Raw genomic sequence first — 144,179 nt, forward strand, 5'->3', positions numbered from 1 at the left:
ACTACCAGCTGTATGTGCCGGAAAGTGTTCAGGATGAAGCTGCAAATGGCACATCTGAACAAGCGGTGGCATCTGACCACGAGGAGAATGGAGATGCAGACGTCTTTACTTCAAGACCTTCTTACATCCCCAAGTTCATAAAGGCCAAATCTTCCAAATGTTTTGATAAGAAATTGAAAACGTTAGAGGAGCTCGTGGACAGTTATTTCTTTACGCAAACCATAGACTTGCTGACCAGCATTGAGAAAAGATATCGAGGCGACGTCAGCTACTTGTTGATGGGCCACCTTGACCGAGCTCTGTTGGAGCAGCAGACCATAGTCAACTTCTTGTTTGAAGACGTGTCCACCTGGGATTTGAAGCTAGTCGATAGGCAATACTCCGACAACTTGTTAGCTGCTCACACTAGTTCTGGTCTGGAAAATGAAACCATTAAGCCTTCAACAAGTTTAGAATCTTACAAATCCAGCGTAGAGTCTGTCCCTATAAAAATTGAGCAGGAGTTGTTCAACGATGACCACGATGGGAAAGCAACCGAGTTAGCTGCTTGCGATAACCCAGGTCCCATGGAATTTCTTGATGTGGAAACTAAAGGGAGCATAAGCAGTGGTGAAAGTATTGAGGTCTTGCAGACCGAAAAATCCAACATTCTGATCCACTCTGAGAGCCAGCCATGTCTGGGACTGCATACTAGCCCTCAGCCGCCAAGAAGAAAAGCCGGGAGCAGACGCACCATTAGTGAAGACAGCATAGAAGTCCTTAGCACATGTCCTTCCGAAACTGTGATTCCCGAGGATTTTCGCGCAGCCTACCAAATGGCTATCAATGAAGAAGATCCCATTGTGGAAGATTTGGATAGAGAGCAGCAGTTTGAGCGAGGCTCTCCAGAAGTAGATCCCTTCATGAATGATGAAACGGAGAATGATTTGGCCATGGAGCCACCATGTTGTATCAGGACAGACAATTCAAGTCCAGAAGAACAAACCGGAGAGCTTGTTCCTGAAAAATGTGATGGAGCGGTTGTTAGCATCCCACCACAGCCATGTAACAACATGGACCAGAACTTTGGTCAAGTAAAGTTTTCAATTGAACATGTAGAAAATGCTTTTAGTGAACCAGCTGCAGTTCCTGAGTCCAGTTACTTGTTGAGCAGCAAGGATGCTGAGAAGAACATGCTCGATGAGTACTCGGACTCAACCAGTTTTAGAAGTAGCGCATCAACATGCTCCGACCGGACACCTTCCCCACCTCCTGTCACCACCGTCACAGATCGGCAGAAACGGAAAGCTGGCCAAAATGCACTCATGTTCATCAGGCAGTACCCCTTTTCCCATCCTGCCATCTATTCTCTTTTGAGTGGGAGAACTCTTGTGGTCCTGGGAGAGGAGGAGGCCTTTGTGAAAAGGCTTGTCACTGCTTTGTCTTTGTTTGTCCCGAACTATGGACAAGTTGCCAAACCGATAAAGCCATGGGTGACGTCGCCTCTACACATCATGGATTTCCAGAAGTGGAAACTGATTGGGCTTCAGAGGTAAAGAAGGCATGCATGTTTCTGTTTTGGCAGTTTTCAGGGATGGTCAGATTCCAGGGGCCATTTGACGCTTATTGTCAAATGGCACCAACATTTTCTGTAGTTCTGTACAAAGAGAGGGGCTATAAAGCCGTGATGATTAAGAAACAATATGAATGAAAGCCCTACTCCCATACTTAGGTTGTTGATGATGGTGGTATGTGGTTCCTACAAGTGCTTCTGAATACTGCATAATGGTTCCGCCACTTACCATTCTGATATTTAGAAGACCTATGTAACTCTGGTTGCTGTGAGGTGATGCAGACTGTTTTTACAATGCAAGCATTGATAATAGAAACCCAAATAATGTGCAATAGGTCAAGTACCCAAAGGGAGCCTGGAACTAAGCAGATTACATTAGAAGACTAAAGCAGCCACTTTACACATTTTTAGAGTCTACTTTATTGTCCTGGAAGTTGAAGAATGGCTACCTCCATCAATCAGATGCATGTGAGAGAGATAATTTTGTGTTTCTGTCATGAAAATACGTAATACTTTGCCAACCTCTTTCAACATATTATTTGCCTGGCTGTGTCCAGCTTCAGTATTTTAAAGTGGTTTTAAAAGCAGGGGGGTTTTTTTTGTCTTTTTATTTTTTTATCTTAATGCTTTCTATGCATTAAGATAAAAAAAAAACTTCTGTGTGCAGCAGCCCCCCTAATATTTACCTGAGACCCATCTTGATCCAGTAACTACCCCCTCCTTATTGGCTGAGACACAGCAGTGGACGCCATTGGCTCCCGTTGCTGTCAATTGAAGTCAGTGAGCCAACGAGGAGAGAGAAGGGGCCGGGCCAAGGCGCACCTCTGTGTTGAATGGACACACAGAGTAGTGGCTCGGGTGCCCCCCATAGCAATCTTCTTGCTGTGGGGCAGGAGGGATAGGCCAGGAGTGCCGGCGAGGGACCTGAGAAGAGAAGGATCTGGGCTACTCTGGGCAAAACCAACTGCATAGAGCAGGGAAGTATACCCTGTTTGTTGTTTAAAAAAATAATTTAGTATCACTTTGTCATTATACTTCCCATGATGTAAGAACATCTGGGTATTGAGGCATTTGGATCAGCTTGATGGCTAGGCAACTGTCGTTTCTTGAAGGAGGTCAACAAAAGCAATTCATATTTATCACAGAACAATCTGTACTGAGAAAACGCCAGCTGCCTGGCGTCAGCACTTTGAGCCACTGATTCAGAACAACAACGCAAGTGAGACTTCCTCATCTGTAATTGTTCTAGCATCAACGTGGCAGCCACATAACCCAGCATTTTTAGAAGGAAAGACCAGCAGTGGCAGCCTACGTTTCTCAGTTAAGGTTTCCTTCCGAGGAGAAGTTGCAGTTTAGGTTGAGGGGGGGGTTTACTTTGTGTTTTTTTTTTTTTATAACACATTACAGCACTTCCAACTGCCTGCTTGCCCTTTGTAAAGACTGAATCAGCCCATGGGCGTCCGCAGGTAGGGGCAAGGGAGGGGGGGGGGCAAATGCCCCCCCCCCCCCCGAATCTCAACTTCCCCTTTTAAAGTGACTGTTAAGCCACTTTATACCATCCTGTCTGGTTTGTTTAATAATCCTGTGTGCCCCTGTGTTGTGTGTCTTGAAAAAATAAGCCGTTCTTTACCAGTTTTTATAGCGCCAAGCGCCGGTCATGTGACCCGTCGGCTCTCTCCTTTCCCCGTCTGACAGCTACCTGCTGCTGGCGGGGCCAAGGATTCCTTGCTGACGTCAGTCGGGAGGAGAGAGGCGACGGGTCACGTGAGCGGCGATTGGCGCTCTGAAAACCTTTTATAAGACACAGGAGCACACAGGATTATTAAAGATTATTAAACAGACTGTAGATTCTAGGATATGAAACTTTAAATGAAACTACAACAGCAGGAGGGGGCAGGTACTGACACAGGAGCAGGGAGAGAGGACAGAGGAGAGCTGTCGATGATGGAGACATGTAAACTGACCACAGTGTCAGGGCTCAGCAGCCATGGTATACCGTGGTCAGTTTACAGAAGGGAGAACATAGCCAGGCAGGATCAGCCAGGTATTTTAGGTGATAGAAGGGGCCAAATTACACAGCAAAGCACTGTGCTGTATAACATGCTTTAAAGCGGTAGTATCCCGCTTTTTTACTCTTTTACCTACAGGTAAGCCTATAATAAGGCTTACCTGTAGGTACAAATAATATCTCCTAAACCGGCATGGTTTAGGAGATATTTACAGTGCATGTAGCCGCTCGCGCGAGCGGCGCATGCGCTCTGAAGGTCCGGAGGGACCTTCAATCTATTTGCCGGGAGCTTGCCGGAAAATCACTCCCGCGCGCATGCGCGGGAGTGACGTCATCGCGGCTCCGGCCAATCATCGCGCCGGAGCCGTCTCTTCCAGCCAATCACCGCGCCGGAGCCGCCGAACCCGGAAGAGACGGCGAGGGATCATGGCAGCGCCCGCAGCGATGTCCGGGGGTCCGTGTCGGGGCTTCGTTCTAAGGTAAGTAATACATAATGAGCTAGTATGCGATGCATACTAGCTCATTATGCCTTTGTCTTGCAGGTTGTTTTTTTTTTTTTTTTTTTGAACTTTGGGTTTACAACCGCTTTAAGGGAACAGGATCAAAAAAAAAAATTTCTGTTAGGTTAACAAATGCTTTAAAAATAAATGCTGCCGTTTTGCCCTTTAAAAATAAATGATCAAAATAAATATAATGACTAAGCCCCTCACCTTCTTGACATCGTTGAAAAGGGGCGGGGCATGGGTGACCTTAAATATATGCCCCCCCTCCCTGAAAAAAGTTCTGCGGACGCCAATGAATCAGCCCTATAATGGAAAGCAATGCTCAACATCAGGAGTTCTATTTTATAAATAGTAGGCATGCATTGAGAGAGTCACTGGGGACACAATCTTTGCTGACAGAGTCCCATTAATATTATTAAAGGAAATGATCCATAAGCCACACATCATGAAGGAGACCCATGTGCATGAAGTGAGATGAACGGCAGCCTCAGCCTGGACTCCAGCCAGGCCACGCCCCCAGCACATTTCGCTCCGCCCCTTGGAACTTCTCCATGATTAAGCTCCAGGGTGTGGAGTGAAACCTGTTAGGGGCATGGCCTGGCTGGAGTCCGGGCTGAGGCTGCCGTTCATCTCACTTCATGCACATGGGTCTCCTTCATGATGTGCGGCTTATGGATGTTTTTCTTTGACATTGCTGCAGCTTGGAGCTAGGACAAACTCCCTGCCTGCACTCACAGCAGTCTAGCTGGACTTTACCCCCTAGGCGGCACCTAATTTTGTCTTTTTCGGGCCGTTATTATTATTATTATTACAGGTACGCCAAAATAGAGGAGATAGGAAATTCTCCCCAGACAAGGGTCAACAATGTTTCCTAGGGGGTGATCTTTTGTTTCCCCCCCTTTGCTCCAATTCATTACATTCATATAGCCGTATAGGAGAGAGATCTTTTGTTTTTCATTATTATTATTATTATTATTACAGGTACTTGTATAGCGCCTTGAATTTACGTAGTGTTTTACATACATATATTGTATATTCACATCAGCCCCTTACCTTGAGGAGCTTAAAATCTAAGGTCCCTAACTCATATTCACATACTATGGCCTATTTAGATAGGACCCGATTAACCTATCAGCATGTCTTTGGAATGTAGGAGGAAACCCATGCAGGCACAGGGAGAACATGCAGAATCCAGCCAGGTAGTGCCGTGGTTGGGATTCGAGCTGAAGACCCGGCTAGGCGGATGGGCTAACCACTTAGCCACTGTGCTGCCCATTGAGGAGAGTAACCCACCACTTCCTGTTCTGGAGTCACAGTACCAAGTGAGGAAATGTCACTAAAGTTAGGGGAAATCCCAACCTCCTAGTCACTGGACAGTGGCCTTACATTGGATGATTTCCCTTCTATTCCTGTTCTGGAAACAACTTTTAAAGTTTTTTTTTTTTTGGTTTTCTTATCTCTTTTCCATCTTGGTAACAGTGGTCACCCAGACAAATAGGGCAGATAGGGGCTTGATATACTTTTAGAATGTACAAACCTAACCATACCAGACAATCATGATACACATACATTAAAAGGGGTTCCTGCAATCAACCTAAACCCTTGCAGGTAAAGGCACAGAAAAATCAAGTAATATTTTTTTTTCTTTTGTATGCTTTCTATTAATATTTTATTGACTTTAAGTGGTTGTAAAGGCATAAGGTTTTTATCTTAATGTATTCTATGCATTAACATATAAAGCCTTCTGTGTGCAGCAGCTCCCCCCCCAAATACTTGCCTGAGCCCATTTCTATCAAGCGATGTTGCAGGAGCGATTCAGCTGCCCGGGAGTCTCCCTCCTCATTGGCTGAGACATCAGCGGAGCTCCATTGGCTCCCGCTGCTGTTAAAGTCAGTGAGCCAATGAGAGAGAGAGGGGGCAGGACCTAGCCATGGCCTCCAAGTCTGAATGAACACATGGAGCTCGGTTCGGGTCACCCCATAGCAAGCTATGGGGTGACTTCCTCAGCAGGAGGAAGGGGCCAGGAGCACCAAAGAGGGAACCGAGAAGAGGAGGCTCTGGACTGTATAGTTCATATTCCTATCGCACACCTTCCTGGTTTGTAGGCTCGTGTGTACTGGGTGCTGAAGCGATCACCAGTTGGCAACTGGATCAGTTACAAGTAGATACATATTCGCCAGAACACCAAGGATCTTGCAAAAGAATTTGGACTGCTTTTGCAAGATCCTTGGTGTGCTGGCGAATATGTATCTACTAGAGGCTCTGGACTGCTCTGTGCAAAACCATTTCACAGAACAGGTAAGTTTAACATGTTTGTTATTTTTAAACACAAAAAAAATCACTTTAAAGTCCCTTTCACGCTTGTGTGACCTAAAAGTCGCGTGATTTTGACCGGATCTAAAGCAATGCCTGTGTAATCTTGAGGTCTCTGGACTTTAAAACGCTTCAAAGTCGGACCAAAGTAGCGCAAGGACTGCTTTGAAGTCACATAGATATGAACGGTACTCATTGGAAATCATGGGGTACGACTTGTCATGTGGCTTTGCGGTCCCAAGTCGCACAAATGTGAAAGGGGCCCTTAATGTGCTTCTGAACTTACTACAGAATTGACACTCCAGAAAGTGTCCCTGCCCTAGCACAGCCTCCTTCCAATTCAAATCTCTCTCCTCTACTGGGAGTGTGTGATTACTGTATGTGTTGGCCCAGCTCCTCTGCCCCTCACATCCCTGCATAATCATTTATGTAGCTGCCAGGGGAGAAGGGGGATGCATTAGGATGTCATTTTAATGACAGCTGCGAGTCTGCCAGGGCTGCTGACATATCATCCAAGATGTCGGCACTCAGCAGCAGTCTCAGGGTTTTTGAATTGACAAGAGAAGCCAATAACAAACACAAAATACATTAAAGGCACTTTAAAATGTTATGGGAAAATTGTTAAAATGAATGATATGGTCACAGGGTCTCTTTACGCAGAACCCAAAAAAACCTTTGAGAGATAGATATGTACATAAAAATCTGTAGGTACTCTTCAGTTTTATGTAGGGTTGTTAAAAGACTAAAGTTTCATTGTCAAACATTCTTTGTGGAGTTCTGCCATTTTAAATTGAAAACAAATGATGTTTCGGATTGGAAAGTAAGTTTCATTATGAGCCATTATTGTAGCAGAAAGGGGAAGTGTGATCAAGCTGTAAGCATGTCTGTAGAAGTGGCTGGGATTGCGTATTACAGTCTGCTGGACAGCAAGTCTCTCCTAGGCCCCTTTCACACATACGGTCCATTTGTCCGTTTTTCATCCATCTTTCATCATTGACGGATGAAAAACGGACATCAGTGCATCTCCATGTAAAAACGGATGACAATGGATGATCATCCGTTTTCATCTGCTTCCGTCAATGTCCATTTTTTGGAACGGATGAATGTCCTATTTTGCATCCGTCAAAAAAACGTATCGGACGAAAAACGGATGTAAACGGACAAACAATGAAAAACCAGATGAAAAAACGGATTAAAAAAACGGATGAAAAGCTGATACATTTTGACGTGACTGAACTGATGAACTGAACGGACCGTATGTGTGAAAGGGGCCTTAAAGTGATACTAAACAGGGAAGCAATAATTCTAGCACTAGACCTCCTCTAAACAGGTAACCATTAAAAATTTTTGAAGGGTCGCCTATGGAGATTTTTAAGTACTGTCGTTTGTCTCCATTCCAAGAGTGTGCACAATTTTAAAGCGTGACATGTTGGGTATCTATTTACTCAACGTAAGATCTTTCACATACAAAAAATTGGGCTAACTTTATGGTTAACTTTTTTTTTTTTTTAAATTCATTGAAGTGTATTTTTTCCAAATAAATTGCGTTTGAAAGACCGCTGCGCAAACATGGTATGACATAAAATATTGCAACAACCGCCATTTTATTCTCTAGGGTCTCTGCTAAATATATATATATATATATATATATATATATATATATATATATATATATATATATATATATACTGTTTTGGGGGTTCTGTAATTTTCTAGCAAAAAAATACTGATTTTATCTTGTAAACAACAAATCTCAGAAATAGGCCTGGTCTAGAAGTGGTTAAAGTGGTAGTAAACCACCAGCAATTTTATTTTTAAACACGCAAAACAAAAAGTTATAATGTGCTAGTGTGCAATCGCATACTAGCACATTAGGTGACTTACCTTGGAACAAAGCCCTCCACGCTGACGCTGTCACCACTAACAGGGCTTCCATCTTCACCCGGTCTTCCTTTCCGGATTCAGACTACGACTGTGTGAGTGGCCGGAGCCATGATGACGTCACGTGCTGTTTGAGGCACTCTGAAGGAACGGCCGCCGGGGCCTGTACAGTAACTGCATGTACAGTAAATCTCTAAACAGTGCATGGTTTGGAGATATTTACATTACCTATAGGTAAGCTTTATTATAGGCTTGAAAGTCCCAGATGCAGGGCTAGAAGTGAGGCACATAAATGCCTAAAGACCATACAGAAAGATGACATCCCATCACCAGCATTCGTGTGAAATAATGGCACACAACACCAAGGTGTCCAACAGAGGCTGCTTACCAGACCTCCATTAATATGGAGCATGTAGAGAAACAAAGCGGTCAACTGTGTTTAGGAACAAAAGTTCATCCAACTTCTCTCCACTCCTCCTTAAGGCGGAGTTCCAGCCAAAAGTGGAACTTCCGCTCATTGGTTCCCCCCCCCCCCTCCGGCGCCACATTTGGCACCTTTCAGGGGGGAGCGGGTACCTGTTTTTGACAAGTACCCTTCCCCACTCCTGGGAGACGGCGCCGTGGTGCTGTTTCTCGGAAGTTTGGCCCCCCTCCTCCTTCCCCCGCCGCCGAGCCAATCCGAATGTGCTTCGCGCATACTCAGTAGGGACCCGCCCGTGAAGCCTCAAGGCTTCACTGCCAGGTTCCCTTACCGGCAATGGCAGCGTCAGCACCCGACAGCCGATGTAAACATTGGCTGCAGTGCCGACATCGCTGGACTTCAGGACAGGTAAGTGTCCTAATATTAAAAGTCAGCAGCTACAGTATTTGTACAGTATGTGTACAGTATGTGTAGCTGCTGACTTTTATATTTTGGAGGGGGAGGCTGGAACACTGCTTTAAGATGCCACTGGTGTATGGAATGAGATGCCTAAACTCTCATGGATGGGAGAGCCGCCATCAGGAAAACAATGGAGTAATAATAGTGAAGTCCAGTTTGGTAAAACATAGGGGTTTATTAAAAAGGTACTTACAAGAGTGAATATTGAATAAGCATCCAAAACTAGTATGTAAGGTAGCCGCGGCTCAATGGTGTACCGGTGTCATAGCCTCCCAACTGACGCGTTTCATCCAATAGGATTTCTTCAGAGGTGTGTGAAGAAATCCTATTGGATGAAACGCATCTGAAGAAATCCTATTTGATGAAACGCGTCAACCAGGTTGCTATGACACTGGCCACTGGGCACTGACCTTTCAAGTAACACTGATACAGTGATCAGTGCTAATAATATACACGGTCACTCTACTATGACACTGGCTGGAAAGGGGTTAACGGAGCAATCAAGGGGTTAACTGTGTGCTGTTTTTACTGTTGGATGTGCTTGTTTAAAAATCATTACATCGCTGCTGACTGCAAAGCCCTGTGGTTTTTACCAACACAGAACTCTGTTCTGTCATTCGCTCAGCCAATCAGCGGTTTCCGACCATAAATCGTTGACCAGGACCCGCTAATTGGCTTGTGCTGTAGCAAATGACAGCACAGACAGGGCGGCGGGCACATGTGCCCCCTCCTACCTGGAAATACTGGATCATGTACATGTACCTGGTCCTACCCAGCAGGGCTACTATGCCACAGTAAATCTGAAGTAGGCAAGCCACTACTCCAATTCTCTCAAAACGATAACATACCAGGGGGTCTTCAAACTATGGCCCTCCAGTTGTTCAAGAACTACAATTCCCATCATGCTTAGTCATGTCTGTGACTGTCAGAGTTTTACAATGCCTCATGGGACTTGTAGTTCTGTAACAGCTGGAGGCCACAGTTTGAAGATCCCCTGCGGCTGGAGGTCCAAGAGTGTCTTCCAACTTGGCAGTAAGTGGCAAGCTTCACATCTAGTTAGAGATGTGATGCAATTACGTGGATCTAGGCTTGTAATAATTTCATACACCCATGTTACTGTTAGTAATTACCTTCCCTCATATCTCTGTGTAACACAACAGTCTGAGGTTAGCAAAGTAGCAGAACTTGTCTGTTACTTAATTTAAACTCTAATGAGCGGGGCCCTCTGATTCATCCTGTATGGAATTGTATTGCAACTGTACTGTCTGCCCTTGTGCAGAACTTTACAACATAAACTTTCGGCTAGGGATGTAACGATATCAAAATCTCACGGTACGATACAATTTCGATATTGACCTCACGGTACGATATTTATTGCGATATTGTGGGAAAGCTCACGGTATTGTTAAATAGCTCATAAAAATGCCCTTAACATTGATGGTCAGTGAGAAGAATGCCCCCCTTAAAGTAGTAGTTACTTTGCAGACTGGAGTCGCCCAGACAGCCCAGAGTGAGAGAACTTCCAGCCTGAGGGATCATCAATGAGGCCTGCAGGCCGCAGTATTAGAACACTTATCTTTAATACTATTGAAGAAATAAGTTTGCAAATATGTGAAAGCCACATAAAAAATCACTTTGAATATTTACTCACTAAGTAAAAATATGATATGCTTGCTTTCCCCCTAAAACCAACTCTATGACCTAATGTTGCAAATCCTCCTGTTTAGTGTTTAATGAATGACCACAGATACACTACTTGAATTCCATCAGTATGATAGTGGCACTGGCGTCAGTGTTTTTTTTTTTTTTCATTTAATTTATCTTTACACGTGACATTACACTCACCGGCGGTCTGGTGTCTTGCTCTTGCCTTAGTGTAGTGGTGCTGTTTCCTGGTGCCTGCCTGGAAGCTGCTCCGCCGAGTCCGCTGCTCTTGTGCGCTGGCTCTGCCTCCGCCCCACAAGCCCGCCCACCCACACTGCTCCAAACCAACTGGCAGCCGCTCGCCTCGGCTCGGCCAGTAAGCACTAAGCACTGTGCAGCATAGGGAGGTGACAGGTGAGTGACCGTGACAGACAGGAGCCGAGACAGAGACGGCGGCCAGACCAGTGAATTTGAATAATACTCCGAGACGAGTCCCAGCCGCGGCTATTTTTTTTTTCTTCTAGCGGCCGCCCCTGATCATCTGCCGCCTGCAAAACCGTGCAACCCAACCACGACGATATCGGGACACGGTAACCATCGCGATACCGCGATAGCGGCAATATCGTTACATCCCTACTGTTGGCGCTATAAAAATCCTGTAAAATAATGAAATGGCCTACTCAAATATCACTAAAAACTGCAATGCCTTCTGTGAAAGTTGGACAGTTTTAAAAAGATGTATAGCTTCAGGACACACTTATTGGCTCTGCACACACGCATAAATTTGTATGGCTTTGGTAAAGCCAGGTATATGTGTTTATACTACAGGTTGTACATTCTAGACAGCATAATAGTTCTATTTGATTGAAGAAAAAGCTAGGGAAGCACACTCTTGGAGCCGGTTCACACTGGGGCGACTTTAAGTCGCCTGACAAGTTGCGCTCCATTCAGTGCAATGGAACCATTCTAATAGGAGCGACTCAAGACGCTCCGACTTAGAAAAAGGTTCCTGCACTACTTGGGGGTGACTTTGGAGCAGCTTGCATTGACTTCTATTAAAGAAGTCATTTGCAAGCCATGCTGAAATCGCGCTGCAGGGGGCGGCTTCATAGTCGGGTGGCTTTGAAGTCGCCCCAGTGTGAACCGGCTCTTAGGCCCTGTTCGCACATGAGCATTTTTCAGCTGGTAAAATGCTCATCTCTAGAGTCTCAAAATGCCCAACAAGTAAAATCCTTTTCAAGCGCTGCGTAAACTGTCGGCGCTAGATAAATCCTATATAATAATCTCAATGGCCCCTGTTCAGATATGAGCATTTTGTTGCCTGAAGCTCAAAAAAGTACATGAGCTTCTTTTTTGGCTGCCGTCTCTATAGTATTCTTCTGCCCGGTGGCCGGTTCCTTCTCCGGCTCGCCGATCGTACGGGCGACCTGGTAGAAGCACTGAAGGATGGCAGGGGGGGGGGGATGTCACCTCCCGTCGCCTGTAAGAACGATCAAGCGGCTGTTCAGCCGCTATGATTGTTCTTATGGTGTAGGGCAGGCCTCGACAAATCCCGGGCGCCAGGTCGCATTTGCGACTAGAATTAGCGACCTGGCGCCTGGGGTGCCCTGCTTGAGCTGTCCTGTCCCTTTTGCGCCCCCCACCTCCTCTTCGAGTTCACGGACTTCCACGCCGTCCAGAAATTTAGTCCCCGGCTTTTCGGCCTTCTTCTGTGAGATGAGAAGCTGGGGAACTGGCGCCCTCTTGTGGTGGCCGGGAGTAATGCATGTTCTCAATGCCTTTTCTTCTCCTTCCAAAGAGGAGAAGAGAGGGAAGTTTTTTAAGGCTTCATCTCTCTGTCCAGTTACCTTTGCTTAAAGGTAAGTGGACAGGGAGTGTGGTTATTATTATTAATTTATTTTTAAATGTAAAAAAAATAATAATTTTTTCTTTTTTTTTTAATTATTAAAAAAAAAAATAAAAAAATGTTTTCTTTTTTTTTCTTCAATTCTTATTAAAAAAAAAAATATATATATATAAATATATATATATCTTTTTTTTTTTTTTCCTCATCGCCGTGCCACAGCCAAAGGCCCCTTTCACACGGGCTGTCTGATCAGGTCCGCCTGTCAGTTTTTCAGGCAGACCTGATCGGACCGTTCAGTCTCCTCTATGGAGCAGTAATCTGCCGCCATCTGACCCTGCCCGCCAAAAACAGACGGATGGTGGTTCTATTTTCTATCCATCCCGTGGATCCGATCAGATGGCATCGGATGGAAAGAGACAGACAGTCTGTTTCCATCCAATTGCGCTATATAGGAGAGTGGGGTTCTAGTCGTATTTATGTGTAAATTTAGTATCAGTTTTATTAAATAAAGCTTGGTTGTTAGTTTAAAAAAAAAAAAAACTGGCTCCTAACTTTTTTAGCTGGCTCCTAGATTTCAGGCAAATTTGTCAAGCCCTGGTGTAGGGAATCGCCTGAAGAAAAAAATATCTGAATGATGCTTGCAGCTGCACCCATCATTCAGAGATCCCCACTTAAACCCCAGGACATCATATGACGTCCAATCAGGGGAAGTGGTTAAACAGAGGCCAAGATGGCAGCTTCCTTGGCTGAAAACGGAGGGTTTACTTTCACCTTAATTGTGGTAGAGCTGCCCTCTATGATTGGTGGCAGATTCAGCAGGAGAGGTGGAGGAAAAACAGACCCTCAAAATGAATGAAGCAGGGAGATCCTTGCACTGCAGGTCCTCAGGTACAGCTTCCATTCCAGCAATGAAAACAGTGAGCAGCACAGTAATGACATCTCTAATTGTGGTAAAAGCAGCAGTTCCATATCAGTGGTCCTCAACTCTGGTCCTCAGGGCCCACTAACAGGCCAGATTGTAGGTATTACCTTGGAGAGATGCAGACTAGAGTACTGCAATCATTGAGCAGCAAATTATATCACCTGGGATGTATTTCAGTTATCTTGAAAACCTGGCCTGTTAGTGGGCCCTGAGGACCAGGGCCATAGATGATCTCACACTTCATATACACTGCTATACATAATAGGAGTGCCTAGGCAAAGACACATCAGGAAGTGCATTGGTATTTTTCAGGAGGAATTCAAGACTAAATAAAAATCCTTCAGAAACTGGGTGCAATTAACATTCGCAGATGCTCCCTATAAGATAGCAAATCTTTAATTCTGGTCCACTTTAATGACATGTCTGTTTCTTTTGTAGAGGGGTCTCCTCGTCCGGCTGCAACACCTTCCATTCTCTGAACCGCTACAGCCGCTATGCTAGCATCCTGGATGCCGACAATAAAACTCTTCGTTGCCCCATGTACAGGGGAACCCTCTTACAGAGGCTGGCTGACCACCGCACTCAGATCCGTAAAGGCAGCACCTACTACATGCACGTGCAGAGTATGCTGACCCAGCTTGGCGCCAAAGCCTTCCTTTTTACCTTCTGCCATCACGTCCACCTGCCCATCCGGGAAAAGGAGAGCGAAGAGTCTATTGCAAAGCGTCGTGCTACCTTTCTCCACCAGCTGCTTGGCCTGTCTCAGGAGGACGCTAGAATAGTAGAATACCTCTCAGAGCTCCTGAAAATTCATTACCTAAGGGAATCGGGGACGCAGCTCCTTCCTGTGCTCAGGTTCGACTATATCCCAAGCTTTTTATACAAAATCTGACACCTGGGCCGCAATGCAGAAGTATATCCTCCAAGGGAGGCTTGTGGATGTCTAAAGGACTCTTGAAGCATGATTATTTTGCACCATAAGCTGGAACAGAGTTTATAATTTCTTTTCTTTTGTTTTGATGTCCTACTTTAATGTTGTGTCTTATTTTTTGTTGTCTCAGTGCATCGTACTACTGAGGGCCTAAGCTCGTGGCACCTAAATAGTATCTGTGAGGAAAACAGTAACTGGATTCAGGGCCAGCAGAGCAGATCTCAAGGTTAATGCAAATCTTGCTTTTAGTTATGTCAAATTTATTACGTGAAAGACAACGGCTCTTGTTTTAATAACTTTATACTACAATAGGTAAAATAATTAGCCAAACCTAACGTCAGATGGGCATTTTGTTTTTCTTTATTCATCTCACATTGAAACACTGCAGAAAGTTCATTACCCCATTTTATTAAGGCAATCTCCATGGCTGTACACCTTGTGGTTGATTTTATTGCTTTGTCTCTAAAACAAGACAGTGAAGCAGGCCCCTTTTGCATGGGATGCCATTGCTGGCTTCCTTCTGAAAATGTTTATTGCCTGGTTGGTTGTAGCCTCTGGCAGACAAATGAAAAAAGTTTCAGCCTACACCCCCTCCTCCGTACACACATGGCTTGTCCGCTGACACCTGCTGCTATCCACATCCGATCCTGTCCATGAAATCCGGACGGATGGAAACCCTCTTTCACATCCATCCAGGGGATCGGATCGGATGAGAGCGGACAGGCAGTCCGCTCTCATCCGATTCCCTCATAGAGATGCATGGGGCCCTGACACCTCCCTCTCCGCACACAGAGCGGAGAGGGAGCTGTCACCTGCCTGCTTCTGACTTTTAATATAAGGACACTTACCTGTTTAGTAATTTCCAGCATTGTCCTCCCGGCTTCAGGTTCAGGCGCTGACATCTTAAGTAAGGGAAACGAGCAGAGAAGCCTTGCGGCTTCACAGCCAATTTCTCACTGTGCATGCGGGAGCTGCGCTGTGCTTTATGAATGGTCCCACAGTCTTTTGGGACCTCTGATGTGTTCCAGAAGGCTGCGGGGGAAGGAGGGGGCAAACTTCCGCTCAGATCGCCGCAGCGATCTGACCTGGAAGTGGGAGCGGGTACCTGTGAAAACCAGTTACCAACCCCCCCCCCCCCCCCCAAAAAAAAAGTGCCAACAATTAAAGTGGGGGGGGGATACAAAGAAGCAGAAGCTTTAAGCAATAAAATTTGGATTTTCACAGCCCAAACATCGCCTTTTATTCGTTTCTGCAATACTGTGACATCAAAAAAAATATTGGCCGTATCCTATACTAAAGGAAAGTGTTACATAGGTATATTAGGAGTCTTGCATAGAATATATATGGGGCTATATCAAGTCCCAGCCCCCTAAACACTGATATTGCAGCTTCAGCAGATGTGAGTTGACATTTTGATTAGTATCCCTAATATCCATCAGGTACTTTGGTGCTGAGTTCCTGGCTCCGTCCACCTCCTGTGTTCACTGTGAGTTGCTCTCATTGACATTTTCTCTTGAGAGATTATAAATAATAGTTTGAAGAGCAGTGCCACTGCCTCCTAACTGTCAGGACAAGTCTGATCATTGGAGGAGAGCAGGCTAGAGAACTGACCACATGGTCCTGTAGTCATGTGATGTGTCCCAGAAGGCTATAGGGGGAGGGGGGGGGGGGACAAACTTCCACTCAAATCGATGGGATGCGCTGACCTGGAAGTGGGGGCAGGGACCTATCGAAACCATGATGGTCGCAATCTTTCCTGAGCCTACACCGGCTCTGTGACGTCAGCGGGCTACAGCCCGCTGTCTGCTGAAAATGGGTTACAGGATTGCAGAATGAACTGCACTCCTGTAATCCACAGAAGTTCAGCCAAGCAAGCTTTGGCTTTACTTCTCCTTTTTAAGCACTAAAATATGGATTATCACAGCCCAAACATCGCCTTTTATTGGTTTCTGCAATACTGTGACATCATTATAAAATAATGGCCATATCCTATACTAAAGGAAAGCAGAGGGACTGGCAGGAACACCAGGGATTTCACACAAAGGAAGCAATACAAAGAGAACAGGATACTTTTCCATACAAGTACATGGTACAGCAGGCACATGTCAGGAATATGAAGTGTTTGGTTTAAATATTCTTTAAAGTGATCCTAAAGTCTCTCTTTTTTTTTTTTTTTTTTTCATAAAAAAAAAAAAAAAAACATGGTTGCAGGAAAGAAAATCACATAATCTATGGCCTGCTTAACTCTCATGCCTCCTTGACTGCACAGTTCTATTTAGACACCCTGCACAACTACTGTAACCAGACAGTGGAAGCAAAACTATGAAAATAGAGGTTATTACAATGCCTCTCTGACCCATATCTATTTCACCATATCGGTGGCATTTTTAGAGGTCATTTTTTCACCCCGTATTCCATATACAATAAAGGCTGTCAGAAACATAATGTCTCTTCATCAACTATGCTCTGTATATGTAGAATATGAGAATAGGCCTTGCTAGTGTTGCACTCATTAGAACATGCCAGCTCCCACACAAGGTCAGTTCTGTTTAATGTGACCCAGCACCATAATCTTATAACTGATAACAGGAACTAGGCCTGTTAATCGTTTACTTGGTGCATTATACCCTGCAATGTAGTTAGGATTATGGCATCCCTTCCTCAGGCTGAGCTGAGAAGTGTTACATCTTAAGGGCTAGTCACACTTGTGCATTGTGCACATAATGTAAGTGGTTAAAATGTGCACATTGGAGCAACACACCTATTCTATGTACTGTGCATTGCTAAGCCATTCATTGTACATTTAAGCACCGTGCATTGTAGAGTTTACGCATTGCAGTGTTCCACAGCGCACATGGGTGGTGGTGCAATATAATTGTAAAAAAAAGGTTGTGCATTTTTTTTTCACGTTGCATAGTGTTGGCAGCCTATAGTGAATAGGTTTCCCTAAGGCCTATTCATACCTGAGCAATTTTCTACTTGAAGCTTGTAGCTCTAATACGCTCAACAAACAAAATCCTATTCATTTAAATGGCCCCTGTTCACATCTAAAGCCTCGTATGCACGCATCGATAGTTGGCCGTGAATTTTCGGCCAACGTCCGATCGGCTGATTGTCGGCTTGTTAGTATGATGCTTTCGACAACTGACTCCGACTTTTCGGCCAAAAAAAATCTGGTGTGCAGGCTATAAAATTTTTGTTGGCCGTCAACAGAACAGCCGATTTTCCGTCAGTCAGTACAGATTTCGGCAGACAAAAATCTGATGAGCAAGAATGGGCATGCTCAGAGAAGAAAAAACACACGGAAAGTAAACCATCACATGACATCACTTCTGAAGTTGCCTTTTGTTGGCCGAGAAAATTCGTGTGCAGGCTAGAGCACATTTCAACCAACACAACAACACTGGACAAAAGTCGCCCGATCAGTCGGCCGATAATCGTTGCGTGTGTACGAGGCTTTAGAATGTTGTCGCATGTAGCAAAACTTGTGTTGCTCAAAAAAGTACATGAGCCTCTTGTAGGCAGATTGGCCTCATAGACTTGGAATGGAAACATCTGAAAAACTCTCAACATGAGCGTTTTATGAGCGTTTTGTTGCATGTTTTCTGTCAAAACAGCAGCTCTCCATGCCTAATCTCCTCCACTTAGTGATTTCTATTGGCTAAAACCTGAAGTTTGAATACGCTACACATCATTTTACATTCTAAAATGATTGTAATACACTTGCAAAACTCTCAAATAAAACTGCCTAAAAATCGCTCTGATCAGGTGTGAACAGGGCCTAACACAATGCACATTAATGTGCAACATAAAGCATCCCAATGCTAATGGCCTGTTCACAAATGCAATTTTCACCCGACGTGGTTTCCATTTAAAACAACGAAAAAGCACATCTTAATGCATGTGTTGATGGAACATGTTTTAGTGGAAAATGCATCAAGGTAAAAGGCTAAGGTGTGAATCCAGCCTTAGTGTGCCATTAAATAGGAAAGGCCTTTTTCCATTGTATTGCCAGGCTGGCTAGAGGGATCCCCTGAAGAAATGCTACATGTTGCTCATACTGCGGAAGGGCATTCCAAATGAGAAAATTATCTTTCTAACAAGTGGGCCAACTGGTTTCCCCTTGGATAGGAAAAGCGGAAAACTGCCTACAGTGACACCAACCTGAATGTGCCCAATTTCGTCTGATCTCAAAAGCTAGCCAGGGTTGGACCTGGTTAGTATTTTCGGGGGGGGGGGGGGGGGTGTAATACGTGCAAACCAATTTGCACAATCCAGATTTCCCATAAGCACAAAATAGAGAGGTACAGCTGCCACCATCCGTGCAATGTGAAATAGATGTAGTCCCCTCCGCTAAGAAGTCTCACACTGATGGAAAGTTATTGTAGCAGAAAAGGCTAAGGGACTTGTAATAAGCAAAGTTACTGTTTAAATAAGCTCCAGTTTTCCTAATCAAGCCTTGACGTTGTAAGCGATGACTGGAAGCTATTCTCTGTTACTTGTGTTGTGAATACAGCCAAATACACCAGAGGATTAACACAGCTGTGTTTAGGAGGCCTTACTGTAATACCAGCATCAACATCAGCACCTGCTTCACAGCAGAAGCCATGAGAGGTCTACTGAGACTTCAGTTCGTGAAAACTTAACAAGCCATTTACTTGCCATATTTTGTTTTAGTTGCATGTGCATAGTTGTTGAATTTATGCAGCTTGATGGCGGAGACACCCATCCTGCTTTCACATCTGTCGGTGGGTACAGGAGGGTCTCTGTTTAAGCTTCATGAGGAACGGCGGTTGCTACATGTAGACCAGGTCCATTCCGGGACCACATTTGCAGGCTCACAGTTATGTCCCAGTGTTGAGTTAACAGCGTCCAATCTCCAGAGAGGTAATGTTTATTCTCCTGCATCCCCTGATTGATGGGAAAGAAGGGTCGATGTCCTGGGTGGAAGGTTGTATAGGCCTGACGCCAATATACGCAAAAAACATAAGAGGATCTTTGTTTACTCCATAAAACGGATAGCTAAAGAGATATTTGACTTACAGCTCTTCGTTTGAGTAGTTGTGTGTGCCAAACATTGTAAACTGTGACTTCTTGACTAAAAAGGGAGTTTTTCTCATAATCTAAATTGACTTTGTTTAGGGGGCAGTCTACCCAAAGCAGACTTTTCACGTGTTAGATACTGGAGAGCTAAGGGGCTCTAGTGGTGAGGTCTCTGTGTTTGAGTTCTTTGGATCCAGTGTATTTTATGAAGAGGTCTCCCTTCTTGATGGATTTTTAAATCATGTTGTATATTGATGCAACAGGATTAATTGGAATAACTAAGTGACGGCAGACACTCAAAAATCTAAGTTGTGGTAAAGCAATGTCATTGAAGAAGCCAAGTGGGACCTCTAAAGCCTGCCATAGATGGTTTGAATCTCAGCTGGTAAAGCAGAGACCGGCTGAGATTCGAACCAACTATGGGCAGGCTGACTGTACCCAAGTGGATCCATTGATCAACTTGGGTAGAACCAGCATGTTAGATTTCTAGCATGCAATTATTGCCAGCAGCTATAGCTGCTAGCAATAATCATTGTGTTCTCCCGACAGGGACAGCTCCCTGGGCCCCCCCTCCAGGAGAACACAATAGCTCTGCTGGAGGGATTCCTCCATCAACACCGACTTTGTTGATGGGAGAATCGATCAGTTTTCTTTCCTGCAACTCATGATTGCAGGAAAGAAAATAGCATCACTTATGTCTGGCTTAAGCAATGTCACTGTTGGCTAAATTGTGCGAATCTCTCACTTCTCGAGCACTGTTCTTTAGGACCCATTGACACCGCAACAGGGTTCGTTCAGAGGTAATGCATGTTGGCATTATTTAGCCCATTCATTTGTAAAACCTCTGCACTGTTTTTCAAAACGCACCAGTAGCATTTACATGTGTGTTTGTGTTGCAACTCACCATAGATGTGCTTGAGGAGCCAATGACAATGTATGGCAGAGCACCACATCACATGCATTATGGTAGCACATGTTGTGGTGTTAATGAGACCTATAAGTGTTTCCCTAATTTCTTTGCAAGCCTTAGGCCTGATTTACACCTATGCATTTTGCTTTTGATCCGTTTCTGCAGTGTTTTTGATGCGTCATGCCTTTTGACTATTTATGCTTTCTTTTGGCTAATTTGTTGTTGGGCAAATTAAATGCAAATCGCGGCAAAAGCACACTGCATGCTTTTCTTTAGCTTCTCCATTAAAGTCTATTGAACCAAAAACTCACTGTTTTGCATTTAAAAAAAGTCCCTGACCCTTTCCAAATACGCAATGGCTGAAAAAAGCATAGATGTGAATGTGTCCTATAGGAAACCATGTTAAATGGACTGTAGTGTTTCTGCAAAAAACATATAGCTTGTATAAGAGCAGTGTGAACAGCAAGCTGTGACAACGCATTGCCAGAGTATTTAGCAAGCTTTCTTCAAGCTTTTAAAGCACCATTAAACTTAGCTCTTTAAGCCCCATTCATACGGGCTTTCCGATCAGGTCAGTTTTTCAGGCGGACCTAATCGGATGCTCCATACACCCCTATGGAGCGGCGGATGACAGCGGTGATATGTCCGCTGACACCCGCTGCTATCCGATCTGATCCTGTCCTTTAAATCCCATACGGATGGAAACCCTATTTTCCATCTGTCTGGAGGATCGGATAGGATTGCATGAAAACGGACAGGTGGTCTGTTTTTATCTGATCTCCCATAGAGGAGAGCGGGGACCTGACAGGTCCGTCCCAGCACAGAGAGCGTAGCCAGACCTGTCACTTGCCTGCTCAGTGGGGAAACGGAGTCCGCCAGGCGGAAAGCCCGCATGAAAGGGGCCTTATAGAAGTGCTGATTGCCATTTGTAGTAAGCTGCTAGCAGGCTTTCAAGAAGTGCTAAAGCCTGCTAGCAGCTTGTTTAAAGTGGCAATCAGCACTTGCATTAGGTATCTATGTTCAACATTTACAAACCAAAGTTGAATGGTACTTTAAAAGCTTCAACAAAGCTTGCAGAAAGCTCTGCAAATGCTTTGTCAGAGCTGTTCACACTGCTCGTATACAAGCTGAAGCCCATGTGAGGCAGGCCTTAGGCTGAGCAAATGGGCAAATAATTCCCGATAATTATTGTGTTCTTCACTCATGATGTTAATAAAAATGAGCCATAACACATGTGCATCACTGTTCATTTCTTGCAGAAATGTTTGAGCATATTGCAAAATCTTTGTGCAGATTGCATTGTATGTGTGTCTTAGCCAGATCAGGGAGGATGGTGTGGTAGGTTTTTAGTACTTCAGGCAAACACCTACTAATATTGTGGCCAATGATGGATCCAAAGAATTGGATATATTGCCTGCCTATGGCAAACTATCTTTGGAAATCGATGATGGTCAACAAATCTTGCATAAAGGTGTGTACTAGCCTTTGTATGGTCTGCACTCTGACTTCCACTTCACTTAGAGCCGAGTACTGTGATATAAGACACTAACTGCTTATAGGAATTATTTTTTCAATATTTGGAACAGGATACCAAGCAGATTTCCTGTTTCTTCTTATACTTTGCCAAAGTCTCACAATCTGTTTCCTAATTCTGTAACTGAATATAAAATCATAATCCTTCACTCAAGGCTATATTTTCCTTGAAGCCATAGTACCAAAAATTAAAACTCTCATAAAAATAACCCTTTCTGTAATAGATGCCTCTAACGCTAAAAGGTTTTTCTGCCAAAGTGCAGAAAGATTGCCCATGGAAACACAATCAAGTGATCCCCCCACGAAAACCAATGCCATAGTAAACATGTCAGATCTGCCTACAATTTCAAGAGTGGTTGTCAGCTAACCGCAAAACAATATAGGGAGTCACATGTATAGTTGTGGGAAAAATTAGGTACATTCCATTAAAAATTGTTGACTTTTTCAGATTGTTTGACAAATAGTTCTTTATTTAAACCATGCCTTCAGTTAAAGGTGATTGAATAAGAAAATGGCCTTTATTCTACAAAAATATCAACAGATGTAATGGTGTACTATGGTAAAATAAGGAGACCCCTGCCCATCGAAGCTGGTATTTCCCCCTGTAGCATCAAATCAGGCCTTTAACTAGCACTAGACCCTGCATAGCTGAGGTTTTGAAAATTTTGATTTTTATTAAACTTTTACATCAAGATTTAACACTAAGGCTGGCCATGCTTTAAAGAAATTTTTTTACAATTTTCTGTATAATTTTCTTGAAATTTACCTTCAATTATGTAGTACAAAGGCCTACCTAATTTGATAAAAGTGAAAGTGTTGTTTAGCTTTGACCTCATATTATGTGGTTCGTGGTAAATCTAACAGAAAATTGTACAAGTAAATTGAACATGTATGGCCAGCCTAACACAGCATTTGCATAATCTTATAAACAGTGAGTCTCTATTTCTGAGTACCTAGCCACAATCAGCATTATCATAAGAGGCCCGTCTATATGCTTAAGAGAAGTATTTAATGTATACTTACCTAGGTAGGATACAGCATCATTCCATTGCTAAGGCTGAGAACCGAGCAATCAAACACTGCTGATCGCTTGGTTCTCAGGGCTCCCTGAGCAGAGAGCTGGCGACTGTCAGTCACCGGCTCTCTGCTCTGCTGCCCCACGCTCACTGGAGTGCCAGGCTGTGGAGGGGGCAGCAGTGGCTGACTCAGTCTGAGCTGGGTGCCGGTCCAGGCTTGTGGGCTGATCCCAACCATATTGTTGCGAACTTGCTCCAGCTTGGACTGGCTCTGTGACGTCAGTTGACAGCAGGCTTCAGCCTACCCTCTGCTGAAAATGGGTCACAGGAGTGCAGAACGAACTGCACTCCTGTGATCCACAGTACAAGTACAGCCAAACAAGCTTTGGCTGTACTTCTCCTTTCACGCCTCCTTTCACATGGGCTTTCTGATCGTTTTGATCAGCATGGATGGATCCTCGGATCTCCGCTGAGCAGGCGGATGACAGCTCCATCTCCGCTCACTGTGCAGAGACAGACCTGTCAGATCCCCGATCTCCTCTATGGGAGATCAGATAACGGACCGCCTTTCCGTTTTCATCCGATCCCATCGGATAGCAGCGGAGATGTCACCACTGACAGTTTTTTTCAGGCGGATCTGATTGGATGCTCCATGCTCCACCTGTCTGGAGGATGGGATCGGATGAAAACGGAAAGGCGGTCCGTTATCATCCGATCTCCCATAGAGGAGAGCGGGGATCGGACAGGTCTGTCTCTGCACAGTGAGCGGAGACGGCGCTGTCATCCGCCTGCTCAGCGGAGATTGGAGGATCCATCCATGCTGATCAAAACGAAAGCCCCTGCGAAAGAACCCTAAATCTGAAATAGATTTCTTGCGACAACTCACCCTACCTAAATACAAACTCTCACCCAAAAGAATAAGACAAAAAAAGAAATATGTTTTAAGACATGCTCCACCTGCATACTCCTAGGTAGGTCCGAATCATTGGCACCTAATCTGGAACAGCGGATTCTAGTATCATGGATTTGAAGGTGGTGGTAAATGAAGGGGCTTACTTACCGTTTTCTATGTGATAAATCTGCATTTTAATTTAGATTCTGAGAATGAATGTCAATTTTATATGTCAGTTATTCAAGTAGATCGATGATCTAATATCAGTAGGCACAATTTAAAACAAGATCTGATGTTTCCTTCAAATATGTTAAAATTAAATTTCCATTGGATATGCTTACCCTTTTATATGATCGTAACTTACAAACAATTCTCATTGGATGACGTTTACCAGTTTTTAGAAACCACTTGGCTGCTTGTCTAAACAGTCCAGAAATCAGGGTATTCCTGTCCAGCCTGTATGATTTATTTCATGTAATACGCTTGCAGCTGTGTCTTTGCCAGGCCCTGCATGTCTAGTATTATTTTACAGTGTTGAGGGCTGCTTGTGCTTTCCTTGGTTCATTTGCCACATTATATCTATGTTATATGATCATGTTTAATTTAATTCCCGTGCATCCACATCTCGGCCATATTGGTTTGCTGCTTTTGTTTTCTTACCCCCTGTAATTATTTGCACTAATTTTAGCGACATGTGAGAATCATATGTTTGTCTTGTGACTTTATGCATATATAGTGTTACTTTTTTTTATTTTGCTACAGAGAGATTTTGACAATCTTCCAAAATGTTAACCATGGAATTGCTGCGGATGCCATATTTCCTGTTTTTTAATTTCCTTTTTATATTGTTTTGTATCCCATGTCAAATTAACAGAGCAACCTGTGAAATGAAACTATTGCTTTACTCTTCTGTCACTTTATGTTGTGTTTTCCTGAATTTCAAACAAATTTGTATAACCTACAGGATCTGAGAATACACTATACTGAAGAGATTGTGGTGTGGCTTGATTTCCTGCTTTAGATTACAGAAGTAATGAATGTAACTGACTTTCAAAACAACAGGTGTGGGAGCTCCCTGGTACTGAGATATCATTGAATTTGCATTGTTAAAGGCACAGTCCACCTTTTGGAAAAGTAAATAAATAAATGCACCCACGTTGATAAAGGGAAAAAATGTGCATTTGTTTTTTTTTTTTTTTGTTTTTTTTTAAAATAATAATGATTTATTTATATATGTGCATTTAGACCCCGTTCACACTGGGGCGACCTGGTCGCCTGACAGGTTGCCTGCCATAGAGAAGCTGTGGACCCGTTCTAATAGGAGCGACACAAGTCGCTCCGACTTAGAAAAAGGGTCCGGAGCTTCTTTGGGGCGACCTGGAGCAACCTGCATTGACTTCAATGATATGAAGTCCGTGCCGGCTGCTTCCCGAGGTCGCGGTGCGAGCTGTGCACCGCGACTTGTGAGGTCGCCCCGGCAAGTAGCGTCGCCCCAGTGTGAACGGGGTCTTAGGCCTGCAGGACATTGAAACAGCAATAAAATAAATGTAATTCTTGAGCTACCAGTAACAAAACCATATAAAGAAAATGTGGATACTGTGACAAATAAATCAGAGCTGCTGCCTAGTATTCATGCGACCATTCTGTGTCACTCATACATGCCAAAGAAAGAACATAGAGCAGCTTCCAATAGTATTTTTTTTTAAAATAAGGGGCCGATTAATTAATAAAATAACACTCACATTAAAATACAATAAAATAGCTCTTAGAAACACATACAGGATTAGTCATGTTTTACTTGTGGCTAGACTAGCCTTAGCCAGACAATGGAAATCTCACATTTGGCCCAACTTCAATGATATAATAGCACTAACCCACACTCGTGTCCATTATGAATGCATGCTCTCCTTTGCTGAAGGGAAACTTATGAAAACAGAAAATCACTGGTCCCCTTGGTTCATGTGGTACAAATACAATGCTCAATCCTCACTTTGTTCTCTCTTCTTACTCCCCCCCCCTCCCCCCCACGCGTCTTCGTTAGTAGCTCAAGATGATCCTGTCTTGATCTGGAGTTTACTGTACTAACCTTTAATTTGTTTAAAATTAATAACCACACCATCTCTTGTTGACACTGCGTACTTTGTGTCTTGGTTTTTTTTTTTTTTTTCTTTCTGAAGTATTTGCTTCCTTTGAAAAGTATTTACAATGCCTATGTATGTTTCGCCTTTTATTTGGTAAATTCAATAAAAATTATTAAAAAGAAACACATGAAGGAATACTGCTTGGGCTTCCTGATACGTCACTCTCTGCATCTACCACCACTCCTCCCTACGCGTTACATCAAGGGTCTTGGGTTTTATAAGAACAGCTCTTAGAAACACATGAAGGAATACCATTGGGCTTCCTGATATGTCACTTTGGGTCCTTGTCTACCACCGCTCCTCCCTACGCGTTACATCATGGGTCTTGGGCTTTTATACAAAAAGCTCTTAGAAAAACATGAAGGAATATCATTGGGCTTCCTGATACGTCACTCTCTGCGTCTACCACCGCTCCTCCCTACGCATTACATCACGGGTCTTGGGTTTTATACAAACAGCTCTTAGAAACACATGAAGGAATACCATTGGGCTTCCTGATACGTCACTTTTCCCATCTACCACCGCTCCTCCTTACGTGTTACATCACGGGTCTTGGGTTTTATACAAAAAGCTCTTAGAAACACATGAAGGAATACCATTGGGCTTCCTGATATGTCACTTCTGGCCCTTGTCTACCACCGGCTCCTCCCTACGCGTTACATCATGGGTCTTTGGTTTTATACAAACAGCTCTTAGAAACACATGAAGAAATACCATTGGGCTTCCTGATACGTCACTCTCTGGGTCTACCACCGCTCCTCCCTACGCGTTACATCATGGGTCTTGGGTTTTATACAAACAGCTCTTAGAAACATATGTAGGAATACCATTGGGCTTCCTGATACATCACTCTCCGTGTCTACCACCGCTCCTCCCTACATGTTACATCTCAGGTCTTGGGTTTTATACAAACAGCTCTTAGAAACACATGAAGGAATACCATTGGGCTTCCTGATACATCACTCTCTGCATCTACCACTGCTCCTTCCTACGTGTTACGTCACGGGTCTTGGGTTTTATACAAACAGCTCTTAGAAACACATGAAGGAATACCATTGGGCTTCTTGATACGTCACTCTCCGCGTCTACCACTGCTCCTCCTTTCGTGTTACATCATGGGTCTTGGATTTTTATACAAACAGCTCTTAGAAACACATGAAGGAATACTGCTTGGGCTTCCTGATACGTCACTCTCCGCATCTACCACCGCTCCTCCCTATGCATTACATCACGGCTCTTGGGTTTCATACAAACAGCTCTTAGAAACACATGAAGGAATACCATTGAGCTTCCTGTTAAATCACTCTCCGCGTCTACTACCGCTCCTCCCTACGCGTTATATCACGGGTCTTGGGTTTTATACAAACAGCTCTTAGAAACACATGAAGGAATAACATTGGGCTTCCTGATACTTCACTCTCCGCGTCTACCACCACTCCTCCCTATGTGTTACATCTCGGGTCTTGGGTTTTATACAAACAGCTCTTAGAAACACATGAATCAATACCACTCGGGCTTTCTGATACGTCCCTTCCAGTCCATGCCCACAACCGCTCCGCCCTATGCATTATATCACAGGTCCTGGGTTTTATGTGGGTCATACAATTAAGGTGAGAGTACTGTGATCACTGAGGTGGCAAAGTACACTTTATGGTTTTACTCTGGTGTGCGGATCCTCAGTCATGGAAGATTGAAGCTGATAATAGCACACTGGATATGAACTGTTCTTTATTAATGAGAGATATTATAAGGTTTTAAAAATACATGGACTGTTTATATGAGAACATCTCTGTGGGCACATTATTCAACATACTGGTGCATTGTGATTCACTTGTTGGATTGAGCATTCCATTATTATTTATTTTGCATAATTGAGAAAAGAAAAAATGAAAAAATTGGATTTTAAAAGCCACAAAAGGAGGGGTGCTCACAATTATATAAAATATATAGATTTATTTGGTCCAGAAAGAGATAAAGGTCAAATTCATGAAATACGACAATACACAAAAAAAAATAGTCCGGTTTAGAATATTGGTTTGTACAGAATCTAGATATGCAATATTTATTTTCCAATTTTCTTTTGAGCAGTTGCACATGCTTATTTATTTGTACCATTGAAATACTATTCACTTATAGAATATTATTGCAACAGGGTGGCAGCAGTGCAGCACATTTATAATATTTAATTCTACATTGCAACATCAATCAGTGCATCACGTCTGCAATGCACAGGATTTATTTCTGGAGTTCAGCTTAAAAAAAAAACACACAATTTTATAAAGTTTGCACCTCCATTGTGGCCAGGGAGGACCTCACCATTGGTATGCAAATACTGACTTTCTACAGGCCAAAGATTTAACATGCACTTCCCTCCCCCATACATCATAATGCAGTGCCAGTGCTTTAGCAATATATTAAGTGAAGTCTAAGCTCCAGTCTTAGGCCTTTAATTGCACTGAAGCAAAATGCATTCATTATGAGGGAAACACAATTACTAATTTAGCTGTTTTTTTACGCAAAACTGATTTCAAGTGTAATAAAGTTTCAAACACCCCCGGATTATATGGTTTAATAAAGCATCGAAATCTCGTTTCTATCTAGCATGTAAAGACAAGTATTGCAATGATCTATCAGAAGTACAGGGATATACTGGTACAGACTGGTTTGGCAGGTCATCCGGCTCTGCTGATCACAATTACATATTGTCCTCACAGTCTGTCTTTTCTTCTTTAATTGTAAGCATTTTCACTGACTGCCCTGCTGACACAGTCACTGTACCAGTCCTTTAAAGCTGTGTTAACCCCAAAACGTATTATACTGCAGCTTACCAATCCTTAGATGTGCCGGCTGCATTTGTTTTCTTTCTTTGGCTTTTTTCACCTGGTGATCTGGCCAGTAACACACTTGTATCAGTTAGATACTGAGTCTGGAGGACTGAGCATAGGCGGCACAGCAGACAGCACCATTGTCAGTCTAAGGGGAGAGGTGTGTTAAATGTATTAGCAGATTTAGATACACTAACGAATTGAAACGAAACTCCAGCTCACACATTATACTCAGTTACAGCAAACAGTTTTTCCTTTTGGAAATAAAGGATAAATAAAATGAATGAATAAAAGCTGATCATATTAATGACCCCTGACAATGTTCAGTGGTTTGTCTCATCCCTGTAAAGTGATACCCTCTGCTGGAGAGCTTGTGCTTTTAAAAAACAACAGATTTGCTGACTGACTCACCAGATGAAAATAGAAAGAAAGCCAAAAAAAGAAAATGAATGCAGCCATCACATCTAAGAATTGCTAAGCTGCAATATAATAAATATTTGCTTTTGGGTTTAATATCACTTTAACTACATTGTACTTACTGTATATGACTAGATTTCTTTAACTCTAGCATAGAAAATACTCCTAATTAAATTCTTCACTTCTGAAAGATTTACCCCCCCCCCTTCCTGTCCCGGCCATATTTTCGCAACACGGCACTGCGCTACTTAAACTGACAATTGCGAGGTCATGCAACGCTGTACACAAATAAAATGTATGTACTTTTTCCCCCGACAAATAGAGCTTTCTTTTGGTAGTCTTTGATCACCTCTGCGCTATAAACAAAAAAACACCCACAATTTTGAAAAAAAAAAAAAAAAAAATATATATATATATATATATATATATATATATATATATATATATATATATATATATATATATATATATATATATATATATATATATATATATATATATATATTCTTTACTTTTTGCTTTAAAACATATCCAATAAAAAAAATGTAAAAAATCCAATTTCCTGACAGACTCCATGGCAGCTTACGTGTGGGTTAGTCCCGCCTCCTACCTCATAGGACCCTACTCCCATACATTTTTGCTCCGGGCCAGAGGCCGTGTTCCTTTTTTGTCCTTCTCCTGAAAGGAATTAAGGTCAAATCTTACCTCATGAAGATTCCCGATTCAGGCCTGGCGGTTTGCACGTTGGATCCTGGCAATGTCCCCTCTGAGGTTCAGCACACCCTAGCTATTAGCGGGGTAAGACAGGGGCGTGGAGTTTGTTACCTGGAAATGCTTACAAGTCTGGCCATTGGTAGGCAAGTGACAATATGGCCAATCGTCCCAGCTATTAGCGGGAGGCCCATTAATACGCCCCATCATGCGTGCAGCTGTGATGTCCATTATCGATCCCAGTTCTGGTCGTGGAGTGGTAACGTTGTTTTTTTTGCTTATGTTTATGGCAGCGGTTTATTTTGTGTCTTTTTCTCAGTGTCTGTTTCTCTTTGCCTTTTCCCTGGGGTCTAGCTCGGCATATGGGATGCGTGGCGTCCCATTCTGTGTTCTTCTCTTCCGCTTCACTGCTTCCTTGTGCATCTGACTCACGGTCCGAATCGAGGCTTGATTTCGCGCATGCGCAGTGCGGACGGAGCGGCGTGGTAGCACCGCCGGGAGGCACGGCTTACGGTGCAGGCGCTGGAAGGGGGGGGGGGGCAGTGACGTCATTCAGGCGGCAGATTTAAAAAGCTGTCAGAACAGCTACCTGTGGGTTGCTCTGCAATATTTTGGCGACTTCCCCGTGCTCTGCGGTGAGTGCTGCTGACTATGCTGTGATGGGAGGCTTGTGTGCCTTCCTTCCTGCTTCTAATACTTGGTTCTGTTGCAGCCCACCTTAGGAGTATGGATGTTTCACCGCCCCCTGGTGGCCAGCCCTTACACTACAGGTAAGATTGGCTTCTTCCTCTCCCTGTATGGTTTGGGCTTGCCCTGTTCTATTGACCCCTTGCTTTCTCCTAAAGCCCCTCTAGGTCTGAAAGGTTACACTCAGCGCATGAAGATAAAGATCCTTCCAGGTCACAATGCCGGCATTCGTTGTCAGGTTCCAGGCGCCATCGGTCGTCCTCCAGGCGTCATGGTGAACAGCCTGGATCTGCGTCAGGACATCGCCACTCTGACAGGAGATCCTGCAAGGGATGTGGATCGCAGGTCCCTGATGGGAAGTCGCTTTGCGAGTCCTGTTTTGCACGTGCTGCAAATCAGCGGAGAGATAATCAGCAGATGGAGTCCCTCGTTAGATGGGTAGTGCAGGAATCCTTAAAAAACTTGGAACCTGCCCGTACCAGCACCCCCTCTCCCGCCCTGGCGGGCACTCCTGTTGGGGATAACCCCTATGTCCCTGGTCCTTCCCAGCAGAGTCGCTCCTCATCTAACTCCTCGGATAGTGAGGTGGAAGCGCATGACTCCAGTGCGGGCTTTGATTTTGCCCTGGTCCCCACCTTAGTTAAAGCTGTTAAGGAAGGGGTAAAGTGGGATGATCCAGTAGAGTCACCATCTAAGCACAGGAGATACTTTAAGCACCTCAGGAAGGAAGGCACCTACTTCCCCTTTTTGGGTGAACTTGGCGAAATTATCACAGAGCAATGGGGTTGTACTGAGAGGAAGAATTCTCTGCTATCTAAAATAGCAAAGATGTACCCGTTTAAGGCAGAAGATGTTAAACATCTCGAGTCAGCTCCTCTGATTGATGTGGCCTTGATGCGTTTGGTGCGACACGTCACTCTCCCACTGGAAGATACGGTGACCTTTAAAAACGGCCTAGAGAGGCGCATTGGTACCAATCTAAATTGCATCTACGTGTCGGCAGGTATGGCCTGTAAATCAGCATTGGCCCTTGCAGCTCTGTCTAAAGCAATGGAGGCCTAGAGGGATAATGTGGATGTGACCCTTAGAAGCATCTCTGAAGAGGTGGCCAGGAGCTCTGCTGTACACGAGCTAAGGCTAGCGTTTGCCTTTCTGGGGGAGGCTTCCCTTGACATTATCCGCTTAGTGGTGCGGGTCATGCTTTCTTCAGTGACCGTGAAAAGCGCTCTTTGGTTGCGCCCATGGTTGGCTGATCCTGCTTCAAAACAGGCTTGGTGCCGGATCCTGTTCTAAGGATCCTCTCTTTTCGGCAACAAACTGGAGAGGGCCATTTCCCACGCCATGGGTGGTAAGTCTGGGTTCCTACCCCAGGATCGGTGCCTGCTGGGCCAGAAGAGGGCTCAGCCCAGGCATGGGTCTGATCAGGCAAGGGATGCTCGCCTCTATAGGCCTGGCCTGGAATTCCTGAGGAACTGGAGATGACATCAACCATCAGGACAGAAAACGTCCAAAGGGGGGTCCTCTGGTGGTCGAGATGCCACAAAGTCTTTTTGATGTTACGCCTGCCCAGGCGGAGCAAGTTGGTGCTCGTCTGCTACGTTTTCAGCACGTCTGGGCAGCCTTGATCAGCGATTATTGGGTCGTCAAGACGGTGTCATTAGGCCACTCCTGGACATTTTGCAGCCCACCCAGACTCTGGTTCATTGCAACCTTGTTACCTCAGTCCGAAGAAAAGAGGCAGGTTCTTCTGTCCTATGTAAACCTATTGATGGCTCAAGGCGCGGCTGTGCCAGTTCCACCCGACGAAAGATCCCAAGGTCTGTATTCCACTCTCTTTCTTGTTCAAAATAAGAGTAGGGCTTGGAGGCCCGTCATAGACTTGACGCATCTGAAATCTTTCATCAAGAAAGAAAAATTCAAGATGGAAACCTTGTTTACAATCAGACAGGCAGTTCAGCCAGCGGATTGGCTCGTGTCAATTGACTTGAAAGATGCCTATTTCCATATGCTGATAGCAGCAGACTTCCAGAGATTTCTTCGGTTCGCGGTGGATCAGATCCACCTCCAATTTTCATGTCTCCCATTCGGGCTTACGACATCGCCGTGGGTATTTTCAAAGCTCTTATTGGCAGTGGTGGCTCTAATCAGGACCAAAGGAAGTAGTCTCCACCACTATCTTGACGATCTGCTGTTGTTGTCACAAGACCGAGAACAGCTCCTTATACACAGATCTCAGGTAATATCTACTCTTCGCAAATTCGGCTGGCTACTGAACATGGAGAAGAGCCATCTGGAGCCTATGCAGTCTCTGATATTCCTGGGAGCACAATTCAATACAAGTGAAGGCACTATCTCCTTGCCTCTAGAAAAGATCCCAGTTGTCAGAGACAGGATACACCTAGCCATGTCAGCCACTCATTTCCGTGCCTCTCAGTACCTGAGGATAATTAGCACCATGGTGGCCACAAGGTGAAATGGGCAAGGTGGAAAATGCGCCCTTTTCCCGGTGGGGTTCCTCCAGCAATGGAGCCCAGGCGACAAGAATCACCTCATTTGCATAACATCATCAATGCGAGAGAGCCTTCCATTGTGGCTGCAGTGCAGGAACCTCCTGAATTGTCACTCCATCGCTCACATCTCCTGGGTCACAATTACCACGGATGCCAGCAATACTAGCTGGGGCGCTCTTCGCCAGACGGAAATGGCCCAGGGCAGTTGGGACTCCCTAGCTCACAGGGTAGTTTCAAACATCCTTGAGCTTCGAGCTGCGTTTTACGCCCTAGAGGCATTCCACCACCTATTAGCTGGAGCCTCTGTTGTTCTGAGACTGGACAACACAACAGCAGTCTCTTAAATTGTCGCATTTTTTTTGTTTATAGCGCAAAATCTAAAAAACGCATAGGTGATCAAATACCACCAAAAGAAAGCTCTATTTGTTAGAAAAAAAGGACATCAATTGTATTTGGGTACAGTGTCGCATGAGCGCACAATTTTTTGTTAAAGTAACGCAGTGCAGAATCGCAAAAAATGGCCTGGTCATTAAGGGGGTAAAACCTTCCGGGGCTGAAGTGGTTAATACATAGTAGCATGTTTATAATCTGCAATTTCAAACACCCTCCTTTTTGCCAACATGTGCAGCTGATGGAGCTGAGCTCCAACCATATCGGGGGCGAAACAATGCACACACCAACTGGCCTTAGATGTAGAAACTGCTTTTCTGATATCCTATGACAGTGATGGCGAACCTTGGCACCCCAGATGTTTTAGAACTACATTTCCCATAATGCTCACCTACACTGCAGTGTACAAGAGCATCATGGGAAATGTAGTTCCAAAACATCAGGGGTGCCAAGGTTTACCATCACTATCCTATGACAAAAAGTGCCTAAGGAAGGAGTCATGTGACCTCTGCTTAAAGGGAGAATTAGCAAATTGGAACGCTGACCAGCATAAGTATACATGCACTATGGACTATTAGGGAGAGATCTCCAAAAAGGGGACAAGAAAGTTCAGATCACTGTCTAGACCTGGCTGACACAGGTGAAGCTGCAAATCTTCCCACTAGGGTCACAAACAGCCATCCTAGAAATAACTTCACAGGAAAAAAGGTTTTGATAGTGCTCCACTTTAACTTTTCGATCTACAAAGACCTCCGTTCTGTAATTTGTCCACAAGAGCTGAAAAGTTCTCAGTGGTATATGAATTTCCGTGCTGAATTTTCTAGTTTTGACATTGGAGTTATACCAAAATAATGAATTGGCCACCACGTATTACAGCATAACAGTGCCGTACACTGGCCAGTCACATGGCTGGGAGATGATAACAGCTGTACAGACTAAAGGTCAATAAGCACAGAGAGTACAAGGAGTACCCAGGCACTATCAGAAGCAGGCGTTAAGCCAGAGCTGAAAATAAACAGCCTCAGGGAGCTCTGCTGTTTATGCTTTTCACTATACAAGCAGGTAAAATAGTCAAATGGCATAACCCACAGGTGTCAAACACAAGGCCCGCGGGCTGAATGCGGCCCCCAGGCCATTTCATGTGGCCCTTGCACCTCTCCTGCAGCTGCAGCACCCCCCTTGTCTCTGCTCCCACCTTGTCTCAGTAGTTGACAGCAGAGAGGACAGGAAAGAACTTCTTTGCCAGATCCAGTGCTTCTCTGTGCTGCTGCAGAAAGGCTCGTCTTTGCCCCCCCCCCCCTTCTCAGCAGTCTGCAACAGAGAGGAGGTCAGAATTCCTACAGATCCTGCACCTATCTGTGCAACCACAACACCACCTTGTCTCTGCCCCCCCCCCCCCGGTCTCAGCATTCAGCAGACTCTGGAAGCTGACTCCAGCCCTCCTCTGGTCCTCCTCCAGACCTTGCACATTCTTCTTCCCAGGTCGACCCGCATCTTCTTCCTGGCAGTAGCACAAGGTAAAGGGGTGCATTGTGATATCAAGAAGGGTGGATGAATCTTGACTCATTATGGTGGGGGGGCTCTTGATATCTCTTGTAAGGGGGCGTGGGATGCTCTGGAATCTAATCTTACAGATATAACCCGCCCTTTGCGGGCAACCATAATGCTGATGTTGCCCGCGATGAAATTGAGTTTGACACCCCTGGCATAACCCATTTACATTTTAAGGCAGCTTACACACGATTTCTACGTTTTCTGGCGTAATTGTAACGCGCGCATTTTCGCACTCGCAAATGCGTGTAATTGCGCGTAAATTTATTCTAGCGTTCTTGATATTCAATTGGCATTTTGGGTCATTTGAGCGCATTCGCGCGTATTTGCGTGTTTTTGAGTGCATCAGGCGCAAATTACTGACCGAAAATGCAGATTTTTCTATTTTGTTCTTACTGAAGAAAACGCGGCGCTCATTTACGCGGTTGTGTGCATAGGCACATTAAGAATTAATGGGCTCTATTTTAGCTCAGAAAAAAAAAAAAGCTGTACTGAGCATTTTTAAGCTGCAGTGTGCAAGAGGCCTAAAATCTCATGCTATATAAACCTAAACTTCCTTGCCCCCAGTGCTTACAAACAGGGTAAAGGCAAGGATGGAGGGTAAGGAAAAATAGGGTTTTTTTTTGTACTCACTGTATAATCCTTTCCTTGGGGTTCATTAACCACTTAAGCACTGGAAGATTTGGCTACTCAAAGACCAGGCCCTATTTTGCAATTCGGCACTGCGTGACTTTAAAGGACAATTGCGTGGTCGTGCGATGCTGTACCCAAACAAAATTGACGTCCTTTTTTCCCCACAAATAGAGCTTTCTTTTGGTGGTATTTGATCACCTGTGCGATTTTTATTTTTTGCGCTATAAACAAAAAAAGCGACAATTTTGAAAAAATAGCAATATTTTTCACATTTTTTTGTATGAAATTCTCAAAAAAAAATTTTAAAATCAAAATTTTTTAACATTTTAGGCCAATTTGTTTTCTGCTACATATGTTTGGTTAAAAAAAAAAACGCAATAAGCGTATTTTGATTGGTGTGCGCAAAAGTTATTGCGTTTACTAACTTCGGGAAAGATTTATGTAATTTTTATTGTTTTTTTTTACTAGTAATGGCGGCGATCTGCGATTTTTTTTGCAGGACTGCGACATTGCGGCGGACAGATCGGACCCCTAACTGACATTTTTTACACTTTTGGGAGTATCAGTGACATTACTACAGTAATCAGTGCTATCAATAGGCACTGTTCCTGTCAAAATGACACTGGCAGGGAAGGGGTTAACTTTATTGGTGATCAAAGGGTTAAGTGTGTTCCTAGGGGCAGGTTTCTAACTGTGGGGGGGCGTGGCTTGTGATGTAACCACAGAGACATATGATCCTATATAGCAGGATCGCATAGCCTCTGTGCTTACATCAGGGAGAATGACAGACGGCTGTGTTTACATCAGCCGTCTGCCTTTCTCCCTCTCCTGCGGGAGATCGCAGGTGACCGGCAGACATCTGAACCGCCGGTCACTCGCGCGGGGATCTCAGTGAACGAGCGGGGGCGGCACAGGCGCCTGAGCGAGTAACATACCCCTACGTCACTTTGCCCAGCAGCGGCTGCCTGCCGCAGTATATCTGCGGTGGGCGGTCATTATGTGGTTAAAGGGTGACTCCACTTTCATGGGGAAAAAAATAACAAATAAATAAAAAACAATATATAGTATACAATTGCGACACAAATCATATTGTAAAATGACCTTTCCTTTTCAATCTGCAGCTGTTGAAATTTTTTCAAAATGCAATTCAATATGGCTACCTGGAGCTGTTCTGTACACAGAATGTATTCTAGCCACACCCCAGAATCATAATTTCCTGCTTGTGTGATTGGCTCACTAATTTTCCCAGAAGTCTGCCTAAGATACAAGTCAGATTTCTGGCATCCCCTGCAACACAAATATCATTTGTGGTGAGATACTTCCAATAGGAACACGTCTAAAGGGATGCAGGCACAGCAGATTTCCTCATTAGAGCCCTGCAGGTGCCACAGCTGATAGATCATTTTGAAACCACTCCCATTAAACCCACTGAGCACAGAGGCACAGAAGAACGAACAGTGATTTCTTCAGAATAATAAAAAGTAGGAATCTGCAATAAAGTTTGTTAAAATCATTGTAATGTACAGAGATCACCCAGAGGGGAATGTTTTTTTCTCAGCAAAAGTGGAGTTACGCTTTAACCCCGCTAGCGGTATCCCCGAGCGTGACTCGGGGTAGGAATTTCCTGCTATTATCGGTATCCCCGAGTCACGCTCGGGGTGAATCGGCAGAGCTATGCAGACAGCGCAGCGGAGTGTCTTACCTTATCCTGGCGATCCATCGATGAACTCTCATTGCTGTGACCGCCAGCCGAGATCTCCGCCGCTCGTTTGTCGGTAGGAGGACTTCCTAGTTCCGTTCCCTGCAGCAGCAATGCTGCATGGGAGCAGAACTAGGGAGGGAAATTAAAAAAAAAAAAAACGTTGCACAAAACACATTTTATATTATATATATATATATATATATATATATACACACATATATACATATATATATGTGTGTGTATATATGTTATAAACGCATGAATTATAATCAAATCAATAATATAATTTTATATATATATATATATATATATATATATATATATACACACACACACACACACACATATATATATATATATATATAACGCATGAATTATAATCTAATCAATAATAATTTTATTATATATATTATATATATTCTATAATAAAATTATATTATTGATTCGATTATAATTCATGCGTTTGTGTTTCAAATTTATCACATCTGGGATGTCTACTAGACTCTTGTTTTGGTCAGGTTTAAGTCAGTAATTACTAAGAATTGTAGGCCTATAATACATAACGCCAAATTTCCATGAAAAGATTTGTACCGCTTTTGGTACAGAATTCCTGACAGAATCATACCGCCAGGGAGGTTAAGGGACACAAGAAGTCTTAAACCTTCAGGTTATCCAGCCACCTGCAGGAGGATCGGACAATGGTGGACAAAAAAAAAAAATTAGGATAATGCCAATTACTACCAACATGCCTCAGTTTTAGCAAAGCAGTACTGAAAGCATGATCATAAACAGAAGGAAGAGACCAGTGTCCCTCAATGGACAAAATATATTTCCTATTCATTGAGAGACACAGGCAGGCTTTAACCACTTGCCGACCGGGCTACAGTGCAGTTGTCCAGTTCTGGGATGATGTGCCTGCTGCGGGGCCCATTGCAGCACACTCTGTGATCCTCCGGACACTGATGATCACAGATTGAGGTAAAGAGCCAATCAGTGGCAAAATATGCACCGTTACTGTAAAAATGACACTGTCAGGGAAGGGGTTAACTGTACTGGTGATCAAGGGGTTAAATGTGTCCCTAGGGGCATGATTCTAACTGTCAGGGGGGCGTGGCTTGTGAAGTAATCATAGAGACATGCGATCCTATATAGCAGGATCACATAGCCTCTGTGATCACTTCAGGGAGAATGACAGACGGCTGTTTACATCAGCGGTCTGTCCTTCTCTCTCTGCTGCGGGAGATCACGGGTGGCCAGCGGCCATCGGAGCCGCCGGTCACACGCACTGGCTCCCCAGCTAACGAGCAGGGGCAGGAGCGTGGCGCCGGCGGCGCGCGCTCGCCCCCTAGAGTCTCCTGAGCGATCGACGTAGTACTACGTCACTTTGCCCAAGAGCGCCTGCCTGCCGCAGTAAAACTGCAGTGGGCGGGGGTGAAGTGGTTAGGAACTAGTGTCCTGATTGGAAGATTTCCCCTCTATTACCTTTCTGGGGACAACCCAAACTCTAGGATTTTCTTTTACTTTCAATGCAAATAGAGAGGGTAAATCGCCCTAATAGGGGCACAGACAGCAACAAAAACCTGACAGGGATTCTAATCCCCCTCCACTCTATCCAAAACTAAAGAAAAAGTTTTGCCTTTAGTTATACTTTAACCTTTAGGACATCCTAAGTAGTAAAGCAAACAATTGCTATAAGGCCCAACGTAGGCAATAAAAATTGGGGACTGCCCGAAGTGCAATGAGCTGCCTGAAGGACCTTATACTAGCAAAAGATCTTAAAGAACTGGCAGTGCCCACACAGCGTGTTCCAGGAGTCTTACCGGATTGGTATACCACATCTACGAAGGCCAGGCCTAAGCAATAAGGATCACACGAATGACCTCCATCTTGAACCCTACAAAGTAAATGGAGTAGTTATAGAGAAGGAAATTTGTATCTCAAGGTGTACTGAACCCACTAAGCCACCATAGCATCTACTGCTTCTGCTGGAGGATAGCTGTACTGTATATGTCAAGTTTTGTTGTTGAACCCAGAGCCCCATATCTGGCCTGCCCCACAGGTCCTGGAAAACTGCCTAATGTACTAACGCCCTGAAGAAGACAACGGAAGTTGAAAAACAATCCCACATTCATGACCTTGTTTGGTCTTTGTTGATGGGTAATCCAAACGTTTTTCAGTGTGACAGTGACGTACATGGGGCTTGTATGTTTTTTAATCCGGTTATTTGTTTTTAGTATATTTGTATAATAAGCTTTTTGGGTCTTATTTGTGTTTTTGCTTTGGGTGCCTGCAAAGTCCCATCCATAGTCCAATTCTTATTCCATCCCTCTCAGGGATGAGACATCGTTTTTTGGCATTTGTGATCTGTCTGACATCATTTATTCAGGAAATGAAGGGAAATCGCACCAGCAGGAGACAGAAAAAAAATTATCTGATGGGGTTTCCAACTCCTTTACACCTCATTCAAAACTGAAAACATGTTTTGACTTACATACACTATAATGACATATTTCCCTCTATGGAGAGATTTCCTCTCACTTCCTGCTGTGTTTCTCAGGCAGAAAGTGAAGGGAAACCTCCATAATGGACACAGACTATGCAAAAATCCCTGACAGGATTCAGTGGCCTTCCTGAGGGCTGGGGGCACTGTGTACCACTACTTAGATAATGCACCAGTGCAGTTGCTGGTGACATGTAGAATGGCAGTGGTGTGCCAGGTGCTGGAATTGTCAGTCCGAGTAATCTCTGCATGACAAAAGAGCAGCATGTGTTCGAGTAAACACTGAACACTAATGCTGGTGGGGGCTGGTATTATTATTATTAATTTAGCCAGCCAAAGACCACCAGTGTTGGGGGGGGGGGGGGGGGTTGTGATAGTCACTGACCACCAATGCCTTAGAGATGGGTTACTGCTACAACCAGCCACTGATCCCCAATACTGGGTGGTTATATTTGCAGAGAGGGTATTCAGTGTGAAAGGTGACCCCTCTAGAGGGCGGCAGGAGTGCTTTCCTTAAAATGCATCACCTTGAGCCCAGCGATGTCCATAAGGAAGCCTAGCAAGCTTCTCCAAGCTCCCATAAAACCACAGGGGGGGGGGGGGGCATTAGGAGACGAGTAGGAGTTAGCAGTAAGAGGGGGCCCTCTTTCTTATGATTACACATATGAAAAATTTTGAAGGAGTTACATAGTTACATAGTAGGTGAGGTTGAATAAAGACAATAGTCCATCCAGTTCAACCTGTGTAGGTGTGTGTGACTGTAATCATCTAACATAGCCCTCAATCTCCTGATCCTTGAGATGTAAGTCTAAGAGTCTTTTGAAAGTCACCATACTACCCGCAGAAACCACCTCTTGTGGTAGACAATTCCACAATCTTGTAGCCCTAACAGTAAAGAACCCCCCACGTTGCCTGAGGTTAAAACGCTTCTCCTCTAATCGCATTGTATGTCCTCGAGTCCTCATGCAATTCCTTCGAATGAACAGCTTTTCTTCTAAGCTGAGATCCCCATTAAGATATTTATAAATTGCTATCATGTCCCCTCTCAGACGTCTTTTCTCCAGGGAAAATAAATCGAGCGATTGCAGCCGCTCTTCATAGGTAAGGTCCTCCAACCCCCTAATCAGTTTAGTTGCCCTTCTCTGGACTTTCTCCAGCTCCAACACATCCCTCCTGAGGACTGGCGACCAGAACTGGACAGAATACTCCAGAGTGTTTTGGAATATTCAAAGATAGGGATTGTTAGCCCTTAGCTTAACCAGTCAAAAACCTGTAGGGCCGTGACATACTTTTAGGGTCTGTTCCAATGACATTTGAACTTGTGCGGATGGAAAAATTGAGCTTACATCAGTGGGAGATGCTTTTGAGATCATTCAGATGCATTTGAATTGCAGCTGATCTCCCTCTGCCCGGTCTTTGACCTGCTTCAAGCTGTTTTTGCACACCTATAGACTTGTGTAGCGTTGGAAGCAGTTTTGGCATTATAAGCCAGTCAAAATAAAACCAAAGAGCCTGTGCTATAGGGCCTTGGATTTGTGTGCTAAAGGCATCATTTTGACATCGGTTTGGGACACTTCTGAGATCCTTCACAATTAATTAACAGGTGCATTTGACAGGTTTGGATTTTGGATCGCCATATACTTGTAAGAGTATGCAAAACCCCTTTGAACAGAACAGAACAAAAGCTCATTGACAAAGGCCATTAGCTTGGTCCTTAGCCTATGACTGGTCCGGCAGGGTTAACATTTCCAGAATCAAAAAGGCCAACCAGTAATCTATCTAAAGTTCCTCGGAGCATCCCACAACATCCAAACCACAATTTCTACAGCAATCTACTATCATTACAGTAGTTGAGAATAAAATTCTCACTAAATGGTACTTTAAAAGTACTAACCGGAACATCCCCCTTACCAGCTGTCATAATCCAGCTTGGTCTGAAAAATATACCTAAAAGGACAGACTATCAGAATGAGGAGAAATTGTAGTTCATTAGAGGACTTCCGTACTCAAAGCCAGGTTTTTTTAAAAATAAAGTTTCTTACAGAAAGGTTATGAGTCTGACCATCTGGACAGTCTTGAAAACTGATCTCTTGTTGACTATAAAAGTGAGTCAATTTAATATCCAGAAAATTAGCATTAAGAAAAGTTATGAAACTTTGTAGAGAGGTAAGATCCCCATTCCATAATAGAAGTAAACCATTGATATATCGTTTGTAAAAGGACATGGCAGGCCACTGTTTGCCATATATCACATCATGTTTCCTATCTTGACATGAATACGTTTGAAAGGCTTGGCGCAAACTTTGCGCCCATTGCCACACCTCTTGTCTGCAAATAAAACTGACTGTCAAACCAAAAACAGTTGTGTGACATTGCAAAATCAATAAGGTGTAAAATAATTTGTTTTTGAGTGGGAGGGATGTGATCCACTGTTTGTAAATAGAACTAAAGTGCTGGCAAACCATCTTAATGTGAAATATGTGTACAACAAAGTCCCACCAGCAGTGACTAAATATGCACCTGTAGGGATATGCAATGTTTGAAGGTCATTGATCACCTATGAGTAATTGAAAAAGCGCCAAGCCTGAATGCCGGTAGACCCAGCGAGCCTGCACCACATCCCTATTAATAATGCAATTAAAAAGAGAGTGGGATATCACCAAACCCCACGGACACTGTATATGCCCCAATGAGACCGTGCAAATGGTTATGGTTAACCCAAAATGGAATTTTATAGGCGAGGCTTGCCAGGTATTTTTATAGATAAACAATAATAGTGGACAAAAGGTAATAAGAATAAAAAGATTTTATTTGTTACAATTTCATCATAAAAACTAATCGCAGTAAGTGATAACAATGAATCAGTGCATACAGATACACAGGCGCAGGTATATCGACGACGTCATCGTTGTGTGGACGGGTACAGTATCTAAACTGCTGGAATTTATTGAGTTCATATCGAACAATGATTACAACTTGAAATTCACAGTTCAATATGACACTCATAAAATAGCATTTCTCGATACCATGGTCTATTTAAATCCGGATGGTAGTTTGTACACCTCGCTGTACCGCAAGGATACAGCGGGAAATACAATACTACATTATACCAGCAGTCACCCACGATCCATAGTGCGCAGCATTCCCTACTCTCAGTATCTGAGAATACGACGGAATTGCGCACTGGAGTCTCACTACAAACGAGAAGCCAGGGCTTTGCAGCACAGGCTCTTAGCCCGTGGCTACAGCAGAAAACTTTTGAAAAAAGCCTATAACAGGGCAAATCTTCAACCACGTGAAAAACAAATTTTTGGCTCTCGACAAAAAAACTCCACGAATACCACCAAACTTATTACCAAATTCAACTCCCAACACCAAATAATACGTAACATCTTGGCCAACAATTGGCATTTTTTAGCAGATGATACTACTATCTCGAAATATATCAAGCCATACCCTGAAGTGGTGTACCGCAAATCGGCCTCTCTTACAGATAAACTTGTACACAGCCACCACAAATCCATTGAGGGTGAGGAAGCTACAGGAGCGGTGGGAGGCTTAGGTACATATAGATGTGGACTATGTCCTGAATGCCCTTGGGTAAGAGAGGGTTATATATTCCCCCTACCCCGGGGAGGCATCTTAAAACCCTGGTTTAGGGCTACCTGCCTCACAGAGGGTGTGGTATATTTGGCCACATGCCTCTGTGGGGCGTTCTATGTTGGCAAGACAATTAGACCATTTGCCCGGCGAATTCATGACCACCATGGATACTGGGCTTATGTTTACACCAATATGTTAACATGTGGGTTTACATCACAATTTCGATCCCTATACTATCCAATTCATTGTACTAGAGGCGGTCAAAAAGAATTCACGAGGTGGTAACTTTGATAATGCCATTTTGAAAGCAGAGGTTAAGTGGATATACAAGTTACAGGCCACTAAACCACCAGGGTTAAATACAGCCTTATCGTTTAAACCATTTCTGGAATAGTCTGCTGATATAGATAATGATCTTCGTACCTATTTGAGACCCCCCGGGCTTTTCAAACTATTATCAACTCTATGGTCCTTTCTTTTGATATATATATGGGTTTCCTCTCTCCTTATTTTGAAACATACAATGGGATTGAGTGACAGGGCAATATATATATGTGCACACTGGCATTGAAATTTATGCGCGGATCACTTTTAGTATATGTCCCTTTCTGTGATTGGGCATAATCTATATGCCTTTCTTTTTTTCCCCCTTTGTATATTTTTTCTTTAATATATATGTGATTGTAAATTATGTTATTCCGTTTTGAATCGTTCGATATACTGTTATACAAATGGAATATGTAATATAATTTGTTTATTTTTTAGATGCAATATGTATCTGTTCCATGAGAGACATCCAGCTGCGGTAGAATCCACGGGGCTGGGACTTTCCTTCCCCTTTTCTATGACAGGGATTCGGGCGCCAAGCCGGGGGTGGTGAGTTGAGGATATTCCCATCCTTTTCTCCTCCCACATTTTCCCCGAGTCCGCCCTTGTTTCTAGGTCAGATGTACAGCGCTCCGACCCGATGGCCCCGCCTCTTCTCTTGGCGCAGGCGCGGGTTTGGACCGCAATATGGCGCCCGCACCGGAAGTGACTAGTTGGAGGTCAGGGAGCACCTCATCACTTCCGGTGGGACCGCGCATATAATGCCGAACACAGCGCGGTACAAACAGGCCACGACTAAAGTGGCGCTGTTTTGCTATTGATACCAACACGATTGTAGCTGCTAGGTGAGTATTTTGCTTTTAGGGTTCATCGACTGCATGGCTCACTGGGACACCTCTCCTTAGGCACCTCAACTTGGGTCTTGTACTACTTGGAGGTATTTTCTTCTTTTTTCTTTGAGGTTTGGCATTACTGGTTTTATTTGCTCCGGCCATATATCTCTGGTGTCTTTCTCTACATTCTATGGTACTTACATTTCTGAATTGCTCTTTGTATCTATTTCTTTAGGGCGTAGCCCTACATTCTGTCATGAGACTATCCTATTCACATTGGGAGCTTTTTGTGACTTTGGATCGTCTTCACTCATCACACCATTCCACATATACTTCGCACTACTCACTTTTTCTATTCACATTTTTCTTCTGCACTCGTATTCTATATACAACAGAATGTACAACCATTTCAGCTGGTTTCTTTCTCTTTTTTCATATTTTTCAGTTACACCTCGAGCTATACCATCGGTGACCCATTTTTCTGTTTTTACAGCCTTCCCCATTACTCAGGTTTTTGGGGATAATAGTGACAAATCTTTCCATTATTATCGTTTTTATAGATACTATATCTCTGTGGTCCGGTATTGCCCGGTCCGGTTCCTGTCAAGCAGGGAGGATAAGCCCGGCTGGACTCTTTGTCCAGGACTAGCACTCCACTGTTGGGTATACGGCAGTTGTCCTTGTGATACAGATGCATATGTCATGTTCCGGATACAATATTTGGTGAGCCCCAACTGAAATATTCCAATGCTTATATAATGTTGTAATCTTACTATATAACTATATATAATATAATATATGACTATATATTGTTTATACATTTAGAACCTGTTTTGAGGTCACCAGCTTTTAAATGTCCCAGAAGAAGCCTGCTGGCGAAACATGTCGGACATAAGTGGCCCCATCCACACAATTATGGTTCTTTTTAATGTCATTGATCACCTGTTTAGTATCCTTGATGTAGGCTGTGGTGTGGGCAACAAGGGATTGTAGAAAGAAAATCAGCATACTCCCCTATTCTGGAAACCAAGGAGTTAATGCCACTTATTGACCTACTAGGAGGTTTTGATGCATTTTTATGCACTTTGGCCAGGTCACTAGAATCACTATCACTAGAATCCTAGGGGAACTAGGAATTGGATATTCTTTTTTATTTAATGTTCCATGTTAGTAACCCCACCTAATTTTTTCAGTAAGTCATTTTTTTTATAGGGTAAGGTGGGATTTTTATTCAAAGGTTTAAAAGTGCTAGTATCACCAAGAATATTCTGCATTTCTGCCATATAATCTCATTTATCTAGTAGCACAATACTTCCACCTTTATCAGCTGGCCGTATAATTAAATAATTTCTACTGGTCAGACATTTAATACCTGAAAATATAGATCTATCTTCATGTAACCTATTGATAGGTACATTTTCTATATCTTTCATGACCATTTCTTTAAACACTGATGTGTGGATTTGAGCCCCACGGGGAATTCAATAGACAGGCATTTTTCAGATCTGTATGTTTGTAGATAGAAGGAATGGAGTTATTTCTAATATGGGGATTTTGCATAAAATGTTTCTTTAGAGAAATCTGTCTCGTAAAAGGTTGCAGGTTAATAAAGGTTTGAAATTGATTGAGCTGTTTTTTTGGGACAAACTTCAAACCTTTACTAGGTGTTGTTAATTCATCCTTATTTGATAAAAAATGCCTGAAGCGTCTACACTTTCCTTTTTTTAGTGTTTATTGATTTTCCAGCCCCACTTTTCAGCGCCTTCTCTGGTGCTTCTTTTGCCTCCTCGGCCTTCCCCTAAAAAATGCTTGTAGTAGGGATTACCTTGTTGGGGGGAAAGGTGAGTTAGACCCTTGGTGAATTTGTGAATACTGATGCGGTCTTTTCTGGGAGGTGTAGCCATAATTGGGTTTGGGTGGATATGGGGGGGAAAGTTACGTCCTTGAGCTGTAAGGGGCAGGCCAATAAATGGTTGTCCCCGTCCTGTGGTGTGGCAGTCTGAAATCACTGTGTGAAAATCTAGGGGAGTTCTCCTAACGGGCTTTCCCTATTACCCCTAAAAAAAGGGTTTGCAAGGTCCCTTTTGTTGTTGGCAACCTACCCTCTTACTCGTGGGTCTATTAGTTTGCCAATATGGACGTTGGTCAAGAGGGTGATGTTGAATGAATCTATCCAAAGTACAAAATTCAGCCTAGAGCTCACTCCGAAGGGGAAGACTAGCATGCTGCTCTCCTCAGGCAGGGAACTCCAACATGGGTACATAGAAAAAGAGAGAAAGGAGGCGCATCACCTAGTGCATTACCCGTGGTCACTGTTTGAAAAATTTTAATAAAATGCCAAATGCATACTCACAGACATGAAGATAATAAAATTGTGTTACAAGAATCCACCATGTGTGAACTGGAACAAGTCCTTCAATCAGGACCGCTAACGTGTTTCGGTCCTGAGGAAGGGGGCTTGACCTCCGAAACACGTTAGCGGTCCTGATTGAAGGACTTGTTCCAGTTCACACATGGTGGATTCTTGTAACACGATTTTATTATCTTCATGTCTGAGTATGCATTTGGCATTTTATTAAAATTTTGCAAACAGTGACCACGGGTAATGCACTAGGTGTTTGCGCCTCCTTTCTCTCTTTTTTTGAATGAATCTATCCCCCGCTTGGTCGTCTTCCAGTGAATATAATTAAAAATGGTTGTATGTTTCAAAACCAGAATAAGGGTAAGTGTATTGGTTAGGAGGTGAAGAGGGCTGATAAAAGCCCTTATTGCGTGCTGGTGTAGATTTGCTAGTAACCTTAACCCTTTTCCTTTTTGAGGAAGGTAGTGTTCCCCCATTATTATGAGTAGTAGCAGTGGGATCTAAATCAACCTCAATAGGTGAATCTGGATTATCATTGTGTAAAGCCAGGGGTGGGGATTCTTCCTGCAAATTGAAAACCTTACTTTGACTGTAATCTTGATAATCCCTGAGGTATTTCTTCCTCTTTTTGTACCATTGTTCTTACTCAGTTTCCTCGATAATTTTTTGTAATTTATCTAATTCTTTTTTGTAATCAGTCCTAGCTTTCAAAAGGTATCCATTTTTTTTTCTTTAACGTTATTGTTCTCATCCAAGCGCTGTAATTTATCTCTTTTCCTCAACACCATAAAGTTAAAGAGGTCAAGACTTGCTCCATTAAAAAACTTGAACCATTCAAGGTCACCACTTTTATCTCTGTTGGGTGGGATATCCCACCTGAGGGATCAGTGTACCATTATCCTTAATGTATTTCTCAAAAAAAAAAAAAAAAAAAAAAGAATGTCTCACTATGTTCTAATCTTAGAGGTAATGAGATTTTTTTAGTTGTATAAACATACCATGTAATCCATCATTATTCTCATTAATGACGAAAACATCATCAAGATCAGGGACCCTGGCAGCCCTTGTGTCAGATATTCATAATGGATGAATTCACACTGCTGCAGAAAAATTTAATATACTGAAAAAAGACAATATAAATAAAGAATTCTGCGCAATATGTCAAAAATATGTTGTGAATATCTGAGGCAGCAAGCACATAAGAAGCATACCCAACTTGTATAGTAAATTGTAAAAAAAGGTATAGCGCCAAAACTATGAAAAAAATAATGTTATGAGAATCAACTGTAAGCTGCCTTGACCAAAAATTAATACAGAATCCATAATATATCTTGACTATAGTCCAAGGCTCCTTTCACACGAACGATCTGATCCGCATGTCAGTTTTTTAGGCAGATCTGATCGGATCCTCCATGCATCCCTATGGGGCAGCGGATGTCAGCGGAGACATCTCCGCTGACACCCGCATCCGATCCTGTCCGTGAAATCGGGATAGGTGGAACCCCTATTTTCCATCCGTCCAGGGGATCGGATCGGATGAGAGCGGACAGGCGGTCTGCTCTCATCGGATTCCCCCATAGAGAGCAGCGGGGTTCGGATACCTCCCACTCCGCACAGAGCGGAGAAGGAGCTGTCATCCGCCTGCTCAGCGGGGATCGGCAGATCGTTTCCCGCTGAGCAGAGAATGGACCTCAGCACACAATGCAGCGTGTGAAAGGAGCCCAATAGTCTAAAATAAAATCAAGGAAAAATCCAAATAATGGTGTTCAACAGTAGAGAAGACCCATCACAATATTCTACATCTTTTATTATTTTGTTCAGATCGTCAGACTCCTAACTAGACTTGTGCACAGCCGAAAATTTTGTTTAGTTTTCATTCGTAAAATACATAATTTCGTTCCGTTAATTTGTTTTTGGAATAATTTTTTGGAATAATTATTTTTTCTGTAGAGTACAGATATTCATTATAACACATTGTTTCGTTTTAGGACAATTCGTTATTTATGTATATATATTTGTAATAATGAATCGTAATTCTGAAAGTCATATATTGAATCTATTAAACACACAGACACACAATGACTCCTCTGCTCAAATGCAATACAACACCCTTCTCAGGAAAGCACTTTAGTGGTTGTGCTGTGTCACTGCTGCTGTTACCAGGAGGAATCAGATGTTTAGAGCTTGAATCCATTAGCGCACACACAATATCTCTTCTGCTACTGCTCAAAACTCATCTCCTCTGCTCAAATATGATACTCTTCTCACTCAGTTCTCAGGAATACACTTTTCCAGCATTAGTAATCCAACCTCCAGCACAATATGAATCAGCTGATTGGGCTAGAAGATTCACTCCGAGCCAACCTGCTGTTTCATTAGACCTTTAACCAATCAAATTAAATCGTTCTAATTTCTTTCGTATTAGTTGAAATTCGTCTTTTTTTTCCAGATATTCGAATGCAATTTGGATTCATTACAAAAAAGATTGCACATGTCTACTCATAACCTTTCTGTAAGAAACATTCTTTCAAAAACTGGCTTCAGGGACGGACCGGGCCGGGGGGCAGGGAGGCAAATGCCCCCCAGGCCGCTCTGATGCCCTGTTAAAAAAAAAAAAAAAAAAAAAAAAGCAGCACTGCTTCTGCCAGAAGGGATAAGCCAGGAAACTGTCAGGAGGAGAGCCAGCCAGAACCAGGGTAACTGGTGGCAAGTAATACTTAAGGTCTGGCTAGAAGCTCAGGACTTGAAATTTTAGCCCTGCAATAATGGATGAGAAAAAAAAAAAATCTTGATTTTTTTTCCAATACAAGAATGGCTGCCTAGGTGTAAGAAAGAGTGTTCTCCCCTGAGATCCCACAAACATATAAATGACCTGGTGTCTCTAGTCCACAGCACCCTGAAGCTCCCTTTCATTTCTTAGCATCCAAAATATTAGTTGAACACAGGTAATGTTATGAATATAAACATTTGTTTAGGCACCTTTGAAATATGACTAACATAAAAAAACACAACAAATTGAAAGATTGATCAGTTAAAACACTTCTAAAATGTTGAATGCAGAAGATTAATGGATAATGGGCCAATACATCAAAAGATCAAAGATGATATGCAAACAGCAAAGTACAGCAGTCAAATAGATATAGGATTACAGGAGTCCAAATGTTTAACAGATGGCTTCTAATTTGTTATTGTGAATTACTACAATTTTTTCCCTTACTAAATGAGCCTAATGAAGTTATATATGTCACATGGCATTCTGAACACAGCCACATTGCCATCATTACAGTAACAAATGGAATTGTCAGAACCACAAGTCACACAAATCAACACAAGACAGAACAATTCCTCTGCATCCCTCTGAATACTGCATAAATAAGCATAAACATATGATAGTAAATGTTTTTCCCATAGGACATTCATGGATGGTGCATTGAAGTTGTCCTACATATCCAGCTGTGCTGATTTAATAGGCCTTAAATGTAAGAATCCCATATTTAAACAATTTCAATGGGTCTCTCTTCCCAAACCTGATATTCTATTATACAGTCATGGGCAAAAATATTGGCACCCCTGCATTTCTGTCAGGTAATGCACCACTTCACGCAGAAAATATTTAGGCTCATAATTATTTATATTCTTTGTATTGGTATGACACAAAGTGGAGAAACAAAAAAGCCAAATCTGACACATTCCATGCAAAACTTCTAAAATGGACTGGACAAAATTATTGGCACCTTCTTAAAATTGTAAGAAATAATTGCAATCCAAGTTTGTGATGCTCCAGTATGTTGTAATTAAACTCGCCTGTATCAATTAACAGGTGCTGGCAATAAAGAAATCACACCAGCGACCAGCAACCTTTCGGTTGTGTGCCACACGGAGCACAGGGAATAGAAAGAGCAGCAAAGAATTGTCTGAAGATTTGAGAATAAAAATTGTGGAAAAGCATGGACATTTTCAAGGTTACAAGTCCATCTCCAGAGATCCTAATGTTCCTGTGTCCACTGTGAGTAACATTGTCAAGACGTTTACAGCCCATGGCACTGTAGCTAATCGAAAGAGAAGAATTGATCAAAGCCAAAAAAACTTACCTAGAAAGCCAAAATCCTTTTGGGTGAATGTGCTGTGGACAAACAAAACAAAATTACAGCTTTTTGGTAAAACCCAATCGTTCTAATGTTTTCAGAATAAGAAATGAGGCGTTTAAAGAAAAGAATACAGTCCCTACAGTCAAACACAGTGGAGGTTCACTGATGTTTTGGGGGTTGCTTTGCTACTTCAGGCACTGGAGGTCTTCTTGGCCATGTGCATGGCATTATGAAATCTGAGGACTACCAAAGAATTCTGGGGTTCATTGTAGGGCCCAGGTATTACAGCAGGAGGAGGCGTTGCTGGAAGTGGCAGCAGAGAGTTATACCAGCGACGGATATCGTCATTCACTTATGAGAGCCTGATGCACCCCCGTGAAGGGAAGAGCTTTATATGTCCCATGAGCTTGAGTCGATTCTGTGCACCATCTGTATATAGGAATCCATACACCAACTTTTGGTTCAAAGCCTACCCTCCATGTATCTCTGGTAAGAAGCCTATGTTATCACTTGGGTGACACCAGACACGTTTTCATCCCTGCAAGTGGAATTTGTGGTCACTACACTATCTGTTTTTAAGTGGAATTTGGTAAGGGGCCACTTCACTAGTTTCTGTATCACGGCAATTTTGTTCACATTTGCAAGATCTGAAGACATCACTCATCTTTTCATTTATAGACTTGGTTTCATAAGTTTAGAGCACTGTCAACACTTCTGTATTCCTCTGAGAGACTGTGAAGATTGGAGCTTCTTTATTTGCACAATCCTTATGACACGGTTTATTTTTGTGGTTTATGTTTATCACACTATTCACGTTGTTATATCATTGAACATTTACATATGCATTTTCATGTATTGGATTTTGCTGATCTTTTATATGCAATGCAACTATGAAAAAATTAGGGTTGCACTATCATTTTTTTTTTTTTACCGGCAAGTATAAATACCGATAAGTTTGGTCAAGTACCCACCGATACCGAGTACCGATACGTTTGCAGTGCGACTTGAGCCCATACAAAATGAATGGGCTCAAATCACACTGCAAAGAATCACATACAGTTTTAAACAGGAAGGCAGTGCGATTCTTGTCCAAATCACATGCAGTTTTCTGCACTGCCACTGTGTAAACCCAGGCTGGAGGCACCTGCGCTTCTATGGAAAATCTACCCTGAGGTGGTTGGGCACTTGCTGGCGCTGCGGAGAGGAAGAGGGTAGCAGTTTACATATTTTCTGGACTTGTAAGAAGCCAGATGGGTTTTGGCCCCAGGTTGGGAAGACTATTAGGCAGCTTACTGACTTTGATCAGAGCTTGGACCCCGCCAGGTTCCTTCTGCACCACTCTGATCTCCCAAAACACAGATACAAGTAATCTATGCTTATTAATTTGTTAAATGCAGCAAGGGCCTGTATACTGGCATTATGGAAGGAGAAGACACCTCCTACTTATTCACTGTGGTTATCTAAAGTAACTGACATTTGTAGCTATTACTGCAGCCCTGAGGGGTAAGGAGAAGCTCAGAAACAAGTGGTTCCACTAGACTCTATACACATACTCCTGGGAGTATAATTCTGCCCTCGCAGTGAAGGGGGTGAGGTTCTACCCCTTTCTCTTAATCCCTTTTACTTTTTTTTCCGTCTCTCTCTCTCCTTTTTTTACCGTTGGTTGCTGCAGACGAGTGTTGCAACTGCGTCTTTTCCAAATAAACGATCAGACTATTTTACTGCTGGTGATTTACTGGACCATTTGGCATAAGTATGGACGGTTTAAATGTTTGTTCTCTTACCTTTTTACTCTGTGGCGGCAATTGTTGGCTGCCTTTCTATGTCAATATGCACCAATGCCAATCTATTCTTGTCTGTATGTTAAAATTAAAAATTTTAAGCATTTTAAGTGAGACTTTGAGCAGGCAGGTAGAATTATTTTATTGCAGAAGACATATTGCATCTCTTTCCTACAATAAAAATCCTGCCTGCTCAAATTTTTAATTTTAGAATTTAAATCCGCTTTAAGGCAGGACCTTTCAGGGGAGCAGCAGAAAGGAAGAGGAGTGGAAAAGGCAGCCTGTAAAAGTGCTCAGGGTGTATTCACATATTGTATGTGCATTGTAGAAATGCGTGTTTTTGCAAGCTTCACTGCAATGAGAATGAAGGCACAGTCCTACGAGTGCCACCATTCATTTTGAATGATACCCCAATGCAAACACATAAATCCTCTGTGCGTTGCAGTGCACTGCATTAAAAAAAGTGCAGGTGCTTTAAAAGGGCTGCCTTAAGGCACTGCATTGTAATGCTCCACAATGATGTGATTCAGCCATGTATGATGTACATACATATTGTGGTGATCTGGTGAGATCTTTATCTTGTGGGTGTTCCTGGCAGTGATGAAAACAAATGCTGGCCATAGTTATTTTTGTTCAGCCTGCAGGCTAAAAGAAATAAAACTAAGATTTCCCGATCCACACTATATAGGATATAAAGACTTCAATGTGATCCATGAATGCATGCACCAGGATGCACTTGGAGACCAAACCAGATCCATGCAGCCTCTTGCCCACCAATAATATGATCAGGCTTCCTGCAGGAACACCTTTGCATCCCATGCAAGTGAAGACGACCCTTAACACGAGTGTACAGAATGGTACACCCATTCGAATATGGTCTTAAATCCCACTGTTTCCGACATCTATCATAATAAGGACAACAGACAAAACATTTAGAGCAGTTATTGCAGCTACACCCAGTGTATGTCAGTTTCACAGCCAGCTCAGCAGTGAGTTTAATTAACCGTACAAAGAAAACAATCTACAGTATATTACAGTCTTATCTGGACTTTTCTTCCAGCATTTTAAATTTCAGCAGTGCTAAGACATTACAGGAAGGCTGTCCTGGGTATTCACAGGTCAGGCAGGCCAGGGATAGGGAAGGAACTTGCAAACTGCTCCACTTCCTCCTTCAGAGCATTGATCTTTTCTCGATGTTTCCCATCTCCGGCTAGTTGGTCTTTGAACTCTTTAAGGGTTGCTTTGGGGTTCATGTTATTCTGGATCTCCAATGTGATCAAGATGCCTATGATATAAGATCAAAGATGGCATTAGATTCTAAAGTTTAGAACCCTCTGGATTCAATACTTTGTACAAATAAGGCCCCTTTCACACTATCCGTCCGTCGGGTGGATTCCATTTTTCTCAGCGGGGGATCGAGCCGCTGAGCAGAAGAATGACAGCTGTGTCTCCGCGCTGTATGCGGAGACACAGCTCTCAGTTCCCCATGCATCTCTATGGGGGAAATCGGATGGGAACGGACCGTCGGTCCGTTGGACGATCTGCTGGACGGATGGAAAATAAGGTTTCCATCCATCCAGATTTGACGGATCGGGTCGGATGTCAGCGGACATGTCTCCGCTGACATCCAACGCCCCATAGGAATGCATGGGGGGACCGTTCAGATCCGCCAAAAAAACGAACAGGCGGATCTGAACGGTCCGCCTGTGTGAAAGGGGCCTAACACAGAACAAACATGCAGACAAGAACATATTTCTCAAAAGGAAAGTTAAAGTGTACTTTAACAGGAAACAAAAAGCTGTTTTCTGGTTGGGTTTTTTTTCCTGACTATGCATATGTGGAGTATATGTTATTGAAATGATGCTGATTTTCATGTAATAATACATATATATGGCAGTCACAATACAAAGAACTGATCTACATGTCGGTTAAAGTTGGAGTAAACTCCCATGCATGATTTTTTCTATATTCAGGCTTGCCTATAGATACTGTAAATATCTCCCAAAACGTGCACCCTTTAGGAGCTATTTACTGTACATGCAGCCGGTGACATCACCGGCGCATGCACTTGAAGGGAACGGCATACCCGTGCCGTTCCTTCAGAATCCTGTGCCGTAAATAGTGGCTCTTGCGCACATGCGTGTTAGTGATGTCATTGTAGTTCCAGTCAGTCACACAAACTCGGAAGGAAGATGAGGTGAAGATGGAAGTAACAGCGCGCCGCTGGAGGGCTTCGTTCTAAGGTAGGTTTCACAGAATGTGAAAAAAACAAAAAACGCAAGCAGTTTACTACTGCTTTATTGCAAACTGGGCACAAGCTGCTTGGCTAAGGAAAGACTGGGAAACTAGTACTTTAGAGGTTTCGCTTACCACACTCCAACAAGTTACAGCATATGGATTCTGGCCTATAAAAAGCCCATTCCTATTGAAATGTGATAATTTCTGCAAAGCCTACAGCTCACCTTGATGAATAAACTTTGCCACTTTCTTGAAGTCTCCTTCCCTGAACCCCCGGGAGGTCAGAGCAGGGGTCCCAAGGCGCAAACCACTGGGGCGAAGAGCGCTCTTGTCACCTGTAACAGATGAGCAGTCAGAAAAGTTTGTTCAGGTCTAATAAAGATCCTTTGATAGATGGCAGACAGAACACACTTACCAGGACAGGTGTTCTTGTTGCACGCTATTGCACAAGCTTCAAGGACCTTTTCTGCTCTCCCTCCATCCGTGTTCTTATTGCGCAGATTGACCAGAATAAGATGATTATCAGAACCACCTGGAAAATGATAGAAAGTCTTATGACCACCAGTTTTAGTAACATAAAGGAAGCAAATAGCATTCACCACCTCGCTCTTTAAAGTGGTTCTAAAAGACATTTTTTTTTCATCGTAACGTATTAAAGGCAACGTTTACCTTTTACAAAAAAATAATATATACACACCTTTTTGCAGGTAAAAAATGGGTTTATTATTTTTACTCTGCAGCCTGTAAGGCATTGCACCCTGGATCCTGCAGACACTCAGTACAGCTATCTGCCCATACCTCATGCAGGCAGACAGTTAAGGAATGGCAGGAAGACTCAATTTACTACGGAGGACGCTCAGCAGCTACCTCACACTTTGAGAATGAAAAGCTGTCGGCCACGAAGACAGCTTGTCTTCATTGTAGATATAGTTCATTCATTCACAAAAAACTCTGAGAATAAGTTTCCCCCTTCCCCACCCCGAAAAAAAAAAAAAAAAAAGACTTACCTGAGTCCTACATCGATCCAGGGCTGTGCCTGTCTGCAGGTCTTTATTCCCCTCTCTCAAGCTTGGCTGAGAGCAGCAGAAGGTATTGGCTCCTGCTGTTGTCAATCAAATCCTGTGAGGAGGGATAAAGGCTGGGCCGAGTCATGCTGTGTGTGTTTATGAACACACGCAGCTCGGCTATGGTGGCACAGGGAAAAGAGGCAGAACCGAGAGCAGAGAGAGAGGTAAGGGGCTGCTCTGTGCAATACCCTTGCACAGAGCAGGTAAGTATACATTTTTTTATTTTAGTGAAATAAAAATGACTTTACAACATCTTTAAGTATCAACTCTATCCAAAATGTGAACGGTCTTGAAAAAAACAATAGACACGGGTCTGTGAGAAAAGCCCCTGTTAAGACTTCCGAGTCACTGAAGTTGTAGGTTGCACAAGGATATAAAACTTCCTGTGCGACACCCCTGACACATCAAGCAAGGTACATGGTTTAGAACTATTTTCTTTGTCTGTGGCCTGTCAACAGAGCATAAAAGGAATCAAGAAAAGGTGAATACGTATTGCTGGGCATGGCAGAGTAAAGCAAATCTGTTGCTCTGCCCTAAACAGAGAAAGCACAAAGTATACATTAACCCCTTGCCTACCAGGAACTTTCACCCTCTTCCTGTTCAGGCCAATTTTCAGCGCTCTCACACTTTGAATGACTATTGCAGTGCAATATACTTAAAAAAATAAAACATAAAATATCCAAAAAGGATGTAAATATGTATAAATAAAGGTCCATAGTAAAGCCCAAAATCCCTTAATGAGCAAACACCGTTCCACAAAGTCAGTGAACCAAAATGGAAAAAATCCACTTCAGGTGGTAAATCCCTTCACCCATAGAAACACATCGCGTTCACCTCAATCCAATGACCTCTGTGTTACCAGCAGGTCATAAGCCCTAGTCCCATATAACGGGAATCCTAAGATATGTAGCAGTGATGGTCTATCGGTCCTCAGCTCATTCCAAACCTCTCACATAACAAATCCCTGTATGGCCAAAGGGATTATATCTCCGGTCTTACTCAGGGGGATGTTAAAAGAGCAAACAGGGACATCAACTCGATCATGAACACATGTAGAAAAATTCCAGATCCAAGTGTTCTCTGCTTATTAAAAATGTGCACATTTAATAAAATAGAACACTCACAAAACAATCCTCTTGGTTAACAACATAAATCAATAAGACAGAACGCCAATCTTATGTCCGCAGGGCGGGATAGCAGCAGGTGACGTCCTCTGATGTGGCTCCTCCTCCGGATTTTAATTTTTTTTTTTTTACGTGTTACGTCCTAAGGGACTTCATCAGCGGGGTGGAGCCACAGTCACCCTCTCCCAAATATACCAAGCGAGCAACCATGGAAACCATAGACCTCATTGCGGCCAATATGACCTCTAGTGGTGACAAAGGTATAGTCACAAACACCTATGACCACAATGCCCTCTAATGGTAATATCAGGCAATATAACAAACCTAAATACATTCTAAATCCTTGCTAATAAAATAACTTAAAAGGAACCCTAGGTGCCAGCCCAAATGGGGAAAAAAATAATAAAAATATAATATGGCAACAAAAGTGAGTACACCCCTAGGTGAAAAGGTCCAAATTGGGCCTAAAGTGTCTATATTTTGTGTGGCCACCATTATTTTCTGGCACTGCCTCTTGGGATCGGTGTTCACCAGAGCTTCACAGGTTGCCACTGGAGTCCTCTTCCATTCCTCCGTGATGACATCTCATAGCCGGTGGATGTTAGAGACCGAGGATGCCGCACTGGTGCTCAATAGGGTTTAGGTCTGGAGACATGCTTGGCAAGTCCATCACCTTTACACTCAGCTTCTTTAGCAAGGCAGAGGCCATCTTGGAGGTGTGTTTGGGGTCGTTATGTTGGAATACTGCCCTGTGGCCCAGTCTCCGAAGGGAGGGGATCATGCTCTGCTTCAGTATGTCACAGTACATGTTGGCATTCATGGTTCCCTTAATGAACTGTAGCTCCCCAGTGCCGGCAGCACTCATGCAGCCACAGACCATGACACTCCCACCACCATGCTTGACTGTAGGCAAGACACACTTGTCTTTGTTCTCCTTATCTGGTTGCCGCCACACACGCTTGACACCATCTGAACCAAATACGTTTATCTTGGTCTCATCACACCACAGGACATGATTCCAGTAATCCATGTCCTTAGTCTGCTTGCCTTCAGCAAACTGTTTGTGGGCTTTCTTGTGCATTATCTTTAGAAGAGGCTTCCTTCTGGGACGAAAACCATGCACACCAATTTGACGCAGTGTGAAGCGTATGGTCTGAGCACTGACAGGCTGACCTCCCACCCCTTCAACCTCTGCAGCAATACTGGTAGCACTCCTACATCTATTTCCCAAAGACAACCTCTGGATAGGACGCTGATCACGAGCACTCAACTCCTTTGGTCGACCATGGCAAAGTCTGTTCTGATTGGAACCTGTCCTGTTAAACCACTGTATGGTCTTGGCCACCGTGCTGCAGCTCAGTTTCAGGGTCTTGGCAATCTTCTTATAGCCTAGGCCATCTTTATGTAGAGCAACAATTCTTTTTTTTTAGATCCTCAAAGTTCTTTCCCATGAGGTGCCATGTTAAACTTCCAGTGACCAGTATGAGAGAGTGAGAGCGATAACACCAAATTTAACACACCTGCTCCCCATTTATACCCGAGACCTTGTAACACTAACGAGTCACATGACACCAGGGAGGGACAATGGCTAATTGGGCCAAATTTGGACTTTTAGGGGTGTACTCACTTTTGTTGCCTGCGGTTTAGACTTTAATGGCTGTGTGTTGAGTTATTTTGAGGGGACAGCAAATTTACACTGTTATACAAGCTGTACACTCACTACTCTACATTGTAGCAAAGTGTCATTTCTTCAGTGTTGTCACATGAAAAGATAGAATAAAATATTTACAAAAATGTGTGAGATACAGTGTGTGTATATGCAATATATATCCCTTAAAATATACAAAATGTACAAAATCAATACAGGTCCATTAACACCCGTGGCTATGTATAATTCACATAGCTCCTAACAACCCCCATTCCCCATCCCCATCTGCACTCCCCATTCCCCATCTTCGTCCGAAGATCTGAAAATAAAATCATAAAAAAAAAAAAAAAAAAAAAAAGAAGGCTGAGACTGTAGCCCCAGCACAGGGAAGCCTGACCACTCCTGAACTAGGCAGAAGACAAACTGAGTTGGGATGGCTTACTGCAGGGGGGTTATTGACCAGTAGGACAGCCCCCATGGGTGTGTCTATATTAATGCTTTTGCTTTTAACAAGTCTTATGCATAGCTACTCCTGCGGAGAGGAAGTCAATACCCATTGGTGAAGACTGTATGAGTGGGCGGCGACTGTCGGAGGACGTAAGAGAAATTAATAATCCAACACAGACGTTAAAATTCCCTAACAGTAATTAGGATAAAAAAAAATGGAAAAAAAAAAAAAAAAGAAAAAGGAGGAAGAGAAAATGGACCAGATCATCTATATGATACGAAACACTTTAAGTTGAACTCCACGTTTAATCCTGAGTCTCATAGATCCAGAAAAATTCCCTTTGAGTGAGTTGCCTAAAGTTACCCTCTCCAGTGCCTATTAACTCTCTCTATTCCCCAAAACCTCAATGCTCTGGGATCCCTGTTATGAAGATATTTGAAATGTTTGGAAACACTATGGGTTTTGAGACCTTTTTTATTATTATAGAAAAATGAAGGTATTGGAAACCCAAATTAAAGAAATACAAACGAAGATAGAACTTTTTAAAGAAACTGATTTTTTTTTTCTAGTGAGTAAAAAAGTAAGCTTACTAAATGGGATAAAGAGGTCTCAGATAGAAGGAGATACATTTGGTAGGGATTCTGGAGAAGTGTACAGGTGGCAGACGAATGTCTCCATTGGGAGACCTGACAATTATGTCCCTCCTGTTCCTGTTACTACTGCTATCCTCTCGACCTCCTCCAGTGGACCCAACAATTACCATCCAGAGGGCTCACTCCACCCTTGGCAAAAGGTTAATTATCATTCAACTCCCCCGCGTGGGAATCCAGGGGGGAGATCCCGAGGGGGAAGAGGTAGGGGAGAGGGAGAAGGAATGGCTCTCATCCTCCCTCTTCTCATGGCTATCAACAAAGGGAGTGGAGTTATGGGCAAGGGGTCCTCAACGCCTTAAGGAGGGATATGCCCTATGTCTCCCATCAGAGGGAAACACATTTATGGAACTCCCCACTTTTCCTCTTATGGGAATGAGTATCAACAGGTAAGGGGTGCAATCCCCACCTCCAACAGGTTTTTTCCCATTAACTGATAGGGGTGAGGTTCAAGAGGTTGCATTTTTAGGCACTCGGGTCCGGGTATTTTGAATAGGAAGGAGGTTTTGTATCTGGATCCCATTGCGTGCCGGGCACCGATTGTTTACTTTTTTCCGAAAGTTAACAAGGATGCTCTTTATCCCCCAAGGAGGCCTACTGTGAACGGTATTGAGTCAGTGTCTGGACTTCTGGGACAATACATTGACCACTTTCTCAAACCTTTGGTTTCCAAGGCTAGGGCCTTTTTGAGGGATACCAAACACATTATTCAAATTTTGGAGGGTTTCATGTCATCCTGGTAGTATATTGGTTACTGCGGTTCGCTCCCTTTACACCATTATAGGCCACCAGGATGCCCTCTTCGGTTGAGTGGGCCCTGGGGAGGTCCGATTTGTCCAGTAAACATAAGAGATATTTACTTCAATGATTAGATTTCTGTTTTAAGAGACATTACCTCTTGTATGATCGTCAATTTTACCTCCAGGTCAAGGGAGTTGCAATGGGCGCCTGTTACCCCCAGTGTGGCCAGTCTTTTTATGGCTCATTGGGAGGAGAAGACGATATTCCAACATCGTCTAGAGAAGCTCTTGTTACCGGAGGTATATTGATGATCTATTTATGGTATGGGGAGGAGATCAAGTTAGCCTCCAATCCTTTATGGATAAATTAAATCTCAATAATAAAAATACAGTCCTTAAATAGAACACGGATATAGATAGGATGGTGTTCCTAGATCTGGAGATAGTTAAGGAAGGAGGTTGCTTTAGAACACAAAGTGGTTTTAAGCCAACTGATAGGAATGGCTATATCCCCTTGGATAGCTTCCTCGGAAGCGGAATACATATCAGAGTCCCAAATTCTTACTGATCGATTTCTACAGAAGGAATATCAGAAAGAAATTCTGCAGGAAGAGATAGAGAAAGAATCTGGACAGGGTTGCTTTGGTCTCAGCCCTAAAAAAGAAAGGGAGAGTAAGCATGAATTTAAAATGGTCTTAGATTATAATATTCAGTTTAAGAAGGTCGAGAGGATTATTTCTAAGAGGTAATTTGCTGAGGAATGGAGTTTTGGGTTCAGCTTTTCCGGCCCACTCTCAGTTTATATATAGACGGGCCCCTACCTTGAGGGATAAGATTGCTCCAGGTGCTGTAGATCCCCCTATTCAGAAGGAAAATAAGTGGTTTTCCTTTTTATCAGGTTTTTATGCCTGTGGATGTTCTGCCTGCAGACATTCTAAATGTAACAAAAAAAAAAAAACTTAAAGAATTTTCTGCTTCTGTCACAAGTAGAAATTATAAGATTAAGGACCTTATTACCTGCAGTACTCAGGGAGTGGTCTACATGTTGGAGTGCATCTGTGGCCTCCAATATGTAGGCAGGACTTCCAAGGCACTCCATATACGTATGAGGGAACATGTCAATAATATAAAAAAAAAAAAAAATCTCAAAACCCTAGTGGTTCCAAACATTTCAGGTATCATAACAGGGATCCCAGAGGATTGAGGTTTTGGGGAATAGAGAGAGAGTTAATAGGCACAGAAGAGGGGTGTAACTTTATCAGGCAATTCAGTTAAAGGGAATCTTTCTGGATCTAGGAGACTGGGGTGCTTGCCCAGTCTCTCTGAGGTGTGGAAATCATCCATTCTCAGCAAAGGTTTTGGGTATTTTTATTTTTACCTATACTTTTATCTGTTATTGTATTTATATATATTTTTATCTGTATTTGTATCTGTAGTTTCAGTTGCACTTTTTGCTCCTGTACATATGTGTTACTGGTTTGATCATGTGAATATGGTGTATGTATTATATGGGTACCATGAACACACCCTGCTGGGGGTCGATTGGCAGTGGTGACACAAGTGGGAAGGGTTCTAGCATCATTGCCACACCCCAGAGGGAGGGGCTCCTTAGACCACATGGATGGGGCTTGGGCCATTTACTGCTATTTAAACTTGTGAGTAGATCATGACACAGTGGCTCTGAGGAAGAGGCGTAGCCTTGAAACACGCCAGCCGTCATCCAAACAGGACAATGGACAATTATGTGGACTACTGACACTCAAGCTATTGAGTCCGATATGATTATTTTTCACCTTTGTTTGTGAGTAGCCATTTTCATGTTATATTAATAAAGCCAATATTGAGGATAATGCGCTAGGTCGGTGCGCCCTTCTTTGTGTTTTTTGTTTGCAGTACTGTTGGACTACCCCAGTCCTTTAGGGCAGCAAGACCGTAGCCATCTGAGACGCCATATGCGAGTCCCGTGGGAAGAGTGGTCGGGGAGCCCGGTTTTTTGAGCGCAGGAAAAAATGGATTTTTGTAAGATCTTACCGTAAAATCCTTTTCTCTTAAGCTCATTGACAGACGTAGTCTTCTTGATTCTCAAGAGCTGGGTTATGTTGTCTCCGCAGGAGTAGGACTAGGCAGAAAGACAAAACGTTCTGGCTCCACCTTAGGGGCAGTCCCTGAGGGTATATCCTCCCTCTCTCTGCTACAGGGAATCAGTTCTGTTTAAAGCAGTACAGAGAATTTAACCCAACCCAACTCAATGATAGAGGGGCGGGTACTACGTCTGTCAATGAGCTTAAGAGAAAAGGATTTTACGGTAAGATCTTACAAAAATCCATTTTTCTCTATCGCTCATTGACAGACGTAGTCTTCTTGATTCTCAAGAGCTGGGACATCCAGAAGCAGTGCCACAAATGAGGGGTGGGATTGACAAAATCAAATCCAATCTAGAAGGCCCAACTGGTGCCAAACTAGAAGTTTTAAAGGCTCATTATAAACAAAGAATGAGACTAAAGAAAAATTTTCCAACGGAAAAAAACCCTCGAGGTAGACCACTGGTCTCCTCAAATTGCGGCCTGCAAAACCTTGCGGCCAAACGAGGCATCAGACGATGCCATTACATCAACTTTATAATGTTTAGAAAAGGTATGCACCGACGACCAGGTAGCCGCCTTGCACACCTGGACCACTGACGCCTGATGGCGAAAGGCCCATGACGCACTAAGTGCCCGAGTGGAGTCCGCCTTAACAGGGAACGGGGGCTCCCGACCCTTAATAGAATAAGCCTGTACTACCGTCTGTCTGATCCATCTGGAAATGGTCGCGGCAGATGCAGGCAACCCCTTTTCGGGTCCATCTGGGATCACAAAAAGTGAATCCGTCTTGCGAAACGAGTCTGTCGTTTTCAAGTATACCCTGATCGCCCGGACCACATCCAAGGAGTGTAAAGCAAACTCCCGAGGATGACTGGGCTTAGGACACAGGGAAGGTAATACAATTTCTTCATTCAGATGAAATTCTGAAACCACTTTTGGTAGGAAGGATGGATTCGGACGAAGAACCACCTTATCTCTATGAACCACCAGATATGGGGAACGACAAGATAATGCGGCCAGTTCTGACACCCTGCGTGCAGAAGTAATAGCCACCAAGAAGGCCACCTTCTGGGACAACGTGGGTAGAGGAATCTCCCTAATATCTTCAAAGGGAGGTTTCTGAAGAACCGACAACACTAAATTAAGATCCCAGGGGGGTAACGGCGCGTGTACTGGCGGAGTCAGATGTCGCACCCCCTGGATGAAGTTCCGCACCAAGGAATGAGTAGCCAAAGGCTTCTGAAAGAAGATGGCTAATGCTGAGACCTGACCCTTGATAGTACTCAAGGCCAGTTTCTGCTCAACCCCTTGTTGCAGAAAAGCCAATATTCGACTAATCGAATAAGACCGAGGACGGAACCCCAAAGGTTCACACCATGCAATGTAGGACTTCCATGTGCGATGATAAATCTTTCTGGAAGTCGCTTTCCTTGCTTCAACTAGAGTAGGAATAACTGAAGCTGACAAACCTTTGTCCTTCAGCACCTGGGTCTCAATAGCCAGGCCGTTAAAGCCAGCGATCGTAAAGCAGGATGGAAGATCGGTCCCTGAGACAGTAGATCCTCCCTGAGAGGAAGTCTCCACGGGACGTCCGCCACCAGTCTGACCATGTCGGCGTACCAAGCTCGACGAGGCCAGTCCGGAGCTACCAGGATTACTGGGATTCCTTCCTCCTCTATCCTGCGAAGAAGTCTTGGCAGTAACGCGAGAGGAGGGAAGGCATATATTAGCTGGTATTGCCCCCACGGGGCGATCAGTGCGTCTGCGGTTTCTGCTAGAGGATCGCGGGAGCGAGCCACGAATCTCTGAACTTTCCTGTTGAATCGTGATGCCAACAGATCCACATCCGGGGTGCCCCACCGTAGGCACAACTGGTGGAAAACGTCTGGATGGAGGGACCATTTCCCCTGATCCAGGGTCTGACGGCTGAGATAATCTGCCTGCCAATTCTCCACCCCCGGAATGAACACCGCAGAGATTGCTGGAACAAATCGTTCCGCCCAGCGAAGAATGCAAGCCACTTCTTTGGCCGCTCGGGCACTCTTGGTGCCCCCCTGGTGATTGACATAAGCCACGGCCGTGGCATTGTCCGACTGGATCCGAACCGGGCTGCCCTGGAGCTGCTCGGTCCAGTGAATCAGACAAAGTCTGATCGCTCTCAGTTCCAATACATTTATCGGTAACCTGGATTCTTCCGGGGACCAAAGTCCCTGGACAGATAACTGACCGAGAATTCCTCCCCATCCGGATAGACTGGCATCCGTGGTCACTATCGTCCAATATATTGGCAGAAATGACTTTCCCTGGCTGAGCATCGGAGACCGAAGCCACCAAACCAGAGACTCTCTGGTCTGTTTGCTCAATCGTATCTGATTGTCTAGGGATTCCGGATTCCGATTCCATCTGAGAAGAATCTCTTGCTGGAGAATTCGGGTATGGGACTGGGCAAATGGGACTGCTTCGAATGAAGCCACCATCAACCCCAGAACCCTCATGCAAGTCCGAAGGGAAGACCAGTTGTTGGACAGTAACAACTGGACTGCTGATTGAATCTTTCGGAGTTTCCCTACCGGAAGAAAAACTCTTGTCCTGACTGTGTCTAGGATTAGACCCAGATATTCGAGCCTCTGGGTGGGAACCAGAAATGACTTTTGCTGGTTCACCAGCCACCCGAATTCCTGTAAAGAAATCATAGTAATTTCTATGTTTTGTAGCAAGGTCTGAGGAGACTCTGCATGAAGCAGAAGATCGTCTAGGTAACCAAGGATCGATATACCTCTTTGGCGCAGAAGTGCCAACATTGGGGCCAACACCTTTGTGAAGACCCGCGGAGCCGTGGCGAGACCGAAAGGTAACGCCACAAACTGATAGTGGTTCTCCTCTACGGAAAAGCGTAGAAACCGCTGATGTCCTGCGAAAATGGGAATGTGAAGATAGGCGTCCTTGATGTCTATGGACGCTAGGACATCCCCTGGATGCAGGAAGGCTGCTACCGTGCGAATGGACTCCATTCTGAATCTTCTTATGTTGACGAAAGAATTGAGTGCTCTTAAGTCCAGAATTGGACGCACTTTGCCCTCTTTCCTGGGTATTGTAAACAGGTTTGAATAAAACCCTTGAAACCGTTCTGTCCAAGGAACGTGGACTACCACTCCTTGTTGTAGTAGATCTGTGACTGCTCTCCGCAGATCTTCTAAACGATCTGAGGATAGTCGGATATTGGAAGGGAAGAATCGCGCCGGTGGGAGAGATCGAAACTCGATCTTGTACCCTGACCTTATGACTTCGCAAACCCATTTGTCCGGGATTCTGGAAAGCCATGGATCCGGGAACCGGCGAAGACGTCCCCCCACCCCAGTTATGGGTGGGGGCGCACCTTCAGGCTTTGGATGGTTTATCTTCAGGTCTGGAGGGGGCGGGCTTTTGCTTGCCCGACCAACGACCCCTGACGCCTCCTGCAGGAGCTTTGGAGGACTTAGTTTTTTCACCCGCTGGACGAAAAAACCTCTTGTGAGCAGAAAAAGAAGGCCCTCGTCTTTGACGAGTTCCTCTACCTTTAAAATTTTGCGGTAAAAAGGTGCTTTTTCCACCGGTGAGATCCTTAATGATCTCATCTAAGTTGGCTCCAAATAGACGCTCTCCTGAAAAGGGGATATTAGCCAATGCTTTTTTGGAACCTTGGTCGGCTAACCAACCTTTTAGCCACAGTGTACGCCTGAGAACCACTGCTGAGACTGATGCTCGCGCCATTAATGGAGTGGCGTCTAACGCCGCATCACATACAAACTGTAACTCACCATACCGAACCGACAGGCACCCTCTCTTCACAATACCCTCTCCACCGGGGTGGGGGTTTGTGGACGCCTCGAATCTCTGGTACCTGGCGTCCAAGCGAGACTTTTAACTCGCAAAGTCAGTCCCTTCACTGGGACTCCGTCGCGGCCGACCCAGCGCGGAGCTCTGGTCTGCACGCGCTCGTAGGCAGAAACCGGGGTGACCACTGGATCTCACGTCCAGCCCGTCGCCCGGCCCCGCATACTTACTTGAATATGTCGCGGCCGACCAAGCGCAATGCCATGGTCTGCGCGCGCTCGTATGCCGGCTGGGGTGACCACAAGTGTCGCCCAGTCCGGCATTTTTGCTTGAAGATCTCACAGGAAAAAAACACTGGAGAAAACTACCTAAAAAATGTCTTTTTCTTAAAGAAAAAAAGTCTTGCCAGGACCAAAAGATCCCAGCAAGGAACTTAGGTCCTTACTCCTGACTAGACAGAAAAAAACTGATTCCCTGTAGCAGAGAGAGGGAGGATATACCCTCAGGGACTGCCCCTAAGGTGGAGCCAGAACGTTTTGTCTTTCTGCCTAGTCCTACTCCTGCGGAGACAACATAACCCAGCTCTTGAGAATCAAGAAGACTACGTCTGTCAATGAGCGATAGAGAAAAGGTGGTTTATACACCATATCAGTTTGGATCTGAGCAGTCCGCATGTGTGAAAGGGGCGTTAAAGCTGAATTTCAGTCTTACCTTCAGTCTTGCACAGTTGAGCAGACTCCTCCCATGTACTGAATTGCTTACTCCGATTTCACTGCAGTGTGAGCATTTTACAATGTGCATTAGAAGCTGCAGCAAGTCAGATAGAGCCCGCCTCGTTTCCTGGCTGGTGAATTTCCAGCGTCATCTAGCCCTTTTTCTCCCTAACCTTACTGTCCCTGGCCTGCCCATTTCATTCACTAGATTTCAGTTTTTAAATATGGAGGACCAATATCACACGTGGAGGTTACCAAGGGTGGATTGCATGCAATTATAGCCTACCTACAAACACCCACTCTTGCAGACTGACATCCAACAGCAGCATTCTTCAGAAAACACTCTGAAAAGGCACTGCTGGCTCCTCACTGCAATCTGTATTTTAAAAAATGTACAAGCAATGCGGAGTGAGCAATGAAGTGGCTTGCAAAGAACAGACAGCAATATTATCTTTCTGTTGTAAACCGTTCTAAAAGTGAGCAGCCAGGAATTTATAGCGAAGGGCCCAACTCAAGACAGGCTTGCGTTCACTACTAGTACATAAGGCTGGGTCATCTAGAATAGGGGTGGAGGGAAATATCAAGCTTAGTAAAACACTGATTAGACAACAAAACTCAGCCATATCCTGATAAGACAACATACCGCAGCCTTACCAGTGACAACGTGGTAGCCCAGTTCCTCCATTGCAGCAGCCAGCGCCCGGCAGTTAGAGAGAACTTGCGCCTGGTACAGTTTGAACTCTGGGGTCATAGCTTGCTTCAGTGTTACAGCAACACCTGTAAGGAAGTAGCACAACATGAAGTAAGTCTAGTTGTAACCTGCTCATGGCATGATAGACTTCAGCACACGGCCCTGTTTTACCTGCTATAGCATGATTATGGGGCCCCCCTTGCAGCCCTGGGAACACCGCCTGGTTTATCAAACTCTCATAGTTATAAAGAACTTCTTTTCCATTTTTTGGATCTACACTGCGCACTCCTGTAATATAAAAAAATATAGGTGTGCATATCAAGCTGAAGAAGACAGACACTAAACACCAACACTCAAATTAGATTGTCTTTCTGCTAAAGTCCTGCATCAGGTTAGATACTCAAAAGTTGAGCAGAATGCAGGATATTCACTATATTGCCAAAAGTATTCGGACACCCCTTCCAAAACATTGAGGTGTTCCAATCATCTCCATGGCCACAGGTGTATAAAAATCGAGCACCCAGGAATGCAGACTGCTTCTACAAACATTTTCGAAAGAATGGGTCGCTCTCAGGAGCTCAGGGAATTCAAGCATGGTACTGTGATAAGTTGTCACCTGTGCAATAAGCCCATCCGTGAAATTTCTTTGCTACTAAATATTCCATGGTCAACTGTTAGTGTTATTATAACAAAGGGAAAGGAACTGGGAACGTCAGCAACTCAGCCACTAAGTGGTAGGCCACATAAAATGACAGAGCGGGGTCAGCACATGCTGAAGCTCACAGTGCGCGGAAGTCATCAAATATCTGCAGAGTCAATAGCTACAGACCTCCACATTTCATGTGACCTTGAGAGTAGCACAACAAAAGTGTGTAGAGAGCTTCATGGAATGGGTTTCCATGGCCTAGCAGCTGCAACCAAGCCTTACATCACCAAGTGCAATGCAAAGTGTCAGATGCAGTGGACAGTGGAGACATGTTCTCTGGAGGGATGAATCACACTTCTTTGCCTGGCAATCCGATGGACTTGTCTAGGTTTGGGGTTGCCAAGAGAACGGTACTTGCCTGACTGCACTGTGCCAAGTTTAAAGTAGGTTGGAGGGGGGATTATGATGTGGGGTTGTTTTTCAGGGGTTGGGCTTGGCCCCTTAGTTCCAGTGAAGGGAACTCTTAAGGCGTCAGCATACCAAGACATTTTGGACAATTTTATGCTCCCAAGTTTGTGGGAACAGTTTGGGGATGGCCCCTTCTTGTTTCAACATGAATACGCACCAGTGCACAAAGCAAGGTCCATAAAGACATGGATGAGCGAGTTTGGAGTTGAGAAACTTGACTAGCCTGCACAGAGTCCTGACCTCATCCCAACAGAACACCTTTGGGATGAATTAGAGCAGAAACTGCGAGCCAGGCATTCTTGTCCAACATCAGTGCCTGACCTCACAAATGTGCTTCTGGAAGAATGGTCAAACATTCCCATAGACACTCCTAAACCTTGTGGACACCTTCCAGAAGAGTTGAAGCTGTTAAAGCTGCAAAAGGTGGGCCAACTTAATATTGAACCCTACTGACTAAGACGCCATTATAGTTCATGCGTGTATAAAGGCAGGCGTCCCAATATTTTTGGCAATATAGTGTATGTTAAAGCAGACATACACCCTAACTGAAGAAACCTATAACTGTCGATTACCTATTGCAACATTCAATCACACGGAGGCCTGCATGTTACAGTCCATTCATAAAATGCAGCCTTCAGTGACCCCCAGAGTTCTGTGTAACCCAGTAGAGAAGAGTATGCCAGGTCACAGGCTTCTCTCCCTTCTCCTCCTGAGCTTCCATTTACAAGAAAAGCAGATTAAAAGCATTGCGATATATAAAAATGGATGCCCTCGCTCCAGAATTGGATGAAAATCATTGCTCTGGACTGACTTTCCTGATGGTGACAACGGTAGACCATGCTTCAGCAATGCGTGCCGGAGCACAGGAGCACAATTGTCACTATGTGAGGAAGTGTCTGAAAAAAAAAAAGACATTCGTGGCAGGATCACCATGGATTAGTTTATATTTGATTGAAAATCACTTTTGAGATTTCAATAACATTTTAAAACTTATATGAGATTTAAGTGATTAGGCTTAGCTCTAATTAAAAATAACCGGTGGAGTGAAATAACTGAGAACTCATTAGGTATAAACAATCACACTGTCCTCCAGCTCACCTTTCCGATAAAAGATCATGCCGGCTCGGCAGCCACGTAGGGTTTTATGCGTCGTAGTGGACACCACATCACAGTGCTCAAATGGAGATGGGACAACGCCAGCTGCCACCAACCCACTAATGTGAGCCATGTCTGCCATGAGGACTGCGTTATTTTCATCGGCTATGGCCCGCATCCGTGCATAGTCCAAATTACGGGAATAGCAGCTGACACCTGGAGGAAGGACAATAGCGAGAAGAATCACAATGACATTGAGAAGCAAAGTGATTACATAATAACAGGAGCTAAAGAGGAACTACAAATTGAATTACACACAGAATTCCCAGGGTTGTGGGGAAGAGGCCACCCGACAAGGTGCTTTGGGGTGGGGGTGGCAGAGCTCCCCCCCCCCTATGTTGAGGGCACATGGCCTGGTATGGTCCCAGAGGGGGGCTCACTTGTCCTCTCCTTTTCCTGACCTGCCTGGCTGCATGCTCAGGTAAGGGACTAGTATAGATTGAAGGGGGGGGGTGCCATTTTTTTTTGGAAGGGGGTTCCCCTTAAAATCTATGCCAGACCCGGAAAGCCTGGTATACATGGGGGGGGGGGAATCCCACACTTTTTTTTTTTTTTTTTATAATTGCCGGTATGTTTTCTTTACATTCAGCTGTCAGCAGAGAACCCGCTGACAGATGATGAGTAATCTAAGGACACGGCGGCCGCTCCTTAACGACCAGCTTAATGCAAAGAACTACCATATGAAAATATGCGGTAATTACCGCACTGACGAAACTTTACCGCAGTAGTTATTTACCGCTCAATTCTTAGTGAATTGAACATTTGCACAATTGTTTTTGCATGGGTTATTTTATCACATTTTTTTCAGCGTTATTAAAACACTTAGTGAATTGCCCTTTAAGTGAGGGGAAACCCACCCTACAGGGATACTGGAATAAAAACACTTTTTTTGTAGAATGCATTGGTAAGGTTTAAAACCTCTAAGGCAGATTTACCCTCACTTCCTGTTTAGGTGCTTCTATCAGGCAGAACAGGAAGTGAGATTAAAGACCGCAATTAAAATCTGGCAAAGGTTCCAACCTTCAACCGCTAATAGTTTTGACTGGAGTTTGACATTTCAAAGTTAAGAATGGATGTCAGGTTCAGTTTAATCGAACAACTTACCCGCTATGATTAGTTTTGGATGAAATAAGCGCGCATTTTCCGCCAGCCTGTCGTAATCTATGTAGCCAGTGTCTGGATTTACCTGACATAAATATAATAGATTAGCAAGATGTAAGAGCTGCCACTACATCGTCTAAGGTCTGCAGTGCTACTGTTGATATATACACGGTTATATAAAGCAGGTACTAAACTGGAGTGCACAGCCTAACCTCAAGGCAATGTAGGAAAAACGCCTTATGGCGTACTCTAACAGTCCTATACAAATGGAAAATTTTAAAAGAATTTGGAATTTCACATAGCAGAATTGAGCACTGCTTCAAGTGACTCTTTAAGATTCTAAGACCAAGATGGCTAAAACTTTGTTCATTCTGAACAGTGTGGAGAGAGCTATAATTTTGCCCCTGTAACGGATCAACCGGCACCCCGACTGAGCACCTCCGTTGACGGATGCTCCTAGTGCTTCCCGAGGGCTCCAAGCACTCCACCAGACACCATAACCACCTCAGATCCCACGAACCGCCGCAGCTTGATTGGGGTCCCCTACCCACCCTGGACCTACGACAAGGCTCCAGGTTCCCGTGGGTGAACCTCTCTTTCCCCAGAGAGTGAAGCAGGAACAAGAACAAGCTCTTACACAAAGTCTTACAAGAGCTTAGTGATTATCCAAGGGAGTATGGAGGACATAGCAATCCCATGTAGCATATTCCCCCAATGAGAGAGACAGGACTCTAGATTGAGGGTGAAATATATCTCAAATTTTATTGAACAAGAAACAGACTTTTATACAGTTTTTCCCCACAAGGTTACACCCCAGGTGGACCTTGTTGAAAACAGGCCCTGACATACACAATCCAATGAAAACAGAGTTTTACACTCCCATACAGTGTACACAAAGATATACACTGTGGGATAACCCCCCCCTCCCCCTTAGCAGCCAATCCACATACACATATACATATACATCCCATAGTAAGCTTATCTTAAGGCAGACAGAACAATGTGAGGTCATTAACATTTAACAATGAGACAGGCACAATCCACATTCCCTCACAATACACAAACAATAGGGAAGTCTGCCAATGACAGTGTGTGTCTCTCAAGCACATGGAATACACTATGTAAGGTGGTATTAAATCTTCATATTTCTATATGAAGATATGGTTGACAAATATTACTGTCCCATCTGAAGCAATTTAAACCATTAAGTATCTGCTCCTCACCTCCAGTGACGGTGAATACCGTCACAGCCCCTGTACAAATCATTAGCAAGACCTCACCTGGAATATGCAGTTAATTTCTGGGCACCGGATCACAAAAAGGATATTGGGGAAGTGGAGAAAGTGCAGAGAAACTAATAAGAGGCATGGAGGGTAAATTAGAGGAACTGAAATTCTTCTCTCATGAGAAGAGGAGATTAAGGGGGGGGGGGGGGGGGGGAGGATATGATCAACATGTATAAATACATACAGTAAAAGGTCCAAATAGTGATATTGGTGTTGAGTTAGTCACTATAAGGTCATCACAGAGGACAAGGGGGCACTCTTTACGTCTGGAGGAAAAGTAAAGTAATTTCATCTTTAAATACGGAAAGGTTTCTTCACAGTAAGAGCTGTGAAAATGTTGAATAGACTCCCTCCAGATGTGGTTCTGGCTAGCTCAGATTGCTTTAAAAAAAGGCCTGGATTCTCTCCTAAATGTGCATATTATAACTGGATTAGACATATGCCGGTTTTCGGTAATTCGATATATCGCGGTATTGCATAGCCACGGTATTGTTATTGTGGCATTTTTAAAATACAGAGTTTCTCTGCTCCTGGGTCTGACTTGTGAATTGATACATTTCAGTGAGCTGGATGACTCATTCACTCACACAGCTCTCCCAGTAACTATAAACAAAAATGTTTACATTGTAGCTTTTCCTTCCCTCTGCCAGGGAGAAAGGAAGTTTAACCTCTTAAAGACTGGATCTTTCTCTGACACTTGTTGCTTGCAAGTTAAAATCAGTTTTTTTTTTGCTAGAAAAGTACTTAGAACCCCAAACATTTTATATATATTTTTTAGCAGAGACCCTACAGAAAAAAAATTGCGATTGTTGTAATATTTTATGTCACACTGTATTTGCGCAGCAGTCTTTCAAACGCAATTAATAGACTTTAATGAATAAAAAAAAAAAAAAAAAAGTAACAGTAAGTTATCCCAATTTTTTTTTTTTTGTTACACAGAGAATCGTGAGAGAATCGTGATCTTTATTCCAAGCTAAAAAATCGTGATTCTCATTTTGGCCAGAATCGTGCAGCTCTAATATATATATATATATATATATATATATATATATATATATATATATATACACACACACACACACGCACGCACGCACGCACGCACAGCAGCCCACATTACATTATTATATAGCCATCAAGCAGTGTCTGGCCTACCTGGTGATGATTGGTCCTGGCCCTCTGATCCGATGGTCTGGTCTTTAAAGGGGCAAATCCTTGCGATTCAGAAGTGGTTAAACCTGCAGGAGGACCGGTGTTTTTATCTATTAATGACTTTACTATTGCTTTAGGCCTGGTTCACATGTATGCGGGTTGGCGGTTCACATGTATGCGGGTTGGCGGCCCACATTTGCACAGGCATAGCAGCCCATTGATTTGAACGGGCTGCTATGCCCTCATTTTCCGCAGAAAAAAGGTGCATGCAGCATTTTTTTTAAATTCAGTGGCCTTGAAATCCATCCTGCTTTTGCACCATGCGACTAACCTGCAGTTCCTGCTCTGGCAAGCTTTCTGCATTTTTTGTATACACAGTTTGCGTGTGCAGCAAAGGCAGGTAAGTCGCATGGTGCAAAAAATGGATTTTTGTAAGAACTTACCGTAAAATCCTTTTCTCTTAAGCTCATTGACAGACGTAGTCTTCTTGATTCTCAAGAGCTGGGTTATGTTGTCTCCGCAGGAGTAGGACTAGGCAGAATGACAAAACGTTCTGGCTCCACCCTAGGGGCAGTCCCTGAGGGTATATCCTCCCTCTCTCTGCTACAGGGAATCAGTTCTGTTTAAAGCAGTACAGAGAATTTAACCCAACCCAACTCAATGATAGAGGGGCGGGTACTACGTCTGTCAATGAGCTTAAGAGAAAAGGATTTTACGGTAAGTTCTTACAAAAATCCATTTTTCTCTATCGCTCATTGACAGACGTAGTCTTCTTGATTCTCAAGAGCTGGGACATCCAGAAGCAGTGCCACAAATGAGGGGTGGGATTGACAAAATCAAATCCAATCTAGAAGGCCCAACCGGTGCCAAACTAGAAGTTTTAAAGGCTCATTATAAACAAGAATGAGGCTAAAGAAAAACATTTTCCAACGGAAAAAAACCCTCGAGGTAGACCACTGGTCTCCTCAAATTGCGGCCTGCAAAACCTTGCGGCCAAATGAGGCATCAGACGATGCCATTACATCAACTTTATAATGTTTAGAGAAGGTATGCACCGACGACCAGGTAGCCGCCTTGCACACCTGGACCACTGACGCCTGATGGCGAAAGGCCCATGACGCACTAAGTGCCCGAGTGGAGTGCGCCTTAACAGGGAACGGGGGCTCCCGACCCTTAATAGAATAAGCCTGCACTACCGTCTGTCTGATCCATCTGGAAATGGTCGCGGCAGATGCAGGCAACCCCTTTTTGGGTCCATCTGGGATCACAAAAAGTGAATCCGTCTTGCGAAACGAGTCTGTCGTTTTCAAGTATACCCTGATCGCCCGGACCACATCCAAGGAGTGTAACGCAAACTCCCGAGGATGACTGGGCTTAGGACACAGGGAAGGTAATACAATTTCTTCATTCAGATGAAATTCTGAAACCACTTTTGGTAGGAAGGATGGATTCGGACGAAGAACCACCTTATCTCTATGAACCACAAGATATGGTGAACGACAAGATAATGCGGCCAGTTCTGACACCCTGCGTGCAGAAGTAATAGCCACCAAGAAGGCCACCTTCTGGGACAACGTGGGTAGAGGAATCTCCCTAATATCTTCAAAGGGAGGTTTCTGAAGAACCGACAACACTAAATTAAGATCCCAGGGGGGTAACGGCGCGTGCACTGGCGGGGCCAGATGTCGCACCCCCTGGATGAAATTCCGCACCAAGGAATGAGTAGCCAAAGGCTTCTGAAAGAAGATAGCTAATGCTGAGACCTGACCCTTGATAGTACTCAAGGCCAGTTTCTGCTCAACCCCTTGTTGCAGAAAAGCCAATATTCGACTAATCGAATAAGACCGAGGACGGAACCCCAAAGGTTCACACCATGCAATGTAGGACTTCCATGTGCGATGATAAATCTTTCTGGAAGTCGCTTTCCTTGCTTCAACTAGAGTAGGAATAACTGAAGCTGACAAACCTTTGTCCTTCAGCACCTGGGTCTCAATAGCCAGGCCATTAAAGCCAGCGATCGTAAAGCAGGATGGAAGATCGGTCCCTGAGACAGTAGATCCTCCCTGAGAGGAAGTCTCCATGGAACGTCCGCCACCAGTCTGACCATGTCGGCGTACCAAGCTCGACGAGGCCAGTCCGGAGCTACCAGGATTACTGGGATTCCTTCCTCCTCTACCCTGCGAAGAAGTCTTGGCAGTAACGCGAGAGGAGGGAAGGCATATATTAGCTGGTATTGCCCCCACGGGGCGATCAGTGCGTCTGCGGTTTCTGCTAGAGGATCGCGGGAGCGAGCCACGAATCTCTGAACTTTCCTGTTGAATCGTGATGCCAACAGATCCACATCCGGGGTGCCCCACCGTAGGCACAACTGGTGGAAAACGTCTGGATGGAGGGACCATTCCCCCTGATCCAGGGTCTGACGGCTGAGATAATCTGCCTGCCAATTCTCCACCCCCGGAATGAACACCGCAGAGATTGCTGAAACAAATCGTTCCGCCCAGCGAAGAATGCAAGCCACTTCTTTGGCCGCTCGGACACTCTTGGTGCCCCCCTGATGATTGACATAAGCCACGGCCGTGGCATTGTCCGACTGGATCCGAACCGGGCTGCCCTGGAGCTGCTCGGTCCAGTGAATCAGACAAAGTCTGATCGCTCTCAGTTCCAATACATTTATCGGTAACCTGGATTCTTCCGGGGACCAAAGTCCCTGGACAGATAACTGACCAAGAATTCCTCCCCATCCGGATAGACTGGCATCCGTGGTCACTATCGTCCAATATATTGGCAGAAATGACTTTCCCTGGCTGAGCATTGGAGACCGAAGCCACCAAACCAGAGACTCTCTGGTCTGTTTGCTCAATCGTATCTGATTGTCCAGGGATTCCGGATTCCGATTCCATCTGAGAAGAATCTCTTGCTGAAGAATTCGGGTATGGGACTGGGCAAATGGGACTGCTTCGAATGAAGCCACCATCAACCCCAGAACCCTCATGCACGTCCGAAGGGAAGACCAGCTGTTGGACAGTAACAACTGGACTGCTGATTGAATCTTTCGAAGTTTCCCTACCGGAAGGAAAACTCTCGTCCTGACTGTGTCTAGAATTAGACCCAGATATTCGAGCCTCTGGGTGGGAACCAGAAAAGACTTTTGCTGGTTCACCAGCCACCTGAATTCCTGTAAAGAAATCATAGTAATTTCTATGTTTTGTAGCAAGGTCTGAGGAGACTCTGCATGAAGCAGAAGATCGTCTAGGTAACCTAGAATCGATATACCTCTTTGGCGCAGAAGTGCCAACATTGAGGCCAACACCTTTGTGAAGACCCGCGGAGCCGTGGCGAGACCGAAAGGTAACGCCACAAACTGATAGTGGTTCTCCTCTACGGAAAAGCGTAGAAAACGCTGATGTCCTGCGAAAATGGGAATGTGAAGATAGGCGTCCTTGATGTCTATGGACGCTAGGACATCCCCTGGATGCAGGAAGGCTGCTACCGTGCGAATGGACTCCATTCTGAATCTTCTTATGTTGACGAAAGAATTGAGTGCTCTTAAGTCCAGAATTGGACGCACTTTGCCCTCTTTCCTGGGTATTGTAAACAGGTTTGAATAAAACCTTTGAAACCGTTCTGTCCAAGGAACGTGGACTACCACTCCTTGTTGTAGTAGATCTGTGACTGCTCTCCGCAGATCTTCTAAACGATCCGGAGATAGTCGGATATTGGAAGGGAAGAATCGCGCCGGTGGGAGAGATCGAAACTCGATCTTGTACCCTGACTTTATGACTTCGCAAACCCATTTGTCCGGGATTCTAGAAAGCCATGGATCCGGGAACCGGCGAAGACGTCCCCCCACCCCAGTTATGGGTGGGGGCGCACCTTCAGGCTTTGGATGGTTTATCTTCAGGTCTGGAGGGGGCGGGCTTTTGCTTGCCCGACCAACGACCCCTGACGCCTCCTGCAGGAGCTTTGGAGGACTTAGTTTTTTCACCCGCTGGACGAAAAAACCTCTTGTGAGCAGAAAAAGAAGGCCCTCGTCTTTGACGAGTTCCTCTACCTTTAAAATTTTGCGGTAAAAAGGTGCTTTTTCCACCGGTGAGATCCTTAATGATCTCATCTAAGTTGGCTCCAAATAGACGCTCTCCTGAAAAGGGGATATTAGCCAATGCTTTTTTGGAACCTTGGTCGGCTAACCAACCTTTTAGCCACAGTGTACGCCTGAGAACCACTGCTGAGACTGATGCTCGCGCCATTAATGGAGTGGCGTCTAACGCCGCATCACATACAAACTGTAACCCCTGTATCATTTGTTCCAACAAATCTGATACCGCCTGAGGGACTTCTTCTAAGTCCCGGCGTAACCACTTGGTCCATTCAGTTACAGCCTGCGAAACCAGACCAATAGCAATTATTGGCCTGAAAGCTGATCCAATCAAGGAAAAACATGGTGCGAGACATAGCTTCTATCTTGCGATCCACTGGATCTTTAAAAGACGGAGCGTCTTCTAAAGGAATAACCGTGGCTTTATTCAATCTAGCAATGGGTGAATCCACCACAGGTGGTTCTGTCCATTTCTTAATAAGGGTTTCCTCAAACGGATAACGCCTGTCAATGCGTTTAGAAATATTAAAGGTGCGTTTTGGCAGACGCCATTCTTCATCGATTGGATTGCCAAAACATTTGGGCAATGGAAAAACCTTTGCCACTTTGATGCGCTTTTTAGTCCCAAAAGGGATCTCAGTTTCAGCTATTTCTGATGGAATACCCTGTAACCTTAAAGTCTCTTGAACAGATACAATGAGTGCGTTTACCAACGCTTCCTCTCGGGCTATGGCGGATGCCGAAACATCCTCCTCACTGTCTGAAGAGACAGGACCCGAGACACCAATACCAGATGAAGTACCTGCAACTGCAGAAATAGGCTCAGAGTCTGAATCCGAGGTTTCAGATAATAAGGGGTTAGGCGGGGGTCGCTTTCTTGCGCCCTGTCCCTGACAAGCCACTTCCACCCGGGACACAAAAGTTTCCATAATAGCTGACAAAGATTCAATTGTCAATGGGGTGCTGGAGGATCCCGCAGACCCCTCGAGGGGATCCGGAGGAGATACATGAGTGGCAGGGTCCATGTTAATACAGGACACCTTTGCCAGCAAAAACAAAAAAACTTTCTTTTTTTTTTTGTGTGTCTCCCCCTAGCGCAATAGCGCCCCTCAGAGTACCTGCTTCTCGATCGCAGAGAGAGAGAGAGGGACCCCCAAGGCTCACCAACCGATGCAGTGCAGTTTCCAACAAACTGCAGCCAGCGTCTGTCTTACACAGACTGGAAGGAGCTGTTTGCTTTTTCCCGGGCAGAAGGCGTGGCTCCGCCCCCTGTGTACGCCTTCCGGCGTTCCCAGCCCTCCACGAGGAAGCTGGGCTCACATAAAATGGCCGCCCCCATAGAAGAGACATAAGACTCCAAAAACATGGCGGCCGGCGTGACCTGAGGACATACATGTATACGGTCTACGGCAAAATGGCGGCGGACCGCCGATATCGTCTTCCCAGCACATCCACCTGCACTCTGCTGAGAGGTGACATATGGATCTACAGAGATACACTGCACATAAGGTAGGATTATACCTCCTATGTCTGCTGTAATGTTACAGTCTGCTGGGTAGAGTGTTAGCTCTTGAACCAAGTCCACTTCCCACAAACACATGCTGTATTACAAGGGGGACTTGTAAGTATCAGATATATACTGACCATATATGGAGGGGCCCATAATATATACTGCCTCATAATGAGGAAAAAAGGGAACGTTTACTCACCATACCGAACCGACAGGCACCCTCTCTTCACAATACCCTCTCCACCGAGGTGGGGGTTTGTGGACGCCTCGACTCTCTGGTACCTGGCGTCCAAGCGAGACTTTTAACTCGCAAAGTCAGTCCCTTTACTGGGACTCCGTCGCGGCCGACTCAGCGCACTGGTCTGCACGCGCTTTTAGGCAGAAACCGGGGTGACCACTGGATTCCAACATCCAGCCCGTCGCCCGGCCCCGCATACTTACTTGAATATGTCGCGGCCGACCAAGCGCAATGCCATGGTCTGCACGCGCTCGTAGGCCGGCTGGGGTGACCACAAGTGTCGCCCAGTCCGGCATTTTTGCTTGAAGATCTCACAGGAAAAAAACACTGGAGAAAACTACCTAAAAAATGTCTTTTTCTTAAAGAAAAAAAGTCTTGCCAGGACCAAAAGATCCCAGCAAGGAGCTTAGGTCCTTACTCCTGACTAGACAGAAAAAAACTGATTCCCTGTAGCAGAGAGAGGGAGGATATACCCTCAGGGACTGCCCCTAGGGTGGAGCCAGAACGTTTTGTCATTCTGCCTAGTCCTACTCCTGCGGAGACAACATAACCCAGCTCTTGAGAATCAAGAAGACTACGTCTGTCAATGAGCGATAGAGAAAGAAGGATGGATTTCATGGCCACTGCATTTTTTTAAATTCTGCATGCACCTTTTTCCAGCTGAAAACGCAGGCATAGCAGCTCAAGCCCATTCACATCAATGGGCTGCTATGCCTGTGCAAATGTGGGCCGCCAACCCGCATACATGTGAACCGCCAACCCGCATACATGTGAACCACCAACCCGCATACATGTGAACCAGGCCTAAAGCGATAGTAAAGTAATTTATAAACAACACCTCCTTCAGGTTTAACCACTTCTTGACCACAAGGATTTGCCCTCTTAATGACCAGGCCATCGGATCGGAGCAGAGCGCCAGGACCAGTTATCACCAGTTAGGCCAGACACTGCTTGATGACCTATTTTAGGCCTGGTTCACAGAGTCTGTACTGACTGACTATATAATAATGTGCATAAGTGAACCAAAGCCCCTAAATTCAGCAATGAAATTGAAGTGAGGTGGAAATTTAATAATTTAAATTTAATAATAGAATACCGTGATAATACCGTATACCGTGGCAAAACCCTAATCAATTAATCGCAGCATGAAAATCTGATACCGTCACAAGCCTAAACTGGATACTAACATTTATAGGTAAAGTTGATCCAAGTAAAATCCGATTGCCTCTGAGGATCAGGAAGGAATTTTTTCCCCTGCTGTGGCAAATAGGATCATGCTTTGCTGTGGTTTTTCGCCTTCCTCTACATCAACTGTGGGTATAGGGTTGTGTATATGGGATTACATTATTATTATTTTTTTATTGGTTGAACAGGATGGACTGGTGTCTTTTTTCAACCTAAGTATGTAGTATGTAACTGTATCCCAATTTCCCAGTGACTCCAGCACATAAAAGAAGGGGGGGGGGGGGTGTCTGATTGCCTGCAGCATCTTTATTTTTTAGAATGGACAAAATTCTGACAACTTAGGGTAGTGTTGGAACTCACCAGCTACCTCCTGCCCCCCTTCCCTCATACTTATTGGCTCATTATTATATTGCACTCAGGTGCCCATACTTTATACCTGCTAGCAGTTTGATGAAGCGATCAAGCCTCTAAACGTGAAGCGATCAAGCCTCTCTGTCACGCTAATAGGTACGGAGTGCATAATATATATATATATATATACACACACACACACACACACACACACACACACACACACACACACACACACACACACACACACACACACAAAAGGTTACCAAAAGTATTGGGACGCCTGCCTTTCCACGCACATGAACTTTAATCACTTCCTGCCCGTAATACTGGGATGATGCCCGCACCTATAGTCATCAATCTTTTCAGCCGGCGATTCCCAGTAATGCAGAAGTGATCCGAGTGGCTAATTGGCCACTCAATCACTTTGTGGGGTGGTGGAAGGGGGTCTCACCCCCCCATGCCACCTTTGCCAGGCTCTCCTTTGCCATCGTGGAGCCCAGGAGCGATGCGGCGATGGCTGCCCTGTACAGGGAGAGAGGAACTGAGGTCGTTCCTCTCTCTGTAACCCCAGGACGAATGGTTTGTCACTTCCGGTTTTGCCCCTTTGTTTACCTGGCCGCCAGTGGCCAGGAAAGCAGCCAATACAACCGATCTGTGTCTGATTAGCTGCATGGAAGGCTAGAGGAGAAATTTAGGGTCCAATAGACCCCAAATCTCTCCATAAAGAGGACCTGTCACAGTGATGTGGTCACAAGGGATGATAGCAATAAAGTTGTAAAAAAATAAAAAATGTAAAGCGCCCCTGTCCCACCATGCTTATGTGCAAATAAAGACATGGATGAGCGAGTTTAAAGTGGAAGAACGTCCAATATCAGTGCCTGACCTCACAAATGCGCTTCTGGAAGAATAGTCAAACATTCCCATAGACACACTCCTAAACCTTGTGGACAGCCTTCCCAAATGAGTTGAAGCTGTTATAGCTGCAAAAGACTGGGATGCCATTAAAGTTCATGTGCTTGTGAAGGCAGGCCTCCCAATAGCGTGTATGTATTTTTTTTTGTATACACCCCTGACAATTCCGTCACCTGTCATTCTATTTTGCGTTTTTTTTTTACAACACAAGGCAATGTTTTTACCCAAGCTTCAGTGGAATGATATTTCATTAATTTTTATGCAAGACTGCTCATCCATGTATAGAAACACATGGTTGCACACCGCACAGAGACCTGTAAAGTGGTGCAGAAAACTGAAAACATAGAAAAGAGCTGCATTTTTCTGCATAAGAATTGTTTTTAGAAGTGTGAACGGGTCCTTGTAGAAGAAAAGGCTTTACAATAGCTCACCAATTAAATGTTGCTTCCATTTCCCCTGAACCTCCCTGCATACATTTTCTAGTAAATCGGCTCCTAAATGTTTTTTTTTCTTCTTCACTTTTCTATGTGGTCGTGTGACTACAAAGCTCCAGCTCATTCCCTTCTCTCTCTGTGGCTGGTGGGCAAGAACTCTCTTCCTGGCTGACAAAGTCCTGACACTACGCTGGCGGGAGGACGGCACAGCCACAGCAAATTCAGCACCATTGTCAGGCCCTGCACTATATGGAGAAGCAGTGGCGCCTTGCAGTCAAGTAACTACATAGAAAAAATACTAAAAAAAGAACTGGAATTAGGAAGCGATTTACAAACGGAACACAGGGAGGATCAAAACAAAGGGGCAGCAACATTTAACTGGTGATTTATTGTGAAAAAAAAAAAAAAACACACACACACACTACTTACATTCTGTTTTGTTATATTGGGATTGGTCCGATTTATTTACCCGCTACAGTGCCACTCTCTCGTTCTGGGAGAGAGTCCATGGATGTCCCCCCCAGAATCACGCACCCCTGCAAACCCCCTGGGATATGCTCGGTGATCGTCATGCCCTTCGGACACAGCTGATCACAGATCACGGTAAAGGGCCAATCACAGCAGCCCTTTACCATGTGATCAGTTGTGTCCAATCACAGCTGATCACATGTAAACAAACCTGCCAGTTATCGGCATTCCTTTCCTCACATGCTATGACAGCGTGAGGAGAGGAGAGCCGGTAACCGGCAAGCGTGACAGGGGACATTTACACTGATCATCATTGCGGCCTATCAGTGGTAGCCTCATCAGTGGTTGGCTGGCCGCCTCTTCAGCGCACATGAGTAAAGGTGAAAAATTACTTATTTACAAAATTTTATAACAGGAAACAAAGAAAATTTTTAGTCTTCAATTGTTTAGCACAAAAAAAAAAAAAAAAAACTCAGACACCAAAAGAAAGCTCTGGCTCAAAAAAATGTTGCATGACTGCGTAATTGTTATTCAAAGTGTGGCAGCTCTGATAGCTGAAAATTGGCCTGGGCAGGAAGGGGGTGAAAGTAGCCAGTATTGAAGTGGTTAAACCCGTTAACGGACATTAAAAAGTCTTGATTTTACACTCCCCATATCGTGACTACAGTGATAACCCCTCAAAGCATTTAGTCTTTATCCAATTAACGTCTCTGTAAACCGCACTGACACTGATGTCAATAGCAAGGCAAAATAATTGCTTTTGAAAAAACCCGTAAAGAAGCGTTTAACAGCTCACTGTAACAACAGCCAATTAATATGAAGAACAATCTTGTTAACACAGCGCTGCACACAAAGAACGAAGTAATGATGATCGATGAACAATGTATCACAAGCAGCATTCAACCAAGATACAGAAGCTCTGCAGGGATGGCTGGAAAGAACTAATGCCAATCAGTCTTGTTATTTGCAAATGAGGTCTGACACTAAGTGGATGACAGGGCTTCCTCCCACGGTGCAGGGGAAAAAAAAAAACACACGTCTGTGCATATGGAAGAATAGCATCTCAATCCAGCCATTGCTGGGATTCTCAGGAAAAAACAGTGAGCGGTTAGGCTGATAAACCTCATCTAATCACTAGTATTTTCCCCTTCAAAGAGTGCAGTCTTTGCAACATGCCTTCCCTGCCACAGGTACCCAGCAGCCCTCTGATCATGCCTGTGCATTTACCCACCCTCTAGTGTCCATAGCCAGTGTCCTCTGTCAATCACCATGGGAGTCTCATTAAAAACCTGGTGCTCCCGTATTAGAGATACCATTGGATACTCCCTCTGCTTCCCAGGCAGCCAATCACCTCGTCTGTGCACTGTCAGTATTTGCATATGAATTTTGGAGCTGGGGAGACCAAATCGGTATTAAACCCAAAACCAAAAATGTAGTATATTGCAGCTTATCAATAGATGTGGTGACTGCATTCGTTTTATTTTGTAGGTTTTTTTCTCTTCTGTTTTCACCTGGTGATCAAGTCAGTAACACACCTCCTATATTACAGAGCCCCCACTCTGGATGGAAGGAACACTGGTGGCACCTTCGAAAATCAGCATAGCTAATTTAGGGGAGGGAAGTTTTAGATGTGCTAGCATATTTAGATACACTAATAGTCTGCCATAACAAATGGTTATGGCAGACTAAAAGAAGAAAACTTTAGTATTCTTCCATATAATCCTCCACCTGCTGCTCAATTTTGACTGCCCGTTGGGCCACAACTCTTCATTAAAACATCTGTTATAAATCAGTGACCATTATCCTTGGGGGTACAGCACCAGCCACTTACCTTGTATGGCATAGACTCAAAAAAGATAGACGTTGCAGAGATTTTCTTCTTGTCGGTCATGAAGCCATGTGTGAGATGACCTCCATCAGGAAGGTCCAATCCCATGATCCTCCCATGAGGTTCCACTAAGGCAGTGTAGACAGCAAAGTTGGCAGGAGAGCCTAGAACAAAAAATGAAGGATCAAAGGAAGCAAAGTAAAATACAGCGACAATAGGGTTATGTCCATACAGCAACATTAGTGTAGCACTTTAACTTATTATACAAAATCTTAACATTGCAACCAAATCTAATCAGTTTTCAGAATAGATCTTAAGCTGACCATACACTATACAGCCTGGTTGCACAATCTCATTTAGTTCTATCTGCAACTATGTAGTGTGAGGGCACACCTGCCTAAAATGGATGCAATTTAAAGGTTTGTGCTCATATTAAACAGTTTTGGTAAATACAAAAGATTGCACAATCAGGATGGGTTTTATTAATGCTAAACTAAATATATATGAAATGTTTTGGCTAGCACAAAACCTGTAATTCTGTTTGGCCAGCCTTCTAGTTCAGCCAGGTCCTGGATCTACGCTGCAAGATGGATTGTAGTTAGGCAGTACAACCTGGTCCAGGACACACCCTCCATTGTGAATGGATGAGAAGGGAGCAGCTGAATAATGAATGCTTAGCCAAATAAGGCAGCCCATAGAGGGTTCTGTTTTTTTCATTCAACCAGAAGGTTGAACAAAAAACATAACCGATTCCCCCATCCACACATTTGAGATGGATGGGGAAAAAACTCCCGCTGAGCTACTGTGTTCTGACAGCAGAGAAACTTTCCCATCATCAGAATACACAGATCTGCGATGAAAGCTATAGCAGGCGGCGCTGATCGAATGCCATTTATCTGACGGGCTGGTCGCACAGAAGTCAAATCGGTAGATCGACTTCTATACAACCACTGTCCCTTTACACTAATTAAAATGTGGCTGGTCCCAGATTAAGGCTGGCCATAGATGGACGGTTTTTCTTTTTTTTGATTGGCTGCCACTAGGCAGATCGAAAAAGAAAAAAAAGAGAAATGGGTTCCACCATTTTCACAAAAATACAGTGGTTCGGGAATTTGATTAGTGGCTGCAATGCCGATCAGTGTATACACTACACTGATCAGCGCTGCAGCCAATAATTAAACGAAAAATTTCCAACATTCTTGTTGGATAAAAGGCCAATATTAGATCAACTTCTGTCAAGCTGGAACGGTAATAGATGGATTGAAATTCAGCTGGTCCCCACTGAACCACCTTAATGTAGATCCATCTATGGTCAGCTTAACCCATGGCTCTAAAGATGGCCATACACAGTTTATTTTGTTAAGGTTAAGCCCGCTGGCAAATGAGGTGGATACAAAAAGATACTCAACACCTCCCCCCTCCACTCGGGACATTGTATTCTGGCAGTGGGATCCACCACTGTCAGAATAAACTGATCAGCAGCTGCCGATCGAAAAAGGTTTCCAGTGTGTCCCTTCAACAGATGTCTAGCAAATGATCGATGTCTGTACAGTGGGGACGGTCACAGTGATCAAAATGCCAAAGTTCCCTGCTGAACGGGCAGATTTTTGATTATTGTATGGCCAGCTTATAGTTGAACTTTGGGAAAAAAATTTAAAAAAAATTGCTAACAGATAGGATTTTTATAGCAGAAAAGACAAACAATATCGCTTTTGAATTTAAGTTCCCTACCTGCCTGTATGCACATGCAGCTTAGTGTGGAATTTCTGCAATGTTGAAATTAACAAACTCCTATACATACACAGGAGAGACGTCATCTCAGCATGACCATTGAAAATGGCTGAAGATCGGTATCCAGAAGGTGTCCACCCAAAGAGGTTAGCAACTGATGGAGAGCTCCGGGACACCACAGCACTGGAGAAAAGGTGAGTATAGTCCCACTAACAATCACACACACATGTGAAAGAGTTCCAAACAATGAGCTGTATTTGGCAATTCCTCCCCAAAGTGTCATACACTAACAGATCTAACCAGAATTTATGGCCAACTGCCATTTCACTATCCAAAAAGAATTCCTCAGTGATCAAAGAGAGTGCTCCCATTGGGCAGGGAGTTGCAGTTGTTAGCATTCAGCAATTACGCGAGGGAGAGTCAGAGCCAAATGAAACTAAATCAGATAAGGGCACCTAGTATTTTTTAAGAGTACTTTTGGTTTCTGCCTGAAGTTACAGTAAGTTTAGTATTTAAAGCGGAGTTCCAGCCTTTTCTGTGTTTATTAAAAGTCAGCAGCTACAAAAAGTGTAGCTGCTGACTTTTAATAAACACACACTTACCTGTCCCACGGTCCAGCAATGCGGCCGCCCGAAGCCTCGATCCTCTCCCTCTGGTCTCGGCGGCGCCAGCATCACTGGTGTGGGCACCCGGCTATGACAGCTTGCGGCTTCACAGCTGGGCACGCATTGCGCATGCGCGAGTTGCACTGCGTGTCTTGATTGGCCGGCAATCTTCTGGGACCTCTGACATGTCCCAGAAGATTTCAGGGAGGGAGGGGGAGAGAAGAACTTCCGCTCAGGGCGCCGCGGTGCCCCGAGTGGGAGTGGGTACCTGTCAAAACTAGGTACCCGCTGCCCCCCAAACAAATGATATGCCAAATGTGGCATGTCAGGGGGTTTGGACTACCTAAAGTGGAAGTTCCACTTTTGGGTGGAACTCTGCTTTAAGTACAGGTTTGCTTTAAAGTAAGGTGTGCACCCATTTTTCTGTTTTTCACATTTAGAAAACTCTGGCCTCATAAACTAAGGCAAAAAGGTTAATGGGTTATATTTAGGAATCTATATAAGGGTTTTCCTTACCTGAATATGGCTGCACATTGACGCCCCATTTCTGTGGGTCTAGACTATAAACCTCCAGAGCCCTTTTTTGACACAACCTCTCCAGCTCATCCACATGCTCTGTGCCACCATAGTACCTATTGTTACAAAGAGAAATGTAATTTTCATATAAAAGAAATATCAGAAAACAGCAGAATACAGACATGGAGGGAACTGATTTTGCCATTTTGGTGAAGAGTGCCGGAGCAAGACAAGAATCTGTAAATGTCCCATTGCTGTGTTATGAATGTTCCTTTGGCACAGCAGAGCATCTAAGCAAAACGTTAAAGTGGGTCTGCTATTCAAGGCAAGGTCTGATTTTCTGGGCGTCATTCCCCTGTAAAAAATGCCTTCTAAAGCTAGGTGCAAAAGGTACCTGTAAAGATAACAGGTTTATACTTTCATAAACCATGTCTACCCCGTCGCTCTCTCTATCCTTCCAGTGAGTTTTCAGGGGAATGCAAAGCAAGCAAAATCTCAGAAGACGACACTTCAGTTATTTGCATGCTGGGCTTCTTAGGAGATTTGGGTCGCTTTGCATTCCCCAGAACTCACAGGAAGAAGCGAGATGTCATCCTCACCCCGACGATGCAGGAGAAAAACAGGGGTAAGGCAAGTATAAAATACACATTTTTTTTCTTTACAGATACATTTTTCAAATATTTTTTACAAGGGGAGAAGGCCTGCACATTATACGTGGACCTTTAAATGCAAGGCTCCCTTAAACCATGTTCTACTTAAAGCCTAATTGCACTTTGCTAACAAAGAGTCCAGGCACACTGAGGGTACAGTGCAAAAGGTAAACAAACAGTACATTTTTTTTAAAATGCCCCCTCCAGCGGCAGTTCAAAACCTCAGCCCAGCATATGTGGCAGAGAGGCCCCCACCCCCGGGAGAACAAAATGGCTCCCCGGGAGGGATTCCCCCATCAACAATGACCCGTAGATGCAGGAAAGAAAATCGCTCCATCTATGTCTGACTTAAAGCGGTACTCCACCCAAAAGGGGAAGCGCCGCTTGTTTGCTACCTGCACCCTTTTCGCCGCCACATTTGGTACCTTTCTTGTTTCTGGGCAAGTTGTTGGAATTGGCACTGGAGCAGACTTGTATAAAGTACTCAAAATTTCTACTTGAGTAAAAGTACAAGTGCTCGATCAAAAAGTGACTTGAGTAGAAGTGGAAGTGCTCACAGAAAAAGTTACTTAAGTAGAAGTACTAAAGTATTCAACATTTTTTTTACTTAAGTATTGCAAGTAGTTTTTTCAAAAAATTTGCTACTTAAGTACTAAAAGTAAAAAGTACCAGTAGTTTTGAAAAAAAATTTCTACTCAAGTACTGAAAGTAGAAGTACAAGTACTGTGTTATGTAGTTATTAAAGAAAGAAGTCAAAAGTTTGAACATCATATTGTTTTTTATTATTTCAAATGAATTATTCAAATGATTAACCTGTGTTTGTTAGTAGTTTCTTGATGCACTTTAAGCGCTGTAGCACCATTTATTTGTTTGTTTCATATTTTCTTTTTATTGGAAAGATTTGGTATAGCAGCTTTTATTATACACAGCCTTTATTTTCGTATGCGCTGATTTACAACTGACATTATACACATTTTTTTGAGCTTTATGCAACCTGCCATCTACTGTTCTGGCAGTGGTCATTTTTTTTAAAAGTAACGAGTAACTATGCAGCACAAAAAAAAATACTTGAGTAGAAGTATCGAAATCATCGAAAAAATGTAGTGAAGTAAAAGTAGAAGTAGGAGAAAAAAATTCTACTCTAGGAAAGTACAGATACCGCATTTCTGTACTTAAGTACAGTACTTAAGTAGTTCTACTTCGTTACTATACATCTCTGCACTGGAGCGACTCAGTAGTGTGCTGGAGGGGCAGGATGACATCCTCTGCCTGACTGATCCTGGCTTCAGCGTCCGTGACCCGGTCCCTAAGCTTGGACATATCTTGTCTAACTAGTGAGACATCCACCTTCACCTCCTCTATCTTGGCCGTTAGTGTGGCCTGACAAGTGGATATAGCATCCAATACCTTAGTTAGGTCCTGAGCAGTTGCTGGTACAGGAGGCTCGGCGCCATCTTGCACAGCAGGGCCCGGGTCCTGCCAGCGGAACTTGTCCAGGGATCACCGCAATTGTGCTGTGTTCTACACAATTTCCAACCCCCCCCCCCCCCCTCGCACCTCCTGGGAGACATACAGTTCCCAGAAGACAGCGGGACCATTCATAAAGCATAGCGCAACTCGCACATTCGCAGTAGGAACCAGGCTGATGCGCGAGGCTTCAATTCCTGTTTCCCTTAGTGAAGATGCTGTCGCTTGCACCCGGAGCCAATTAACGGATCAGCTTGGGGTGCCAACGTTACGGGCTCCCTGGACAGGTAAGTGTCCTTATAGTAAAAGTCAGCAGCTACAGTATTTGTAGCTGCTGACTTAATTTTTTTTTCCCAGGCTAGAACTCCTCTTTAAGAGCTGTGTTCATCTGAAACAAAGGCAAATTTGGTCACAGAAGACCTACAAGTACCAGATAACTGGACCGCGAACATAGTCAATGCCAGCGTCCAACAGTCATCTCAGCATGAAAACACTATTGGCCCCTTCTCACCTCTGTCCTGGGTAACCCTCCGAATACTTGTTGTTCATGCAGGAGCCAAGAGCCTGCAAGACTGCACAGCTGGCAAAATTCTCAGAGGCGATCAGTTCCAGGCCATAGCGCTGTCTGTGCTTCTCCTTACGGATAATTTTGTACACCTTGAAACAAAACCAGAGACAGGTTTTTAATGAAATATTACCGATTGCTTGCATGCTGTGCAGTTTAGGAAGCACCTGCTTGGTGCATGGAGTTCAGATGCTTTCATCCCTCGACTTTTAGTTCAGGAGAACCCCTGTGAGCAGTTGGCTGCGTGGTGTAGCACTGGGGTTTGGAGATTAATTTCTTTATAAAAAATATCATCTATGGATCTTTTATGCTCTCTCCTGTATTTATTGGTTCCCTACCAAGAACCAAAACATACTGGCAGGTAAAATAAGCCTCTGCTTAGGCCATCTGTGCGCAGGTGTGTGACTGCAGGACATCAGACAGAGTGCATGGTTCAATGTTCCTTGTAAAGAACAATTTAGAAAGTACATAAACTGATGTTTTATAAGATTTTCCTCTTACATACCTGCACAAAGTTTTCAAACCCCCTTCATGACCAGACAGAATGCTGCTCTTATAGCTCTCATGCTGTGTGCCCATGATTCTGACAGGTTCACCTAAAAAGAAAACTCAGCCCCCAAAAAGCCTACAAGAGGCACACTAGAGTTCTGAATGGATATTTCACCTACATTACACCAGCTTTACAATCTCAGCCTTTGCTCGCTGGGTGCTCCTGTGATAACCCCAGCTCATGTAGGTGAAAAGGCATGCTGAGAGTACAGAAATGTGATGAGAAGGGTTTTCTTTGTTCCAGAATACATTACTAGACAGGCATACATACTATACATTACCATTTAAGCCCTTGTTTAAATATGCACAAGTTTGCTGTGCCTTCTGAAAAGGAATCTGCTTTAAGATTATTTTTAAGGAGGCGATATGATGCCCTTATCACCCCTTTTAACCCCGTAAATGCAACACCAAAGCCCCACAACCGTGTGCATGGCATTGTGGGGCGTTTGCTGCGCTTCCTCGTTTGCTTGAATGGGTCACAGTCGGTGGCAATACTGTCCTCTGAACACTACAGGAGGGGCCGTTTTTGCCACAGGTGCAAAGCTTTGCATCCAGCAGGGAGATGCCTGTGGAGATTACTCACTTAGGGAGCTGAATTTATCCAGCAATTTGGTTGTTCTGCTGTGGAGGTGCCCCAGCAGTCCGGTCACCCTCGCTCACAACTGTATATTTCATGCTTTCCTAAAAAGATTCTTCCCGGTCCATTCTGATGTTCTCACTACGTGCGGAATAGTGATACCTTCTGGGATTGATTTAAGTGTTTTTTCTGGTCCTGATTTGCTCTCCCTATGACCTACTAGTACTGACGGAGATGGCTCCTTTCCTGTATGAATCGCAGTGACTCCTTGCAATGCCTAATTAGTAAATCTTTTTTAGAACACATTTTAACCGTACATTTACATACCCCACTGCAAGTCTAAACACGTGCTTATATAAAACCCCCCCCATAGCTACTAGCCTGTAGGAAAGTCCTAATGTGAATATGTGCTTTGCCCATGAAGACTCAGCACTGTCACATGAGAGCTAGGGAGTCTTCTCCTGTCCTGTGTATTTTTTTTTTATTCAGATGCTGGAGCAACTGGGATGAAAAGCCCAACTCAAAATGTATAATTTTTTTAAATCCACCTTTGCAGTGGGGCCCCCCTTCACTATAAGGGTTAAATACTCGTTATTTCTACAGGATTGCAGGACAGGCTGTATCACCTACCCAGCTCCCCGCTCCAGCACCCTCCTCCTCCAAATTACCACTGGTCTGCGGGTAAGGCCTCGGCGTCATCACGTACAATACAAGGCTAATGTGTGGCCAGAGACAGACGCAGCTCATGGAGAGTTTGCAGGGGGGGGGGGATCAGGCGCAGCACTGAAGGGAGCCGGCTGGGGCGAGTAATGTATTTTCCCCCTAACCTTCTGCCCCTAGGAATGTAGAAAGTTCCCAGTTATAGGAAACCCAGGATGTGGACAAAGAGCAAGAGATTCCCCCTGAGGTTGGGACTATGTAGGCAACCACACTTCCAAAAGTATAAAAATAGATTAATTACATTTAAAAGGAAGATCGATGGATCATAATATACACATGATTACAAGCAAGCAAATGTTGTACAAAACTTACATAAAGATGAATAGGTATGGAACCTAAAATCATAATACGGTGTGGATCACCAAAAGTGTACAAGCATGTGGAAATCCTCCAGATCTGACGCGTTTCAGGTAGGGGTACCTTTCTTCAGGGGTATATCAATGGATTGATTTGATTTCCAAATGGATGTAAGAGGGGGCAAGAGAGTCGCAAACAGTTAAAATCACAGAGGGCAGGTGAAGGTCTACTGTGGGCGATAATGTTCACAGATAGAAGTTGCCTGTGAGGAAGCGGGAAAAAGCCGCAGTCTCTGCTGGCCTCACAAACAAGTCCTGCCCCAATACCTGCAGATATCTTTAAAAGGTTCTGACCCAAATACACAACAGGTCTCTACACACTGTGTTGATACTACGATACCATTCTCCATTGACCTGCTTGAATTCATTATTCTACGCAAGTTAAAGGACGTACATGCAGACCATATCTTCTGAGGGACAACGCACTGGCCTAGTTACTTGAGATCCTGGCTAGACCTCCAGGGGAGACTGCAGCTTTTGCCCGCCTCCTTGCAGGCAACTTCTGTCCGTTAACATTATCACCACAGTAAACCTTCACCTGCCCTCTGTGATTTTAACTGTTTGCAACTCTCTTGCCGCCTCTTACATCCATTTGGAAATCAAATCACTCCATCGATATACCCCTGAAGAAAGGTAACCTTCCCTACAACGCGCCGGGTCTGGAGGATTTCCACATGCTTGTACTCTTTTGGTGATCCACACCGTATACCGGTTACCATCATTTGTGGTTTTATTTTGATTTTAGGTTCCATACCTTTTCATCTTTATGTATGTTTTGTACAACATTTGCTTGTTTGTAATCATTAGTATATTATGATCCATCCATCTTCCTTTTAAATGTAATTAATAAATCTATAATATTTTTATACTTTTGGAAATGTGGTTGCCTACATAGTCCCAACCCCAGGGGGAATCTCTTGCTCTTTGTTCTGCCCCTAGGAAAAAATGTCCCTTGCAATTAACTCTTGATGTGCAGGGGGGGGGGGGGGCCCATTGCAAGGGTGGATTTTTTCATCTTCATGGGTGTTGGGCATTTAAAAGAACCCATCGCTTTTTCCTGCATGAAAAAACACACTTACCTTTGAGAACAGAAATACAAAACACTGATGGCATGTTTATTTAGGGTAGAAGTTCTGGGGCCATAATCCTTATCCTTGCACAACCTTGTGAGATCAAGTAGGCAGGACGAGTGTTCAAACTTTCACATTTCACCGGCTGCATGCTTGATTCAGGTTAGTGACTCACTAAGTAGTACAGCCACAATAAGAATGACAGCTCAACAGCATGCACACTTAAACCAAATCAGCAATGGCAGATCTCATAGTTCTGCCACAACATGTTCAATTTAAGTACAGAAGAATAAGCATGCATCTCCCGCCTCCACCATCCATCTGTAATGTGCCTTGCAGTGCATTGGGAGACAATTGACATAATTTTTTCCTTTCCATAAACTATTTTTATTCACACGTAAAGGGCCTCTGAACTTGCTAGCAAATTTGACCACTCCAGAAAGAGTGGTTCCTAGAACAGCCCCCCTCCTCGTCTGGGAATGTCTAATTACTATCCTTGCTGGCCCAGCTCCTCTGCCTTACTCCCTACATTTATGTATCTGCCAAGGGATGAGCAAAGGAAAATACTATGGAACATCACTTGAGGGACAGTTCTGAGCCTGCTGGAGCTGCTGACAACACATTCAAGACAGTGGCAATCAGCAGCAGTCTTAACCCATTACAAACACCATTTGTTTAATTTCGTTCAACCCAACGGGCGGAAAAAAAAAAAAAACTAAAGCAGCTCAGGAGGAGATCCTGTACTAACAATCTGATGTTAGTACAGTGATCTCTCTGCCGAGCTTTTGTTCTGACAGGGGGATGGGATGCGATGCCCCCCGCCAGAACACACTGCTCAGCACTCGCAGCCATTAGCTGAGAGCAGTGATTGGATGTCGATACCTGATTCAGTCATGCCCTTCGACAGAAGCTGGACGTTCAACCGGCTTCTGTCGGACCAGTTGCCGTACACACGACCGAATGTCGGCCAGGTTCTATTGAACCAGCCGATACCACCCGATATTCAGCCCATGTGTACGGGGCTTTAGGATGTCTACACAAGATTTTTACACAAGAAGATTTTTCTTGCTCTGGTACAGTCTCTATAAAAAAGGAGGGTTGGAAGTAGATGAATGGGTGCAACGTTCAAACATTTGTTCAAGTTCATTTAGCAGATAGGTAGATATTGGAAAAGCTGTTGGGGAAAAAAAAAAAAAAAAAAAAAAAAGGAAATTTTCAGAACTGCTGAAAAAGACTGCACAGCAAAAGTCACATGCAAACACAGAGGATGGCCTGACCTAAAAGTACATCCATCAGGAAAGGTTCAAGCTTCCTGATCCTATGTTCTGCTTATGTTATGTTTATCTATTTCTGCTTGTGCAAGGATTTATATTTTTACCAGTGTCAGCAAATTTTACGCAAAAGCTATGAAAACATTTTTATTTTTCTTACCTTATTTTACAGTGTATTCCCCTTAGAAGGAGCAAAATTCCACTTTGGTTGGGTGTATCTAAGTATGAGCTTCCACCACCACTTATGCCCCGTACACACGTGCAGATTGTCGGCCGAAAAGATTCGGCCGCCGAACGATCGGCCGATTGTAGGCTTGTTAGTATGATGCTTCCGACAGCCGACAGCGCACTTTCGGCCGAAAAGAATCTGTCGTGCAAGCATTAAAATTTTTGTATGCCGACACCAGAGCGGCCGATTGTTCGCCAGTCAATACAGAATTCGGCCGACAGACAGCAGATTTGCAAGACTGGGCATGCTCAGAAAAGAAAAAAAACACACGGAAAGTTAACCATCACTTCTGCAGTCGGCGGACAAAATTTGTGTGCAGTCTTTTGCACTTTTCAGCGGACACGACAGCCCGGGGACAAAAGACAGCCGATCGGTCGGCCGACGATCTCCACGTGTGTACGGGGCATTAGTGCCCAGAACAGATATAGTCTGGCTTTGGTTCAAAATGTGTGTGTGTTGTGCAGTGGGTGGAAATGGGGGACTTAAGAGGAACTTCCATTTTTTTTTTTTTTTTTTTTAAATCAAAAAAATAGTCAGCATCTACAAATACTGTAGCTGTTAAATTGTAAAAATGTAGTTACTTACCAATGCCTGGAATCCAGCGTTGTCTGCCCACAGCCAATACTTTTTACCGCTGTGGGTCCCAGGCACAGCCTTCTTGGATATGGGAGCCTGCTGTGACTTCCTGGGAAATAACGACCGGCTCCATATTTTAGTATTACAAGTACTTATATAGCATTGAGAGTTTACAAAGAGCTTTATACAATAGATCTAAAAAGTCTTCACACCCCTGGTAAAATATGTCAGGTTTCTGTGATGTAAAAAAATGAGACAAAGATAAATAAATAATTTCAGGACTTTTTCCACCTTTGATGTGACCTATAAACTGTACAATTTAATTGAAAAGAAAAAACGGAAATCTTTTTTTTTTTTGGGGGGGGGGGGGGGGGGAGTAAAAATAAACTAAAACAATGTGGTTGCATAAGTGTGAACACCCTCTTATAGCTGGGGATGTAGCTGTGTTCAGAAATAAGCAATCACATTCAAATTCATGTTAAATAGGACACACCTGCCATCATTTAAAGTGCCTCTGATTAACCCCAAATAAAGCTCAGCTGTTCTAGTAGGTCTTTCCTGACATTTTCTTAAACCCTGTACACACGAGTCGAAATTCGGCCAGGAATTTTCATCCAACAACCGATCTGCCGATTTTCGGCTTGTGCTTCCGACAACCGACTGACTTTTCGGCCGAAAAAATCCTGGTGTGCAGACTATAAAATTTTTGTCGACCATCAAAACACGTCCGATTTTCGTCTCATTAGTACAGATTTCGATGGGGAAAAATCTTATGAGCAAGACTAGGCATGCTCAGAGATGTAAGAGATCACATACAAAGCAATCCAACACATGACATCACTTCTGAAGTAGAATTCTGTCGTACGGGAAAATTCGTATGCAGTCTAGAGCACATTCCAACCAACAGACACCACAAAAGACGGACGACCGGTCGGCGGAAATTCGCTGCGTGTGTACGAGGCTTTAGTCACATCCTACAATAAAGCTATGGTCTGCAGAGAGCTTCCAAAGCATCAGAGGGATCTCATTGTTAAAAGATATCAGTTAGGAGAAGGGTACAAAAAGAATTTCCAAGGCATTAGATATACCATGGAACACAGTGAAGACAGTCATTATCAATTGGAGAAAATATGGCACATGAGTGACATTACCAAGAACTGGACGTCCCTCCAAAATTGATGAAAATACGAGAAGAAAACTGGTCAGGGTGGCTACCAAAGGCCTAGAGCAACATTAAAGGAGCTGCAGAAATATCTGGCAAGTACTGGCTGTGACAACAATCTCCCGTATTCTTCCTATGTCTGGGATATGGGGTGGAGTGGCAAGACAGAAGCCATTTCTTACCAAGAAAAACATCCAAGCCCAGCTAAATTTTTAGTCTAATGGCCCGTACACACGTGCAGATTATCTGAAGACTTTTGTCTTCAGATTTACCTTTTCTATGTAGTGCAAGGACCTGCCGGATTGCATACAAATTGAAAGTGTTTAGGTTTGACCTCATATTATATGGTTTTGGTAAGTCTGCAGACAAAAGTCTTCAGATAATCTGCACGTGTGTATGGGGCATTAATCTGAAGTCTCCCAAAAGCATGTGGGAAAATGCGTTATGGTCTGATGAAACCAAGGTTGAACTTTTTGGCCATAATTCCAAAAGATATGTTTGGTGCAAAAACCAGACTGCTCATCACCAAAAGAACACCATACCGACAGTGAAGCATGGTGGTGGCAGCTTCATGTTTTGGGGCGGTTTTTCTTCAGCTCGAACAAGGGCCTTAGTCAAGGTAGAGAGAGAATTATGAACAGTTCCAAATACCAGTCAATATTGGCACAAAACCCTCAGGCTTCTGCTAGAAAGCTGAACATGAAGAGGAACTTCATCTTTTAGCATGACAATGACCCAAAGCATACATCCAAATCAACAAAGGAATGGCTTCACCAGAAGAAGATTAAAGTTTTTGAAATGGCCCAGCCAGGGCCCAGACCTGAATCCGACTGAAAATCTGTTTGGTGATCTGAAGAGGGCTGTGCACAGGAGATGCCCTCACAATCTGACAGATTTGGAGTGTTTTTGCAAAGAAGAGTGGGCAAATATTGCCAAGTCAAAATGTGCCATGCTGATAGACTCATACCCAAAAAGACTGAGTGCTGTAATAAAATCAAAAGGTGCTTCAACAAAGTATTAGTTTAAGGGTGTGCACACTTATGCAACCATATTATTTTAGTTTTTTTATTTTAACTTTCCTCCACCTAAAATATTTCAGTTTGTTGTTCAACAGAGTTGTACAGTTTATAGGTCACATTTAAGGTTTTTACATCACAGAAACCTGACATTTTAACAGGGGTGTGTAGACTTTTTATATCCACTGTATACTGCATATTCACATCAGTCCCTGTCCTCAAGGAGCTTGCAATCTAAAAAGGTCTCCAACTCACATTTATATCTACACATACTAGGGCCAAGTTAGACAGGAAACAATTAACCTACCAGTATATCTTTGGAGCGTGGGAGGAAACCAGAGTATCCTGGGGAAACACACACACAGGCACAAGGAGAACAGGCAAACCCCAGGCAGGTAGTGCCATGGTTGGGATTCGAACAGACGACCCTAGTGGTGCCAGGCAGAAGTGCTAACCACTTAGCCAATGTGAGCACATTTACGAGATAGTACAGCCCTGTCAGACTGGTTCTGCGGCCTACTGGGACGTGCGACGTGTCCCAGGAGTCTGCTGGTGAGGGCCATGGGTAGGGGGGCGTGCCAAAACACTCCTCATTCCCACCTAGAATTGAAGGAGTGGAAGCAGGTACCTGTCAAAAAAGGTGCCAGTTCCCTGTAAAGAAAAAAAAAATTGACCGCATTAGTATTGGGGGACCCGGGGGGGGGGGGGGGGGGGGTACTGGCACTTCCACTTTTGAGTGAAGGTCTGCTTTTAGGAGGCAGTAAGGAAATAGGGTAAAATACCAAGAGTATGAGAGAAGGAAAACTGAAGCCAAGTTGAATAGAAAGGAAGAGGGAAGGGGTAAAAGAAACTGGTAGGTAGGTGGTGAGGAATGGTGAAGTAGGAAGGGGTTGGAGGGCAAGCCAAGCTAGGCGAGTTCCTGCCAAAAAGGCATCTGCCTTCACCTGACTAAGGGAAGCGAATGAGGTCTTTCTATGCCTGCGTTTTTTTTTCAGGGAGGAGATTAGATCTTCCATTTGTGGAGTTTTTCTACTTTTGTTAGAGATACCCTCTGCCAACGCAAGGGAATACAGGATTTATGCTGGCCATACACGTGAGAGCAGACAATCTTGCCATCATGTAATGACCGATAAATCGCTCAATGGACAAATTATTTTGTTTTTTGTTCATTTTTTTTTTACATATACCTAGTGCAAACCGTTTGGACAAGAAACACATTAACCTTTCTATTTATCGCTTGTTCGGCAGAAAATTTCCAAACTTGACCTTCATTTTTTTGGCTCAAAAAACGTCACAACCGATTACCCATTTGCGGCCATTAACTGCCCAAAAAACAAACGAATTGTCCAAATGACCGAATTTCGGTCGATTTTTAACATAGTGCATGACCACCATAAGTTGCATGAAGGAGATGTTTAAGGACTGATTTTTTTTAAGATATGATGGATATATACTTATTTTGTAGAAGGAAAGATGGGTTTAGACCAGTTGTCAACTTTTGAGATAAAGGGGCCTTAAGTGCAGCCCCTGACATCACTAAGGGGCCGCACATAATGTTCAATATATGTAATGTTTGTGGACTGTCAAACTGCAGACCTAACAAAGGAAATGTGGACAGAGTGAGTAGGATACATGGTTGGCTGGGGATATGCTGCGGCAGACAATATGAATTTGGGAACATGTTATACGAGGCTAGTAGAAATCAATGTTATTACCCTAACTAATGTTACCAGTACAGACTACTGAGGTCTGAGGGCCGCACATCAAAGGGCCGCAGCTTGGGCACCAGGGGTGTTTCTCAACCTTTTTTCAGTCATGGCACCCTTTAAAATTATGGACAATCTTGAGGCACCCTCCAAAACTATGGACAGTCTTGAGGTGCCTCATTCTAAAATGTAAAACTAATAATGCAGCAACATTCACTGCATGTAGGACACCCAACTTTAGAGGAGATTTATTCTTCCAAAGCAAATACACTTTTGCAAACTGGTACTGACTAGTATTCCAATGTTTCTCTTGTTCTCATTTCGTTTTTCTACATCACTTAGCCAATTAGACACCAAAGCTGCTGGAGAGCGGCATGGGAGTATCAAACAGGGACGATATGCAGGCAACTGACATCCTCCTTATTAACGGATATTTTCATTGGTCGATAGGTTGGCAGCTAGAAGGATGTAATGGTGTAAAATGAAAACCTGTGGCTTTAACTAGAAGGCAGGCTTCATCCACCCACCAGCTTGAATACAATTTTGGGGCAATTATTAGACATTTTGCCAAGGAAACCCTGAAGAAACCTGAAGGCACCCTGATTGAAAAAGGTTGGTCTAGACTGCAGGGATCTTCAAACTATGGCCCTCCAGTTGTTCAGGAACTACAATTCCCATCATGCCTAGTCATGTCTGTGACTGTCAAGAGTTTTAAAAGGCCTCATGGGATGTGTAGTTCTGCAATAGCTGGAGAGCCAGAGTTTGAGGATCCCTGGTCTAGAAGAATAGTAGTCTTAATTGTGATGAAATTGAACTAGAAATCTGTCAATTTTCCAAAGAACGAGTAAATATGGAGAAGTGAACCCTGACCGTCAAAGTCTGGTCAACTTTTTATTTCAGGTCTTGTATCTCTCCGCACTTTGTCTTTTTGATAAAGGTGATACAGAATAGGAAATGAGGCGTTACCCCCCTTTCAAAAAAAAGAGAAAAATCATTTGTAAGGTGCTAGGCTAAGAAAATACATTTTCTACAAATCAATAAACACAACAATGCAAAACATTGATTTATCTTAATGTCATACTCTTAGAATGCCTTATACAATCACCCAATCATTTGTGCCAGATTTCCGTATGCCGACAGCAGGGCATAGTAAAGTGACTTGGCTCCGGTACTGTCCAGCCAGCTAATAGGTGGTGTGTTTTGACTGGTCAGCAAGGATCCAGCGGTGAAGGTCACCGCCTGCATTAGAAAACTATACCCGCTTGTCTGGAGTTCAACTTTAAGCCAATATCAGTGCCAAACTGAATACAATTTTTAGTATACAACATTGTGAAAATGCTTTGTTCACCACATTTAAAAAAAATCTCCAAAGCTCACCTCTGGATCATTAACCTCTAGAGGCTCCAGTACCATCTGGTTATGAGAAGCCCAAAGATCTGTGTGCCCGCCATTAATCACAGGGGTTTCGGCCATCTTCTCGTTTCACACCTGAAAACAAATGAAAAATATTGTATCTGTTCCATCCAAAACATCACTATCAAATATAAATTCACCCATATACACACTACGGTTTTGTAATTCAGGTAGCTGGGTTAGAGCTCATTATGGACCGGTTAAGAACTCTGGTCTAAATGGTAAGCTTTTCACAGAGAAAAATAAAGGAACTCATCAGTAAATAATCATACCAGCTTCTTTTCCATTTCCTGGCTGTGGAGATATAATAAGCCAATAATCAACTTTTAAACTCCCAAACCATTTGGGCCTCCAAGTTTTTGAATCAGCTAGTTGAAGGACCCAGAGAGCAGAGGCAACCTATATACAAAAACTTGGAAGAGGGACACGCTCACATAATTTCTCCATTCCTTAGCTGCACATAGAATGCACAGAGTAATCTTTAAAAATCAGACCCCCATGTGACCGCACTGGCACTGTTATACGGCAGGAAAAATAGCGAGTCACATGATTCCCCAATACTCAGAAGTACTACTCCACTAACGATTTATTTTTGATAGAAAGGTATTCAATTAGACTTTTTCTGTAAGGTTGAAGAGGTTTGGTAGCTTCTCCAAGTCATTTCTTCAGTTCTAATGAGCATCGGGAACACACCCCAACATTTATATCCCACACAGGTAGCACTGACACTTTGATCCAATCACCATGGATTGTGTAGATGTTGATTGTCAAGAAAAGGATGAGAGGTGAAAAGTTGTTGAGCCACCACGGCTGCCAAACAAAAAAAAGGCAAGTCATGGAAGACACCTACTCTCTACGTCCTGGCCACTAAGCACAGGATCACAAAAGACACTGCATGCAAACATTGAGGCAACTTTGCATGACAGTTTGCACTTACCTGAAAGTATGGCAGCCGTGGGTAGACAACTTCCTACAACCCACTTTGATGAAACGCTATTGGAGCCTTGAGATGTTGCTCCCAATTGACCTTCTGCACTTTAACCTCCCTGTTGGTCTGATTATGTCCAGATTTCTGTGCTAAAAGCGGTACATTGTTTTGCATGGAAATCTGTTTTATATTTAAAAACTCACCTTCCCCTGCGATCCCCCGCCATCCTCCCCCCCCACCGTCCTCCCAGCCGATGCTGACACCTGTCTTCCGGTTCCCTTCCCTGTGAGCGTTGTGACACAGGGGGGTGAAACCGGTGGCAATTTAAAAAATGTAAATAAACCAAATGAGATGATAAACGGATTACATTGTATCATGCCATTTCACAACAGGATTGCACCTGGTGACTGGAAAATTGAGAACGACCATGGCGTCCAAAAAGCGTTTTGCGCAAAAGCGCTTTTAGCTGTCGCTGTTTTCCAGTTCGTCTAAAAGCGCTTTTGCACAAAAAGAATGCTTTTTGGACACTATGGTCGTTCAAAATTTTCCAGGCACAAAGAACTGAAAAAGCACAGGCAGGGCACTGGAAAAGTAGCCAGCTGCAATCCTGTGGTGAAATGGCATGAAACAGTGTAATCCGTTAGGATCACAGCTTTGTATAATGTCATTTGTGTATTTACACTTTTGAATTTGCCGCCGGTTCCACCCCCTTGCGTCGCAATGCTCGCAAAGAGGGAACCGGAAGGCAAGTGCCGGCATCGGCCGTGCACAGAGCGGGGAGAGACTGCAAGGATGCCGGGGAGGATGGCGGGGGAGCGCAGGGAAGGTGAGTCACATTGTGGGGTAATCCTGAGTGTGGCTTGGGGTTACCGCTTTTGGTACTGAAAGTTAACCCCGAGCCACACTCAGGAATACCGCTAAGGAGGTTAATAAGTGCAATATGTGATGCTGTTTCAGGGATCTCCCCCAGCCCCATATTTAATTTTCCCCTCTCTTTCCTACATCTAGTTTCTGCTACTATTCTGAACCCGATTGCCCACCCAAGTGACCCAACAATCCCAAGCTATGGCTGGGACAATTGCCTCCCATCTTTCAAAGACTTTAGATTTTGTAGTTTTTGATTTTTGATATACATGTGGTACTTTGCTGAACCGTTTCTCCTGATACGCACATTGGGATCGGATCACACTGGATAAAAGGATAAATTCACCTAAGAAAAATTTTAAATGCACATCGTTTTGTAGGTAAAAAAAAAAAAAAAAAAAAAAAAAAAAAAAAAAGATTTGCATTTATTTATTTTTTTACTGGAAACCTGGAAAGCATTGCACCCACGATCAGCAGATTTCAGGTGACATGCAGGACTCCTGCAAACTTCTCAGTGTATCCGTCTGCTCATACCTCGTTCCGGCAGACATACACACTGACAGGAAGAATGAATGAACTACCAAAGCGCTTAACAGCACCATGGTAGTTTAAACTACAAGCCGCAAAGGCTGTCGGGAGTTGCGAATGAATGATGTGGCCGGACCCCCGCACTGCCTTGTCTTTTTCAAATAGTGACAGTGGGTGCCCAGAGAATATGCCGTACGCCGACACTGGGGGGGGGGGGGGGGGGGTGACTGCAGCTGCTGAAAAACGTCAATATGGGTGGAACATGTAACATGTTCCAAAAGTTGAACTTATCCTTTAAGCGATCTATTTCCTATTCTTTGTCTCTACCCTATGCATGATATTGCTCCCTGTGAGGAGCTGTTTGTTGTTTGAGCCTATTTGGTTTACTGTCTGAACTTTATCTACTCTATTCATCAATAAAATATTTGAACAAGAAAAGTTGTTGAGTCACCCTGTTCCAATTACATAATCCATGGAAAACAATCTAATACTTCCTTGCTCTATATTAAATAAAAATGGCTTGCTAGGGCTTTAAATGCATGACAATAGATTGAGCATGAAGGAACCCCAATGTATATTACATATTTAGGACTAATCGGCCCTTTAAGCCTATATAGGAGGATGGGCTTAAGTTTTCACCCTTAAAATCCTGTGCAAAGCTCCTACAGATCTGCTGACTGGAGGTCTTCCTGAGCCAAATTTAACATAGCTAATCATTGCTCTGAGATCATGCAACAGTCACAAGTTCTGCCTAATTATCTGCATCTTAATTTACTGAAACTGAAGGGGGGGCATACATTTCATTTTAGCAGGCAAAGCCAAATAATCCTTCTGCTTTCTTTAGGGCACTTTCACACGGATTTGACTTAACCACTTAAGCCCCAGAAGATTTTACCCCCTTCCTGACCAGGGGGTTTTTTGCGATTTTTTACTGCGTGACTTTAACGGACAATTGCGCGGTCGTGCGCCGCTGTACCTAAACGAATTTCACGTCCTTTTTTTCCCACAAACAGAGCTTTCTTTTGGTGGTATTTGATCACCTGTGCAATTTTTTGATCATGCGCTATAAACAAAAAAAGAGCGTAAATTTTGCAAAAATAGCAATATTTTTCACTTTTTTTTATATGAATATGAAATTCCCCCCCAAAAAAATTTAAAAGTCAAAATTTTTTTAACATTTTTGGCCAATTTGTTTTATGCTACATATGTTTGGTAAAAATCGCAAAAAGCGTATTTTGATTGGTTTGCGCAAAAGGTATCGCGTTTACTAACAAAGGGAAAGATTTTTGTCATTTTTGGTGTTTTTTTTTTTTAACGAGTAATGGCGGCGATCTGCGATTTTTTTTGTGGTACTGCAACATTGCGGCGGACAGATCGGACCCTTGACTGACATTTTTGACACTTTTGGGGTAAATATACTGTGCGCAGTCGGCAACCGGTTAAAAAACTCCAGTAAAACGCCTATGCGTTAATGGAGTGTTTTTGCTGCGCTTTTGCAGTGCGGTTTTTGAAGGACATTTGACTCAAACTGCACCATAAACACAGAGTCTGGGCGTTTCGGATGTGGTTCCCATTCATTCCACTAGGAAGGAGTGTTTTTGGAGCATTTTTTCTTTTTTTTTTACTCCCCAAACATGCTCCAAAAATGCTGCAAGCAGGATTTTTTACACTGCAACGGAAGCGCACCGCCCCACTGTATACACACTCAAAGATTTTAAAAAGGGAAACATTTTTCTTGAGCTTTACAGGTGCTTTTTTTAATGCAAAAAGCACTTGAAAAACTTCAGTGTGTGTGAAAGCAGCCTTCAGATGATGAAAGGACAAACAAAATGGAGGCCCAACAAGGATATATTCAGGTGTTGAGACACAGTTTGGTGTTGTTGGTGACATCGGACAACATAAGTCTAGGTTCACATTTATGTGATGCAAGAATGCACGCAAAGTTCCTGCAACACACAAAAAACATGCATCCTTATTGTAGAGGTATAGTAGTAGTACCATGAATTCTTAATAGCACCTCAACGCACTTTGCTAACCTGTGCACAAATTTACACATTAACCACTTGCCGACCACCCCACACAGATTTACTGCGGCAGGGTTGCGCATAATCACATAGATCTACGTGATTATGTGCATCGCAGTCTGCAGAGCCCCTCTTACATCAGATTCTGCAGAGCCCTCCTCATATCACAGTCCGCAGAGCCCTCCTTATATCACAGTCCGCAGAGCCCCCCTCCTTTGCATCTGGGTCCGCAGAATTTCACTGTCAATGGAGCTCTAATAGAAGGCATGCTCTGATGTAAGGGGGAATGTTATGGACTAGGGATCGACCGATTATCGGCAAAGCCGCTATATCGAGGGCCAATATGCACTTTCCCCAATATATCAGATTCGGCCCCGGAGGTTACTGATATTACCAATATTTTGGAAAGTGCTTGTACCAGAGTGATGCCTGCAGCTAGAGGCATCAACCCGGTACCGGCGTCCATAGCCGACGGTCGGCTGTCTTGTAATGACAAACGATGCAGCCGAGAAGCTCGGCTGTCATTACAAGGAGCGGGAGGGGACGCCCCCTCCTCCTGCCGCCTTCCGTGCAACCAGCCTGCACTCCCGCTGTGATTAGACACAGCGGGAACCGTTGGCCTTCCACAATCTTCAGATAAACTGACAGGAGAGCCTCCTACCTATGTAAACAAGGCTGGCGGCCCTCCTGTCAGACAGGCACGAGATTGTGTGTCTGAAACACCAATCTATGTGTGCCTGTCACAGAGCCCCCCCCCCCCCATCACAGTTAGTAAATACAATTTAGGAGCACACTTAACCCCTTGATCACCCCCAATATTAACCCCTTCCCTGCCAGTGTCATTTATACAGTAACAATGCATATTATTTAGCACTGATCACTGTATTGGTGTCACTGGTATCCGAAAAGTGTCACTTAGTGTCAGATTTGTCCGCCGCAATGTCGCAGTCCCTCTAAAAATCGCTTATTGCTGCCATTACTAATAAAAATTAAAATTAAAAGTGCAAAAATCTATCCCATAGTTTGTAAACGCTATAACTTTTGTGAAAACCAATATACGCTTTTTGGGATTTTTTTTTTTACCAAAAATATGTAGCAGAATACAAATTGACCTAAACTGATAAAAAAAAAAATGTATGTTTTATAGCAGAAAGTAAAAAAATATTGTTTTTTTTTAATCAAAATTGTCGCTCTTTTTTTGTTTATAGTGCAAAATCCACAAAAAAAGAAAAAAAAGGGGGGGTGATCAAATACCACCAGAAGAAAGCTCTATTTGTGGGAAGAAGAGAATATTATTTTTTTTATTTTGGATACAGCCTCGCACGATTGTTAGTTAAAGCAACGCAGTGCCGAATTGCAAAAAAATGGCCTGGTCATTAAGGGGGTAAAACCTTCTGGGGCTGAAGTGGTTAAAGCACGATAACAAAGTACTTCACCTTTTAGAACTGGCATGATAAAAAAAAAAAAAAGGGTCATATACTTATGTGCGATTTTTGCACGCTGGTGAAGTCTATGAAAACGAATGGGCTGCCCTAAACACGACATGCAAAAACACGCATGCACTGACTGCTTCAGTGTGAATGGGTTAAGGGTTAACAGAAGAGAAATACTGTAAGGCTACGTTTCCACTAGTGCAACGCCAAAGTCGTGCGATTTACAGTGCAACTTTGATGCAACTTTTTTGATCTGATTTGACACACTCTGACACAAAGTCGCATCAAAGTAGTGCAGGCACCTTTTCAAAGTTGCTGCAACTTTAATTCGCATAGATGGGAACGGGTGGCATTGAAATCAATGGGCTGTGACTTGTTATGCGACCTTATGTGCCCAAAGTCACACGACAAGTCGCACTAGTGGAAATGAAGCCTAAGTATCTTTTGGTAAGTCACACACTAACCTGCTAGATTGTGATCGCTACTATTTAATTTTAGTCATACACATTACGTTCTGATCGAACAATTCTTCAAACAATCAGACGATATGATCGAATCTAGGAATTGTCAAAAAGACCCATACTGATTTCTTTCAAAATTATTCTGATTGGTCTAAAAGGAAAATCCGAATGTAGTAAAGTAACTAGATTGATATGTTCACTAAGTGTTTGGCGCATTGAGCGATCATTTCCATCTACCAATCGATCGACAATCCAATCATATATAAAATTATTCCATATATGGCCACCATAATAGCACTGCTTAATTACGCATTAGCAAGACACGCAATTATTGAAATCTCTATACAAATGGATTGCACCACAAGGACTGTGCGACACCGACAACTGTAAAGCACCGCTCCAGGTTGGTCCACCCAAATTCTGCCCCTTAAAGCCTAACAGAAAAGGTGCTGGCCCAGGTCACCATTGTGGAAATGCCAAGCACAAACTGGATGGGCACATACTGTAAGGAAACTCCAAAAAAGCAAGTTAAAACATCACGGCACCTAACCTCCGGGAGACTGGTGATGCGTTTCACGTTAGGGAGAAACGCGTTAATCTCTCGGAGCTTAGGTGCTTTTATGTTTTAACTTGTGGATTACCTTACATCAGGGATCCTCAAACTATGGCCCTCCAGCTGTTGCGGAACTACACATCCCATGAGGCATTGTAAAACTCTGACATTCACTGACACAGGCATGATGGGAATTGTAGTTCCTGAACTGGAGGGCCATAGTTTGAAGACCCCTGCCTTATAATAAAGCTTTCTGGAGTTTCTGTACATCTGTTTGTGGCTGTCCAATTAATGCGTAAAGGACTAAGCGACAGCAAGATAGGGGACATCACTACATAACACTTACACCGCCCGCACCATTTCTATCTGACCAGCCTATTCTACGCAGACTGCATTCAGATTTACTCATCAGAGTCTAAATAATGAACAGACTGTATTTCCTCACTACCACCAACCACTACACTGACTGCTATGCTGAATGCAGGCCTCATGATAAAAGCCATCCTCCCCTACGGGGGTACAGATAGATAATGGGCTTGCTATGAGCATTTTCCTGTTGCAGATACTTAAAAAATCTTAAGACTGCCATAGAAACTTATGATATAGAGAGACAACAACCATATAGAAATAGTAGAATCTTGTGTTCTTTGCTGTATATTGGAACTTACTTGAACCTATATGCGAAGGGATGTCCTTCCCGGTGGACAATGACCTGCGAAAAAAAAAAGAAAAAAAGTCTGCTGTAAGCTGGTAGAGGTTTTCCAGTCCTGAATTTTGTGAAACGCCCAAATCACGAGAGAAGACACACGCTGCAGGCCAACTCAATTCAAGCGTACCGTTCATCCTGTCCTGAAGGGGTTAATCAGAGCTAAAAACAAGTTTTACATATTAACTTTTCAAGGGCGGCATAAACATGCTGGGCCAGGTAGCAAAGGTCGGCACGTCTGGCTAATGGCCATAAACAGGCAGATGTGTCCCACCGACAGCAATGAGACATCTGATGAACCCACCACAATCATACAATGGGAAGACTTTATTCCCCAATAAAATTTCCACCAATCACAAAGAGACACTATAAAAAAAGTCTGCAGCACTGGAAGCTCGAACCCGTCCAATCAGACGCCTTTCTAAGGTTGTTTGTGACTCTGACCTCTGTACAGACAGACAGACAGTATTCCCGGGGTGTGAGAAATCATAGTTCAGGCATAGGATGTCTTCTGTAACTGACAAGGAACTACAACTCCCAGCATGCTTCATTAATAAGGAATTTTAAAGCATAGTTCAACTTTACCAAAAGCCTACCCTTATATATCACCCCTCTAATACACCCCACCCTTATATATCACCCCCCAATACACCCCACCCCTCTAATACACACTAACCTTATACATCACCCCCCTAATACACCCTACCCTTATATATCCCCCCCAATACACCCCACCCTTATATATCACCCCCTAATACACACCACCCCTCTAATACACACTAACCTTATACATCACCCCCCTAATACACCCTACCCTTATATATCCCCCCCAATACACCCTACCCTTATATATCCCCCCCTAATACACCCCACCCCTCTAATACACACTAACCTTATACATCACCCCCCTAATACACCCTACCCTTATATATCCCCCCCTAATACACCCCACCCTTATATATCACCCCCTAATACACACCACCCTTATATATCCCCCCCTAATACACGCTACCCTTATATATCACCCCCTAATACACCCCACCCCTCTAATACACACTAACCTTATACATCACCCCCCTAATACACCCTACCCTTATACATCCCCCCCTAATACACCCTACCCTTATATATCACCCCCTAATACACCCCACCCTTATATATCACCCCCCAATACACCCCACCCCTCTAATACACACTAACCTTATACATCACCCCCCTAATACACCCTACCCTTATATATCCCCCCCAATACACCCCACCCTTATATATCACCCCCTAATACACACCACCCCTCTAATACACACTAACCTTATACATCACCCCCCTAATACACCCTACCCTTATATATCCCCCCCAATACACCCTACCCTTATATATCCCCCCCTAATACACCCCACCCCTCTAATACACACTAACCTTATACATCACCCCCCTAATACACCCTACCCTTATATATCCCCCCCTAATACACCCCACCCTTATATATCACCCCCTAATACACACCACCCTTATATATCCCCCCCTAATACACGCTACCCTTATATATCACCCCCTAATACACACCACCCTTATATATCACCCCCTAATACACCCCACCCCTCTAATACACACTAACCTTATACATCACCCCCCTAATACACCCTACCCTTATATATCCCCCCTCTAATACACCCCACCCTTATATATCACCCCCCTAATACACCCCACCCTTATACATCCCCCCTATACATATCACCCCTCAATACACCCCACCCTTATATATATATATATATATAAAAACATCCCCTTAATACATGTACTGTACAAAGCATCACCCCTCTCATGTATACACTCCACCTGTGAGGTACATACCCACCCCCATATATACCAATAGAAGATAAATGTCCCCCCCCCCCATGCACTCTCTCACTCTAGTATACAGTAAGTGTCCCTTGTAGCCCTGCAGTCCCACCCCCCATATAAGTACTATATAAGCAGGATCCCCCTTCGAATAAAAGTCGTAAAAACAATTATGTCCCCTGTAGTCTCCCAGCCCCCAATAAAAGTCCCCCTATAATCTTCCCCCATAAAAGTCCCCCCGCAGTCTCTTAGCGCCCCCCCCCCCCAAATTACAAGTCTCCCTGTAGTCTCTCCCATTCAAACACAAGTGTCCCCTCCAAAAAAGTCCCCTGTAGCCCCCCCCCCCCCATACAAGTCCCCGTATAGCCCCCTCCCCAATACAAGTCCCCTTTATTCCCCCCAGCTAATATACAGTAAGTGCCCCCCTGTAATCCACCCCCGCCCCATAAAGGTCCTCCCAAATACAAGCCCCCTGTGGACTCCCCCATCCCCCGCTCTCACACTCACTCTCTCCCCGTAGCAGCAGCCGGCCTGACACACCGAGCTCAACAACACACCGCGAACCCGGCATCCAGCTAGACCAATCACAGCACAGCACTCCCCGGTACACCGGCCTGGCACCCAATCGCCCAAAGGCACGGATGGTAATGTGCCAATCAGGAACAGGAACCTTTCCGGGGAGCCAATGAGTGAAGCGCTCCTTCCCCGCGGGAGAATAACCATGCTGCCTGCCAGTGTGTGTGATACCAGGAAGATGATGCTGAAGGTGGCTCATTATTTAGCCAGCTTCTTTGTCGATCGCAGGAGGACTCCTTTACACACAGCTTCTTATTCATGCTGGGTCATTATGTACTAAAGTGATCCTTTACTATCTGCAAAGTTTGTAACAAAATTGGGAAATTTGGCAACAATTCTATCTCTCTCACTGCCATGTATTTAATGGGGTCATTCTGAATAAATACCTTTTTCTCTATGAAAACCATCTTGGCTCCCCTAGATGTGACTTGTATTCATATAATTGGACACCCCTCTATTAGTTAAAGTTTAAGCCTGAGCCAAGTGATATACATCGTAAAGTATGGCACCAAACCTGGCACCCTGACAGCCATGCATTTCAATAGGAAATTCCAGATAGGAAAATCATCTTGGCTCAATCAAATTACACTTTTTTTTATACACATTGGGCATCGTTCTATATAGAAAAGTTCAATTAGGTGTGACCCATGTGATAAAAATCAAAAATATGGCACCAAACTTGGCACCCATGCATTTCAATGGGAAATTCTGAATAGGAAGCAAAGTTATTCCTATATGAAAACTAACTTGGCTCACCCAAATTTCACTTGTTTTTTTTACTAATTATGCATCCTTCTATATAGAAAAGTTCAATTTGGCCTGATCCATGTGATAAAAATCAAAATTTGGCACCCTGTCACCCATGCATTTCAATGGAAAATTCCAAATAGGAAGCAAAGTTCCTATTTGGAATTGAGTCTCGGCCTGAGTCGCAGCGTTCCCCCTTGCTGACAGCCTCCCCATTTCGATGGTGAGGGGTTCTGTCTGGAGCGGTGCCCGCCTGGTTCCTGCTATGGTGAGTAGCTGACCCCCTCTCCCCATGGATGGTTTTGGGGTGGAGGTGGGCTCCTCCTTGGGACGGTCGGACCCCCAGGTTCCCCTCCTTCCTGTCAGGCCCCTCCTTCATCTATTCCCCCATCCTACCCCCCCTCTCAACTTAGGCTGGGACTGTGTGGGTGGTCTGGTCCAACTCCTGGGGTGGGGGCAGGGCGCTATGCTGGCGATGGGCAACTGGACGATGGGCTGTGCAGAGGGGATTGTACCTGTGGGGGCTCCTGCCAGGGCCCCCTGTCCTGCCAGGGCCTGTCCTTGAGGCCTAGGGATCCCTCTTTCTTTAGCCTGTTTGCTTAATGCACTGTGGCCATGTTTTCACTTCCTGATCGCCACATGAGTCCCCGGCCTTTAAGGACCCGGCTGACAGGAAGGCGGAGGCTGTTGCCTGCAATATGTACACTCTGGCTGGTTCAGCCGGTATTTACCATTGCCCTGGTGTCGCAAACTCTGACTGAGTGGTCTAAGCTTTTACGCCGTGACCTGGAGAGAGACCCCCTGCCTTTGTTGAGCTGGCGGACCAGCTGGTCCAGGGGCTGAAGTTTATCTGTAATGCCTCTTTGGATGCCGCTTCCCTAGTGGCTCAGGTCTCTGTTTTGGCAGTGGTCCTTCGGTGTGTCTTTTGGCTCAAATGCTGGTCTGCGGACCAGACTTTTAAAAAGGCCTTGACTGATCTCTTTCAAGGAGATCGCCTGTTTGGAGCTACCCAGGATGACATCATTAAAGGTCTCACAGGTGGAAGGAGTACCTTTCTTCCACAGGCTACCAAGGGCAATGACCCTCGTCGTAGACGTGGGCCCTCCTTCTCGGCTCACAAGAAGTTTTTTCGTCACTCAGGGTCGACTGACAAGGGCTCAAAGCCTTTCAGGGCCTCCTCTGGAGGATCCAAATGAACCTGGTCTGGCTTCGCCAGACCCATGGACAAGGCTTCTTCAGCATGAAGGTGAGCCACTACCCGTATTGGGGGTGGGGGGACATCTTTGCTGGTTTCCAGACCCGTGGACTTCCCTGGTACAAGACAAGTGAGTCCACAAAGTAATTCGGTCTGACTACATGATCGAGTTTTGCTCTTGTCCCCTGGCAAGGTTCTTTCCTTCCAACTTGCGCCTGTCCCCGGACCGCTTACAGGGTCTGTTTGGGGCGGTATAAGACCTATTACTTCAAGGGTGATTGTCCCCGTTACGACTTCGGAACGTTTTTAGAGTTTTTACTCAAACCTGTTTACAGTTACCAGGAAGGAAGGCAAGGTGCGACCAATCCTGGACCTCAAGGTGCTGAACTGCTTTGTGCGGGTGCAGAAGTTCAGGATGGAGTCCATTTGCACAGTGGTGGCATCCCTGCATTGGGGGATTTTCTTGCATTGCCATGGGAGAGGAGCATTATTAATTCGTGGCATTACCCTTTTGTCTCAAAGAAAACAAACAGAAGGCGCCTCTAAGTGCAGAAAACAAAAGACTTTTATTGCCAAAGGATAAAAATGCACTTACTAGCATTAAAATAAACCGGGCTCATCATAGGATGTGGCAAGGAATCCAGTGACAGGTGGTCCCAGGGGTGGTCCAATGTGCAGCTTGATGGTGGAGATCCCAACCGACCAGCAGAGGGGCCCTCAGGAGAAAGAACCAGGAAAGATGGCTGTGCTGCCCGGACCAGCATGGAACACAAATGCCAGGAAGGGATGTCAAAAGGGCGATACGCGTTTCGGAGCATCAATTGGCTCCTTCTTGATGCTGATCACCCGCTTGCCTGTTCTGTATCCAATCCATTGTTGACATTGCCTATAGCCAGAATCCACTATATAGAGCGCCCTCCATCTCCTCATCCTATCCTTTGGTCTCGCCTCAGCTCCTCTGGTCTTCACAAAAGTGTTAGCATTGTTAAGCCAACGGGGGATCACAGTACTGGGCTACTTGGACGGCCTCCTTCTGTGAACAGAGTCGCCTACAGCTCTGGTGGAAAACTTGGAAATCACCATACGAACTCTGAGGGAGTTTGGCTGGATTCTGAATTTTCAGAAGTCTGCTCTGGTTCTGTCCACAAAGCTGGACTATCTGGATCTGACTCTGGACTCAGCTCCTTCCTCTGGACAAACTCCAGAAATTTCAGGCTGCAATTCGTCTCCTGCTGTCCAGCAGATGGTCATCCCTCCAGACTTACATGCGGGTGCTGGGCCTGATGGAGTCAACCTTTGAGGCGGTTCCGTTTGCACAGTTTCACACGAGGTCCCTGCAAAGGGAGATTCTGGCCAAATGGGACAAGACTCCGCAGTCTCTGGACAATCAGACCTGACTGAGCCGGGGAACGAAGGAGTCCCTGATATGGTGGCTTCGTTCTTCAGCTGGGCAAATCCTTCCTCTCCTTGAATTGGAAAGTGGTCACCACGAATGCCAGCCTGTATGGCTGGGGAGTTTTCCCCAGCAAAAATTCTGCTCAGGGGCTCTGGACACTGGAGGAGTCCAGACTACTGATCAATGTCTTGGAACTTGAGGAATCAGACTGTGCCTGGACCTTTGGACAAATCGTCTTCAGGGATGTCCAGTGTGCATTCAATCGGACAATGGCTTATGTCAATCACCAGGGGAGCAAAAGAAGTGTCCTGGTGGCTCTGGAGATAGCCGGCATTCTAAGGTGGGCAGAACGGTTTGTTCCAGCCCTCTCCACAATAAACATTCCCGGGTGGAAAACTGACAGGCGGATTACCTCAGTCGGCAGGCGTTGGACCAAGGGGAGCTGTCCCTTCATCCGGAGGTGTTTCATTAGTTGTGTCTCCGGTGGGGCATCCCTGTGGTGGAAGCTTTTTCTTAGGAGGGATCTGCTGTTCCAAGGACCATCCTGCTTTACAGTCGCTTGCTTTGACGGCTTGGCTGTTGAACACCAGGTGCCGATGGATAGAGGTTTGCCTGAGTCAGTGATTCCAACGCTGTTAAAAGCTAGGAAATCTACTTCTAGGAAGATCTACCATTGAATGTGGAAGTCATACCTTGGGTGGTGTGAGTCTCTTGGGGTTCATTCTTGCTATTTCTCGGTGGCTCAGATCTTGAGCTTCTTTCAATGGGTGGGTTGAGCAGAAACTGGCCTTGAGTACTATAAAGGGTCAAGTGTTGGCCTTAGCGGTCCTCTTTAAACGGCCCCTGGCCACATACTCTCTAGTGCAGTGGTTCTCAACTCTGGGCCTCGGGACCTACTAACAGGCCAGGTTTGCAAGATAACTGAAATACATCACAGGTGATATATTTTGCTGCTCAGTGATTGCAGTATTCTAGTCTGCATCTGCTGTTAGTGATTCCAGAGGACCGGAGTTGAGAACCATTGATCTAGTGTATAGTTTTTTAGGGAGTTAAGCACTTGGCCCCTCCAGTGCGGTCTCCGTTGCTGCCTTGGGACCTCAATTTGGTGCTTTCAATCCTCCAGAAGCCTCCTTTTAAGAATTTTCAGGAGATTCCCCTGCTTACGCTGTCCCAGAAGGTGACTGCCTTGGTGGCTATCACCTCTGCGTGCAGGGTGTCGGAATTGGCGACGTTATCCTGTCGTTCACCTTGCTTGGTGGTTCACAGAGATAAGGTGGTTCTTCGTCCCTGTCCATTGTTCCTTTCAAAGGTTGTCTCTCATTTTAATTTAAATGAAGACATTGTGTTGCCTTCCCTGTGTCCCAGGCCAAAACATCCGAAGGAAATTGCCTTGCATGCCTTGAATGTGGTCCAGGCAATTAGGGTGTACCTGGTAGCTACGGAGACTTTTCGTAAGTCAGACTCACTATTTGTGCTCACGGATGGTCCTCGGAAAGGTTTGTCCCCTTCTTCTGCGACCATTTCCAGATGGATCAGACAGACGGTGATCAAGGCCTATTCCATCAGGGGTCAGGTTCCTCCTTTCCCTGTCGAGGCACACTCTACTCGGGCGCTCAGTGCCTCCTGGACCATCCGTCATCAGGCACCAGTGACACAAGTTTGCAAGGTGGCCACCTGGCCGTCGATGCACACTTTCACAAAGTTCTATAAGGTGGATGTGTTGGCATCTGTGGATGCTTCCTTTGGCTGCAAGATTTTGCAGGCTGCTGTTTAGAGGACCTGTATTGGGTTTTTTTCAGACGAGCTCCTGTTGTTTTGGCTGAGCTCCTGTTTACCTGGTTGGCTATAGTTAGCCTTGGGAATTTCTTTTTCGCTGTTCCCACCCCTCATGTTTGACTTTGCTTTGGGATGTCCCAATGGTTAAGAAGATCAGGAGCTGTGTCTGTCAATGAACGAAAGAGAAAATGGGATTTTTGACTTACCGTAAACACAGTACCCACTTTTTCTGACACTGCTTGTAACAAAACTGAGTACCTATAGCGGAGAGAGGGACTGCCCATAGGCGTAGCCAGACTTTTTTTCTGCCTAGTGTCCTACTCCTGTAGGGGGCAGTATAACCCAATGGTTAAGAAGATCAGGAGCAGTGTCTGTCAATGAACATCAGAGAAATTGATTTTACGGTAAGTTTTATCATTTTGGATAGGGCACGGGAGGGTTATAACCCATGTTAGATTTTTTTTTTTTTTTTTTTCTGTCCTTTGTGTCCCATTGCAGGCATTTCTCTTCCCTTCCTGGCCCATAGTCAAACAGGAAGTGAGAGGGGATCCCTGCAAATTATGGGAATTCCTCGGGGACCCCCAGGTCACCAGAATTAGTGTCTCCATTGGAAGATTAGGTTGAACTGGACAAACTGGTGTCTTTTTTCAACCTCGCTAACTATATAATTATGTAACTAAGATTTCCCCTCTATTACTTTTTTGGGGGCAACCCAAAATGTGGGATTTTCTTTTACTTTCAAGTTCAATGATAATGGTAAACAGGACAGATAGAGAGGGGGAATCTCCTTAGCGGGGGCACAAATAGCAATATAAACCTGACAGGTGTTCTAATCCATCTCCCTTCTGTCCAAAAATACAAAAAAAGCTTTAAAGCAGTATTAAACCCAAAAGTAAACATTTATTATATTGCAGCTTTCCAGTTCTTAGGTTTGAAGGCTGCTTTATTTTTCTTTTTTAGACTTCCATCTGGGGATCCAGCCAACAAGTCTGTTGTTTTTCAAAAGCACAAGCTCTCTATCAGTTTACATGGATGAGACGAGCCACTTCACACTGATGGGTGCTTATATTACAGAGGGGGTAGGATTATTTCATAATAAATATGAGAGCAGCAGGGGTGGAAGGGCAGGCACTGACACAGCAGACAGGCAGGGAGGGGGAAGGGGGAGGAGGACACAGGAGACACAGAGGAGAGCTGCGGATGATGGAGACACGTACACTGACCACGGTGTATCATGGTTGCTGAGCCCTGACGCCGTGGTCAGTTTACAGGGGGGAGGGTAAAAACTGGCAGGATGAGCCAGGTTTTTTTTAGGTGATACGGGGGGGGGGGGGGGGGGGGAATTACACAGCACAAGCACTGTCCAGGATAACATGCTTTAAGGAAACAGTATCTGTTTTTTTTTTTTTTTCTAGGGTAACGAACACTTTTTATTTTCCCCCTAAACTTTAACGGAGTGTCTCACTGGGGTTAATTTACTTTGTGCAAAATCTGGTGCCGCTTTGCATAAAAACCAATCAGGTTTTAGTGTCAAAGCTTCAATAAATAAGCTGAAGTTAGAAACTGATTGGCTACCATACACAGCTGCACCAGATTTTACACTATCCAGTTTTAGTAAATCAGCCCCAAAGTGACATTCCATTCTTTCTATGCTTGGCAGCTCAGCTGCATAGAAACGCAGGATCACACAGAGACCAGTATGGAACAATGCAGCTGTGTTTTATATTTCTGCACTACTTTGTCCCGCAGCTGACAGCTGCGATGAAGTGCGAATGGGGCACACAGAAAATCCTTGCGGACAGCTGTATTTTTCTTATGCAGAAAAAACACAGCTCTCTTCAAAAGTGTGCACCAGCTCACACAGGCGGCCAGGGGGCAGTAAATACAGGCGTTTGAGCTGCCATTTTACCATCCCTGGCTGCCCTCCAAAAGAAGGACATGCAGCTGCACAGGGTTGCACACATGCCATGTCCAGTATGAAGTTGCTGCAGCAAATTTTAATCCCCCTGTCATATTCTGCAAGCAGTACTGCCCCTGAATGCAACCCATGCAAGTGAATAAGGGACGCACCGCCCTGCAACTACGGTTACATGGGCCCTAACTCAGCCTTTTTAGGGTTAAAACAAAATGAACAAACCTTTTTATTGCTGTATTTTTTTCCAACTTTTATAAGTGATGTTGTCATACAGAACAGAAAGTTAAAGTCAATTTTGCCCTACAGGGACACAGAAATAATAATAAAAAATGTTTCCAGAAGACAGAGAGGAGTTAGAAGTTCTGTCAGTGTTTAGAAGGAAAAAAAAACGAACAGGAGACAAGGGGTTATCGCCTCAATAGGCATTAAAGACAGGGCTTTAAAACCTTACAAGGGTTTGAGCCCCTGTTTAGGCTCACTAATGCGAATTGGATGTGGGTTTCCCTGCATCCAATTTACACATCAGGAGACTGTCCGGCTCTCAATGGAGCCAGTTCACAGAGCGGTTTGCAGAAGAGTTCGATGCATCTTCTAGTTCATTTCAGGTCCGAATCCAGCTAAAAATTTGGGACTGATTCGTCCCTAAAACAAAGAACAGGGACGCACCGTACCCCATGCTGTGAGCCGCTCTGCACCGCAGTGTGAACCCGGCCTCACAGTACTTTATCCAAAGCTTAAATAAATGGAATGGAGTTGACAAGCTTTTCATTGGTTAAAATCAATATTGCATTGGTAATGGCAGGGTTAGGCCATTTGTCCAATTTATATTGCTGTCTGCTTCCCTGCCAGAAGTGGTCACCTCCTCTAATTCTGTGGCTGACCTTGATAATTAAAGCGGTAGTATAGTCATTTTGTTGACTTTTACCTACAGGTAAGCCTATAATAAGGCTTACCTGTAGGTACAATTAATATCTCCTAAACCTGCACGGTTTAGGAGATATTTGCACTGCATGCAGCCGCTGCCGCTAGCGGTGCATGCGCTCTGAATGTCCGGCGGACCTTCAGAGTTCCTTGCCGGGAAGTTGCCGGAAAGTTAATCCCCCGCGCGCATGCGTGGGAGTGACGTCATCGCGGCTCCGGCCACTCACAGCGCCGGAGCCGCCGAACCCGGAAGAGACGCAGAGGGATCATGTCCGCTCCCACAGCGGTGTCTGGGGTTCCGTGTCGGGGCTTCGTTTTAAGGTAAGTATTTCATAATGAGCAGAGTTTGTTTTTTTTGTTTTTTTGAGTATACAACCGCTTTAAGGCTAAGTTTTTTTTTGCATGTTTCTCAATGGGCTGCGCTATGTCCAACAAACATTCCAAAGACTCTCCCGAACTATTTTCAGGTGCAGAACGTCGCACATTTTGGCATATTTGTAGCACAACGATATACTCTGTTAACCATATTTAGGGTGCATAATGGCACCCAGTGGCGTACCAATGTGGGGGGCGGGGGTGCGGCCCGCCCCGGGTGCCACTCACTGGGGGGCAGGGCAGCCATCAGAAATTTTGGGGCCCCTTACACAGCTTTAGGCTTGGGCCCCTCTGGGCCTGACCACCAACATTCCAAAGGGCCCGCCCCCTGGTCGTCCCACTGAATCGCCTACTGGCCACCCCACCAAGTCCTTCAGTGCACCCACTTCTATTTTAACACTCTTATAACTTAAGAAATTCAAATGAATCCAATCCATCAAAGAGACATCCCCATGTATTCAGCAAAGGGACATCCCAATCCAAAAAGGAGACGACATCATATATTTAGCAAAGAGACATCCCAATCAAGTAAAGAGACGGCCTCATATATTCAGCAAAGAGATATCCCTATCCAGCAAAAAACAGCCTCATATATTCAGCAAAGAGACATCCCAATCAAGTAAAGAGATGGCCTCATAAATTCAGCCAAGAGATATCCCAATCCAGCAAAGAGACAGCCTCATATATTCAGCAAATAAAAATCCCAATCCAGTAAAGAGATGGCCTCATATATTCAGCAAAGACGCATCCCAATTCTGTAAAGAGACAACCTCATATATTCAGCTAAGAGATATCCAAATCCAGCAAAGAGACAGCCTCCTATTTTCAGCAAAGAGACAGCGCAATCCAGCAAAGAGACATCCCTTCAGCTGCATCGGCTTACTCTGCAGCCGCTATGTTTCAGCAATTTCTAGTTACTACAGCTGCAACTACTCAGTCTCCTTGGTTGGGGCCTGGGCAGCTGGGCCCCTTGGAACGCCTGGGCCCCTTACATGTGTATGGGCTGTCCCCCCCTGATGGCTGCCCTGCTGGGGGGTGTCAGCCGGTGTGGTGTGTTCAGAGTCAGACAGATCCCGCTGTGTGAAGGCAGCTGCAGTGGCTGGCAGCTCCTTCAGTCCGTGCTGCTAGTGGGGGGCGGAGCCACGGCGGGAATAAGGGGGCAGAGCCGCGGCGGGAATAAGGGGGCGGAGCTTCGTCTGGAATAAGGGGGCGGAGCCTCGGCGGGAAGAAGGTGAGTGCCCATTGCAAAAGTGTGTGCTGGATAGGAGGGGGATGGGGCTGCTGCATATGAGGAATTCATCTTTCTCTATTCTTCCTGCAGCTTCCTGCTGAATAACTGATTCTCCTCCTCTCCCTCCTGCAGGAAGAATAGGGAAAGATCAATACATCTATATGCAGCTGCCCCATCCCCCTCCTATACAACTTATTTTGCTGGCCCCCCAAAGTTCTTAACCTTCTCCAGTGCTCCTAATCCCTCCCTCAGTGCTTTTAGCCCCTCTCCTCCCAGTGCACTAGACCCCCCCTGTTCTTTAGCCCCCCCTCATGCTCTTCAACTCCCCACAGTGCTTTCTCCCTCCCCCCAAGTGCTCCCTGTCCCCCCCAGTGCTCTCCACCCCCCTGATTTTCCTTGCCCACCCCCCTAAGTGCTCCCTGTCCCCCCCAGTGCAATCCACCCCCTGCACCTTCCAACCCCCCTACAATGCTTTCCAAACCCTCTCTTAACCACTTTACCTCCGCTCACATGGGGGCTACTGCGGCAAAGTGCCGCGATCCCGTCCAGCGACGTAGACCTGTTCATTCACAGCGGGAGTCGGGCCAGCGGAGGAGCAGCGGCGATTGCCGCTGCTCTGCCCCGATCGTCGGGGATCGAGTCTGGAGATCCGCCCGCTGTATGTAAACACAGCAGGCGGATCTCCATAGTGACAGGGACTGACAGATCGGAGTGTTCAGCATAGCTGGACATCCGATCTGTCCTTCTGTCACACAGTCACCTCCCCCCACACGTCAGTAAGCACCAGGCATACATTAACCCCTCCCTCTCCAATAAAATTAACCCCTTCCCTGCCAGTGTCATTTTTACAGTAACAGTGCATATATATAGCACTGATTACTGTAGAAATGTCACTGGTACCCCCAAAAGTGTCAAAAATGTCAGTCAAGGGTCCGATCTGTCCGCCGCAATGTCGCAGTCCCGCAAAAAAAATCGCAGATCACCGCCATTACGCGTTAAAAAAAAACACCAAAAATGACAGAAATCTTTCCCTTAGTTAGTAAACGCAATAACTTTTGCGCAAACCAATCAAAATACGCTTATTGCGATTTTTTTTACTAAACATAGGTAGCAGAAAACAAATTGGGCAAAAATTTAAAAAAAATTTGATTTTTACTTTTTTTTGGGGGGAATTTCATATAAAAAAATGTGAAAAATATTGTTATTTTTTCAAAATAAACGCTCTTTTTTTGTTTATAGCGCAAAAAGTAAAAATCGCACAGGTGATAAAATACCACCAAAAGAAAGCTCTGTTTGTGGGAAAAAAAGGACGTAAATTTCGTTTGGGTACGGCGTCGCACGACCGCGCAATTGTCAGTTAAAGTCGCACAGCGCCGAATCGCAAAAAGTGGCCTGGACGGAAGACAGCAAAATCCTCCGGTGGTAAAGTGGTTAATTCTCTCCAGTTCCCCCCCCCCCCACCATGCCCTTCAGCACCTCCAGTGCTCTCTGCTTCGTCTGTGCTCTCCGGCCCCCCTAGTGCTCTTCTATCTTCTATCATGTCCTCAGTCTCTGAGCATCTCCTGTATCACGTCTGCAGTCTCTGACCATCTCCTGTATCACGTCTGCAGTCTCTGACCATCTCTTGTATCACGTCTGCAGTCACTGACCATCTCCTGTATCATGTCTGCAGTCTCTGACCATCTCCTGTGTCATGTCTGCAGTCTCTGACCATCTCCTGTATCATTTCTGCAGTCTCTGACCATCTCCTGTATCATGTCTGCAGTCTCTGACCATCTCCTGTGTCATGTCTGCAGTCTCTGACCATCTCCTGTATCATGTCTGCAGTCTCTGATCATCTACTGTATCATGTCCTCAGTCTCTGATCATCTCCTGTGTCATGTCTGCAGTCTCTGACCATCTCCTGTATCATGTCTGCAGTCTCTGACCATCTCCTGTGTCATGTCTGCAGTCTCTGACCATCTCCTGTATCATTTCTGCAGTCTCTGACCATCTCCTGTATCATGTCTGCAGTCTCTGACCATCTCCTGTGTCATGTCTGCAGTCTCTGACCATCTCCTGTATCATGTCTGCAGTCTCTGATCATCTACTGTATCATGTCCTCAGTCTCTGATCATCTCCTGTGTCATGTCTGCAGTCTCTGACCATCTCCTGTATCATGTCTGCAGTCTCTGACCATCTCCTGTATCATGTCCTCAGTCTCTGATCATCTACTGTATCATGTCCTCAGTCTCTGACCATCTCCTGTATCAAGTCTGCAGTCTCTGACCATCTCCTGTATCATGTCTGCAGTCTCTGACCATCTCCTGTATCATGTCTTCAGTCTCTGATCATCTACTGTATCATGTCCTCAGTCTCTGACCATCTCCTGTATCAAGTCTGCAGTCTCTGACCATCTCCTGTATCATGTCTGCAGTCTCTGACCATCTCCTGTATCATGTCTTCAGTCTCTGATCATCTACTGTATCATGTCCTCAGTCTCTGACCATCTCCTGTATCGTGTCCTCAGTCTCTGACCATCTCCTGTATCATGTCTGCAGTCTCTGACCATCTCCTGTATCATGTCTGCAGTCTCTGGCCATCTTCTGTATCAAGTCTGCAGTCTCTGACCATCTCCTGTATCACGTCTGCAGTCTCTGACCATCTACTGTATCACGTCTGCAGTCTCTGAGCATCTCCTGTATCCTGTCTGCAGTCTCTGAGCATCTCCTGTATCCTGTCTGCAGTCTCTGAGCATCTCCTGTATCCTGTCTGCAGTCTCTGACCATCTCCTGTATCCTGTCTGCAGTCTCTGACCATCTACTGTATCATGTCTGCAGTCTCTGACCATCTCTTGTATCATGTCTGCAGTCTCTGATCATCTCCTGTATCATGTCTGTAGTCTCTGACCATCTCCTGTATCGTGTCTGTAGTCTCTGACCATCTCCTGTATCCTGTCTGTAATCTCTGACCATCTCCTGTATCATGTCTGTAGTCTCTGACCATCTCCTGTATCATTTCTGCAGTCTCTGACCATCTCCTGTATCCTGTCTGTAGTCTCTGACCATCTCCTGTATCATGTCTGTAGTCTCTGACCATCTCCTGTATCATGTCTGTAGTCTCTGAATATCTCCTTTAGCAAGTCTCCAATCTCTTACCCAAACTTAAACACATTGCTAATATTAGCTATCTATCTATGCTGAAGGTAGGACTGTGCAAGGGAGGCAGAGAGTGCAAAAGGTGGAACTGTGATTAGAGAGACGGAGGGCCACTGCAAGGGGCACTGTGATGGGGGGCTGTGAAATTTGTGCAAAAAATATTCTTGAAAACATTACAAATTTTTGTGGATGTTTTTACATTTTAAAGTCGGGGGGGGGGGGGGGGTGCCAGATATAGGATCCGCCCCGGGTGCCAAATGCTCTAGGTACGCCACTGATGGCACCACAAGTGTGTCGCGCGTTTGCAGGGTGTTTCCAAAACCTGCATCAAAATGCATGTTTCTGTGCGTTTTCCTGCGCGTTCAGGAAACACGGAGGTGTGAATGTAGCCTAATACAAAAAGTGATGGAATATCCAAATGTTTTCAGTTGTAAAGGAGTAAGAGGTGAGAAAAAAACATCCACTGGGGAATGTGTTAGGCTCCTTTCACAACAGCGGACCGATCGGGTCCGCCTGTCCATTTTTCATTTTTTACAGTGGGGAAAATAATTATTTGATCCACTGCAGATTTTGTAAATTTGCCCACTTACAAAGAAATGAAGGGTCTATAATTGTTATCATAGGTGTCTTTTAAATGATAGACACATAATATCAACCAAAAATCCTGAAAAAAAATGTTATAAATTGTGTTGCAGTTCCATGAGTAAAATAAGTATTTGATCCCCTACCAACCAAACATAATTCTGGCTCCCACCGCCTGGCTACAGTATGTATTCATGTGGTACACAGATTAGTCCTGCCAATTTAATAATGTGCTCCTAACGACAACTCGCTATGTGAATAAAAGACACCTGTCCACAGAATCTCTTCCATTCAAACCTCATCATCATGGGCAAGACCAAAGAGCTGTCAAAGGACATCAACGACAACATTGTAGACCCGCACAAGGCTGGAATCGGCTGCAAGATCATCAGCAAGAAGCTTGGTGAGAAGGAGACAACTGTTGGAGCGATTATTCGCAAATGGAAGAAATACAAAATAACCATTAATTGCCCTCGGTCTGGAGCTCCATGCAGGATTTTGCCTCATGGAGTAACGATGATCATGAGAAAAGTGAGGGATCAGTCCAGAACTACATGGAAGGAGCTTGTGAATGATCTCAAGGCAGTTGGGACCACAATCACCAAACAAACCATTGGTAACACCATACGCCACCATGGATTGCAATCCTACAGTGCCTGCAATGTCCTCCTCCTCAAGAAGGCACATGTACAGGTCCATCTGAAGTTTGCCAATGAACATCTAAATAAGTCAGAGAAGGATTGGGAGAAAATGTTATGGTCAGATGAGACTAAAATTGAGCTCTGCAGCATTAACTCGACTCCCTGTGTTTAGAGGAAGACAAATGCTATCTATAACCCTAAGAACACCGTCCCTACAGTCAAAAACAGAGGTTTAAACATTATGCATTGGGGCTGTTTCTCTGCTAAAGGTACAGGCCAACTTTGCTGCATTGAGGGGCCAATGGATGGGGCCATGTAATGTAAAATCTTGGATGAGAACCTTCTTTTCTTAGCCAGAACAATGGATGGGTCTTCCAGCATGACAACAACCCAAATCATACCACAAAGGAGTGGCTCAAAAAGACACACATTAAGGTCATGGAGTGGCCTAGCCAGTCTCAAGACCTTAATCCTATAGAAAATTTATTAAGGGAGCTGAAACTTTGAATTGCCAAGCGACAGCCAAGAAACCTTAAGGATTTAGAGAAGATCTGTAAAGAAGAGTCGACCAAAATCCCTCCTGAGATGTGTGCAAACCTGGTCACTAACTACAAGGACCATCTTACCTCTGTGCGTGCCAAAAAGGGTTTCTCCACCAAGTAGGAAGTCATGATTTGCTTGAGGATCAAAACATATTTTACTCACTGAACTTCAACTCAATTTAAAACATTTGTATCATGGTATTTTTTTTAGATTTTTGGTTGATATTCAGTCTCTATCATTTAAAATACACATATGATAAAAATTGTAGACCCTTCAGTTCTTTGTAAGTGGGCAAACTTACAAAATCTGCAGGGGATCAAACAATTATTTTCCCCACTGTATATACACTTTCAACTACCGCAAACAAAGAAATGTGGCAAATCTTTTCTTATGCTCAGTTTAAGAGCCGGTTCACACTGAGGCGACATGACTTCGGGGGGGCGACCTGTGAAGTCGCGTGCACCGCTGTGCACCGTGACTTCGGCGAGACTTGCAGGGACTTCACATAATGGAAGTCTATGCAAGTCGTTCCGAGGTCACCCCAAAGTAGTACAGGACCCTGTTATTTTTTTATTTTTTTGGGGGGGGGGCGCCGGGAGGGAGTCTTGCCCGGGGAGCAATTTAATGTAGAACCGCCACTGCTTGGAGTCAGTGACTCTCCCATAATAGGCCCCTTTCACACAGGCGCCTCCACTTAACCACTTAAGGACCGCCCTACGCACATACTGTATACTGCGACAGGGCGGACCTTAACCACTTAAGCCCCGGAAGATTTTACCCCCTTCCTGACCAGGGGGTATTTTGCGATTCGGCACTGCGTGACTTTAACGGACAATTGCGCGGTCGTGCGACGCTGTACCTAAACGAATTTGGCGTCCTTTTTTTCCCACAAACAGAGCTTTCTTTTGGCGGTATTTGATCACCTGTGCGATTTTTTGATCACGCGCTATAAACAAAAAAAGAGCGTAAATTTTGCAAAAATAGCAATATTTTTCCCTTTTTTTTATATGAAATTCCCCCAAAAATAAATGTAAAAATCAAAATTTTTTAATATTTTCGGCCAATTTGTTTTATGCTACCTATGTTTGGTAAAAAAAATCGCAAAAAGCGTATTTTGATTGGTTTGCGCAAAAGTTATTGCGTTTACTAACAAAGGGAAAGATTTTTGTCATTTTTGTTGTTTTTTTTTTTAACGCGTAATGGCGGCGATCTGCGATTTTTTTTGCGGTACTGCGACAATGCGGCGGACAGATCGGACCCTTGACTGACATTTTTGACACTTTTGGGGTTACCAGTGACATTTCTACAGTAATCAGTGCTATATATATGCACTGTTACTGTAAAAATACACTGGTAGTGAAGGGGTTAACTTTATTTGAGAGGGAGGGGCTGTGTGTGTCCCTAGGGGCGTGCTTCTAACTGTGATTGGCTGGGGCTTCAACTGTATGCAGAGTGATCAATGGATCTACATAGTAGATCCATGTGATCATCTCTCATACAGAGAGGAGAATGACAGGCAGCTTGTTTACACAAGCTGCCTGACTTTCTCCCTCTCCCCCGCCGATCGCAGAGTGGCCGGCGGCGATCGGGTCCGCCGGTCACACGCGCGGGGGGGTCCGTGACCACGCGGGAGCGGGAGCGCGCCTCCGGCGGCGCGCGCTCGCTCCCTAAACCCTCACAGGCGAGCGACGTAGACCTACGTCACTTTGCCTGTGAGGGGCTGACCGCCCACGTAGATAGTCGTGCGGCGGTCGGCAAGTGGTTAAGTACAAAATCATGTACCCGCTTGTGATTGTTTAATTCGGCTCTGGGCGCGCGCGTGGCAGGAGCCGATATCAGCTGGAAAGCCGGCGATTGTTTCGAGAGAGGCAGAACGGCGGTCTGCCTATGTAAGCAAGGTAGATCGTCATTCTGCTAGTAAGGAAGACAGAGATCTTGTGTTTCTGCTAAGCAGGAACACGGATCTCTGTCTTCTTTCAGGTAAACCAACCCCCACACAGTAACAAAGCACTCCCAGAGAACACATTTAACCCTTTAATTGCCCCTGATGTTAACACCTTCCCTGCCAGTGTCATTAGTACAGTGACAGTGCATTTTGTTTTAGCACCGATCACTGTATTCAGGGCCGGTGCTTCCACTAGGCAAACTAGGCAGCCGCCTAGGGCGCATTGCCACCTAGGGGCGCAGCCAGCAGTCAGCACTCTCTCTCCATCATGAATGATTATTGTGAGCTGAGGGGAGAGGTGGCGGTAGGGGAGGAAGAAGGGACAGAGAAAGATGCCAGGTGTCTTGGGCAGTGGCGGAACTATCAGGCCCTGGCTTTCCACCACTGTTGGAGGGGCCCCAAGAAGCAGGGATGGAGCCCACCAGAGTGCTGCCTGCATGATGATCCTCTTCAGCTGGAGCTGAACGGCCTTAACTCCAGGCAGGAAGTCACTCTCTGCACTGAGCTGGTAGGCAGCCGTTCATTTCCCTGGGTTGGTATTAAGCAGGGAGCGGAGGAGAGCTGAACCTGAGCTGGAGCTCGGCACAGGAGGGCGGAACCTTTACTGGGGCAGAAGCGACGAGGAACCGGAATGGTCTGAGGAGGTTAGTGATGAAGGACATGTGGAGCTCTCTGACTGCTGCTTTTCCCTCCACCAGGAGCCGGTTGGAGCTGTGGTGAGCACTGTGGTCCAGGAGAGGAGCGTCCTGGGAGAAGGAATCAGCAGGATCACTGTGAAGGAGGGCAGAGTGGGGGCCACTCCCTTCATATTGCCCAGTTAGTGTCCCCAGAACAGGGGATCGGGGTCCCTGGGTGTTACATGGAGCATCCCTGGTATGAAAGGGAATCGGGGTCACCAGGTGTGACATGGAGAATAGGGGTCACCGGGTGTAACAGGAGTTCGGGGTCACCAGGTGAGCCATGAGGAATTGGGGTCCCTGGGTGTGCCATGGGGGATTGGGGTCCCCAAGTGTGACACAGAGGAACATCAGGGTCCCCAGGTGTGACAAAGAGGAACATCAGGGTCCCCAACTGTGACATGGAAAAACATCAGGGTCTGACATAGAGGAACATTGGGGTCACTGAGTATGACAGCATGACATGAAGGAACACGGGGTCCCTGGGTGTGACATGGAGGAATACTGGGGTCCAAGGGTGTGACATGGAAAAACATCAAAGTCCCTGGGTGTGACACGGAGGGACATTAGGGTCCCCGAGTGTGACATGGAGAAATATGGGGGGTCACTGGGTATGAAAGCATAACATGGAGGAACCATCGGATCAGGGTCACTGGGTAGGACATAGAGGAGTTTTAACCCCTTCCCTTTTTATTTTTGGGGGGGTTGCAAGTAGCTGGTCTTCCCTAGGGCGTAAAATAGTCTAGCACCGGCCCTGATTGTATTGGTGTCAGTGGTCCCAAAAAAGTGTCAATTAGTGTCAGATTTGTCTGCCACAATGTCACAGTCCCGCTAAAAATTGCTGATCGCCACCATTAATAGTAAAAAAATAAATAAAAAGTCCAAAAATCTATCCCATAGTTTGTAGACGTTATAACCTTTGTGCAAACCAATCAATATAACCTTATTGTGGTTTTTTTTTTTTACCAAAATGTTGCAGAATACATATTGGCCTAAATTGATAAATACATTTGATTTTTTAATTTTTTTTTATTGGTTGTGTTTTATAGCAGAAAGTAAAAAATATATATTTAGTTTTTTTTTTTTTTTTCAAAATCGTCAGTCTTTTTTTGTTTATAGCGCCAAAATAAAAACCGCATAGGTGATCAAATACCCCACTGAGCAGGTGGATGACAGGTCCTGTCTGCTCTGCTGTGCAGAGCGGACACGGACCCAGTCCCGATCTCCTCAATGGGAAAATAGGGTGAAAACGGACTACCTGTTCGTTTTCATCTGATCCGATCAGACGAATGGAAAACAAGACCACCATCCATCTTGATTTTACAGGCAGGTTCGGATCAGATAGCGATGGATGTCGACAGACACATCCGCCACTCCATAGGGGAGACTGGAGGGTCTGAACAGGTCCAACTGAGAAACAGACAGACGGACCTGATCTGAAAGCCTGTGTGAAAGGGACCATAGAGTAAGCAGATGTTTGTGATTTCCAAGGACAGTTCCCAGTCTACAAAGTGTGTCCCTGGAAATCTAAATCTTCCTTTGCTTTCTTTTCCCCTGTCAGTGCAGACCAGGAATTATTCTTATTTTAGCAGGAGCTGGGGTCACGTCAGTGCCCACCAAGGAGCTTGCAATCTGATGTCTCTACACACTCATGCATGCATTGCAGAGCCAGTTTACTGAGGTACTGTTGAACCTACCAGTATGCTTTTGCACAGTGGGAGCAATATGAAGCACCCTCCAGAATCCCACACCAACACAAGAAGAATAGACAAACTCCATGCAGACCGTGCACTTGATGGGCATCAAACCCAGGGTCACTTGCATGATAGGATGCACAAATGGCTACTACCAGACCATTTCAGATAGTTTAGACAGTTTTAAATGTATTTTCATAATAAGTTTGCATGTCCAGCTTCAACAGTGGTAAAGGACCCTCAAGATACAACTTTTACTTGCTGTGATACAGAATTTATACGTACCATGACAGATTTTAACACTAGATGGCGCTAAATCCATTTCACTGATACTACAACACCAAGGTAATAGGAAGGTAAATGACTGTAATGGCCTAGGACTGGTCATAGGGGGCACACTTTCTCATCCATGAAGATAAAGATCTAACAATATCCACAGAAAATCTTAACAGCGCTTTAAAATGCAAGTGATCGATTGCAAGAATTGATTTTCGGTGATCATTTGTGTCAGTGATGTCGCAGATTTTAAAGCTGAGCTCTGGGAACAAAAACTTTCATTTAAAGTGATTATTAACCAGGCCTTTTTCTGAGATTTGTTGCTTACAAGTTAAAATTTGTATTTTATTCTAGAAAATTACCCCCCCAAACATTATATATATTTTTTAGCAGAGACTCTGGAGAAAAAATATTTTATGTCACATGTATTTGCGCAGCGGTCTTTCAAATGCAATTTTTCGAACGCAAAAAATTCACCCCACTGAATTAAAAAAAAAACAGAAAAAGTTAGCCCAATTTTTTTGTATATTGTGAAAGATGATGTTATGCTGAGTAAATAGATACCCAACATATTACTGTAGCCCTCTCCTAAGTAGGTGCTAGGAAAAACATATATGTGGCCCTGTCTGCCTATCAGGGGGGCCTGATCAATCAGTTAGGCTGTCATGTGTTCCCAGGTGTGGTCTGTTGAGTCTGGGGAGTCTCCCCACTGTATCCAATGAGGGCTCTTGTTGGACAGTGGAGGAAACCTGGCCAATAGCACACCGGGGATTATATCTGTCTCAGTGGGCGGAGTTTGCCGCAATGTACCTTGGGACTGGGTATAAGCACGTGACAGGGGGAGCACGCGACAGGGGGTATTTGGCGGGATTGCTGCAATGCACCCTGGGACTGGGTATAAGCACGTGACAGGGGGAGCATGCGACAGGGGGTATTTGGCGGGATTGCTGCAATGCACCCTGGGACTGGGTATAAGCACGTGACAGGGGGAGCATGCGACAGGGGGTATTTGGCGGGATTGCTGCAATGCACCCTGGGACTGGGTATAAGCATGTGACAGGGGGTATTTGGCGGGATTGCTGCAATGCACCTTGGGACTGGGTAGAAGCACGTGACAGGGGGTATTTGGCGGGAAGCAGAGTCCCAGGAGGAGGCTGACAGCTGTCTCTCCTCCTGTCAGAGCAAGTGAGGGTGTCCTGGGCAGTTGGCCTTGAGGACCGGAGGCTGAGCTGGGCTACAGGAAGGATCCAAAGCAGTGGTGGCTGGTGCTCCATGGGCCGGCTCACTTACATTAAAGTGCTAAAGATGCCCTGGAACACTCCTGCCTGGCCCCATTAGAAGCCTCCCATCAGCTTCATCTCCGGCGGCTGCTTCCCCTGGCGGCGACGGCGGCGGCTTCCCTGGCGTCTCCTCCCTCCTCCTCCTTGGCCAATAACATGGCCTCTCCTTTTGGCCAATCGGGAAACGGGTCTCATTACCCACTTTCTGATTGGCCAGGAGGAGGATCCGTGTGACAACAGCGAATTTTCATTCGCTATTGTCACACAACTGGGTGAGCTCGGGCGCAGTGCTCTGCACCCCGAGCCCACCCTTTTTTTTAGCCTGTGAGTGCCTCTGGCTCTAATCACATGGTTAAAAAAAAGAAAATCCCCATTTAACTCCATGCGTCCGACGCCCCGCATGTAGATTAGGGGGCCAGACGCACGGATGGGGGGGGGCGGCGCCCTTGCGCCCCATATACACCAGCCGCCACTGATCCACAGTGCTGCAAACCAAGTGCAGCTGCTGGGCAGAAGTTTCCTGGAAAAACAGTGTTGTGAGTACTCAAAACTGCCCAGGGGTCTGCATGAGAGAGGGGGCCACTCCAGAAGGTCAAAGGGATCCGGGAGCCAGCTAGTGGTGGCTTAGAAAGGGGGTGCCAGTATCTAAGCCCTGAAGATTAAAGAGAGAAAGGGGACGCCGGTGAGGGCGCTGAAGTGTTCAGCAGTGTATTCAAGTAGCTATCTCAGCAGCAGTGCTTAGGGGGAGCTTGAAGAGGACTCTTTTAGTCAGAAAAGCAGTCCCAAGTCAATTCAGCGTTACCAGGCATCTGGCAAGCGTTAACCGGCATCAAGTCAGCGTTGATGGGCATTCAGCCAGCGTCAAGTCAGCGCCAAACCGCAATATTTAGGTGTCTCCGCCAAACGAGCCTAGTTTAGTTGCAGGAGTATCCCACTCATCCCTTCTCCTATCCAAGTTACCAAATAAATATAAAAACCCAAAGATACTGGACTGGTCCTTGTCTCAGTGCTCACACTTGGAGAACATGCTTAAATGTGCTGTTGTTGCTAGCGGCAGGGCTTTTTTTCAGCGGGAACGTGGGGGAACGCAGTTCCGGCACCTCTAGCACTACATGTATGTAATGGCAAGGGTTGCTGGGATTTGCTGGAGGATCTATTGATGCCAGCTGCTGGAGATTTATTGTTGCTGGAAGGGGTTGGGAGGGTCTGTTGTTGCTGGTGGGGGATCTATTGTTGCTGGGAGATCCACTGTTGAGTTGTTGCTGGCTGCTGAAGGGCCTATTGATGTTGGCTGCTAGGAGATATATATATTTTTGGTAGAGACGGTCTATTGTTGCTGAAGTGGATCTATTGTTTTGGTGGGGGCATCTGTTGTTGCTAGGGGATCTATTGTTGGTGATGGGTTCTGTAATTGCTGTAGGTATCTATTTTACTGCTTTTCTTGGTATAATTAATTTTTAATTCCATACAAATTACTTGGCACCAAAAAAAAAAATTGATACTTGGTTTTCTCTAAAAGGGTCGGTACTGGGAGGTGGCTAGGGAGGGTGGTACCAAGGGGCGTGCTAAAAGGTGTGTAGGAGGCAGAGATAAGGGGTGATCGAAAGGGGGGGGGGGGTACCTGCACCTATAAAAATCTCCATAGGCGCGGGGACGGGGAGCTTTAAAAAACATTTTTTGTTTCCTATTTATTTTATTTTTTTATTTTTACACTGTCCCTTTAAAATAATAAAATATGATCACTTTTATTGCTGTCACAAGGAATGTTAACATCCCATGTGACAGTAATAGGCAGTGACAGGTACTCTTTATGGAGGGATCGGGGGTCTAAAAGACGGGGGGGGGGGAGCAAACAAGCAGAGCTTCCCCTTTTGGGTAAAGCTCTGCTTTGCCATGGAGTTCAGCTTTTAACAAAGCCGCCTGTCATTCTCCCTGATGTAAGAACAGAGATCATACGATCCTGCTATGTAGGATCGTATGTCTCTGTGGTTACATCAGAAGCCACGCCCCCCCCACAGTTAGAAACACGCCCCTAGGGATACATTTAACCAACTGATCACCAATAAAGTTAGCCCCTTCCCTGACAGTTCCTGTAATTTTTACAGTAACAGTGCATATTTTTAGCACTGATTACTGTAGTAATGTCACTGGTACCCCCAAAAGTGTAAAAAATGTCAGTCAGGGGTCCGATCTGTCCGCCGCAATGTCGCAGTCCTGCAAAAAAAAAACGCAGATCGCCGCCATTACTAGTAAAAAAAAAAACAATAAAAATGACATAAATCTTTCCTGTAGTTAGTAGACGCAATAACTTTTGCGCAAACCAATCAAAATACGCTTATTGCAATTTTTTTTACCAAACATAGGTAGCAGAAAACAAATTGGCCTAAAATGTTAAAAAATTTTGATTTTTACTTTTTTTTTGGGGAATTTCATATAAAAAATTTTGAAAAATATTGTTATTTTTTTAAAATTGACGCTCTTTTTTTGTTTATAGTGCAAAAAGTAGAAATCACACAGGTGATCAAAAACCACCAATAGAAAGCTCTATTTGTGGGAAAAAAAGGACGTCAATTTCATTTGGGTACAGCGTCGCACGACCGCGCAATTGTCCGTTAAAGTCACGCAGTGCCGAATCGCAAAATAGGCCCTGGTCTTTGAGCGGCCAAATCTTCCGGGGCTTAAGTGGTTAACAGATGTAGGAACTCAGCTACCTATCAGCCCTGTACAGTTTACATTGATATCATTTTGGGTTGCCACTTTTTTTTTGGGGGGGGGTGGGCGATGTTATCAGGAGTACCAACAAACTAGCACATGGCTAATAAAGCCTTTCCAGGGATTGACTGAGATGAATTATTGGAGGACCGGTTGGCCTGGTGTCAGGTTATGACGTTAGGCTCAGCTTTCAAAACACTGAAACTGACAAAATGGAAACCTTGCCAACAGAACAATGGCTGAGTGCGCGTCCAGCAAGCTCTGGTGCTAAACTATGCAAAGCAAAACAACACAAAGGCCCCTCACCTTCAACCTACTAACATACGTGACCAGTACGACCGCTGCGAGAACGCGTTTCATGTGGTCATTCCTGCGCTCCCAGGCCACATCCGAACTAATATTTCTACATTCCGCATTCAGCTGAAGGACACCCGGCCTACCCATTGTCTTCTCTATTTATTTATTTAAATCCTTTGTGGCTCTTGAGGAATATATGAAATTGTTTTCATGGCCCACATTCATACATTAACCACTTACTGACCATCAGTGCTGCCTGGGTCTGAGAATGAAATGCTGCCCCCCCCCCAAAAAAAAAAAAAATTCACGCCCTCCAAGAGGCCCCCACATTCTATAGGACTATGAAAGCAGTCAGAGGGGTGTGAGTGTGTACGGAGTGACAGCAAGAGCCGGACAAAGCAGTAGACACTGGGCAGATGAGCGCACCAGGCTTTCTACTGTCTATAGTGCCACAGTGCCCTGCAGGGCTGCGAGCATGGTACAGGAGAATGCAGTGCTGCGGGCATGGTACAGGAGAATGCAGTGCTGGGGGCATGGTACAGGAGAATGCAGTGCTGCGGGCATGGTACAGGAGAATGCAGTGCTGCGGGCATGGTACAGGAGAATGCAGGGCTGCGGGCATTGTATAGGAGAATGCAGGGCTGTGGACATGGTACAGGAGAATGCGGGGCTGAGGACATGGTGCAGGAGAATGCAGGGCTGCAGACATGGTACAGGAAAATGCGGGGCCGTGGGCATGGTACAGGAGAATGCGGGGCTGCGGGCATGGTACAGGAGAATGCGGGGCTGCGGGCATGGTGCAGGAGAATGCGGGTTTGCGGGCATGGTACAGGAGAATGCGGGGCTGCGGGCATGTTACAGGAGAATGCAGGGCTGCGGGCATGGACAGGAGAATGCGGGGCTGCGGGCATGGTACAGGAGAATGCGGGGCTGTGGGCATGGTACAGGAGAATGCGGGGCTGCGGGCATGGTACAGGAGAATGCGGGGCTGCGGGCATGGTGCATGAGAATGCGGGGCTGTGGGCATGGTACAGGATAATGCGGGGCTGCAGGCATGGTGCAGGAGAATGCGGGGCTGCGGGCATGGTGCATGAGAATGCGGGGCTGTGGGCATGGTACAGGATAATGCGGGGCTGCAGGCATGGTGCAGGAGAATGCGGGGCTGCGGGCATGGTGCAGGAGAATGCGAGGCTGTGGGCATGGTACAGGAGAATGCAGGGTGCGGGCATGGTGTAGGAGAATGCAGGGCTGTGGGCATGGTGCAGGAGAATGCGGGGCTGCGGGCATTGTTCAAGAGAATGCAGTGCTGCGGGCATGGTAGAGGAGAATGCGGGTCTGCGGGCGTACTACAGGAGATGCAGTGCTGTGGGCATGCACCATGCCCGCAGCACTGCATCTTCTGTAGTATGCCTTCAGCCCCGCATAATGGCAGGTAGTGTGGCTGTGTGTGGAGCAGTCTCACTTACCTGTTCCTAAAGGGTGCCTTAGGATTTAAAAATGGCGCCGCCCGGCACAAAAAAAAAAGTCCGCGGCCGGCCTGACATGCACACTGCGCATGCGCTGCCTCCGCTTGGTAAACTCTGTACATGTTCGGCTATTCCAGGAAATAGCCGAACGTCTACAGGCTTTTCCGAGCGGCGGCGCATGCGCAGTGTGCATGTCAGGCCAGCCGCGGACCTTTTTTTTTTTTCTAGCAATAGCCAAAAGCCGAAGAAAAGAAGAGGCGGCCGGGGGTCGCCCCTCTCTAAGTGCCGCCTGGGTCCCATGGTCCCACCGGGACCCATGGTAGGGCCGGCCCTGCTGACCATGCTATAGCTGAATGACAGCTACAGCATGGCTGGCTAGTTCTGGGAGGCTGTCACATGATGGCTTCTTGTGATCCCGCCCACTCTGCTTGGAGGACACTGCTGATCACAGATTGAGGTAAAGAGCCAATCAGCGGCTCTTTACCACGTGATGAGCTGTGTCCAATCACAGCTGATCACAGATATAAATAGCAGCTAATTATCTGCACTACTTTCCTCATGCTAAAAGCATGAGGAGAGAAGAAGAGAGCTGATAACCAGCTTCTCTAAATGGGACATGTACACTGATAATCAGGGCACTGATTATCAGTGTCTTGATTATCAGTGCAGTCCCAACAGTGCCCACCGGTGCCTCCTTATCAGTGTGCATCAGTGCCTCCTCACCAGTGTCCATCAGTGCCTCCTCATCAGTGTCTCCTCACCAGTGTCCATCAGTGCATTCTCACCAGTGTCCATCAGTGCATTCTCACCAGTGTCCATCAGTGTCGCCTCACCAGTGTCCATCAGTGCCTCTCCATCAGTGTCGCCTCACCAGTGTCCATCAGTGCATCTTCATCAGTGTCCATCAGTGCCTCCTCACCAGTGCCCACCAGTGCTGCCTCATCAGTGCCCATCAGTGCCGCCTTATCAGCACACATTAGTGAAAGAGAAAAAATACCTGTTTGCAAAATTTTATAACAAAATATGAAAACTTTTTTTTTTCTTTTTAATTCTCGGTCTTTTTTCATATGTTTAGCAAAAAAAAAAAAAAAAAAAACAGTGGTGATTAAATACCACCAAAAGAAAGCTCTATTTGTGTGAAAAAAATGATAACAATTTATTTTGGGTAAATTGTTGCATGACCGCGCAATCGTCATTCAAAGTGTGAGAGCGTTGAAAACTAAAAATTGGCCTGGGCAGGAAGGGGATAAAAGTGCTCAATTTTCAAGGGTTAAAAAAAGTCTGTGGTTTACAATGACACTTTTTTTTTTGCATTTGAAAAAATTTGATACAGAGTTTTAAACATTAAACTTTGTGTGTCAGTTCACACTGGTGGAGCGGCCCGGGGGGGGGGGGGGGTTTGGGGGGGGTATGGGTCAGCTGTCACACACAAAACTGGTGGAAAAAATCTTGGGTGTCAGTTTCCTGCCCCTCTCAAAGTTCTGCCTGGGTCCAATGGACCCAGTGGGACCCATGGTAGGGCCCTGCTGGGATATCCCTTCCCTGCCAGTGTCATTATTACAGTAACAGTGCATATTTTTAGCACTGATTACTGTAGTAATGTCACTGATCCTCCCAAAAGTGTCAAAAATGTCAGTTAGGTGTCTAATCTGTCTGCCGCACTGTTGCGGTCCCGCTAAAATCACAGATCGCCGCTATTACTAGTAAAAAAAAAGAATTAATAAAAATGACACAAATCTTTCCCCTAGTTTATGCACAACCGTGCAGTTGTCAATTAAAGTAACGCAGTGCCGAATTTCAAAAAATGGCCTGGCCATTAGGGGGTAAAACCTTCCCATCCAGAAATGGTTAAAGTAGAACCATACTTAATGTATAGAAACATTTCAAAATAATGCTACATAGTAACAGAAAGCAAACTGACTCACTTTAAAGGGTGACTCCACCTTCGTGGGGAAAAAAATAGCAAATAAAGAAAACATAATATAGCGTGTATACAATTGCGACTCATATAGTCATATTGTAATTGAATGTTATTAAAAATGACCTTTCCTTTTCAATCTGCAGCTGTTGTAATTTTCTGAAAATGCAATGCAATATGGCCGCCTGGAGGTGTTCTGTACACAGAATGTATACTGACCACACCCCAGAAACATCATTTCCTGCTTGTGTGATTGGCTCACTGATTTTCCTAGAAGTCTGCCTAAGATAAAAGTCAGATTTCTGGCATCCCCTGCAACAAAAATGTCATTTTCGGTGAGATACTCCCAATAGGAACACATCTAAGGGCAAGTTCACACCATAGAAACGCAATCTGGATGCGTTCCAGATGCTTTTCTGCATGTGCGTTTGTGATGCATTTTCGGTGCGATTTTGATGCAGTCCAGTGCACCCCCCCTCTTTTTTCTTGACCTTAAATAAGGACATGTGTGTTCCAGTGTGTTTTTGATGCGTTTAGGTGCGTTCCAGTACATTTTTGATGCGTTTTACAGTGTTCCAGTGCAGGGAAAATATTTTTGATGCACAAAAAAAAACGCACTGGACTGCATGTGGTGTGAAGTGGCCCTTAAGGCTGGCCATACACTATACAATTTTCTTATTCAATTTCCTTTAGATTTACCTTCAACTACGTAATGCAAGTGCCTGCCTGATTGCATACAAATTGAAAGTGTTTAGGTTTGACCTCATATTATATGGTTTTGGTAAATCTAAAGGAAAGTTGAACAAGAAAATTGTATAGTGTATGGCCAGCCTAACGTCCGCAATCCCATTGACATGCATTATCTCCGTTTATCATCCGCAAAAAAATGGGATGAAAAATTGACATACAGGTCGCCCGCGTGAAAGGACCTTTAAGCCTCGTACACACGCATCGATTATTGGCCTGGGAATTTTCGGCCAACGTCCGATCTGGCGATTTTCGGCTTGTTAGTATGATGCTTCCGACAACCGACTCCGACTTTTCGGCCGAAAAAAATCTGGTGTGCAGGCTATAAAATTTTTGTTGGCCGTCAACACAACGGCCGATTTTCCGTCAGTCAGTACAGATTTCGGCAGACAAAAATCTGATGAGCAAGACTGGGCATGCTCAGAGAAGAAAAAACACACGGAAAGTAAACCAGCACATGACATCACTTCTGAAGTAGATTTTTGTTGGCCGAGAAAATTCGTTTGCAGTCTAGGCACATTCCAACCAACAAAACACAACTCTGGACAAAAGTCGGACGATCGGTGGGCCGATAATCGTTGCGTGTGTACGAGGCATTAGGCCCCTTTCACACAGGCGGACCATTCAGATCCGCCTGTCTGTTTTTTTGGCGGATCTGAACGGTCCCCCCATGCATCTCTATGGGGGATCGGATGTCAGAGGAGACATGTCCGCTGACATCCGATCCGTCAAATCTGGATGGATGGAAACCCTATTTTCCATCCGTCCAGCGGATCGAATTGGATCGGATGAGAACGCAGCGACGGTCCGTTCCCATCCGATTTCCCCCATAGAGATGCATGGGGAACTGACAGCTGTGTCTTGGCACACACAGCGCGGAGACACAGCTGTCATCCTCCTGCTCAGCGGAAGATCGGTGGATCGTTCCCCCGCTGAGAAAAACGGACTCCGTCCGACGGACTCCCATGTGTTAAAGGGGTCTTATGCAAAGGTATAGATCTAAATGGGCCCTAGAAGATCACAAATGGATAGCACAGGTGCAATGTATTTGGACATAATTAGCTGAAAGTGTATGAGGTAAGGGAATACCTCATACACTTTCATACGCTAAAGCCCCGTACACACGTACCGATTGTCGGCCGTAAATATTCGGCCGACGACCGATCGGCCGATTGTAGGCTTGTTAGTATGATGCTTCCGACAGCCGACAGCGCATTTTCGGCCGAACAGAATCTGTCGTGCAGGCATTAAAATTTTTGTTGGCCATCACCAGAACGGCCGATTGTTCGCCAGTCAGTACAGAATTCGGCCCGACAGACAGCAGATTAGCAAGACTGGGCATGCTCAGAAAAGAAAAAAGACAAGGAAAGTTAACCATCACATGACATCACTTCTGCAGTCGGCTGTTGTTGGCCGACAAAATTCGTGTGCAGTCTTTTGCAGTTTTCAACCGACAGGACAGCACCGGACAAAAGACGGCCGATCGTTCGGCCGACGATCGGTACGTGTGTACGAGGCTTTATAGGAGCTACACGTGTCAACACACATCAAATCGCATGTCATGGCACAAGGAAAATGCACTTTGATGTATGACAATGCACCTGCCAAATGCTTAAAAAAAAAAAAATGCACCTCCCTGTACACACGTGGATCATAATGGGTCAGTGATGGTGGCCCAGGTTTGGTGGTATCTGGGCATAGTTTGCCAGTTTCACTTTCCCATCTGTGGTTGTATAAAGTCACACATTCCGCCACTAATCTCTGGGCTTTAAACACTGCCAAATGCTACAAGCGAGTCTGATGACAAGTGTTTATTTACAGAATGTTTACAAGAGCCAAGCGATTATCTGCGATAAAGTGAAGACATCCGAGCCGTAGTCTCATGAAGCATTACAGCGTGACAGCTGCTCCCATTCCCTGCGGGGCGATCAGACCCGGAACAATGCAGGAAGACAGGTGACAGCGCAATCACTGACAATGAAGATGTGCTGACACCAAACTATGTTCCGTCATCCGGGATCTCTGTGGACGCAATCCCACCGGGCCATGCGCGCAGGCTGGGCCTGCTGGGGTATTTTCAGGGAGACTCCTGATAAATAAGTTAATGTTTATTAAAAAAATAAAAATGTTCTAAAACGCACGGTCTGCAGTCATCAAATTCCCCGGTATAAAATAACATTTTTAATGGACAAGGCTCAGCTTGTTGATTGCCACTAATCCGGCTCAAGCTGAACTCCGGGAAGATATTAGAGACACAAATGAATGTGAGCTCTGTAATCATTAATACATCATTAAATGTATTTTTTAAATACAAGCAGGGAAAGTACCTGAATCTGACCTGTGATCAGTCTATTGCAGTCCATGTACAGCAGGGCTGGAGTGTGAGAGGAGGAAGCAGCACAAGGAGCCAATCAGTTCATGTGCTGACCAGAAGTATGCTGATAGGAGGAGAGAGCAGAGCGGCAGAGAGATAAGCTTAAGCTGGATACACACTATCCAACTTTTGTGGTTAGATTTCCTTCAGATTTACCTTTTCTATGTAGTGCAAGGGCCTGCCAGATTGCATACAAATTGAAAGTGTTTAGGTTTGACCTCATATTATATGGTTTTGGTAAGTCTAACGGAAAAAGTCTTCAGAAAATCTTATAGTGTGTATGGCCCATTACTGTGCTGCTTCCAATCACAGGATGGAGATGGGTCTAGGCCAGTGACCAGGGCTCAGAGGAAGTGAGTTAGACATCTAGTGGCAGAAAAAAGTATTGCAGGGGATTGAAAGTAAATATAGCGGCAAAAGCTTGTTTTGTTATTTTACCTTTTAGGCCTCATGCACACTGGGCCTCAAGAACGCCACTTTTTAAGGGAGTTTAATGAGGTTTTTATTCTGCCTCTAAACGCTCCTCCATGTTAGCCTGAGTGTCCATGCACACATTTATAGGCAGAGGTGTTTAGAAGCAGAAAAAAAAACATCACTTGCGTGTTCAGAAAAGGAGCGTTTGGGTGGAAGAAATGGTAAACATGCATTAAAGCTAGATTCATTTAAGAAGCTTTGCATGCTAATGCATTCTAATTCTGATGAATAGAATGCACATAAATATGCATAAATGCGCATGCAAAACGCAGCTTTAGGCATGTTTATAAAGCTGCATTTTCCTCCCCTGGATGCCTTTGCCTGTGTGTATGAGGCCCTAAAGTGGTTCTAAAGTCATGAGGTTTTTTACTATGATGCATTCTATGCATTAAGTTAAAAAACCTTTTAGTGCTTGTTTCTCCCCATAGCCCCCCCCCCCCCCCAAATACTTGCATCAGTCCTGTATTGATCCAATGCTGTGCTCATCTGCAGGTCTTCTCCCCTCTCTTACAGGTTGAGAGCAGCAAAAACCATTGGCTCCTGCCAATTCAGTGAGGAGGGAACAGGGGGTGTCAGTTATGTGCTGGCTCTTGGGCGGAGTTATGCGGTGGCGTGTGACATGATAACGGCAAAGTTGTGGCTTGTGATATAAGCAAAGTTGTGGTGTGGGACATGTGATAAGGGAGCAGTTGTGGCTTGCGATGTGATGCGGGCACGGTGGTGGCATGGGAAATGTGATAGGGGCACAGTTGTGGCATGCAATGTGATAAGGACGTGGTTGTGGCATGGGACATGTTAAGGGCACAGTTGTGGCATGGCACAAGTGATATGGTTGTGGCACTGGGTGCGGTTGTGGCTTAGGACTAGTGATAAAGGCATGTTCATGGCATGAGACATGTGATGCAGGTGCGGTTGTGGAGTGGGACATGTGATAGGGGCACAGTTGTGGCATGCAATGTGATAAGGACGTGGTTGTGGCATGGGACATGTTAAGGGCACAGTTGTGGTGTGGGACGTGTGATGCAGGCACAGTTGTGGCATGGCACAAGTGATATGGTTGTGGCACTGGGTGCGGTTGTGGCTTAGGACTTGTGATAAAGGCATGTTCATGGCATGAGACATCTGATGCAGGTGCAGTTGTGGAGTGGGATATGTGATGCAGGTGCGGTTGTGGAGTGTGACATTTGATAAGGACGCAGTTGTGGCTGTCGGACCGGACATGTGATATGATCTCAGTTGTGGCATTGAAAATGTGAAACAGTTGCGCTTGTGGCGCAGTACATGTTATATGGGCGCGGTTGTGGTGTGGGACATGTGATAAAGTTGTGGCATGGGACATGTGATAATGGCACATTCATGGTCTTAGACATGTGATCCAGGCTTAGTTGTAGCATGGGACATGTGATAAGGTTGCGGTTCTAGCATTGAACATGTGATACAGGCGTGGTTGTGGAGTGGGACGTGTGATACAGGTGGTGTGGGACATGTAAAACAGGCGTGGTTGTGGAGTGGGACGTGTTACGGGAGCAGTTGTGGTGTGGCACATGTGATAAGGTTGCAGTTGTGACCTGAAATATGGGCACGGTTGTGGTGTGGGGCATACGATATGGGCGTGGCTGTAGCATAGGATATGTGATATGTGCAGGATTGTGGCACTGGATGAGATAAGGACACAGTTGTGGCATGGGACATGTGATCCAGGCGTGGTTGTGGTGTGGGACATGTGATATGGGAGCAGTCATGGTGTGGGACATGTGACAAGGGAGCGGTCACGGCATAGGACATGTGATAAGGGAGCAGTTGTGGCGTGGGACATGTGATATGGGAGTTTTTTGTGGCATAGGACATGTAATAAGAGAGTGGTTGTGGCGTGGGATATGTGATATGGAAGCGGTCATGGTGTAGGACATGTGATACGGGAGTGCCTGTGGTGTGGGAATTGTGTTACGGGAGCGGTCGTTGGTGTGGGACATGTAATACAGGAACAGTCATGGTGTGGGACATATGATACAGGAACAGTTGTGGTGTGGGACATGTGACATGCTTGTGGTTGTGACCTATAATATGGGTGCGATTGGGGTGTGGGGCATGTGGCATAGGACATGTTATTTGGGTACAATGGCTTGGGAAATATGATCTGGACATTGTCATGGCGTGGGACATATGAGCTGGATGTGGTCATAGCGTGGGACATATGATCTGGGCGTGGTCATGGCGTGGGACATGTGATCTGGGTGTGGTCATGGCGTGGGACATATGATCTGGAAGTGGTCATGGCGTTGGAGATGTGATCTGGGCGTAGTCATGGCATGAGATATATGATCTGGGCGTAGTCATGGCGTGGGATATGTAATCGTGGTGTGGGACATGTGATCTGGGTTTGGTACATATGATCTGTGCTGGGTCATGACGTGGTACATATGATCTGGGTGTTGTCATGGCGTAGGACATATGATCTGGGTGTGGTCATAGCGTGGGACATATGATCTGGGAGTGGTCATGGTGTGGGACATATGATCTGGGTGTGGTCATGGCGTGGGACATATGATCTGAACGTGGTTATGGCGTAGGACATATGATCTGGGAGTGGTCATGGCATGGGGAAATATGATCTGGGCATGATCATAGCGTGGGACATATGATCTGGGAGTGGTCATGGCGTGGGACATATGATCTGGGTGTGGTCATGGCATGGGATATATGATCTGGGTGTGGGACATGTGATCTGGGTTTGGTACATATGATCTGGGCTGGGTCATTGCATGGTACATATGATCTGGGCATCGTC

At 44.8% G+C, this 144,179-nt stretch overlaps 2 protein-coding genes across 2 annotated transcripts in view; one reads left to right on the top strand and one right to left on the bottom strand.

The window, feature by feature from the left end:
* The window catches only part of SMCR8 (SMCR8-C9orf72 complex subunit), a 16,030-nt gene extending 1,167 nt beyond the window's left edge, over nt 1-14,863 (top strand). Inside the window, exons 1-2 of the mRNA XM_082260182.1 lie at nt 1-1,531; nt 13,988-14,863. The exon at nt 1-1,531 is cut by the window's left edge and continues 1,167 nt beyond it. Of these exons, the coding sequence (XP_082116308.1) occupies nt 1-1,531; nt 13,988-14,441 (1,985 nt within the window). The 3' untranslated portion in view covers nt 14,442-14,863. The remainder of the gene's footprint in view (nt 1,532-13,987) is intronic.
* Nucleotides 14,864-53,909: 39,046 nt separating this feature from the next.
* SHMT1 (serine hydroxymethyltransferase 1) lies at nt 53,910-108,763 on the bottom strand. Its single transcript, XM_082260617.1, has 12 exons — nt 108,620-108,763; nt 101,125-101,235; nt 90,462-90,607; nt 87,834-87,949; nt 84,985-85,145; nt 71,525-71,606; nt 70,364-70,576; nt 68,323-68,439; nt 68,115-68,237; nt 55,589-55,705; nt 55,398-55,508; nt 53,910-54,220 (listed from the first exon to the last, which is right to left on the bottom strand). Exons 2-12 carry the CDS (start codon nt 101,218-101,220, stop codon nt 54,048-54,050), a joined length of 1,455 nt encoding a protein of 484 aa, XP_082116743.1. The 5' UTR covers nt 101,221-101,235; nt 108,620-108,763; the 3' UTR covers nt 53,910-54,047.
* Between the last annotated feature and the right edge of the window lie 35,416 nt (nt 108,764-144,179).

This window comes from Pelophylax lessonae, assembly GCF_965119305.1.
Source record: "Pelophylax lessonae genome assembly, chromosome: 6".
NCBI classification, from domain to species: domain Eukaryota; kingdom Metazoa; phylum Chordata; class Amphibia; order Anura; family Ranidae; genus Pelophylax; species Pelophylax lessonae.

Excerpts from the sequence above, each read along its gene's own strand:
- SHMT1 (XM_082260617.1), bottom strand. The coding sequence starts at position 101,220 with ATGGCCGAAACCCCTGTGATTAATGGCGGGCACACAGATCTTTGGGCT. Across the intron at positions 68,440-70,363 it reads CATGATCTTTTATCGGAAAG|GAGTGCGCAGTGTAGATCCA; the intron begins GTGAGCTGGAGG and ends TTTATATTACAG. Across the intron at positions 55,706-68,114 it reads GGGCTACCACGTTGTCACTG|GTGGTTCTGATAATCATCTT; the intron begins GTAAGGCTGCGG and ends ATCATTTTCCAG.